This window comes from Haliotis asinina, chromosome 7 (assembly GCF_037392515.1).
Source record: "Haliotis asinina isolate JCU_RB_2024 chromosome 7, JCU_Hal_asi_v2, whole genome shotgun sequence".
Classification (NCBI taxonomy): Eukaryota; Metazoa; Mollusca; class Gastropoda; order Lepetellida; family Haliotidae; genus Haliotis; species Haliotis asinina.
Window position 1 is genome coordinate 47,842,092 of NC_090286.1, and position 121,896 is coordinate 47,963,987.

The following is a 121,896-nucleotide window of genomic DNA, read 5'->3' on the forward strand; positions in this document are numbered from 1 at the left end:
GAATTTAGGCCTATGCCCAGTTTTCCTAATATGCAGTTGAGTCTGTTTCAGAATGTAACACATGTTTAATGTAATAATGAGATATGTTCCCTCTTCGAAACTGCGGACTCATTTTGCATGAACACTATCCACCAGCAAAAATGGCTGGCGTCATGGTCACACGTCAGCGTCTTCAGGATACTGCATGTACACTCAACTTTTATACAATGAACGTAGTTTCACAAGTAGCAGTAAATGGATTCTATAAGTTGTTGTTGTTGCTGCAGTTGTAATGTTCGATACTGTGTTAACGTTGCATTCCCTGATGTGCCGTACTTGTGCCATAACGTGAAGAGATGTGAAAATGCTATTTCCTATTTCCCTGTCTTGAGTTGACAGTTTGATGGGTCTTTACATATTATAACTATTCCTTGACAAAACGTTTCCTGTGGGCGAAGAACCTTCGCCAATCACGCAATAATCAAAAGGCTACATTAGATAGCCCCTTCAAAGACGGATATAGATATCACCGGAGAAGCCAGTTTGGCTACATGACATACATGACATTGGCACCAACAGGAGAAGATCGCTCAATCAGCATAATCACGTCTGATTAAATCTTGTCCCTCATGGTGCTAATTCGTTAAGATGGAGGCACATCTCCAACGAAGATGCGATCTCTTGAGACCGAAGGAGCTGTCACTCTCAGCAATTGATGTTTTATCCGCTACCGCATATGTAAGAGACATGGCCCTCCTTGAATGGACATGTTGACAAGTATGTCAAGCTGAGGTCAAATCTGTTTCACAGGTCGTTCAAGCAATGGCAGGTGGCGATATTGTCCTGTTTAAAACAATCACTCAGTTGTCTGATTTGTCATTTGCGTATAAATATGGCCGAGCATTCATAATGTATGATGTGTTGTTCGTAAGTATGGGTAATTAATCTTACTACATTTACAGCAAAATGGCTCTCTGCTACTTTAATGAATAAGTGTTAGTAAAGAAGTATAGAAAAGTATTGAGTAAGTTTTGAGTGTAATATCGCTCTGAACACATCAGGTCAAACTCTAATTCTTGTCTTTGATACTTATTATTTAGATGAGACCAAAGTCCATGTTTGCATCATTTGATATTGAAGGAGATGAAGTTATGTTGTTGTGTAAGAGTTTCGGAACATTCTCTATTCTCAATAGTCATTGGTCTTTCACAGACCGAAAATGACAACATGCCTTCTGAGAGTCGCTGTAACTACATAAACAGGTACATGCACAACAGTATTTATGTATTTTCAGTGAGGACTGGATATTTCTTTTGACAACAGTAATTAGTCCTACACTGTAAGCACACACTTACTATGGTTGTACACTCATTCTTTCGCTCTTAATATGCAACTTAGGTCTCTTGTGAGATGGGAGTAACATCTTTGTCAGTCATCTTTTTCTTATTGCTGGTCACCTAAATGCTGGCGCAAAACACTAAGCGCAGTAGACCAAGTGTATCACGCTGGACAAACCAGCAAGAATGATGTTGACTGACCAGACAAAGTATATGGGCTGATCGTGTACATGACCCAACACGCACTGGATTCTGAAACATGGCTAACCTCTGACGAACGAAAGTCTGAGAAGTAAGTTGTGGTGAGTATTTCACTGTCAAGTCGGGGTTATATTTTTCTTACGATGTAATTATTAGGTAAGGTTATTGATTTTAAATGAATAATGTTTATGAATCACTACTAAAGAGTAATCATACCCGCAAAATGTCACCGTATCCCGCCCAAGAGTTGTATTTGTCAATAGTTTTGCTTATGCTTTAAATGTGAACCTTGTCGACCCCCTTTACAATTTTCGTTAAAAAATCCACTTCTCTGTTTGATAGGATTATGTAACTTTCACCTCAAGTCCCTTTTAAAACAATTAAATGTTACGTAGTAAGCAGCAGGAAATCATTTTCTTAATTGGTGTTTCATATCAATCAATTATTCGTTTTATGGCAAGTTCCTCAAAACTCTGATGAAACATGTTTGGATTACAAACACATGTTACTCTGTCAATTGTCCCACATGTCATTGCTATCGGAAAGTGTTTGATTATGATGCTTTTATGATGAATTCCACATGCACATGAGAAAACAATATTATATACAGTGATACCATCAGAATATGCAATGACAATGCAGACCGCCACCATCCAGTCCGAGTGGTCCAGTAGAAAAGAGACTCCATCGATTTTTTACCTCTTGAAACCAAACGTAAGAACGTTTGACCAGCTGTCTTCAGGAACATTTATCTGCACTGGGAAAAGATTGTGGATTAAGAGGCACCAGTGGAGTTGACTGTCAAATACATCATCATTGAAAACAGCCATCCCACGACACTGCAATCCACTTATAATGAAGGGGAATGAGAAGAGGTAATGTTATGCCACTTAAATGTCCTGCTTGTATTTGTTACATAGACCATCCTTAAACATGTCTGGGTCATATAGTTATCGTTACTCCAAGACGGAGATGTCACAGAACAGTATTAAGTACGAAATGAGCTACAGAAACAGAACCAAACGGATTTATTTTCAAAGTACTTCTCATTTACTGGCTAATTTGACTTAACTCCGGCATACGTGCAACTCAACGAAATGATCACCACAAGAGTACACTCAGTATATGTTCGACACTACGATAGAACAGCATGATAGTGGCGATGGGGTAGCCCAGTCGTTTAGGCGTTCGTTCGTCAGTTGTTGGTGACCTATAGCCCCTGTTTTATATTGTATTGTCTTCTCTGATAGCAATGTTTTAGTTTTACTCGCTAGTTTTATGTTCATGTTTGTGATAGTCTAGTATTTTTACTGTCCAGGTTTTACTCTTCCAAATGTTTTGATCGAATTGTTCTCGTCATAATATGGCTGCAATATTGCCTGTGTGACCCTAAACATTAACTCACTCACTCGTTTGTCACGCCAGAGCACAGGGTTCGATTCCCGACTGTATGAAGCCAACTTATCGCTTTCAGAATTAATCTCAAATATGACAGCAAATATGACATAACCAACGAGCTCTCTCATGTACATCGTGTGCAAAATTCAGCTTTTCCTCTGCTGTGTGTACTGTGTCAGAACAAAGAAACTCTTATACAATTTAAACGTTTATTCCCAAACCGAAAGAATCTGCGGGGTCTTCTATTAATCCATTATCCCAAGCATTACACGATTCAGTTCAGTAATCTTGTAAGAAGTAACTGACAAACAGACGAGAAGCATGATTGTTTGTTATATTTGTTGCTCCTGGTGCTCGTCCCTCTCACATATTTGTATTTTTCTCATGTTTCTGTAGTTCTCTTCATCAGCTAGTATCCATATTGCAAACATATAAGCGAAGTATTAAGTTCAATTTGTGAAGTGTATTTATTATGTCCAAATACGTTTGGAAGATAAAGCTCTTCATAGCGTTTTTATTCATTCAAATCAATTTACGTTACATAAATCGTTTACATCATACCGGAAAACAGTGGTGTTAAAGAACAGAATAATAGCTAAGTATGAATAGATTTCATTTCAAAAGTTTTATAATACGGCTCTTCAATGCTGCATACCTAGCGTTTTCTCAAGTTGGGAAAATCAACCCCGAGATTACAGTCTTGGTGGCGGGTTGGGGACGTGGGATGAGTCGCATGCTTTTGGGGGTATTCAAGTCGTTACGACGCGTTACGGACTCCAGGTCGAACTCCAAGTTCGTCCTGATAATGTTCCAGGGTTTGTCAGCATATGATAAATGTTTAATAGTAGTATTGCTGTATAATGTTTCGTTAAACCACTTTCTCTCTCTGACCTGCTGAATTGCATCTTTTGTATCAAGGACCTATTACGCTAGCAAGTTAAGTTTCGCATACAAACCCAGATTCGCGTGCACACCCAGACGAATGGAACATATTCAGTCAAAACAGAAGTACCAAAATAAACTGTGAAATAGTTACCGTACTGTCTTCAAAATGAATTGTAAATATGATGTTCAAATGGCGTAGACTTCACACACCAGTTCGAAGTCGGATATGAGATATTCTTCACCGGAGGTATTGTAAGCAAACGGACCAGGTGGGGTAGGGATGAAATGGAAGAATCAAGTACTATGGACAACCCAATCATCAACACGTAATCGGGATAATGTGATCATTATTTATTTCCTCATAACAGGTTTTCACATACGATATTTATCAAATACTGCAAAATAAAGACAATCCATTTCTAATTTTGTACTCTCTATATTTGCGTACTCCTTTGAGAAAAATATTTATGCGCATTTACAAGGACGAGCTCCTTAGCAACTTCATCCACATTACTAATCGTGATAAAGGCCAAGGACGTTTTGCAGTGTTGTTGTATAGCTAACTTTTTGTGTCACATTTTATAACAAGGTATTATTTTCTTGGACTATATTTTCATTCACATTATTCATTTGGACAATCGATCCTGGTTCCTCAGCCATCCATTCATACTCATTTCACATAGCGTTGTTTCCAATCTTCACAGATGATTCACCATTGCATGTTGAACTCGTCTGAGATCCTGTTTCTTATCATTCACGGAGCATGGTTGGTCTGAATGTTTCACATGACACCAGTTGTTGGAGCACAAGAACTATACCGCTATGGATCGTTCTTTGCAGATTTGAAACATGTCCAACATTACACAACATTTTAATATAAAAGCAGGATAATAAATTTTAGCTTGAGGGTTTGTGTTGTTATGATTTCGCCATTAGTGTTCAAAACTAACAGTATGAAATGTGCTTATGTTCATTCTATTCACCTAATATATCATACATGCCGATGTGTGTGAGCATCGCAGCCAAACACATGTTTGTACATGTACATGTAGCTAATGTAGAAAGCCAACAGAACCCTTTCTTTTTCATACTTTACCCGTGTGTTGGAAATATAACTAAAGCTAATATTCCTAGTTGTTCATGGTGCAAAACACAAGCAGGCCGCAGAGCTTAACTCCGGATAGAAGGTTTCAGTCTATCTTAGACTCACCTCAAGGCTTCCCTTTCTGTCAGCATTACCTACGAACTCGATGCACTTCTTTGAAAGGAAACCGGAACAGAGAAAGTCTGGCGGATATTGCAGCGATGTCTTTCTTGCCATTAATTCTATTGTATTGAAATTGCGTGTAATGGTCTGGATACACGAGTGATCTGATACTGGTTGGCTTTCATTTGAAAGCTGTTTCAGAAACATAATCTGATAAAACATGAATAGATATAAACGCGATATTGCCAAGCCGTCCATTTAGTTGTGATGGCTCTTAGCGGAAGCTGGAAGATCAGGTACGTTAAAAAGAGACATAATTTTGTCAATGCTCTCCACTGAAAATGCGCATTAGTACAGGATTAGCAGATTTCAGGTACCACGATAAAGTGCCATTTTCTTTAACCCGTGCATTACAGTGTTACTCAAGGGACAATAATGCATTGATCCAGAATGTAAAATATGGCCCGTCGTCCACAGATGGATTTAGTAATTGAATTGTTCATGGTATCAAACCATTAAATGAATAACACATCACACGTTTTCCTTGCAAGTTAGAAAACAAGTTAGTGTGCCGAACAAAGACACAGATGAAGAACGTTTCATACCGACACTGAGGTTGAACACATATTTGGTACAACCACTGAATAAGCTCATTTTCAGAAGAAACATTTCACTTTCAAATGGTGAAACCATGTTAGGCTAGGCTGCTTGGGAAAAGATCAATGTTTCTCATGCACATTTTCTTTCAAAAGTGACGATAGCGATGGGACCTTCTTGTAATTTGTTACAGAAAAAAGTGACGAGGGACGAACACATTTTCTTTCTCTCTCAGAAGTACAGCTTGGGACGTTTAGCACGTGTTAATGAGTTTTGGATTCAGTTACACTCGTTCTTACAGACACTCATTCTCATAGTGGACAAATGGATAATCAGGACGCAGCGAAGTCATTTTTTAAATGGCAGTAAAACATTGTTATGCGCACAACATGTGTTTATGATGGATGCATATGAGAACAGGATAGGCGCACCTTTTCAGTGACAGTGTAATAGTGACCGATGTCCACATGCTGATATGATTCAGCTGGAGGAGTACATGAAAGATACGTCTTATGAATGCTGAGAGGATTTGTCACCCTATAAACATAAATGTGAGGTCAATATGTCGAATCAGTCAGTGTTTAAAATGGGTACAGTATATTTTCTTTTTGCCAATTTACAAACTGCCTATACATAATTCCCCTTGCTTCACGAACTGACTCAGAAACATTTACTTTTGATCTTATTACTATACATATAAGTGTTTTCATTCTCCAGGTCAGGAAACCTCTGCTGTAATTTCTGGTGAAAAGAAATTATATTCTACGTTTCGTCATTTTTCATGTGTATCGCAACTCACTCACTCACTCACTCACTCGTGTCTATCGCCTCACTCAGCAATATCAAATTTTCACATCCTCAGAATAAAAACTAATCGTGTTTGAACTAGACAATCCAGAGAGTGTTAACTTCATGCAAATAAACTGTTAACGAGAGGTTGCGTCAATACACTATGTAACAGAACATTTCATTTTGCTACACTTTTATAAAACCGGTTTCCAAAGCATAATTGGTGCTAGAAATTAGAGTTTAACAAACAAATTTATACAATGTAAAATTATTATTTAACGTATCACATATAGCTTTGCAAGAGGGATAATAAGCACAGCTTGTAGCCTGGAACTATTTCTTAAATCCAAACACAAAATTTCAGGAGACAGACAAATGAAAACAAAACGTAACGTGCCTTTACAACAAAGAAGTTGATGAAAAGTTTTGCTTTCCGCGAGTAGTCATGATCAGGCAATGCATGGCATACAGAGCACGCATGGCATACAGAGCACGCATGGCATACAGAGCACGCATGGGTATTCACAGACCTGATTACATAGGGGCTTTCCCTGCTCATGATCTACATATGTCAACTGGTGTGATATCTATGTAGTAAGATTTGCGTTGACCACGTTGATAATGTGGACATGTGACACGGACTTGTGGACGTTGGGTAAGTCGCACGAGAGAGGCAAACATTCAGATCTTCAATAAATGATGTGCTTAGGACGTTGGGTAAGTCGCACGAGAGAGGCAAACATTCAGATCTTCAATAAATGATGTGCTTAGGAACATGATTCAAAGCGGGATTAAGTTATCCATGTGTACGGAATCGGTTCAGAATGTCACCGTTCATTGATCGTCAGCCAGGTGAGTGCTAATCGTGAAACAATTACGAACGGCGTCTTCCTATGACTGCCATCAAGACGACTGACAATAAGAACACATTTATGATGCGTCATTGCATAAAATAGCTGATGCCTATCCTACAGTTTGGCTAATTTTGTTCGACTCTATGAGAGGACCATCATCAGAAGAAATCCAGTCAATTGTTCCAGCGTCACTAACATAAATGTTAAACATTCCATCATTAATCATTTGTCTCAACACCAGTACAAACAAATCATTTGAGTCCACATAAATTGCAATTGAAATTGAAATTGAAATAGTCACACAGAACCATTGCAATTGCCTCTTGCGTTTTCCTTGACATCTCACGTGTATTTAATGGAAAGCTGTATTGATTGTTATCAAATTAAATAGAGGATATTATATCAGTACCTATGTCATACTATGTTAACGACAAGAGTGCCTATATGTTGGTATTTCCCGAGCAAGAGCAAAGGATATACCGATATTTAGCACGAAGTCGTTAAACTGAGGAAAACAAACCCAAATCTACTTTCAAACATGGGCTTGTTAACCCGCATATAGAACGCAATGTCACAGAAGAACCGTGACGCCATGACATTGTTCATGAGGTCACATTACCATGAAACAGTGATATTTTGCCCTAGGGCATCCTTTCAAAAATATGAACCCCGATATGTTCGCCCTCGTAGGTAATAATGACATGTATTCCTCTGACACTGAAATGTACGTCAATTGTTTTAACAAAACAAAAGAACACAAGAACCTGAATCTTCTCGTCCCGCGTCCTGACCAAATTTCCGGGTCAAGACCTGAGATAGTGAGTAGTGGATGGTGAGTTTTTATATTCAATACTGTAACCTTCACGTTCAAAAAATCTTAGTGTATTTAGGCTTGAAAATAGAACTACTGTTTCAGAACTGAACAATTGTTCTAAATAATGACAAGGACGTACCCGTGTCAAAACTGCGGACTTCTGCCGCTTTGGTAGCATCCATCAGCGAACGTGACTGGACTCATTGTCACATGTCATTCTATTTCTACAAATGTTCATGATCACTGGAATCACTTGGCTTTTAATTGTCCTATGACTGCAGCAACATATTTAGAATGATGAATGCAAACTCGACATTTATACAATGAACGTAGTTTCACAATAAACAGTAAATGGATTGTATTCGTTGTTGTTAGATACAGTGTTGGTGTTAGATTCTGTGTTCACCTTGAAATGCACTCCCCGTTGAGAAATAATTGTACCAAAACACGAGAAAATGGGAAAGTTGCTATTTCCTATTTCCTTGTCAGAATTGTGTTATTCACTGTGTACTCAACTGTGTTAACAGCTTCATGGATTTTTACACATTATAAATATTCTAGACGAAACGTTTCCTTTGGGGTAAGAGTTTCCTCCTTTCCAATCACGCAATAATCAAAAGGCTACATTAGACGGTTCCCATAAAAGACGGATCATTTTGCTAATTGCTATTAGCTCGAGGCTAACTTGTTCCTGGTATATAAGATATCACCGGAGAAGCCAATTTGGCCCTCGTTGGATACACGACATTGGCACCAACAGGAGAACATCGCTCAATCAGCATAATCAAGTCTGATTAATCTTGCAGCTCGTTATTGCTAATCCGTAAAGATGGAATCACATCTGTAACGAAGATGTCACCTTTTGAGGCCGAAGGAGCTGTCACTCTCAGTAACTGATGTTTATCTCCTATAGCATTTGTAAGAGACATGGCCTGCCTTGAGTGGACGTAGTGACGAGTACGTCAAGCTGTGGTCAAATCTGTTTCATAGGACTCGTTTAATCAATCACAGGTGGCGATACTGGCCTGATATTGTCAGTTGTCTTATCTGTCATCTACGTATACATTTGGCCGAGCACTCAAAATGTATAACGTGACGCTCGTAGGTAATTAATTTTACTACATTTATGGAGGAACGTTCTCGTCTACTTGAATTATATAACTGTAAGTAGAGAAGTACGGAAAGGTATTGAAGAAATTGAGTTTACTGTCGCTGTAAACAATATTTATTGTTCAATAATTCTTGTTTCATATATCATACAACGTCGTGTCAAATTCATATTCTTGTTTCTGATACATAAAGCCAAAAGTACGTAGTTTTCTCGTTTGATATTGAAGGAGATGAAGTTATCTGGTAGTGTAAGAGTTTTGGAAAACTCTTTAGTCAGATTGCAAAGTACAACAGACCTTTTAAGAGTGGCTGTAGCTACAAAAGTACAATGTATGACAATAACAAATGTATTTTCAGTGCGTATTTTGACAACAGTAACCCAAAGTTCTTATTTCCTAAAGTGGGGTTACACTCACTAACTCTCTCGCTCGCTCACTCACGTCTTACTAACGAAAGTCTGTGCAGCGAATTGTGGTGTGAATCACTTCGATACCAGTAAGTGATACTTTCGTCAAGTCGGGGCTATGTTTTCTTTTCTTCCAACCAGATGTAATTATTTGGCAAGATTGTATCATTCCCATACATTTACAAGAATGTCCTTAAATATTCATTGATTCCTATGTATGTACACAAATTTGCTCGCTTGTTTGTACAAAGAAACAGCCAGAGGGATAGCATGGCTGAAATCTATGCGGACCCCTACTCATCTAATTGTCTTTCCTACAAATGTCACACACTTGTCTGTTTGATAAGATTATGTAACTTACACCACTAATCCATTATAAAACATTACATCTAACATGGTAAGTAACATGACAACATTTTCTTCACTAGGTGTTTCATATCAATCAAATATTCATTTTATGGCAGGTTATGAATATCGATTTCCTAAATAATTCTGAGAAAACACATTTAGACGTTTACACCTTTCTCTCTGTCAAATGTACCACATACACGCGTCGTTGTGGTCAGTCCATACTTCACAATAAATGATTTTATGATGAATTGCACATGCTCATGAAAAACAATATTATATATAGTGATACTATCAGAATACACAATCAAGACGCTCATCGCCAACATCCAGTCCATTTGACAGTAATATAATGTGGTGTCACTCAGGCATGCACTGATTAACGTACCTAGAGTTCCCAAATGATCCAGCAGAAAGAAAACCTCCATCGATTTTTTTACATCATGAAACAAGACGTAAGAACCTCCGACCAGCTGTTTTCACGAAACTTTAATAGCACTTGGTAAAGACTGCGGATTCAGGCACGCCTGCGGAGTTGACTGGCTGATACATTATCATTGGAAACAGCCGTTCCACGACACTGTAATGAGTCCATAATGAAGGGGAAAGAGAAGAGGTAATGTTTTGCCTCTTGGATGTCGTCCTTGTACTTGTTACGTAGACCAACCTTAAGCTTGTTCATGTCTGGGTCATATAGTTACCGTTAGTCAAAGAATGAGATGTCACAGGATAGCCTTACGTACCAAACGGAACCAAATGAATTTTCAAAGTACGTCTCACTTATTGCCTAATTTGGCTTATCTGTACTTAAAACTCAATGAAATGATAAAAAACAAGGACGCGTTGTAGTACAGTAGTATATTATCGGCAATATGATATTGCAGCATGGTAGAAGCATAGGGGTAGCCCAGTGGTTAACGCCCTCTCTCGTCACACCGAGGCCACGGGTTCAATTACTCACTGTGTGAAACTTGACCTCTGCTGTGTGCACTGTGTCAGAACAAAGAAACTCCTTATTTAAACGTTTATTCTCAAACCGAAAGACTCTGCATTCTCTGCTACGAAGCCATTATCCCAATCATTACACGATTCAGTTTAATTCCATTTAGCAGTATTAATCTTGTAAGAAGTTACTGACAGATAGACAAGAAGCATGATTGTTGGGTAAATCGGTTGCTGTTGGTGCTCGTCCCTTTCAAATGTTTTATTTGCAAGAAATGCATCTGCTGTTGCTGCAGGCCTCTTCTCCAGCCCCCAAACAAGTAATTATTCTGAATATAGGTGGCTTTTTGTTCCCAAAGGCCCCTTTTCCTGCTTCAAAAATACTAACTACTGTGAATAAAGGTGTCTCTCTGCAGCCAAAAGCCTCTTTACCTGCTTCAAAACAAATAATTATTGTGAATAAAGATGGCTTTCCGTTGCCAAAAGCCTCTTCTCCTGCTTCAAAACATACAAGTAGGTAGTTTGCGAAAGAGGTAACCGACAACTCAAGCAGTGAGATGATTTGTAAAATAAATATTTTCAAGGCATCCTATTTGTGAGTAAATTATTTTATCGTCTTCAATCTGTATATTTCATGTCAGAAAATTTCGCATATTATGAACGGTGCATAGATACTTTGTTCATATTTCTCTTCAGCAACCATTCATCTTCCCATTCCTCCTACCAGTGGTCTATCCCTTAACTATGATTTCTTTTTACACGATATAAAGACATAAGCTATATCTGATACCAAATGTTTACTTTACACAAGGACGAGCCACCATTTAATTGATAACAGTCGTAACATTATTTAGACGCTTTCAAAGCAGATGGCTGTTTTTGAAGGCATAATACAGGCATATACAGAGTGATAATGCAAGTTATATTTCTTAACGTGGGTTATTGATAACAAATCGGTTTACGGCAGTTTGAAATCAACAACGCATTAAGATAATAACAAAAGGACGATGTGACACTCTTTACTAGAGAGTCATCAATCTCAGTTTTCTGTGGAAAACTATTTAACTCGGCGTAAACGGCACAATAGATGTAGGGTGGAAATTGCATGGTTGCCTCACTGAAAATCGGAAATGACAGAGGGCATTCACTGAATATGTTTCTAGAATTTGGTGTTGATTTTCTTCCTGAAGTCTCAACACACGACTCATATTCGAGTATATTATACGAGTGAGTGAGTTTACTTTTACGCTGCACTCAGCAATATTCCGGCTATATGGTGGCGGTCTGTAAATAATCGTGTCTATACCAGACAATCCACTGATCGACAGCACGAACATCGATCTGGGAACCGATGACATGCGTCACCCAAGTCAGCGAGCCTGACCACCCTATACCGTTAGTCGCATTTTAAGGCAAGCATAGGTTGCTGAAGGCCCATTCTACAACCAGACCTTCACGGGTCTATAAAACGATCAATTGCATAAAGGTGGACAGATTTCATCCACATCGATCCACTCTGGGTGTGCCAGTGGTCATATGGATATGGGGCAGTGTTATGAATTAAAGATGCATTGTTTTATCAGCACAATGTTAAAATCAGGATGACAGCATCAATCATAGCCTTTAGTTCTATTATTTGGCTAATACCACTGTGGTAGTATTCATAAGATCATTCCCCGGCATTGTTATCGTCATTCACATGTCAATATTATCAATTAACCATTCAGTATCTTCCAAGCTTGAGACACGTTCGGCCATGTATCAAGTAGCTTCAAGAAGGATTTCAAATTGCGTGTTTGTGTGTCTTTATTTCATTCGTTGTATCTGTTACAAATAGTCTAGTTATTGGATCCTGTCTTGTCCGCTAGGAACAACATTATCAACGGTGAAGAAAGTGGTCGCTGACAGGATGTTCAATATCAGACAAGCATCTCATTCCTGTAATTGGTGGAATCTGAATAGACTGCAGTCAACGATGCTGTATTCGTAACGGAATTTGTATTTGAATTTGTATTCGTAGAGTCAAGATGTAGACACAGATAGTTCGGTGACACTGATCATGAGACTTTTAATCAAACAGAAGTAATGGTAATGGTATTTAACCGGAGTAATTTTTTACACGGCCGTTGTTGTTTTCGTAGCACAAATATTTTCGGTCATAGTAGGTTCCCATCAGACAATGCTTGATCTAATGTGACTTGGTTGCCATAAACCCCAAGAAAATATTGCTTGGCCAAGACACGATTATTTATTAGTCATCGTCACAATCTGGAATAATGCTGTTGCAGTGATAAACAACAAACAAACGTTTTGCGATATAATTCCCATGGATTATCCATAAGACGTAGACACGACAGTCCGTTGTTACATTCCTTAGTTTCCTTGTATATGGATACACATGTCACAGATTATAATTTCACCATGGTTTAAGACATTATGTTGTTTTCTGCTCTGGCAACATGTGCATTTACTGAGGACACTACTTGTAATTTGTCACTCTGATAAATACATTTTAGTATACCATATTTCAGATTCTTTTTTCAACGTCAGTTTTATAAAAGTGATAAGCCGGTTTGGTAGTAAAAAAGATCAAGCGTTTTTCAAGATTTTGCAAGACTTTTAGCGATAATGTTGTTTTTTTTTTTTTTTGTTTTGTTTTTACATCATGTATAATGCTGTCATTAGTTAAAAGGCACATACTGAAAAAGAGAAACGGAGTTGAATGAAACCAATTCTGTCCCAGAAACCTGTCATCCAACGTCTTGCGGCCTTTCGAGAAAGGTTTATAGTTTTTCTTGCTGACAAAGCCTCAAGTAACAAAATCAGTGTATGTCGGCATCACCACGTTAAACGGTTGGATCAAAGGACGTTGCATAAGTGACGTGTCAATCGATGATACATAAAACGCCAGTATGTTAACGCCGAAGAAATCTGCCCAAACTACAAATCATTAATATCAACCTTTGACTTTTTCTAAAACATGGAAACATGTCCATAACTTTTTGGACAGAATCCCAAAGCAAAATCTAACGCCGTACAAACAGAAACATAATGATGAGTCCAGCGCTTTTTGCGCTAAACTCCAGTCTCAACGATGAACCATCTTCCTCGATTCAATCAAGGAAGAATAGGTTCACAAAAAGTGGAATTGTTAACATGTCCATTCGTAAAAAAAATACAATCTGTAAGGATCTTTCAGAGTAAGGACCTTTTCTGAGTACAAAAGGCAGTTTCATGTTTGTGACAACAGGTTCGTTCGAATCAGTTCCTAGTGTGACCGCAGTGTACTGAATAAGATTCCTGTCGACTTCACCTCTATTTTTCAGCCAGCAATATGTTAGCCAGTTGAGCAAGTGTCTGTTGCGTATATTCATCTCACAGATGTATTATCAGGTTCAGATCCCTACACCTAGAAAGTCATGAAAAGACATTGGCATTCAGATTATGAAGGGAGTCAACATAGAAGGTGACGTTAAAGAGTTCAGTCTATGTATCGGTGTACGCCACCGAATCTGTCGACCTGTCGAACACAAACGTTTATCTCCACGTAGGTCAACACGACGTCTTCTACATCAGCCCTGAAGAAGAAATCGTGTTTCATCACTGTCCATGTTTGGTGTTATTCAATCGCCTACGTTGAAGCAAACGCCTCAAATTAGGAAAAGTACCTATTACCAATCCAGCCCCGACCGAATATATTTTAGATCGTACATTGCGAAGCGACAATGACTGCAAAATTCCATCGCTACCAGCTGAGAGAAGGGGCGTATTTCTTCGTACCACGCTGTCAAGCAAGATGCAGATCCGTCATAAATATTAGTACTCAGGCGGAATAAGGTTGTCTGGAATATTTTTTCTAGTTTCTTTTATTTTTCATTATAATTCTATTGAAACTGTACTCATACAGTAAACACAAGCATATGTTCAAGCTACAGAACGTGTGGAGGCCGTGGTGGCTGAGTGGGTTAGACGGCTAATGTTGTGTGTATGCTGTTTTGATGCCTGTCCTTGAGTGTATGGGTTCCAATCCCGTTTACAATCTTATACAGCGTCTGAAAATGAGTGAGTGAGTTTAAGGTTAACATCGGCAATATTGCAGTCATATTAGCGCCTGACCCTTTGTTACAAACGTGCGTTCACATTTTAACTTCCTTATCAGGTCTGGTGTATACAACATTTTTTATAAAGAAACAAAAGTTTGAACAAAAGAAACAAAAGCGATCATGCATTACACCATTTAACGAACATGAACAACAAAATCAACATTCACACATTTTCACATTCTGAACATGCAGTGAACAGACAACATCACATGAACATACATATCAAGAGAAATGTTTGATGCCATCATTCAAAGTAATTTTAACAAGTATACTGACCATACAGAACGTACTTCATGAAATTATCTATTGTCCAAATACAGATTGAATGTTTCTAAAACTGGGGTGAAATCAAAAAAGCTGAATTTCCTTGAGTTTGCCTTGTTTCAACTGAACATGTCTTAAAATCAGGTAAGACACGTTGCAATACACACAAACTATGGGATATGTTTGGTATTAAGTTTCACAGATACAAACATGTGTGCATGGGATGATTATCGTCAACTCAGTTTGTTCTAGTATTTTGTATTAACATGAATACTACGTGAGGCAATTTCGATTTGTTGAGTACATTTAAAATAAATAAGATATGTTGTCCAAATAACATTTTCTCTGACACACCTACAACTAATACAAGGTTCTCATATGACTCAATCGGAACAAATATTTTGTTTGTACAGATAGGCATTTTGGCAGACATATTTCTCAGCAGAATTGATTAACTATTTGCGACTATTTTGAAACAAAACTCGATCGTTTTGTGAATCTGAAATGCATTGTCCCTGATACTGAGCCGCTTTCATCTATGATCAGCTCGCTTGTCGGCGGCAACCATACTTGAGCTTCAAAGCTCTGCATATTTATAAAGCAAAAACGTAACTGCCAGTACGTTAGTGCCTTGACTCCGGGCAAAAACCGTCTTTGGATTTCTACATTTACATTGTCATGCCCTTCCCCGTGTGTAATTTCATGCAACGATTCATTGTTATGAGAGTCTTTAACAAAACAAGCTCGTTAACAGCGCTGACCCGTTGTAAAATATGTTCCACCTATTCCGTCCATTTGTCTGGCATTTTGCTGAAGTGTGCTTTGATGGCTACTTTGGTCAACGGAAAGAGGTTGAGTGCGCCTCGTCAGAGTTAAATCGATTGCCACATATTGTGCGGTATTAAAAACATCATCACGGTCATCGCACATTTTACTGGATTTTATATTGTTTCTGCTTTGACAAAAAGTCGGACCTTTGATCAGGAAGATACTTTGTAATCCTTCATGGGTTATGCTCAATAATGCTTTTGAAAAACATGTAGCGTCTGAACGGGCACAATAGGTATTCTTTTTGCAACCCAGTGTGTACATCACCTCCTAACATTGCGAAAACAACGTGGTATATTGGAATAGCAACCAATGTTAAACACATGGGATACACAGATCGAACCAATTCGATGTTTGAGCAAAGAGTTGATTCACGTCTTTCATCAACAATGCTTTGTCTGTTGTTTAAAGGTCTGATACGTGTAAGTATCTTGCTGTTGATTTGTATCTTTAAAGATCGCCTTTCTTTCCGTATCCATACCGATTACATGTCACACTGCACATGGTGAAAGAGACAGTAAACATGTGATTACCATCACCTTTAAGTACACTAGGTTTTCATTATTCATATATATATATTTCCTGCCTATCTGATCCATGTTAACAACAGTAAAGAAGGTAGTGTTTTGTTTGTTGGCTCAAGGTTTGATAAAGGTAATTATCTCGAAGCTGATTATTACCTTTAAAACAGAAAAATATTAATTGAAATCAATCGTATTAATATGTCTGATATATATCATATCTACACTCCCGTGGGTACCCTTTCTACTTGTGGAAGATGGGATAAAGGAAGCAATGAACACAGACACAAAGACACTGTTGAAAGTTCGTGATAAACAAATACTTAACGTTGTCAATCTGGTCTATGTGTCAACACACAACCCCAGGAATACGGAACGTTTTTCATATCATGAGGCAAAATGGTCAAATCTTAAATGCTGATATTAAAATGAATCGAATTATGACATATGTAACTATGATAAAACAAATCGCCAAATTCATGTATTAAGCCTACAGAATTCAGGCTCAACATGTAAACGGGGAACTTGTGAGTATATACGTGGAAGCTCATATATAAAGTTCAAAAACAGGAAACAAATATTTCATGTACGCTCTAACATGGGTGTCATGAAGAATACACTGGGCAAACGGAGTGCTTGAGGGACAAAATGGGCGTACATAAACAGCAGATTAAGGACCCCAAAACCAGGTGCATCCCATTAAGTGCTCACATCGAAAAATGCTCATTAGGAAAAGAAATAAAATATTCCCTTTTCCCAAGATGAGTACTGTTGATGCCATGAAGCGTAAAGCTAAAGAAAACTTTTTCATTAAAGAATTGTATCTATCGTTAAACCAGCAACGCAATGTATTGGTATTATACTTGTTTTTCTTATGCCTCTACTGTGTTACTGTCAATGGTAAAGCCGCCAATGTGACGTCATACCAACGCCTCGTCACAACATTTGTACACAGTTGCATTCTGACGTCAAGACAAAAGTTACGTCATAACAATCTGTAATCCCTGAAGATACAATATTGAAACATATAGGAGAACATTCGTGCAGAGTTCTGATTTCAGAAAGTACATACATACATACATACATACATACATACATACATACATACATACATACATACATACATACATACATACATACATACATACATACATACACACACACACATACATACACACACATACATACACACACACACACACACACACACACACACACACACACACACACACGTATTTATATATATAGTCTGGTTCATAATTATTGAGAATTTTTCTTTTTACTTTGAGCTATCCTAACACCTCAACTGATTCACTGATACTTAAAACTAAGTAATGGTATAAGGGAGGTAACTCATCTTGGCCTACTGAGTATAGTACAATTAGAGTTACCTCCCCTGAATTTGTAGCAGACGTCATTTTCCTCAGCACTGTCAACAATGTCTGCTGAAGATAAAAGAAGGTTGATTTTTGAGTTGTGTAATCAAGGAATTGATGATGTAAATACATTGGCAGAGAGAACAGGAACTCCTCTTTCTACTGTGTATAGGATTAGGAAGAATTTTAAAGAGGGAAAGGATTTTGGGCACCAGAAAGGAGCAGGGAGACCCAGAAAATTGGACTTCTCAGATCGCGTCCGGCTGGGAATTTTAGCGTCTAAAAAGCAAAGGGCAAGCATCTCCAACATCAGGTATGAAATGATAGAAAGGGGATCAACAGTTGTATCAAAATCTACAGTTAGAAGAAATTTGATTGATCTTGGATGTGAGAAAAAGACTGGAATTCCTTCTCCTCTCATGAAACAAGAACATAAAGACAGGCGTGTTGAGTGGTGTTTGGCACATGAAAACTTTGACTGGGAAAATGTGATTTTTACTGATGAAAGCTCAATATGGGTATATCCCAATAATGTGAAAATATGGACAAAGTCTGCGTCAGCACCGTTGTATCGACGACCTAAATACAGCCCAAAGTTTCATGTATGGGGAGGGATATCCTTATTAGGAACGACCCCGCTGTGTGTGTTTGAGGGAAATCTGACAAGTCAACGCTACACTAACATATTAGATAATTTTCTCCTTCCAAGTGCACATGTGTTTTATGGAAATGACGGGATTTTGCAGCAAGATAATGACCCTAAACACACCGCAAAACATGCCAAGCAGTGGTTTCAGGAGAAAAATGTGACTGCATTACCATTTCCTGCATATAGTCCTGACTTAAATCCCATTGAGAACATTTGGGGGATGATGAAGGAATGTGTGAATCAAAAGGGGTTGACAAAAATTGAAGACATGAAGAGAGAAGTGGTCCGATACTGGGACCGCATAACTCACGAGACACTAACCTCTCTGATAGGAAGTATGCCTACCCGTTTTAGACTGTGTCGTGAAGCTCAAGGAGACTTGATAAAATAATAAATTGTTACCTACACAACATGAAAAGGTCAGTTCACTTTAACAATACATTCAATTTTATCTGATTTGTTCTCGTTTAATAATATGAAATGCTTTAGCTATTCTCAATAATTTTGAACCATACTGTAATATGTAAAAGCATTAAATATGAGTAACTGAGTTTATCTGGTACGTTTTATATTGCCATTGTAGATCTTGCTAATGTAGTTTCCCCGCCCAACACTTGCTCTCGTACACCACTTCATTAAAGGTCAAGATCACTTCCCAGATGAAAACAGCAAGTCAAAGGTGCTCTATTTTATATTTAACCAGGGACCAGGCTCATGACGTACGAAAGCAAGAAGGTTCAGCAAGTAAACGTTTTCCTCCAGATAATATATTGAATAATAGGGACAAAGTCATAACAAGTTCCATTAGCGTAAAAACGTATGTGTACATGTTCTTGCAAAAAATTTCCACGGCAATGGTACTGAAATATGTCACTGAAGAATGTTCACTCTCATGAAACATATTTTAGGGCTCTTTAAGATATGATTTTTCCATTACGTGACCGAGAGGCCCCAGTTATGTTTTAATGTTTCATTTTGTCTACCCGATAAATCTGACGTATGTATGTATGTATGTATGTATGTGTGTGTGTGTGTGTGTGTGTGTGTGTATGTGTAACGCAAGTACTTTCTGAAATCAGTACGTATGTGTGTGTATGTATGTATGTATGTATGTATGTATGTATGTATGTGTGTGTGTGTGTGTATGTATGTATGTATGTATGTGTGTGTGTGTGTGTGTGTATGTATGTATGTATGTATGTATGTATGTATGTATGTATGTATGTATGTATGTATGTATGTATGTATGTATGTATGTATGTATGTATGTATGTATGTGATTGTAGACGTAAATGTATGACAACGATACACCTAACATCATCATCCTACTGTTCAGCAGTGAAAACTGGGCGTTTAACAATACCTTTGAGCAAGAACGTTTTCGTAATCACTGTCTTCAAGGCACCATACTTTAAGCGAGATCCTGTTGTATGTGATGAGCAAAACATTGTTTTTTGACAGCAATATATTTTGCAACAACAACTGTGCAAACCCAAACGTTTCGTCATATATCGTCGACTCCTTGTTGCTGTCCTGGCATATTACAAAATGTTTGACTTCATTTTTGATGCAATGCAACTGGAACTGGAAGATGCTCTTCACAGTTAATAGCGACAATATACATTCTAGCAATTTTAAGACTTCCCTTCTAATACCATATTATTACAAAACATTTTGGATTTACACTTTCTTAGTAAAGTACAAATAATAGTACTGTTGTTCGGTTGAGTCCCATCCGGAATTTAGAACCCACACCCACAGAGCCAGGCACCTAATCGCCAGCAGACAATCGCCAGACTCCGAACGCGCTCAGTGACCGCGGCTTCCACTCCTGAATGTATTTCACACAATACCTGACTCTGTGGGTTTGGGTTCGAATCCCGGATGGGACTAGCCCAAGAAATGTACTAGAGTTACAAAGTACTAGTCTGTACTTTCCTAGGAAAGCGTAAATCCAAAATATAACATATGTTACATTTGACCACTTTCTAAATGGCATTGTGTATTCATAATACCATATTATTCTAATAATTAAATTCGTTGTCCCATACAGATATATGCATGTGCTCATGAGTCACAACCAAATAACGATGATATTAGTCACAAACAAATGAACAGGCATATCTTTGTTCATCTATGAATTTGGGTTGGATAAAAGGAAATTCAATCAGACAAGGAATTCAATCGGACCCTTTGTATACTTTTTCAACTGATTTTAAATATCAGTGCCTGCAAACACTTTGACATAATAATGTCATAGAAACATTTATTTCAGAACAAATGTGTCAACTATTTAGCAAAAACTGATGACACAAATGCACATCAAATTTTAAAAGAGTGTATGTCGTGACAAGCTGTTGACAAAGGTTGATTTCTTTCACCCAACTCAATGCTCCCTTCCTGACAGACATTCTCTTCAGATTTGGAACACTTTATGTCATAATAACATGGGGAGCTTAGAGGGTTCTTTTCGCATCGAATTAGGCTTATTCGGCATAAGAAAACTTGTGGCAAGGATGAATCTTTCTCCTAAAATATGACATATTCAACCTTAAATATAATGTTAATTTTTAGAGAGCAAATATTAGCAAAGTGACATTGACATTGTCTCCTAAAGGACCTCATAGTTAACAGCAATGCGTTACTATGATGGTCTGTTTTGAATTGTTAAATGTTAGTCTTTTTTAGGTTTGTATCTGTTACATCATTACAATAAATTAAATTCAGATAAAGTTTATTAAGAGAGGAAAAGTTTGAAATACTGGGCTACTCGAGATGGAATGTAAGATACTTCGCCTTTCAATCCATTTATTGCTCTAATACACCATCAATGTGAAAGCACCTACACTGCGCAGACCTTCAAGTGTTACGAGGTGTCACATCGCAGGGTCTAGAGTATTAGTCAATCTAGGTTTAAGCACTGGCACGGGTTTTAGAGTAGTAATTGCAGTATTCAAGTGGCACGTGTCCCATAAGCAACTCTCTCGATGGACTCGTGTCATACCGTTAGACTGCAATAGAGCACTTTATTTGGACCATTCTTCCTTTGCATTACTGGTCTCCTAAAAGACCACCAGTGTTAATAATCCCACTGGAGGTTGTACGGTGGCGAGTTGCACATTCCTCCTAGACCATGTCGGGATATGTTAACAGCACATCGCTTCTGGTATACAAATACAGCTACACTATCAACACACATCGTCCCACACTCCTGTTTATCGATTATCTAAACTCGACAAATAATTTCAAGATTCTATTATACTATTCCGAGCATACATTAAGCACGACTTGTGAAGAATGGCTCGTCTTTATCAAACTCACTTGGCATCGGCAAGTTGTCCGGAATTCTGGTATACAAATACAGCTACACTATCAACACACAGCGTCCCACACTCCTGTTTATCGATTATCTAAACTCGACAAATAATTTCAAGATTCTATTATACTATTCCGAGCATACATTAAAGGTCACATGCAACCAAAAAATCAAACCAGATTTTATAGTGTACCCCACCGTGGTATTACTGGAATGTCGCTAAAAGTTGGTAAATGGGTAGACCGGTAGGTTGGCATCACAGCTACCTGTATCCGCGCTTGTTGCGATGTCCTTAAAGGTCACATGCAACCAAAAAATCAAACATAATTAAACCACATTTATCACTTATTCATGACATATAATATACATTGATGCTTTTAAAAAAACAAATAAACAAAATTATAAGCGTACAATCGCGATTCAAAAGTGCAATATTTTGTACTTGGGCTTACTTCCCCCGAAACGAAGCCCTCGGGAGACCGAACCCAGTCATAGCGGGTGGATATGCACTCAAGTGTAACGACGGCTTCCGATTGGCTGTTTCATTTGCTGATATGCTGAGGGTTCATTGTGTGTACAGAAAGATGATTTTTTGATGGGCATTTTAGAAGTATAGCCAGTCACAAGAAAGTAAGATTCTTTATGGATAACAACTTCTTTTTATGTACTTGATGCGTCGTTTCAGTATAGATTCATATACTGTTGTCAAACAAAATCATATACACGAAAAGAAGTCGTTATCCATGAAGAATGTATATAGAGATGTTGGGTTCGGAAAATACATTTTCTCTGAATTTGCGCTCGATCCATTAAAAATCCTGCGTGGCTGGAATCTATCATTCGTTCAAGTACAAAGCAGGACTTGAAACTGACAAGAGTTTGCACCAGCTTCCGTCAGATCCAGTCATCCGAAAAAATGAATGTAGTTTGTTTGCAACCCACAGGCATAAAAACATGTCATGTGTATCACACGTGCCTAATTACATAATGTGGCAGACCCGGGACTCGGGTGCACGAGTCATAAATCAACTTATTTTCTTTATGTCGTATTGTCTGATAGGTGTTAAGTTTAAATTGCACGTGGTCAATGATTGAAGCTGTGTATTGCATGTTGTCTTTAGCAGACAGGCAGGCAGACATATAGGTGTAAATAAACCAGACACTGAGCTTTCTCTGTGACAGAGACTGCTTACCACAATCAACAAGTTGTTTTACGTAACGAGTAGATTATTTACTTGTTTGTGTACACAACCATGATTAGACTCCTGCTCACGACCTCAGACGCTGGGCATGCATACTGTTTCAAGCTCCGCGAACCTATTCACTGCGCATGCGTCATGGACGCAGCGCAGCACAGCTGTTGAAACCAGTTTTTCCCCCAGCGCTGGGGGGAATTTAGTAAAACGTTTGAACCCCGATTTCGCGGGCTTTTTTTTCATCGCGTTTTTTTCAACTTTATAGGCTGAATTGGCATTTTTGATGATTTGTTTCGGTAAGTGCATACCGAAAGGTACCAGAATCTGCAAAGTTGTGTTTTACGTTGCATGTGACCTTTAAGCACGACTTGTGAAGAATGGCTCGTCTTTATCAAACTCACTTGGCATCTGCAAGTTGTCCGGAATACTGGTATACAAATACAGCTACACTATCAACACACAGCGTCCCACACTCCTGTTTATCGATTATCTAAACTCGACAAATAATTTCAAGATTCTATTATACTTCTCCGAGCATACATTAAGCACGACTTGTGAAGAATGGCTCGTCTTTATCAAACTCACTTGGCATCTGCAAGTTGTCCGGAATTCTGGTATACAAATACAGCTACACTATCAACACACAGCGTCCCACACTCCTGTTTATCGATTATCTAAACTCGACAAATAATTTCAAGATTCTATTATACTCTTCCGAGCATACATTAAGCACGACTTGTGAAGAATGGCTCGTCTTTATCAAACTCACTTGGCATCTGCAAGTTGTCCGGAATTCATATGGTCAATGGGACATATAAATCCGACATTCCGAATAACAGTACATTTACTTCTCATATCAATTTTCCACTCTATAACGTAACTTGGCAGTACTCTCGTATCATATGTCAGTTGTTGCAAATCAGTATGCTTCTAACAAAAGTAAGAACATATACACTCTCTGATGAATGAAGTTTTGAGGATTTGCGACACGCACATTAAATCTTAATGCAACTAATGTCACACTCCTCGCAAAAGGTATCGACCAGACATATCCAAAATTACCTGCTACCTTTTGAAACTGTTCTTGGTCTTGACCTTTGCCGTTGGCTATTACAGACTTCATGAACCACCATGTTTAATCAATGCAGAGGGCGTACAAATTGTAATGTGAATTACGAGACTTCTCTCTATTAAAACAAAACACTGGATATGATGTACAGCTGAGGGACGCTGTTCCAGAGCAAACGACATCAATTCAACGACAAATAGCCATAACTATAAACAAAATACCCGTATCGGTTCTATACAAGGGTCTACACTTCCCACATTGTGTGTCTTTAATTGATAAATGACCTTTATAAGTATACGGTTTGAGGGTATTGATGTGGTTGATGACACCGTTTCCAGTTTGTAGCAAAAGTAAATATTTTCAAACATTATGCTATTAACCAGGGGAAGAAGTCATACATATTGTTTTTAGGAATAGTGATATTAGTCCTTTCCTAAGCTTGCATAATTCAACATCAGAATTTTATAATTCATTTTTTTAAATTTTGTTCACTTCAAGATTAAACTGGTTACCTGTATAGCAAGTACATAAAGCGACCATGCCAACTTATGTAACTGAATTTAATAAAATAGATGTAAAAATGTGAAACAGAAAATGACCATATATCATATTTCTAAAGATTCCGAAGGTTGTGTGTGGAGGATTCCTTTCAAGAAACAGAAAGATTCACTTATACTACTTTCTTATTAGACTTTCTTACCATGAATTACAACATAGTAGTTTACAAACTATGCTTTAAATGTTACATTTAACTGATACATGCAAAACGATAACCATTTACACAGCCTTCTGTAAACTAGTGGCTCTTCCGATAAGTGTTTACAGCACTATTATCTATTCAGGAACCGGTTTCTGTTCAGGTGTTTTCTTTTCTCTGCTTTGTTCAGTAAGATGATTATTATGTAGGATTTTGTTTATTATTCCGTCATTCTGCTTCTTTTATACCTCGATGTGAATACATATTATGATCACACGATGTCATTTAGAAAGTGGTCAAATGCAACATATGTCATATTTTTTATTTCACTTTCTTAGTATAGTACAAATTCGGGTACTTTTTGGTTGAGTCCCATCCGGGATTCGATGTTGACTTGGAAGTCGCGGTGGCTGAGCGGGCTAGGCGGCTGACTTTGTGTGCTGGCGATTAGGTGCCTAACTCTGAGGGTCAGGGTTCGAATCCCGGATGGGACTCAACCAAAACAGTACTAGAATTTGTACTTAACTAAGAAAATGAAATCCCAGATATGACATGTGTTGAATACATATTGTGTGTATCTCCACGACATTGTTCATTTGGATTCTTTCTGTCATTGATTACAATTTCCATATGAATAATCTGATTGACAGGGAGTCTGTGCATATTTTATGAAACACACAATATGTTTGCCTTGACAAAGTCTTTTTACTACCTCGTCGTCAGACTGGCAACAATGTTGAGTTGCTGCGTTGCAGACGATCTGTTGTCGTTGGAACCTCATATCCTCTTCAGTGACGTTCGACAACACGTTGGGAGAATTACGCTGTCGTTATACAAGCCCTTTTTTCTATATGTATCCAGTCCTGCACAAATATATTGCTGATGATTTCAAGAGAATAATAGTCCACTTTTTTACCTGAAATCGTGAGCTTTATTCAAGACCTGTTATTCAAAGGCGTTGACGTGAAACATTTGCATTCCTGTATCTTTAAAGAACTGTCTATATTTTTTTCAGATTTAACAGTTCACTTTCCAACATGTTTTCCATGCGAAAAATATCACGAAGGATGAAAAATTCAGTTTAAAAACAGTGAAGGATCTCTTAAACAATGTTATTCGTCGATTTATAAAAAAACATGAGAAATAGACTTGTTGAGCAGAAATAAAAAATATTGAGTAATATGTGAAGATATTGAGTAATATCTTTCAGTGTATATTTATACCTAATACTTTTCTTGGTTTTTAATCGTAGTTGTTGGCGTTCTCTTGCCTGTTTTGTTTGTTGTATTGTATCCAATAAGAAACATGTTCTATATTTACTTGCTGGTTTTACATTCTTCATCAGCAGGTTTTCACCACGATATGGCTGAATACTGCTGATGTGACTATGAACTTTACATCGCCCGCTTACGAATGCAGAAAAGTTAATATCTTTACAAAGTGCTGACCTTTACGTGCTCTGCAGATACTAAGCATGCAATATCGTCATCATGTCAAGTCAGAAGAAGTACGTCCACGACGACTGAAACTTTTACAATTAGAACAAATATTTATAAATACTGCCTAAGAAAACTTTCAAATAATTTCAGTAGAAAACTGGAAGTATCAAAATGATATACATTAATGTGATGTTTTCTGTATATGAAAAGGGTTCTTCGTTGCAACACAAATGTCTGTTAGCAAATGGTAACGCATCACATCGGCTTGACGGCACAAAATCTGTTTTCTTAGTTGTGAGCACGAATTTCCCAGCCTTTTCCTATAACCTAGTCATTTGCATGCATTTTCTCCGTGTCGACACGACACTCAGTCTTGAAAGCATGGAATGTTTTAAATAGAATAAAGTAACTGCAGTGCTTTCAATCGTTTGATTTCCACACTGATGTTGGCTTTTCCCTTTCGCTGTGTAGCTTCATGCCCGATTAATTTTTATGAGATTCTTTAACAAAACAGCCTAGTCAACAGCGTCTCCCCGTTGTGAATATGTCCCACCCATTTCTTCCGTTTATCTGACATTTCGGCGAAGTGTGCTTTCATGATTACTTTGGTGAACGATAAGAGGTTGAGTGCAGTCATTCAGAGTTAAATCGATTACTACATTGGGCGTTACTAACCGCAAAACCACACTCTCGCTCTTTTAACTATTTCTGCATTGCCAAAACGACATGCCACTTTATAAGGGTGAGACGTAGTTTCCAGCATTTAACGACCTTTTCCCAATATAATTTTAAAATGTAAGGTATTATGGGGCACAGTATGTGTGGCTGTTTTTGCGATCCCATGTGTATAGCGTTTCCACACGAACCATAAGAGAAGGCAGCGAGGTTTAGATACCGTGATAAACCATCAGTTTTGTTAATTAAGTCAATAGATTCATGACATATTACATGTTGTAATTCTTTTTTGGCAGTCCCCTGCTTGTTTACTGGATCTGGTAACTACGATTAATATTTTAGACAGAAAGTCTTACCTCATCCGGCCATATATGGACTTCAAAGAGAGCAAGGCCTAATGTACCATGCACCCGGCATACCCAATACAGAGTCGCATGCAGCTGATTGACTTGTCCATACATGGTTTGATGATAAATTTTAAGACTACCATTGTAGAGGTATTTGAATATATAAATATGTCTTCATTCTGTACAAATAATACTGTTGATGTAAATGTCCTCAAATATGGAATATTCAGGTCATGATCAATATAGAACACTGCAAATGAAAACCGAGTCTGGACTATCCTAGTATGCCAATTCCATTTAGTATAAAGGTAAAAACGGCAATGAAAAGTGTATAAATGTATCACGGAAATCAAGAATGACACCACGTGTTCTCAGAAAGGGAGGAATGTCCTGCAGCAAAATTAGCTAGACATAAGAGTAAGAGCAAGGTAAGATTTGTGATGTCAACTTCTTTATTGTGAATAACACGAGCGTATGTGATTGCTCTTTCAAGTATGGCTGCCTTGCGCCTGACAGTAGTACCTACTCCTGCCGTGTGACGTCGGCCAGCAAACAAAACAGAGGAGCGCTGCCAAGAGATCGATGGACCGGAAATCTGGTTGGATAAATTGGAATATCGACTGATTTGTGGAAGTAGAGAGATTCCGATGCTTATTAGTGAAGAAAAAAAGTTTGGGAAATATATTGGGGTCATTTGTCTCCATATATATTTTGTTGACACAACTCACTTAAATGTACTACTCGACATAGAACCGACGTCTTGAGTGCGGTCGTACCTACATAATGAAGATACAGATATTTCGTCACATACGCGGCACATTATTCTGAGGCAGGACGATGAAGTTACCTAATGGTTAAAGTGTTTGCTCGTTCCGGGTTCGTTTCCCCATGCGGGTACAATATGCGAACCCTTCCCTGTCGCCTGCACAGACGAGACTGAAATGCTGTAAAAGCACTACTCACTCACACACTATTCTGAAAGACATATTGTAAGCATACCAGTTAATATGTTATAGCAGAATATCCTAAACTCCCACGCAAATAATCCCTATTACCTCTGTAAAGCTCCCTAAAAGGCTTTCGCCTTTATTTACATTAAAATTGTCCCAACGTACTGAAAGAAACCATAAAATGCTTCTGTCATATAAAACAGTTCACTCTTAAAGCTATTTGTGGTTTTGATGCCGTGCAATCAATATGGAACCACTTACTCTGATGACACTTTGAAGTGTTACGAATGCCACTTATGAAGATTTAAACTATTAGTCAGTGTACTTTTGAACACTTTCTCGGGTTTACAAGTTGTAAATCGTGTTTCTAGTGGCACGGCTCCGCACCAGGACACCCCCTTAGAGACTCTCCCCATGACAAGATCATCGCACAACATTTCGGCCTGACCATTCCTTCTTCGCCACATTACTGATAAGTAGTCTGCTCCTCAAAGGATTACGACAGCTAGTCCGATTAATCCTACTTGAGATCGACATATTTACTGGCGGAATGAGCATTTACCAATCATCCTGCGCAAATCCTCTACAACACTTAAGGCAAGTGAGAGACACGTTTACTCGCTTTGACGGCTGCGTGGATTAGTGTTTACAACACTGCTGCAACAGCCATTCACAAAATGGATGTGAAGTGATTAGTGTTGAGCTGTCATTTTATATAATGGTGTTTGTTCTTATGTGCACTTTTAATTGTAGTTGAAGAAACCTGAATCTTAGAAGTGGACTACAGAAGAAAATGAGATTCATGGATGTCAACTTCTTTAGTGTGAATAACACGACGTTTCGACGAGTATGCTTGCTTATTCATCACCTGTAACACGTGTTATTCACAATACAGAACTGATATCCATAGCTCTTTCCATTCTTATGAAGAAGCCTATTAAATTTTTCAAATTTGCTTTGTTATATTCAGATCTTTATGAGTGACTGAGTGAGTGTAAGTTTTAGGCCGCTGTTAGCAATATTTCAGCAGCATCACGTCGGAGAACACGGGAAATGGGCTTCACACATTGTACTCATATGGGGAATTGAACCCGGGTATTCGGCGTGACGAGCGAACGCTTTAACCACTGGGCTACTCACCACCTTTCGGGAAAGAAAAGGTGATTGTTACTTCATGTGGTCTAATAGAACCTTCAGACATTAGAGCCTAAAGCTTAGCCATACATACGTGTGGCCATCTGTGGCTGTTTGGCAACTGCTTTGAGTTACAATACCACTAAATACTGTGTAATGAAACAATTATCCGTCATTCAAATGAGGACGACCACACAGCTTACATGGGTAGCCATTAGTCAAAGTAGACAGGCATTCAAGATCTCTATAACATTATTTACTGACAGGTAAGATATGTTTTGTACACACACTCCTGTAACATGAACCGTATTTTCTGAAAAGCGCCGGATTTTTATCAAGTGAACGGACTAAGACAGCTCACTAACAAATGCAGTAACTATAGCTAGTAAGCACAAGAAATGCCGGGATCTCTAATGACCGCCGGTTCTGGTTGTCCGTCGACAACCGGGTGCTTATTAGAGGAAATGCGGTTTCACTGATCCCTGTCGCCTTACCGATGGGTAATATATTTTATCATATATTGACGCGCAGTATTCATGGGTGATTTCTAAACTGAAACACAGCGGTTAAACCGGCCTTACAAAATTAGATAGTGAAATTAGTAATTGACCTCATAAGATGAATGAGGTACTGACAAACTAAATTCGAGGTTACGGAAATACAATCACGAAAGTTCAATACAGTAAACCCAAGAAGTGACAGGAAGACGTTGAGGTTCTGTGATGTATGCCATTGCACTCACGAATGACCAGACGTTTTCACTGCCAAATGTACTGAAAGAGGCCTTGCTCAGCTCTTGAATCCGGAATAGCATTTCTGGCTGGCAGGAAGTTCCAGATAGGAATCCAATCCGCAACTTGTCAAGTAGATAAGGCGCAAGTTGGGTCGTAAAAGACTTCGAATAGCCCTCTTGTCGCTCATCCATAGGCACAATCTAACTAAACGCATCTTTTGATATTCCAGTGTCAGTGACCGTGAGACGACGTAACTTAGTCGACAATGAAAACTCAGTAGACTTGTTGTTTTGAAGTACTCCCAATAGTTTAGTTTATGGTTGTCGCTGTGGGCGACTTGGTGAATCAGGTTGTCTACCTTGGCGACATGTACCCGTGAAGGCCGGGTTTGAACGGGTACATAGGAGGCGACTAACGGGATTGGTCAGGCTCGCTGACATTGGTTGTCATATGTAATGTACCACACTTGCGTAGATCAGTGCTCACGTTCCTGAATATTGGATTGTCCTGACCAGTCACGATTATTTATATACTGCCTCCATATAGCAGGAAGGTTTTAAACTCATTTGCACGTTTTGCAACGAACCAAGAACCTTTCACAAACAGTAACATATATCATGGTTACACGAAGAGTACATTGTACGACCTGCTACGGCTAAGAATTTGCCGTGACAAAAAGTGTAAGAAATCCCCTGTGAACCAGCAAAGCAGAACATAGACAAGTCTAAAACATTCAAATATTGTATCATTAAGTAAAGAGAGCAAGTTATACAAAGTCACAATTAAATTTAACAATACCGGTTTAACAAAAGACAAAATCTTAGGCAGTGGGTCTCAAAATATGAAGCAACTTCACAAAAGTCTTAGTGCGAGAGAGAAACAGTTATGCATAATGTAACACAGCGAGCAGTCTGGTAGCGGTTTTATAGATCAAGTGTTGACGGCGATTGATGATGCTACTCCAGTGAATGTGTCCGTGTCCGTCGACAACACTGCAACTAGCATTTATATATACATTCAGTCATTTCCTGAAAGTTCGAACACATACGACCATCACCACTCAAGTGGAATGCTCTAGAACAGTAGTGGTCTCGTATAAGAATGAAGATTATATGGATATCAACTTCTTTATATGAGAACACAACGTTTCGGAGTTAATGCTTACTCCTTCATCAGGTGATTGAGTAAGGGGTACAGAGCTATTTTTATATGTACAGGTAAAGCAATAACAAAGTAACAGTGGAATGACTTAACGAAAGCTGGAAGCCAGTATAAACAAGCGCTGATTGGAAACCGACAGTTATGATAACAATGATAGAAGCCAATGGTAATACATTACAGATGATGGGATATGTTTGCATAACACAGGGAGGGGGTAAGGACGATGTACATGATAGGGGAAAAGGGTGGAAGCCAATGGTGGATGATGTTTACATAGCACATGATTGGGGATAGGGTTGATGTACATGACTGCATGAGGGTTGATGGGCATGTTTACATGGGGGTGGATGATGTACAAACACAAGTAGATAAGGATGTACACGGGTAGATTGGCTATACATGGATTACATAGATTACATAGATAGAATGTACACAGATAGATGAGATTAATTTATCAATAAGTCCCAGGCACTTGGTAGGTACAATCCTTGGTCACGGTTGATTGCTGGTTTCTGTCTCCGGATCTCGATGGCTTCTTGCAGTTTCCTTTGGCGCCAAAGGAGTTTGCTGACAGAGGTCTGGTGTTCCTTCATTCTGGTGTTGATTGGTCTCAGCGTTTCTCCAATGTATCGGTCGCCACAGTTGCAAGGGATCTGGTAGATGCATCTTCTCGGGTTAGGGTGTTCACAGCTGGGTCCTTTACCGTTGGCTTTTAGGTAGGTCTTGATGGTCTTGCCACTGGAGAAGGTGACATCGATGCTGGCTTTGGTCTTGATGAGGCGTGATATTTGATGACTGATGGGGCCAAGGTAGGGTATGGTTACTCTGATGGGTGATGGAGAAGGCTTGAGGCGGGGTTCTCGGTCCTTGAGTGTCTTGTTGATGGTGGCTGTGACGAGCTGGGGAGGGTAACCGTTTAGTGTGGTGAATGTCTTTCTGAGGTGGTCCAGTTCATTGTTTAGGGCATCAGGATGGCAGAGGGCTTTGGCACGTCTGGTAAGGGTGGCGATGATAGCTTGCTTGATCTGAGGATGGTGGCAGGAGTTGTAGTGGATGTACTGGTCGGTGTGCGGTATACTGAGGTTCTGAGTACCCTACCTTGGCCCCATCAGTCATCAAACATCACGCCTCATCAAGACCAAAGCCAGCATCAATGTCACCTTCTCCAGTGGCAAGACCATCAAGACCTACCTAAAAGCCAACGGTAAAGGACCCAGCTGTGAACACCCTAACCCGAGAGGATGCATCTACCAGATCCCTTGCAACTGTGGCGACCGATACATTGGAGAAACGCTGAGACCAATCAACACCAGAATGAAGGAACACCAGACCTCTGTCAGCAAACTCGACCAGAAATCGGCCATCTCTGAACACATTCTCAAGAACCCTGGACATTCAATCCGATGGGAGGACACTAGGATACTATCTACCAACAACAACAACTGGCGCCAAAGGAAACTGCAAGAAGCCATCGAGATCCGGAGACAGAAACCAGCAATCAACCGTGACAAAGGATTGTACCTACCAAGTGCCTGGGACTTATTGATAAATTAATCTCATCTATCTGTGTACATTCTATCTATGTAATCTATGTAATCCATGTATAGCCAATCTACCCGTGTACATCCTTATCTACTTGTGTTTGTACATCATCCACCCCCATGTAAACATGCCCATCAACCCTCATGCAGTCATGTACATCAACCCTATCCCCAATCATGTGCTATGTAAACATCATCCACCATTGGCTTCCACCCTTTTCCCCTATCATGTACATCGTCCTTACCCCCTCCCTGTGTTATGCAAACATATCCCATCATCTGTAATGTATTACCATTGGCTTCTATCATTGTTATCATAACTGTCGGTTTCCAATCAGCGCTTGTTTATACTGGCTTCCAGCTTTCGTTAAGTCATTCCACTTGTTACGTTGTTATTGCTTTACCTGTACATATAAAAATAGCTCTGTACCCCTTACTCAATCACCTGATGAAGGAGTAAGCATTAACTCCGAAACGTTGTGTTCTCATATAAAGAAGTTGATATCCATATAATCTTCATTGTTATGCATTTCACTTCTAAATGCCCTTCAAAGACTTGAGTGGTCTCGTATTTATGTTTTTTAAGGGAGGTAACTCTAAAGAACTGCCTTAGAGGGTTGTCGCTTAAATAATTCTCTGTAGGAAATGTGACTCATAATAACTAACACTAAAACCTTAAATACTGTGACCCAATTACAACTATCGCAATAATAATTAATGACAACTCAAATCACGGAAAATACACTCTCGTAACTGACCTCACCAAATGAGTTTAAGAATCAGCATTGGTGTTCGTTATACACTGCTTTGTGAACCAACCAAACGAGAAGAAAGGGTACTGAGTCTCTTAAATGCTGCCTACACTAGACAAGTGCCATCAGTTGCTCATTGCCTCAAGATCCGGGTTGGAATAATGACTGATCTTCTTTTCTTGGCGTAAAAGACGACAAAGTGGATCGGATGGTCAACATCGCTGACTTGGTTGACACATGTCATCGCATCCCCATTGCGTAGATCGATGCTGATGCTACTGTTCACTAGACTGTTTGGTCCAGACTCTAATATTTACAGACCGATATTGCTGGTGAAGATCCCTGTCAAAAGCGTCTTCGGCATCGACCATTCTTGTCAGAAAAGGCGACTTAATTGATAATTTACGCTTTAAACAACTTATGAACAAAATGTGATATTTTATATGTGCCATAGAATTTATGAGCATCAATCATTTCGTTATTCGATAACTGGCCTTTTAATATTTCATTCACTTTATTCCATGTGGATGGCTATATCTTCTACATGAAATGAGAAAAGGGAAAACGAAGTGATGGTTCATCCAGATGCCTATTCTCGTCAACTCGCAGCAAGCTAATATGGGTCAGTCTTGTGAAAGCATTGCCCTATCGACAAGATCATACTCAAGGATCCTAATGCAATAATGTGGGTTATTGGCGCTAATTGTGGAGTCCTCGGGCGTCGAATGTCATTAGCTGACATTACAACAGCTCAGTGGCGTAAAACAGAGATAACTAACCTACATATTGACATGTGTCAGAAGTTGTTTATTATACATATCACACGGCATGTATCAGTTTCACATCTGACAATTCATGGCTGGACTCAAAATAATAGGTCACAAGCAGACTTGTCTGTTGATAATTGTCCCCCTTTCCTGCACATGGTAATTAGCTGTTCGGAAAATGGAAATGTATTCATAGAATAATTTGAGATAAGATATATTTAAGCGTGTATTACCATAATCAAGTGCAGGCTGGGCGGTAGAAATATGTTAAAGAACAAGTGCGGCGTTGATCCTTTCATTTTGTATGAAACTACATCAGTTTCAGGCTAATGTGAAATAAGTAATCAATACTGTTACCGAGTTCAGTTCTCGAGACAGAAAATGGTAATGATATTGATAGTAGTATTCTTTGGTTTTGTCAGTTAAAACATTTCATAGACAATATCGCTTGGGTAGAATAAATCAAGTAATCATTCATCATCATCTTTGTCAACATGGTCATACAATTTCATCACGTCATGATAACCTATGATAACCTGTGGTTATCGTGACGTATCAATCAAATGACATCACCAATATCTCAGTCAGTGGAGCAGATTAGTTATAAGAACACGTACGATCCAATACATTCCAGTTGTCATGCAGGCCACAGCAACACGTTCTGTTCAGTTCGACCTGACATTCTCAGGCTGATAAAGGCCACCATGGTGTAGCTGTTTAGGAAATGATAGATTGATTGACCGAAGAATTTCATCGATGTAACGCTGTCGCTGAGCCATCGATTGTCGTTAATGATGACCAGTGGTTTTCTCGCCTGCCAACAAATTCTTCTCCACACCATAACGCCCACTCCACTACGCAACACGCAACATGATGTCGTGCGTTTTCCCCCTTCGCAGTAAACATGCTGTGTTCCATCAGCTCTGAACTGCCAAAATCGGCTTTCATCAGTGAAGAAGATCCTCTGGGCCTACCTGCTCTAGGCCTGTCTGATATCCTTCTCATCACTCTGTAACGTTCCAGCAAATTGAGTTCTAGCTGTATACCCACGATCGCGTTGTTGGGTCTCAGTCGAGGGCATTTTAGCGACGTTTGTCATCAGTTTGAATGTCTCACCGTCAGTCCTCTATCGATACACTGTTCGTAGTGAAGGCAGTCTCTTGTCTTTTGTTGCTGGTGGTCTCTTACCATTTTGTCGTGTCATTAATAATGTATCATTTTTATTCTCCTTGATCTTGTTTAACAATTTGTCGATAGCCTATTATTTGTACTGTCCTTCGTAGACAGGGTCAGTATATACTGTGTATTGTTTCTGAATTTAGAACTAGATGTAGCCACAATTTGGCTGGAATATTTCAGATGTGACTATGAATCCCTCGTAGTGAAGGTTTAGGTGCAACTACTCATGCGGTGCAGGTTCACTTTATGTCATATAGTAATCGTACAGTGTAAGTGTATCACTTTCTGCAGAGAGTGGCATTTGTGTTCTCCATTGATTTAGTTTGAAATTGTGGTTTTAAATGTTTGGGAATTTCATTCTTAAAATGGTAAAGTTTTGGTCGTCCGTTCAGTAGCTACAAATATTCTCTTCTTATTTCAAATATTGTTACATACAAGCATACACACACATACACACATACATACACACATACACACACATACACACACATGCACACTCACACACATACACACATACACATACATACATACATACACACACATACACACATACACACATACACACATACATACATACATACATACATACATACATACATACATACATACATACATACATAATCTACTGCATTTGTTGTACTAATCATCATTGAACAATGCGATTGTTTCAAAAGACGATTGTCTGGTGTATTGTATCTGCACAAACAGAAGAAAAGCATTGATTTATGCTTAAATCTCTACAGTTAACTAACATTGCCTAAATGAAACTGTACACTAGTATATATTCCCCATGTTTGTACAACCAGCATTGGAAAATAACACGTGAATGCAGTATATGTATGTCATTTCCATGTTTTACAACCAATTCAGATGTGATGTTTTCTGTCTCGTGCCATTAGGCCTTCGTGGTGTTAAGAGCTATCGTCTGTAATCAGTGTATCACCACCTTACGGATATAGTGGTGTTAAGAACACTTTTAGATCTGCACCCTGAGCCTTTTCGATAGGCGTTTGTTAAAAGAACACATTTGGTGCATTCGGCGTATGCTGCCTGCTCTTAACAGGCCCTTACAGTGTTACTCAGCATAATTTTCATCTTGAGGCCAAAATTTACATTCAAAATAAATAGTATGTTAGGACGCTTTTCACCCCAACAACAGTATTGTCTTTACAAATATATGGATCACTTTACTCGGAGTACCTAATATTTCACCACGTCGTTCTTGCCTGTAATGACATAGAGACGTGTAGAGTAACATATTTATTCTCGTGATCTTCTAATACGATATCCCCTAATTATTGTTGATGGAAGGGACCCGCGGGGCGTTCTGTTAGAAAGGGTGCCACTGTGCACTGTACAATCAACACACCATGTAATGTTCCTAGAACGGTGTACCTACCTCGAAATAATTACTGGCCTCTATATCCCATGTATTTTTTACTGTGTCGAACGGAAAGGTCTCAGAACGTGTTTCATAACAGTATCAAAAATAATTTTCTGATGGGAAGAGGACGCCTCATAATATGGCTAGTCAGCATCCAGATCCTTCGGCAATTGTTTTCATTCGATAAAATAAAGAAACAGCCAGTGTTCACATATCTCCAGCAGGAAATTGCCACATTACATTTTTGAAAAGGTTCATTTGACGTTGGGTCCTGAATTTTGTTGAATAATATTCTTTCTCTGAGTTCCAAAGAACATCTACATGTAGCAGCATATATACATATCCTTACGAGTTATGGTATTCTAGTACGTGATGATATTCTGATCAAGTGACGTATAAAAGATATGCATGGGCTGTTTGCATAAAGTCACTTCGGTAAACAGCCATTTGTTGTAAATCAATCTTCTTTATGTTTCCCTTGGTCCCAGAACTGATCTTACGAATCGATCCAGCGTCTCGCATATATTCGCGACATTATCGGTATGTCGATGTATTAAGGGACAATGCGAATTCTCTTGAGTATACATGTTGCCTTTCACAATTGACACCGTCAAGGTTATTCCAGCTCAGCTGACACATCGCCTATACTTCTAATCGACAACTGGAGCAGCATGTTGAGCGAACACACATCCAACATTGTTACCTCGTGAAGAAGGATCTGAGAGGCAGCTGAGAAGCAATTCCCCAAATTAAAGTGTAAAGGAGAGGTTTATAATTTGTTTAGGTAAGTGTAACTAAATCATTTTACAAAACCTGTTGCAGGTTTCATTTCTACATGGTGTCATGATTTGACCCTTAATCAAAAACGATAATACCTAGATCATTGATTTGACATTTCTTTCAGCAGAGATTCATTTTCTGTGATCCAATCATAGGTTTTGCCATTTGGGCAACTGTCATAATTGGCATGCGTTTATGATTGTGAAGGAGGTTTTTGTATCCAACGACCGTTGTTCATAATACGCATCACTTGATTGTCTGGGCATATCATCACTGGATTCACAAGATATATATGTCTAAATTATTGAAAATATTGTATGATTCCGACCGTATCAAAAACATCTTTTTATGTTTTTCAAATGGTGGTGGTGCCACGTGTACGCGAAAAGTGAGGGTATCCTTCAGGACCATTGTAACAAACACTTGTAAAGGCAGCACCAACAAAACGACCGAACATACACATGGGTCAGTACTACCTCACACTAAGTCAAAATAAACAATAATAATAATTATTGCTTTGGAGACCATTTAGTTATATACGATTAGTTACACGATGTTTCGAAAGGGCGTACGGGACTATAAGACCCTTGTAAATTCCGTATTTAAATACGACATTTACAAGGCTCTTAAAGTCCGGTACACCCTTTCAAAACACCGTGTGACGAATTTATTACCCTTAAGATCTTTCAAATAAGCTTATCTTCAAACAAACACCATTCAACCTTCGGGAGAATGACACATGAAACGTTTCGACATGATAATTCCTGAAAGGTAACACAAGGAGATAACAAGGAGATGGCTTAGTTTGTGATAAAAAGAATCAAATTTGAGGTTTTGTGTAACGACAAGTGAAACACCGAAAACGTTTATTTTTGGATACATCCGTTGACACAAGCAAATAAGAAGATATGGCAACAATTGTATTGTTCATTTTATAATCATAACTATATACATCAAGTCTGAAATTTCGAAGCGATCAGTCGTTTGGCAGGCAGTTTTCCAACAAACACACGTTGAGTTTATGCACAATAATGCTTTTTTCGTGACTAAGTCAGTTTTTGTCCTTGGTGGTTTTGCCATGCCTAAAAACGGTTTTCAAATTTAATCATGACCACATCATGGGTCTGTGGTTACTTCGTCCTTGATTTGCATAAGTATTTCTTTTCAGTCCTCGCCGCTGGCTCCAGATGCCCATTTGCTGGTGATGGTGCTTAGGGAATACCTCGTCTCCTTGTTTTACATTACAGTAGATAGTCTGTACAATATTCTTTTGTTCCTTTGCTTGACATAACAGTAAATAAGGGTAAATGTGTGAGAATAAGAGAATAATTTCTCTCTGTATTTGATTTTTTTCTTCACCTTTTAAGTTTTAACCATTTCCGTTGATGCGCGTATGCATTGCTGATTTCTATATTAACACTAACGGATTTACATTGTTTGCCCTTGTGACGTGTTGACCAAAAGGTTCCTTTGTTGATTAACTGCAAATGAAATCATATACAATTTATTGCAATAGATGCTAAAATCGCTTGCCTGATAAGGGTGCCATAACCACTGCAACAGATAAGTTGTCTATCCCTAAATTGTCTATCCTCTTCATTACACCAGCTTGTAAACGCCACGTAAGGAAGACAAACCTTTTGTGGAAGATGCAATCCCTAATGTAGCAGCAAGGCGCATTCATAATTTCTGTGGTTGCTAAAATAATCAAAGATTACATGTCACAGCTTCTATTCACATTTGATCAGATATACTTATCTAATATCTTTAGACCCGTGAAGGTTCCGGAGCAGAACAGGCCTTCAGCAACCCATGCGTGCCATAACATATGCTTGTCGTAAGAGGCGACTAACGGGATCGGATGGTCAGGCTCGCTGACTTGGTTGACACATGTCATCGATTCCCAACTGCGCAGATCGATGCTCATGTTGTTGATCACTTTACTGTCTGGTCCAGACTCGATTATTTACAGACAGCCGCCCTATAGCTAGAATATTGCTGAGGGCGGCGTGAACCTAACTCACTCACTAATATCTTTAGTCCAGGATATCACAGACGCCTTTCCCTTTACCAACATTTTATCAACATGAAATTGATTCATATTCTCGTCAATGTATATTACAAACTTGTTCTAAATTACACTATTATCCCACTATCGTACCACATCCACGCTCAGCAACCAGTGTGAATTGGTCTATTAGAATTGTTGTCCTATCTGAAGGTCCCGAGAGGTGTTTGAATGCTGATGCTGTACTTTGGTGGCAGGCGCTAATTGCAGTTATTGCAAAAGTATAGTCAGGGAGGACAGTGCTGTTCGATCAATCAATGATCAAAATTTAGAAATAATGACTTGCAAAATGCGAAACTGTTCACTCGATTGTAAGTATCGACTCAGTATGTGAACAGATCACAATTCCCATTGGCTTCTGCCATGAGTAAATGCCACTTGCATCGGTATGTTCTGTCATGACACATTTAGGTTTATTTGTAGATTTTGGCACTTTTATTTCGTAACACTGTAGGGAGCATCTATATGCCACGTGCACTTACTACCTATAAATGATGACTGAATTATGGGTTGTTTTTCAAATAGCACAAAATATCTATATTTAGCTAACAATTCACTGATAATAGACCAAAATGACGCTTTTTTCTGAGACTTCTGTAGCTTTTCCGCAACAGTGTATTAGCCGCGGGGGGTAATTGGAGACATGGACATCATGCGTGTTAAAAGGAGGAAGGCAACAAGTGGGCATGATGCAAACTTTAATATTGTTTGATGAATATTGGGCGGTAGCATATATGTTTGGAGACTACCAGTTGTCTGTCTTTGCTGTACTACAAGAAGACAGGTGTTGAATACATCCAGAATGATCAACATGCTTTCCTGTCCGCTGCGTGGCGAACACGTGCTTCCGGAAAACGTTCAAGAAGATTAGTTTACACATTTAAATATTCAGGTTATGTCTTAGTCTATCTCTCGGTCCCTGAACCGCATTATTTTGTCTAATGTCAAACCTTCTCTGCAGTGCTAAAGCTTTAAATGAAGCAAGTCTAGATTTCCTCAGGTTCTGAATCTCTGCATCTGGTCTGCCTGGGTCTCCTTTTCAATTAAAATGGGTTTCTTTGTTACTATCAAAATTATACATATTCAGAGACTGAGCCTTAGTCTAGTTATGTCCAAACTATACCTCAAGCAGGTAAAAGCAAGGTGAGAGCATTTGAAACCATCTAGTTAGCTTGCTTGCATGAGGCATAAACTGACAAAATCTTCTTCTAACAGACTCCAAGTGAGATTTTGGTTCAGTCACTATGTTAACCACAGATAAAACGCCACTGCATGCCAAGTTCATATCACTGTATCGGACGTAAATAAGTCTAAAAGGATGCCTTCGTGTGATCACCTATTACCAATTAAGTACATGTGACGTAATGTTGATGAAATATTGACTAGTTGTCAGTTGAGACAAATTAGTTTGGGAGCACAATGTATTGTGCATCGAATATCCACATTCATGTTTTTCACGGTGTAAATTACTTTTCGACCAGGGAAAGTGTTTCTGGCAGCATGTTTTAACTGAGCCACATTGGGTTTACTTCAGTCTGTGACTATTTCAGTTCTTAGCAACGTTTAAAGTTCACAACGAACTGATGAGGATTAAATGGAATGGAATTCACTGGAATGATGCACTCTCCTGCTGCATGTACAGAAGCAGATTCTCCAGTTTTCTGTTTTCAGGGTCAGAGTAGATCTTCCATACCGCGTTTTCTACTTTCTGTTAAGTACAATGAATATATTAACCAAACAGATAAAGTGAGTCATTTCAGGTGAATCAGTTTGACTGAATAAAATCTCGAATCGCGAATATAATTAATGTAAGATAAAAGCAGTTTTTCTCAGGTGCAACGTGCCTTCCACATGTTTGTTGTTTACCGCTACACACATCAATATTTCAGCTGTATGGCGGCGTTCTATAAATAATCGAGCCTGAACTCAACAAACCAGTGGTCAACAGCATGGGCATCAATCTACGCAATTTGAATACGATGACACGTGTCAGCCAAGTCAGGGAGCCAGACCACTCAATCCCCTTAGTTGCCTCTTACGACCATTTCCAAACGAATTTTCGCGTATCCCCATTTATTAGAACGAGTCTCTCATCAAATCGTTGTAGATTTAAACCTAGCCTACACCTTTTCTGTGTACGAATAAGTAATGTAAAGACTACGCATTCGGTATACATTTAACTTTATTTTTTTCTTAAATGAATTATCAAAAGCATCTGCTCCACAGTCACAGTCAAGTCTGGTAATCTAATTTCCAAAATTGATTGCGTTAAAAGCATGTTCCATTCATGGTCACGTAAGTGTACTTTCAGCTTCTACCCAACAAATATGTATAAATTGGTTTATAACTTTGAGTGAATCAGCTTAAAAAACAAAATGGACTATGATTTAACTAAAAGATCTCTCGAGAGGATTATGTCTTTGTTCCAAAAGAAGTGGATAATATACACAACGTATGTGTTTTACTGTGTCTCCAAAGTACAAAGAATGTTCTCATATAGCATGTATGAATCGTATGCATACACTTATTTACGAAATTAAAGTAAAATATATTTCTTGTGTTTAGATAGTTTTGCAAAGTTGATGTAAAGAAAACAAGGACAGACCACTTGACCTTCACAGATGCCGTGAAGGCAACATTTAAATACATAGTTTTCACTGTCAATATGTTTTTGTTATCATGTTAAGTTACTGTAAGCTGCTCTGTGTCGTTCACTCAGCCCGAATTAAAGGAAAAGTGTACACAAATCGCAGCTTTACAACTTCTGGAGCGAAATCTGCTGGTAGTCTTCTGGATAACTTGTCAACGTTAACATTTAGAGCGAATATTCACAATCCCGACTTACATGGTAAAGAGTACTTTTAAAAAAGAAACTGTTTTAAAACAGCTTTGACATACAAATATGAATTAACTGATCAATCAGTCGTAATGGCAGCTTTGGCAAACGGAATTAATTCCTGGTGGGACGGCAAAGAGAGCAACATTTGACGGTGACAAAACGGGAGCCTGAACGACATCGCTGTGAAGTCCGGATCTGAACATTCTTTTCCTGTAATGATTAGAGAAAAAAAAACTATATTCGCAGGTTCTAATTATGTGGAATAAGAAGCTAACAATCTTAGCTGAATCAGTTTGACGGATATTCACCGTTCATCTTTCAATACAAGACGCTTTCTCTGTATTTTCAACGCTCCTTGTATAAAATCTATAAACCGTATTATACACAAGCTTACATAACACTGATGCCCTAGACGTTTCTTATCCCTGGCGTGTTAGACTGTTTTAATAAAAGGACACTTATTGAAGTCAGGGGCAGTTTGCATAAACTGACTTCAGTACACATAACCTCTTTGTTGTTAATCAATGTTCTTTATGCTTCCCTCGGTCCCAATGCGCCAATATTGATCCAGCGTCTCAAATATGCTCTCGACTTTATCAATATGCCCGAGCAACAAGACACCTTATGAATCCTCTTGAGCATTCATGTAGCCTTTCACATGTTTTCAGCTGTCAAGACGAGAAATTTTTCAAAGGTCACACTTACATGTGTTAGACATCGTTCCCATTTCCGATTCACAGTTTCATTTGGAGTCTCTTGCAGAAATTCTGTTTCCGTCCATTTACAGTGACCCTTAAGATACATACATTATATCAATGTCGCGCACATGATGTCACTGCCGACACTGAACATTCTTGAAGGTTACTACCTAAGGTCAGCTGTACTGTAACTGTAACTGTAACTTTGATGTAAAGTGGCAAGCAAAAGAAAGGTGTAATTGTCGCTGCAATCCCAAATATGAGTTCTAGCTTGTAAAATCATTAAAGTACATTGATTGTATAGAACGCAGTCATCATGTTTCATTTGCCAAATGTGTCCTTTGTACGTGTTTGGCAACATTGTGATTATTGTCCCATGCACGAGCAGTTTGTGTAAAGGGGGTATAAAACCTGTTTGCCGTGAAGACTGAACAATAACTTGATAAAAATACGAACGACTAGACGACTTCACGCTGTTGGCATATAGGCCAACCGACCTCTGCGTGGAATGACCATGACTTCATGCTATTGGCATATAGGCCAACCGACCTCTGCGTGGAACGGCCATGACTTCATGCGCCAACCGACCTCTGCGTGGAATGGCCATGACTTCATGCTATTGGCATATAGGCCAACCGACCTCTGCGTGGAATGGCCATGGCTTCATGCTATTGGCATATAGGCCAACCGACCTCTGCGTGGAATGGCCATGACCTTCATGCTGTTGGCATATAGGCCAACCGACCTCTGCGTGGAATGGCCATGACTTCATGCTATTGGCATATAGGCCAACCGACCTCTGCGTGGAATGGCCATGACCTTCATGCTATTGGCATATAGGCCAACCGACCTCTGCGTGGAATGGCCATGACCTTCATGCTGTTGGCATATAGGCCAACCGACCTCTGCGTGGAATGGCCATGACTTCATGCTATTGGCATATAGGCCAACCGACCTCTGCGTGGAACGGCCATGACTTCATGCTATTGGCATATAGGCCAACCGACCTCTGCGTGGAATGGCCATGACTTCATGCTATTGGCATATAGGCCAACCGACCTCTGCGTGGAACGGCCATGACTTCATGCTATTGGCATATAGGCCAACCGACCTCTGCGTGGAATGGCCATGACTTCATGCTATTGGCATATAGGCCAACCGACCTCTGCGTGGAACGGCCATGACTTCATGCTGTTGGCATATAGGCCAACCGACCTCTGCGTGGAATGGCCATGACCTTCCAGCATCGTACGTACCGCCTGCAGTGGTCACTACTGCGTCACTGTTTATTGTTTCAATGTCATTTTGCTGATAAAACACGTGTATTGCTGTGAGCTTCCATTTCAATTTTTCATCAAAAGGTTTTGTTACTTTCATCTTATTGGAAGAAACATAACGTGTGTACTTTCTTTTGCTCGTCAGTTTATATTAGCAACATCTGTAGATAGAAAGTCACGACAGATTTGGTATTTTAACCACATTGCCGCTTGACAGTAATTCTCAGTATTGTACCCACTGACATTTATTAACATACATTTAACGCGTATGGACGTTTTGAATAAGGTGTGACATATTTCAAATGTTTCAAGTATAGTGTACCCACAAGTCGATGGAAAACAAGACGACATTTTCTTCTTCTGGAATCGATTTCCCGTGTGTTGTTCTCTTGATCTCTAAGAATAGTTTCTTACCTCCATGTTACCAAGCACATGTCATTAGTTGATAGAATTACCACCTGAGCCTCATATCGTCAATAGTGACGACGTTATAGTGTATTTGATAATTAGCATCAGCAGTATCAACCACTCACAGAATTTGGTAGTTGGATGTTGAACATGCAGGTAGTGTCTTTTCAAACAAAGAGAAAACCAATACATCTGGTCAGTTTGTGTTACAGTCGTCTGTATTTAAATGCATTCGCTACACTATATAAATAATTACAGGCGGTGTTCTTTACAACTCGCTACTGTTAAACCAAAGGCAGTTTAAACAAAGGAAGTATGAAAGTTCCGTGAAATGTCCAGATATAGGATACCATCGAGATACATACATTACAAATATTTAAGCATATGTCTACATTCACTTTGGAATGGCACCATCACACCTGGGCTGGTAATCATATACTGATTTAAAGATTAGTTGTATGGACAATGTGTTTCCGTTTCATTTAGATCATGAGTACAGGTATAAAGTACCCAACCCATTGAGAAATGTGCACGCCATACGTTGGTTCCAATGGCAAAAAGGCTGGACATGAAAAGACACTCTCAACAAGGAAATCAAAGAACAAAAACATTTGGGTCAGAGTCACGGATTCCTTTTCTTAAGATGAATCTGGACTGTATATTACAAAACCATTATCTAAATATAACTCTTTCTGATTGGCATTGTGTAATCATACTAATGTGTGTATCATAAGTTCAACTTATGACACATAGACCTTCTCATTAGTCAATAACTTTATTTGAACTCCAATTACCCCTCCTCCTAGTTCACTTAATGATATATTAGAAAAATAAAAACAATGAAATTGTGCAAAGAAGTGGCAGATTCTCGAGCACAAATTATTAAGTGTCATTGTAAAAACTATGTTCAGGATACCACCACGAATAATTGAACCTTAAGTACACGCTGGTATGAAGATTTATGTTTTAATATGACACTAACGCACAGTGTACATTTGTTTTTGCGATTTATATAAATGACAGTTTATCTGCCAGTTCAGAAACAAATTGGAGAGAAGCAGACAGTTTTAAAATATAATCATTCCCCTATCAAAGCACTTTTTATCCACCAATAGAATCCAGTACGCTATCACATCTTTGGCATAATTAATGCACGGGATCATGTCTTAAAATGTGTGGCGTGTGTCTGTGTGTGTCTGTGTGTGTGTCTGCATGTATCTGTCTATGGTTATGAAATCGCAAATGCTAGCGATGCTTTGCATGTTGGAAGCAAGAAAACATAATTAGAACAAAGGAAACTTACATTGAATGGAAGCGGCAATTCAGAACTGTCATGCTTCTGGATGGCGCCTTGTGTTTGCGACACGAAAGGTAATTGTCTAATAGTGTATTCAAGTTGACAACAGAGCTGTTTTGAGTTATGATGTTTTCTTTCAAGCAATTAGAAGCATATGAAACGTTTCCGCCTCAGGATGTTAGATTATAATGAGTGAAATGGTTTTACACAATTAAGCGAAATTACAGCAACATGCCCGAAGGGAACATCAGCTTCAGATCGTTTCCCGGAATTTGGAGTGGAACACGGGAATGCCAAACAAAATATCTCAGATACTCGGGGTTATTTCTAGTGATCCTGCCTTCCTTTCAAGATGACGTCCGTGAATATCCGGGATCCGATGGTCTGGCTCGCTAATTTGGTTGGCTCATGCCATCATAACAAACTCGCATAGATCGATGATCATGATTAATCACTGGGTTGTCTGGTCCGGACTCGATCACTTGCAGAACACCACCATAAAGCTCGGATACTGCTGAGAGTGGCGTTAAACAACAAACAGAAATCATTTTATCTGTATCGAAGAAGATGATTAATTGCAAAAACCATACGGCTCGTGTGCCTTATAATATTACTGCAATGTTCACGATCCCCTGTTTGTATGGTGGCTGACTTGGACCATGTGTTTGCCATGTGTTGTGTAAGCCACGGCAACCACCTAATGTGCTAGAATAACTTCAAGGGCATGGGGTTAAGAACTAGTTGGGAATGATTGTAGGCGTACGCGATATTTAATCAAGTATGAAGACGAGGCATGTTTCACCGCGGCAGTGAAACATTTTCTGGCTGCTCAATATGTTTTTTGAGACAGGAATTTTTTTTCTGGAAAAGTTTTGGACAATGGGCGCGTCAAAGAAGCGTTTGTAAGCTGGTGTGAATTTAGAATAATTTGACCACTTTAACGCAAGCCCAGAATGTCTGATTGAATGTAACACGTCATTATGTTGAGAGCTTCCGAGTCAAATGTACAGACACCAATCTATAGATATCGTCCCACAGGTTTCAACACTGGAATATCAGTCTGGCATCACAATGTGCTGAGATTACGAACAGAACGGCAGATATTTGTTTTTATACATGTCACAGGGTTTCTTCTTTGCCTGGCATGTTAGAATTTGGAAAGTACAATTAGGACATCTTATATGTATGAAAACCGGTGTTTCCCTGTTGGAGATTATGACATGGCTACGTTGGTAGGTTGTTGTTTAACGTCGCACTCAACACCATTACCGCTATATGGTGGCGGCCTGTGTAGTCTGGGCCATACAATCAAGTGATCAACAGCATGAGCTTCGATTTATGCAACTGGGCTATAATGGCATGTAAAAACAAAATCACCAAGTTTGACCACCCGATCCAGTCAATTGTCTCACACGACCAAATCTAACCCGGGTGTTCAAGGGTCACTTCGCGGCGGTAAGAGGATCTGTATCGAAACGTCGCACTCCCGGATAGAGAATAGTCTAACATCTACCCCATGTATATCTCGCTATATCATTCTCCAGTTGCCAGGAACGAAGACAAGGGTTTCATTACTTATTGTAGGCACATATCCTAAGCTGTTCACTGGTCACGAGGGGACCATGGGGACCTCGATGGTTGTTACCTGAGCCCGAATTTTGAACTGTTTTAAGCACGGGTATCGGATCGTACACTTCAGCGAACCTGTACATGTGTGAATAAACCGAAACAAAATTGTTGCCGGTGTGTAATGTCTCTTTTTAGTATTAACACGGACTAGATTTGAACGTTGTGTCAAAATATATTTATTGGTATGCGAGGCCAGTCATTTCGTAGCCATCGCTAGATTTTGCAGTTGTTTGCACAAGAAAAAGACAGATTTAGAAGGTACACTGAAAAATATAGAAGAGCGCTCAGCCAGTCAGAAAGCGATATATATATGTGTGAGGTAAGATAATATCGTCTATCCCGTATAGTGCAAAGCCTGTTTGCTATTCAATGTCACCAGGGTCTCTATGGAATCTCATGGCGAAATACGTGTTTCCTCTGCTGCTGAATTGCAGAGGTGTCGCAAGCTTCGACAGATACCGTTGCTCAATTCTCAGACCCTCAACTCACAGTATACGCTGAGCTTCACGCCTGGCGTGTGTCCTGAACACTGCCAATGGCACATAAATCAGACTACACGACTCACTGTCTATGCGTTTGTGGCAAGTTATTCATTGATGCATTTCTTCAAATAGAAAATATATCTCCCAGTTTATCTACCTGTAATATTAAGGGTTTCCCAAGAACTCTTTGGATATATCACGTAGACAATATATGTGGCTAACAAGAAATATCCCTGACTTTAAGACAGCACAGACTCAATATCTGCGCCACCTACGTGTCTTGTATTCGTTTCTGCTGAGCCGTAGTTTCTGGACGTAGTCTTCAGTTCCTGCACGAAGTGAAATCACCAAATGCACTGGCTGTTAACCACTTGGAGACAGTGTTTCATTCATCGAAATCTAACACAACAGTCGTAATTACAGATTATCTACCTGGATATGCCGGTTTAACAATCACTTGTCTCTCTGGTTAACTTACATGGCGCCATTTCATTCTAAGATTACTACTTTGAAGCGTTTCTTGAATACATTTCTTGGCAAATTTTAATAATGGTGGATGCTACCATTAGAGCTTGACATTCTAACTCATTTCGCGAACGTCTGGTGTCATCACTAATTTTCAGTGGTTCATCTCTGTAACAAACATAGCTATACTTTCCTTTTACAAACGGAAATTGATTGTGAGGATAGTCAAGACTGGGTAATGCTTTGCACTAACGCTTTACATATATTTCATACTTTTTGTGTTAAAATGTACATGTTGATCAAACACAACAAACATTGTTCTAGAAATGCGAGAACATGGCTTCCGAAATTGTCGTTCACATTGAAATGCCAGCCTTCCTGCCCGAAGAAAACTATTCACGAAACATGTGAGCTCACAGCATCTAACTATAACACGCACGGTATTCACCTCCCTTCAGTATCGTGAGTACTCTTTTCGTGAAAAACGATATAACTGATCTGAAGTGATCCATTCTTGTTTTGCTTTTAGAAAATAGAATCTGTTTCATTTGATAATCTAGACTGCTTTTTCTCTGTTGTTGAACCTTTGTATTTGGGCCCCGTGGGTAGGAAGTGGTTCTCATTCCCATCATATGAGGAACACGAGCCACCCACAAACCACTCTGTTACCCCAAGCATAACACGACATTGTGTTAGGTGAGTCCAACACCACCTACACACAATGTTTACACAAAATCGTGTTTCTCTTACCACAAGAAATCCTTTAACACAGTATCATCTGGCCCCCATCCCAATATAGTAGTGAAGACACCGCTTCTCTGTCCTGTCATGTTCATTACTCCCAAATGAACTGCTCTTAGAAAGTAATACGGGGGATTTTCACACGGCACGTTCCTACCACTCAGTTTACAATTGTTCCCACTAACACAATTGCCATACATGACGTCCCACGATTCATCGGATAGGAATGTAGCTGGAACCAGGAATGGTATTGTAAATGTGGAATTCTGGACTAATACTGGCATTTTCATTATCAATGTCGCGAAACCAATCACAAAAGCCTATTTTCGGTTGTTTCGTGTTGTAAAAGGTCTACAAGATTGATTCCACTTAAGTAATTATCTCAGATTACTGAGGAAACTTTGACTGTTTTGTCAAACAAGTACATCTCTCCACATCATTAACCGTCCTAATTTCTTATTTACGTGTTTTTGTAACTCGGCCAGAAGGCTCATACCGCTGATAGGAAAGGAACATTTCGTCAATGTCGAACAGTCGTGTTGCCCTTAAGAGGAATGATTGAATTAAACCAAGACCTCCACCAGCGAACAAATGATCACATGCCATTTCCATACAGACATATAGGTTGTGTAACCCCATAATATATTTAACTGGACATTCCGTTTGCTTCCGGTTGTCGTCGTACACCAGTGATATTTACGTGGTTACATATAAGAACCGTACATTACTTCCATTTGTTCTCCTAAACGGAAATGAAGCACACAACTGTCACAGAAAAGATGTTTCAGTACATGTTATATATTATTTTATTATATCTAATGTACGTGTGTCTCAAACAACATGCTTATATACGGGAACCCAGTGGTTAACTTCACTCAGTCGTCGCTTAGAAATTCCGTCACATGATATGAAAATAGTATTATGTCACTGTTTATAGGTCTAGTTTAGTCAGCATTGTTCCAATGCTTTTGGGTTATCACAATTCGTTAAACACCTAAAACAAGGCATTTCGACCAAAAGCAGCACAGTTAAACAGACATATACTCTGAACGAGAAGATGAATACCACACTCGGGAGAAAATGCGATAGCGTCTCCCGGGTGCATTGTACCTTCCATTTCTGCATTTCGCTTGCAATTATGTTAGATTTAATGTGGGCAGATGTCCAAACTGAATAATTTCTAGCTTTGGATCTCTAATGTACCTTTCATGATTATGTATGCCCAACTCAAAGAGTTGCGTTCAAGGTTACCTAATGGTTCCTTGTTTAACAAACTAGGTTTGTGTTTAAATGAATTGTAAAACTTAACAATAATACTTTATTGCCCGACAAATAGTCTATTATTTTAATAACGTTCTACATTATCCGAATTAACATGATATAAATTTTGTGTCATTGTATTTTAAGACATACCTCCCTTCATTTTCAACCCTTTAATACGTAGACTGCCCGTGGGAGAGGTAGTTTAAATTTTGAGTTTTCGGAAACACTTTTGTTTATGATAGCATATCTTCATAACTAAATGTTAAATTTTGTTAAATCTTTGTCAGAAACTGGCCACAGTGCAGTGAGTTTCTATACTTTTAAGTTTCCAAACTTAAATTGTGACATGTAACTAAGAAAGCAGGAGCTTGTGGAAAGAAGCTTTAAATAGCGTCACTATAAATTATATATTCTGAAACAAATTATAGATTCTCTACCAAACATAAATATATCATCTCTCAGCTGAAAATATAGCTCACTAATATACGAAACATAAACATATCATCTCTATTTCAAGTGAAAACAATTATTTGATAGAAAATCCACATCAAGATTCATAAGTTGTAAGTCCATGAATCACTTAAATACGGTGACGGTGTTGGAATTGATGAAGATTTATTGATGTTTGAATAAAACTCAACCCACAATGTTGAAAGATGTTGCAGGTATCTTACATAATAAATACCTTTTAATGTTCACTTAACTGAAGGGCGACTTCAAATTGAACAGTTTGTTCAGAAATATGTCCAAAATTCATAACTTGTTGACAGTAAAAATATGAATTACTTGTATTGAAGGAAGAACATCCAACGAATGTTCATGATTGTTAGTGGTGTTCAGTGACGGAACAGCCTTACGTATCCAGCTGGCGAAAAGGACTGACTTTTATATGCATTGGATGCTCCTTTAATAATGATCAAAATGTATTATTCCATGGAAACCAAGTCAAGATTGAAAAGGTCATGTCTTTACATGTATTTGTGTCTCCTTTTCGCCTGTCACTGCTTCATCTGTCATCAGATCTCTTGTAGAATAGTCCATACCAGCAGAGCTTCTATGAATGGGACTCGATGCTGTTTTCACATCACACACATTGGTAAATTGTATATGAGGTCAGGTTCTTTTATTCTGTTTGTGTGCGTGTGTGAGTGTGTGTGTGTATGTTCGGGTATGCGTATGTGTGTATGTACACGGTTTGAGCCGTGTGAAACAATTCCATGTGTCATGTTATAGTCATTTATTTTGATAGAGGGAGACATTACTTGGGACTAGCATCTTGAACCTGTAACGTCCGATTCTCACAAACTAAGTAACACACTTTCCATTTAATGTGACCATATAGTCATCCATTACACGTTACCTTATCGTTCATTTTCTCAGATGAGACAAGTGATCCCTGGTTAGGTATTCAGACCAACCAGACACCTAAACGATGAGAGTGGCGAAGCGCAATGCCCATTCCTGATTACATATAATGTTTTGGGCATCGTCGGACAAGATTAACAGAACACAGATGCTTCAATTCATCGTCCCGTACAAAGGTAAACAGGGTGCACTATAAACTGTGTTGAAATGGAATTTTGTTTGGAAATTATACTTATATCTTCGTATATGATTGTTATATACCCGTAGATGATACTTAAAGGTATGTGTATCAAAGTAGAACCAATTAAGGAACAAGATCTAGTTTCGAATAACCTAGGTTTCTAACCGTATTTTCATCGGGTAATCGATAATAGTTCCCCGGTCTGTTTTATGTAACTCAGGTTGATTAATGTCCCACCTGACAAACTTCATTGTGTCTTTATTGGGATACTGTCAGTTTATTACAATAACTCTTAATCTGCCGAGTTATGTAAAATTAATATATCTGACAGGCTGGGGGGTGGGGTGGAGGAGGAAAAGCGCACGTGCATTGAAATAATTTTAGTTGTGAAAATCACTACTGAAAAGGCACGCACGCCTATAACATCACGCTTATAACATCACGCCTATAACATCATATACAGTGATGAAAATCTCCTCTACCTAGGGTAAATGAATGTATCGACGACACAGATATTGGTATCTTCTACATTAGATGTTAATCCTGCAGGGATAGCAATGAAGCACCAAGGTTGGCCAGGTGAACGGTATGGAGAGTTGCGACTAGGCGCGGTTATGGTCAACACTGGTTCATGAGTACTCACAGGGTTTACTCCTGTTGTGAAGCTCGCTCTGCTGTTCCCCCTGAATCTTAACTGTGTGACTCATTCAAATAATTAGCACCACTATTTTGTCTTTTAGTCTTGGCTGTTTTGGGGATCATTCTCATGTGTTGGCCTATTGTATCAACAGCTGTCCCTTGCGGCTTTCCTGTCACACTTACCGGATATTCCGTACCCAGGTCAGTTGGGTTTCATGCCACTTACATCACGTCATGTCTGCTCCGCGTGAGAGAAAAACCTGAAGTAATGTAGATGTTGACCATTTTGGAGACGCCAGAGCGCGTGTATGGAAGTCATAAACCAAAAATCAAAATCATAAACCAAGAATCAAAATCGAAAGGAATGGGGATTCGAATCCAGGATTATAGGTTATTGGAGTATCCCACATTAAGCTATCGCATCTTTCACATTTCCACCCTGAACCCTTGTCACTGTTCAGCTCACTCACTCTTTGAACGAAAATTCTGGACAAGATATGGACACTCGATAATATTTCTATCCTGCTAATATGAAGTTTTTGTCCTTCTGATGGTATCTGCCCTTCATACACATCCGTTTCTTTGTACCTGTTCAAAAGATTAAATACCAGAGGGTAGAATTGTCACTGGTGATCTCACAAACTCGTGTCCGATTAACAATTAAAGTATCAGACTTACCGGTACCAATCACTTTCTATCAGGTTCACACAGAAAAACAGTATGTAACAAATGCAATGCCACGTACTTAGAGGACACGGTGCCGAGCATTCTCCATACTATCTGTCAGTATGTCGAAGGTAATTGTTGAACTATATTTCAAGCCAGTGAAGTTCCTTGGCTTGACGTGTATGTGTTAAGCCTCCGTGGACTTTGTGCGTTTGATCCCCTATGCATGTTTTCATTTGAAAAACAAAAATAACACCAGATTATTGTATCGCATATTTAAGGTGGAATGTGAATGATACAATGGCTATTGTGACCTGTTTGCCTGTGATCCAACTGTCTGCAATGTCCTGATATAAGGCGGATCAGGTGTGGACGTATTTTGGACAGACAGATAAACCACAACATGACCTTTGCGAAAACGACATCTAACGTATCACAATGATATGATTTCAAAGTGTTTCAGGTCAAGACTTTAAGCACTAACCAAAATGTTCCCATTCCTCCAACAAAACTCACTGACATGTTGGCCGAAACCTTCCCATTTCACTGGAAGTTAAACTGGCCTCTTATCCAACAAGATACTTTGACTGGCTTCGAGACGCCATGATAACGACGCACCACCGGTCGTGCTATGCAGCTGGTGTTGATGGTACCACTCACGTGCAGTCATACAGCCTAAACACATCACTGAAAATTGTGTGACCGCTGTGACCCAACAGGCTGGCGACATGATGCTGTGCCAAATCCGTTCTTATACGTTATTTATCACCAGTCGTTTTGACTCGTCACTGACTGACGGTTTCCTGGATGCACTCACCGAATACCGCTGTGCCCTGTACAACTAATTGAGTGAAAACCTCCAAAGAATTATAAACACAATAGACTGATTCTGGTCATTCCACCAGAAACTGTAAAGACACGTCATAATACTATTTTACGTAATTGCAGGTGATTTTGTTCAAAAGCACGTTACTGAAACAATGCCCTATGACGCCGGCATAGCAACAAGGTCGTCAAGCTCAGCGAGTACGTATAAGCTCCACTCACTGATGTTTCATTCCTACCAGCCATGTCATTACAGAAACCCAACAATGCTGCAAGTTTCCAGTAGTAGTTCCCGGCGGATGTGCAATTTATCGCAAGCACCAGTTTTAAATATATTTTTTTCTTTTCCACTAATATGCTGATATTTCCTTGTATTAAGAGGTGCTGAGGGGTTACATTTTGTGTATTTATATATTTTGTATTTTTTAAATTTACTAAGAATGACTTATATCGGTCACATTTTACATGATTCTATTATTCGCAGTTTTGGTCAATTTAAATAATCTAAATATATTTTCGGTTTCAAACGTAACTATTTGGTTCAAATGAATTATAAATGTAAAGTAACATACATATATATCTTTGTCATTCAGTAATTTACACCATTACACTGAAATGCAATTTATTTCTAGCTATTCTTCGAAGCGGTAGGAATACATTACACAGGACACGTCAGCTATTTTCGTGCCTGTATAGTCAACGTATTCTATTTATTAGAATTATTTCAAGGGTTTAGGGTTAGCGTTAGCGTTAGGGTTAGGGTTAGTGTAAGGGACCTAATCCAATATAGTAGGTAGATGCATGAGTACCAGTATTTTTCCTTGTCCATTTTCAATATTTCACACACAAAAAAACAAAAGGGTGACGAAAATGTCAACAGTCAAATAAACGATGAAATGTTTTGATGTAGACATTTCGGACAAATGGAAATCTACTTCTAGATCTGCATATTTTCAGTAATGATTCGAAGTCTAACTCACGCTCGTGCCGTCACTAGACATGCCCATATCTCACTCATTCCTTAGCGCGATCCACATTATCCTTACTGTGTTGCCTACAACACGTTTCTGTCATTAGAGTACACAGTTATTTTATACAAGCACGCCATTCATGCATGCATCTGACGCCTGACGTCAACAACCGTTTTCAGTTCGAACCATATCGGCTCGTTCCACACAACATGGTATCTTGTAGATTACGGAACAGTACTATTGTGCCAAATGATATCTGGACCATTCGGCAACCGTCAGTAGATTGAAAGCACGAGACACCAAGTCTACCCGTAACCTTCGTAATTGCCCGCAACCAGTTCGACCCTTTCCGTTCATTTCCGTGACGTTATATGAATGACTATCTAAATATGCAACAATGTGGACGTAGCTCAGTCGGTTAGCTGTCGGGCTAACAATCCGTAGGTCGCGGGTTCGCGTCCGATGGGTTCTCACAAACTGGTTGCCTGTCCTACTGGCATGTGACGCTGAGAACGTCCTCACGAGAATTTGTGGTGCTGAATTCTAAAGGTGCTCCGACACTAATAGTTCTATATATGCATTCATTCATGTGTTCAAAATCGTATTAATGGATTAATTGTCAATAAAAACGACAAATCACAGTTTCGATTACATCACATTAAATGGCAATCATGTGTGTGCTCTGTCCTATAGGAAACTCTAATTGATGTACAAATATATCTAGGTTCGCACCACCCAAGCAAACCAGTCCGAGAACTTAATATCGTGCAGAATATGACACTGTCTCCATAGAACATTCGGCTGGCGAGACACTAAAGTTGAAAGCATCAGATCAAAGGGTTAAAGGCCAAGCCAAAATCTTCCATTTTTAGTTATGATGGTCACTTGTTGGTCACAATCAGATACGAGGCATTAAACTTCCTCATCGTCTACTGCTACTTCGCATAAGCACCTCACTTAACGATTCATTTCTTCCGTCAGCCTGAATTGGCCTTACACTAGTAATTGTGGTTATCAAACCATCACGCCGATGTAAATGTACCCGCTTCTATCCATTTATGCAGTATGCATTCAGTTTGTAAAATGGACATCTGACATATTGACTAGATGATTCAGTAACTGGATTCGATCGCCTGTAATTATGCCTATTGCCTCAGTGATGCACAGTCGGGACGCGATACGTCCAGTTTGTCTTGTACGTGCTCCGCGCCTGCTGCTGTAGTCATGTAATGTATACCCGTATACCACATGTGGCACGTTATTTGCTGACGCTGTGTTTCGGGAGGGTGTTTTACACGCTTTAAATACCTGAAGCAAATGACTACGGTTAATGACGTTCGTTTTCTGTTGGAGGTATTTCTTATTCAAGCTGCCAAATGCTTCTATGTTAAACTCTGCTGTTAATGATAATAAATGAACATCAAAATGGGGTAAAGCAATATTTACTGTTAATCGACTTCTTAGCACGGCGTTTATTAAGTCTTGATTCTCTTTATGCCCATGAATATGACACTATCAAGCAACATAAAAACCGTTTGTATAAAATAACAAAGTTTTAATAGCTTAAAATCATAATTATCATTATATGCCTTACTCTTATCGTATCTGACGCCAGTCACAGTGGCTCAAGGCGACAGACAGATGCGCCTACATCCTGATCACCTGCCATTTCGGTCAAGGGAAGCCTTTTCTAGGCATAATGTCGTTACGGATATGTCACGATTACGTTTTACTGACATGTCTTTGTCAATTTGACGTGATCAGTTGCTTGTAGTCCGTAGAAGTCTCCAGAACTAACGCTATGCAGTCAAGTGAATATTTCTAAAAGATCACGACAGTTGAAGTAAATTAACACAGAAGAAATAAGTCTTGACAGCTCTCCGATAAAATCTCATAAATGTGTGAGCAATTGGACGTAAATGTTGTTTCCGTCTGAGAAATACTGAAAATACTCCATCTAAAATTTTTATTATGTCTCTTTTGCATCAGAGATAGTTAATGGTTTGTACTTTTTTAAAAACGTGAATTATGAAGCATTTTGACTTATTCTGACCAAAGCCGAAATGCAATCAAACTGACAGATATAATGCAGCAGCATCTCAGTTTTATGTTTTGCATAAACATGTTTACTGAATATTGTACTCAGTATATAGAGTATCATATTATTTTACAGATTTAGATAGAAATACAGTAGAGACGGTCCGGGCAGAGTCAGGTTGGTAAGACATCACTAGCTCAGGGTCCTTACCCCATCTACACGCAGCCCAGACAGCGAGTGGGATTACTCAGTAGAACCCACCGAGAACTTTCTGGAGAATGTGAAGACTCCGGAACACTGCAGCCTTCTGCATTACCCACAGTGTCAGTCGAGCTGTGTTTCCTATGCACTCTCCTGATCTGCTCCAAGAGTTTGGGAGATACCAAACCAAGGGCACCGAGAGGAACAGGGACGACAGTGTACTTGAGATGCAGACGAGTTCTGCATGTTTTTAGTTAATCTTGCTGTCAAAAGGAACAGAAAATTCAATGCTATAAATACATTCATTGGCTTTATCCAAAAAGACAAGATCAGGTTTGAAATTCTTCTAAGGCTGTATATGGGCCTATGCCACAGAAGGTTGAAAAGCATCATTTTCCATGACGCCCTGGACATGTTCAGGGTCGTATCATGAATGGACCTCAAAATTCAAAGCCACAGGCATAGCAGAGACGGTAGTAAAAGCAGCGAGCCATGCCATCATGTCTTTAAAGATATGCTATTTGTGCCAAGGAAGGACATCCACTGAGACGGTGTTGGACAGTCTCTGTAATTTAATTGTGTAATCGACATTTCATGGAAGTATTTTCTTTTAGAATCACGTTTAGGCGATTGCGAGTGGCAAGTGACTGGTCCGGAGCAGCACAAAGAAAGCTCTCACTTTCGCATTTCAGACCAGGCGAAGGCGTCGGTTGGATTGCTATTCTGTTCCACAACAAATTTTATCATGAAGAGCCTCCACACTAGTCAAAGTCTTACCTTCACTGATGATTGGAATTATAAGCGATTAAGAGAGGAACGAAGGAGGTGGGCTCTGTTATCGGACACGATCATTCTGTTCAAGCGGTTAAGACTCTGTATGTTTTGTTTGGTGCAATAAACTACTCCAAAGCAATAGGGAAAGAATGGCACAACAAAAGTATTGGTGACTTTGACTTTACTTCGAGCATTTAGCTCTGTGCTCCAGATTTTCTTTAAGCGAGATTTACATTCGGCCCGAAGTTTGTCTTGAATCTGAGCATTCAGGAGTTTATCTCGTACTTGTGTTCCAGGATAGGTGTAGGTCTGATCTTCAATAACTCATCTCTTGTGACTTGACCGATCCTTCATTACTTACCTTGCCACGTTTCAAATGAATACTATTACATCTTTCGAGTCCAAATGTCATCCTAATATCATTAGAAAATGGCTCGACATGGAGAACCTGTTCATTTAAATTGGTATCTCATTTGGTAAGGAGCTCGATATTGTTATATTTATTATGTATAATAATAGCGTATGTATGATTTACAGTGTATTAACAGTTTTACTAACAGTCAGTATTATGGTATTAAGAAAGTAGTAATTATCCATACTGAACTCATTAAATAAAAAAAAACATTCAACAATACTCACTGAACATCATTTAAGATCAGTACTGTTGTTTGATACGAGGCATATGTGCAAATATACAATGAGGAAATGTGCTGCTTTTTGGTGAGTAAAGTAATTTTATGTTTCACTGGAATTAAAATCTTTGGCCATTTGTCTCTGTTTCAGTTTGAAAGTGCTAACAGCCGTCACGCCTTAAAAGAGGGGTAGTGCAACAGTCCAATTTAACAATGTCAGTATCGATGTGACCACCATTTGCATTTATGAGGCAGTGGCGGAGCTTAAAGACTCCTCGTGAGTGTGGTTCAAAGATTGGCACGACTCAGCTGGAGCACTGGCAAACTGAATCGCAAAAAGGGTTGCGCAACCAAGAGAGAATTACTAGTCTTCCAATATGTGAGAGGATCGAGTAAATGTTGGGAACGTGCTCCCATCGCTTCGGTTCGAAAACTATTTTCAAAATAAAATATCGCCACCATCAAATGTAGGCCTCCACTTCCTCACAGTGTCGTGCTCTCAGATTTCCAACCTCATAATTAAAAATTACTCACGTGCAATATATTTAATTCAATATTTTAGCGGCATGTCAAATCAATCTCCGCCTCCATTACCCATGCTGGCCTCCAGCACAACTGAGTGAAGAAACAGAATAAGCAAAAATTGCCTAATTTTACCATGAAACTGTTAGAAACTGTTACTTTACTTTTTTCTACCGTCATTATTGTTAGAATTTTCGTAACATTAATTTACAAAAACACATTTGATATGTTGAATTAAATATACCGTATCTTCTTCATCTGAAAATTCTTTAATATATGTTTACTACAAAGTTTAAATGTACACATTGAAACGTATAACAAGAGCATACTAGCTTCAAAGTGGAAGTTTTGATTGAATATTGCAGCTACAGCATGACATGAAGGTGCAATATGCCCTCTCTGAAAACAGCAATGCAGTAATGAGAGTCTTAGGAAAGCATTATTTATTATATCACAAATCACCTTGACCTTTCATATAGTAGTTTCTGTAGAATAATACTAGTCCTGTAGTACGCAGGCGTGATCTCATTTTGCCAGTGTGATGCTACGAACATTGGGGTTTAATTACCGGACCTCTTAAACCAAAGTTTTATACTCTGATCCTTTCAGTGTCAAAGCATTCAGTTTAGTTACACAGGTGCTCTTCTTGCTCATTCCTTTACCATCTCAGTTGGTCTAGAAATGGTTTAATTCTGAATTTCATCATTAAGAGTGGCACAGATAAACACGACATGAAAGTGGTTTGCCATTTGGCAAGCATGTCTATTTTGGACTATTACTGACAACGTATCTTCCCGTTTAAACATTTTTATCACTTCTTGCACACTCACATGCTAGTGTGTCAATCCCCGGCTTATCTGTATCATCTAGTGAACGAGTTCTGTCCTTCACGACTCCTCCGCTCAAGTCATCAGATGTCATTTCAGATCCCTTAAGTACAACTCACTACCTCCGGAACGAGGTCTTTCCCTTTTATTTCAGTTCATAAAAAGGCCTTCATTTCCTGAGGAAGTAAAATCACTATTTCCACTTAATCAGTTCAAGAAATGGGTACTGATATTCCCGACTTTGCCTTGACTTTTATATAAGGATGTATGTTGACTTTTGTTTTGTTAGCACGCTAGTACTGGGCACACCTTTGCTAGTATGTTTACCACAATATTACTACCCTTGTTGTTTTCATTACACAATAAACAAAAATGCAAATCAATACATAAATACAGACTGACAACATGGGCCCTTATTCTCGAAACGTTCGTAGCCCTAAGAATTCTTAACTTTGATCGTAGACAATGTGTTAAAAATGGGCTTAAGAAGTTCGTAGGGCTACGAACGTTTCGAGAATACCTAGCCTGGATAGTAACTGTGCTCCTTTTCAGCTGAGCTATCTTCATCCTAGCGCAGGAATTGCTGTTCTTCTCACCGCACTATATGCGGGTCATCATATATTAATCTCGAAGTCCATTTCGCCATTACAAGCTGCCTAAACAGTCCTAGATATCGTTACCTTGTTGAACCCACATTTTGGAACATGTGAGGGCTGCCAACACTCCACCCTGCTGCATTACCAGCGAGCAAAAGAACGATAGATCTGGCAGTAGATACGGAGGTGTCAAACATGAGACACCAAGATGAAAGGGCCGCCGGACGACTTGTCTCACACAGACGGATCCAGAGGAGGGATGCACGGGTGCACCACCATCCCTTTTTTTGTCCAAAAACTTTATCCACCACTGTCTCATGGGATGCAAGCGTAACCTTTCATCAGCGAGGTCCGCGTATTTGCAGTGTTTCTCCTGACATGTTAGTATCAAATGTGACAGTGATTTCAATTATATGAAATGCTATCACTGGATTCATCAACCACAACAAGGTCAGGATTGTTGTCTCTGTTGTATCACGGATCTGCACAGCCTCGAACCAAAAGATCTTTGATCATCACTTACTATGGCGTCCCACTTTTGCACCAGTTTTCTTGGGCGTGTCATGTTGCATATGAAAGCCACAAGCACAAATCAGGCGGCGATAATTAAGCATCCAACTACGACATTATGTCGCTTACAATGCAATGTTGGTTCCACTGCTGGTCGTCCACTGACTAGGAGCTGGACATTCCAATTTAATTCATTGAATAATCTGCATGTCATATTCACATGTTGATGCAAAACCACACACTGACGGTTTCAAGTTGGAATTGATTCGTCTTGAGTCGGAAACAAAATGCCTTCTGTTACACTTTTAGTTGTAACTTCAAGAGCGCAGTGTCTCGTTTGGCTTACGTTTAATGTCATTTTACTATACCTTTTTGAATGGATGCTATTTTAATCTTCGTCATGGGACATAGATCTTACCATTATGCAATGGAACGATAATTTACCTGCAAGAAAGTGACATGCAGTGTATTGTATTTCAGTATAGATGCCATATACTTTATATATTGAAGCATACTTTATATATTGAAGTATACTTTATATATGGAAGTATGAGTATTGAAGTATATATCCGTAGAGACTCTGAAGATGTAACCATTTCATGGACATATCACTGTGCACTGTGAAGTGGACTGTTTATTTATTCAAATACGTGCCGAGAACTTCCAAGTGGGTTTTGCCCTATATTTCTACTGACAACTGACTGTCTACCATCTCTTCGATGGAGATATATACCGGCATTAAATAGTATCATGTCACATACCGCTAGACATTGATGTGATATTTAGTTCGTTTAAATCTTAATCAAATGTTATACCTGATACAGTGCAGTCATATGTGTCAGTCAACATTCAGGGTTGTAGAAACTCTAAAGTCTTTTTGTATAATTGGTTTAGCTCACCTTCCTTGTGTTCAAGTTGTTGTCAGTGTTTCGCGATCGTCGTTGGCTTAAAGCGTAAGGTTTTCTACAGCATCAGAAACACTTGACGAATTGATCGGAACTTCTTACAAGCATGTCTCGTCTAAAGAGGACTTAAATCCATTTAATGCATTTAAATTTAACTTTTATTGAAAATGAAATGAAAAACTGTTTTAGAAACGTTCTGGAAGCCACAAGATACTGAGAATTTAAACGTTCTGTGAATAATAATAATAACTGACAGAGAATGAAGTGTGATCGCCAGTCATGCTGCAAAAACATTTACGTCTTTTGGACAACTGTTTTAAATTATGTATTTAGCAACTACATTTTGTTAATGTTAATTTACAGTTTCCTAGGAAATGGAAATATTAGTGGGCTCTTGTCACCAAAAATATCTCTAGGATCCTTCGTGGTGATTTCCAGTGCGTCCGTCTGTGCTGGTGTTAGTGATACCAAAAATAATGAATATATTAATAATTCCACTGACTTATCACATGAATAAAGATGAAATCTGCTAAGGTTAAAAATATCAATAATTCCACTGATTTATCACATGAATTTCAGATGAAATTTGCTAAGGTTAACACCGTCATCTGGGGCTTTTAGTGTAAGTGACCTTGCCCAGATATTATTCAAATTATGATCAAAGTGGATTACCACTGACAAATGTATACGACCATCTACATAACAATCATATTATTATTAATTACTCCACTGTTATCGGATAATATACTGAAGTATTATCCTCAAGCGAATTTGGTTTTGCCAATAAAGAATACAGTGATGAATTCTCAGAATGGAATCTGACGTGTCTATTTGAAAGCTATGCAAGGTATTTCCTCATTAGGAGCGCTTTTGGTACTTTTTCCCCCGGCATTTGGTCTGCACACACCGCCGACGAGGAAACGGTAACAAGTCGTATCAGTCGACAGCAGTTTGCGTGCCACTTTTACTTGTCTGGCTGTGTATCCCCCAAACACTTTCAACCATATACGCGTCCCTTCGCATTGTACGGATGTACTGCTGGGACATTGTCTGGTCGTATCGTGTACTGTGTTGAATGACTTCCTTCCGTTCCGTCTTCGGTGGATATTTTGTGTTTGAGGTTGTGATTGTTAAAGAATGACTGATTCCGTTATTCTTGGGGACTTGTTACGCATTGTTAACTGTGAATGATCACTCACTTATTCTTGAATGACTTGTTTTACAGGAAATGTACAAAGCCAATATTGTCTTTCTGTCAAGCCAATGAACGTTAGGTGTCAGTGTGTTCGTTACGTCTACAGTCTGAGTTGTAGGGGAAGTTTTTTTATTATTCCGATACAGACTGAACATTGGTCTCTGGTACAATTGTTTATACTTTTCAGTAATATTGGACAGTTTTCATGTACAAGGTCTGTTACTCCTTACTGCTTATGATTAGATGGCCATCACTACCTTTCAGCAATACTTGTTAACCGGGGGCGGTGGGGTAGCCTGGTGGTTAAGGCGTTCGCTCGTCACGCCGAAGACCCGGGTTCGATTCCCAACATGGGAACAATGTGTGAAGCCCATTTCCTGGTGTCTCCCGCCGTGATATTGCTGGAATATTGCTAAAAAGCGGCGTAAAACTAAACTCACTCACTCACTCTCTTGTTTACTGAAGTGGCTTACCGTCAAACGACGCAGCACCACGGGATATCCATCAACTGGACATTTTCTACCTCCACTTAAATTCTTACAGAACATTTTTTACCAAAACACCATTCAATCAACGCGTGTGTGTCTTCGTGCGTATGTGTCCGTATGTGTTTGTCCGTTTCACAGTCTCTGAACCATATCATTTGCCCTACTCCAACGCCTTCCCTGCAATGCTAAAGCTGGGTGCTCCTTTCCAATTTAAATAGGTTTATTTTTTACAATCAAAACTGTCCATCACCCTGTCCATATCCTACATATCGATAATTCAGAAAAGCGTTTCTATCTGTATGTAATTGATACAGGAAGATTAATATATACTATTTAAAAAAAAGAAACGGATTAGCCACAAATCGGTTGTGATAGTGGTATTGTTTATATGCGTCTAACTGTTTAACACAGATACATCGGAACGTGAAATTTCACACCCACAATGTGGAAAGCTTAAGGCATAACATGTATACGATAGCCTCGTTTTCGACCAGGATGGACAGAAATGTCAGTATTTGTTATGTCCGCCACGCACAGGAATAACAGTTTTGATACGCCTTGTCATGGACTGGATCAGGTGCTGTATTGTGGCCGAGGAGATCATTGTACACTTCTCCTGCTGAAATGCAGGTAGCATCCTGAAGGTTTGGGGTTGATGATAGCATTGACGGAGACGTTGATCGGTTCATCCCAAAGATATTCTATTTGGTAAAGATCAAGTGAATGTGAAGGCCACGGCAGCAGATAACGTCGCTGCTTTGCTAAATGATTTCGCGTCGGACGCCAGATGACTGGAAAGAGAGGGAGGGTTGCAGAATATCGTCTGTGTACCGAACGGCCGTCACATTTCTCTGCACTTGGAAAAGAATCGTCCGAATGGTATATGATATCTCTGCCCACATCATTACATTCTCTTCGACGAATCTATCGACAGTTTAGGGCGTAACGTTCACGAACACGTCCACACACTCAGGAGTAGGAATCTGGATTCGTCGTGAATGCAAATACGCCTCCAGTTTCGTGAGTACCAGCACGCCCCGTTGCTGCACCACTGGAGACGTCGGGTGCAATGATGACGTCATAAAACGTTGCCAAAGTAAGGTCACCTTTTTTCTCCAACAGACGTCTCGCGACGTTTGTCCGCATGGTTTGTCCGGATATTCTTCGAAGACATTGGGCCCTGGCTGCTGTCCCCTCAACCGCAGAGGTACGATCACGTAAATAAAGTACCCGGACGTGTCGAACCTGCCTGGCTTTAGTGACTGTAGTTTTTTTTCCAAGCGGGGACGTTCGTTCTACCCGTTTGATTTTATCTGGCATTCAGACATCTGGTAACAGACGGTTGTGACTCTCCAGCCGCTAATCTACGAATAGCGGTGTTTCGTGTCACAGCATCAAGCCGTGGCGTAGCGATTTCGCCAAATAACTCTGCATTACAAGGTTAATTTTCGGAAATGATCATGGAATTGATATGCCAACACACCATTACTGCATGCATCGCATAAATTGCACGTGCAAATTATTTGGTTTCGTTGTAGCGACTTGTCTCTCAAAATCTGTAATTAATTTGATAGAACACAACATTTTCAGGGTGGTTATGTTTTGATGCATAGAGAAACTGTAGAACTACGCGTAAGTCAGTTCAGTAATGGATAAAACTCCCAATCATGAGGTTTTTTTTCAACATTGAATAGTAAATTATGTACATAGATAAAATAGCTCAGACTTAATGAATTGATTATTGTGTTTAATTTCAGTGTAGCATGTGAAAGAGAGTAATAATATGTGGAAGTATTAAGGGTTGTAGTGTTCAAATAAAGACTGTAGCATGAAAGTTAATAGATCGTTTTTTTATCACACCCACGTGCAACATGATGCGAATATTTTCGTTTCCCTTATATAACAGTGATTAATTGTGATTGAAGTACATTGTGATCGGGGCCGATATATTTTCTTTCGCTCTCTTTCGTGACTAATATTAATAACATACGCTATGGCAACTATGACGTTGTTCCTAATCGAATGAGTAAAACAAATGTTATAGTTAATGTTTATAATGTTTTACTGATTAAGATGAAAAATGCAGCAGAGAGGGTTTCAGTGATCCTGGCACAGTCAGGCTGGTAAGGCTATTCATCAGCTCACGCCCCCTGCTCTTCCATGTGAAGTCCAGGCAGCCAATGGGACTTCTCCAAGTGAACGCCGCCTAATCGAGCCAATCAAGTACTTCCCACTGTTATCATTATTATTTGAAAAAAATAAACATCGTTATAGAAGTATACTACTATCACACACATAACAAAAAAACAAACGAAAACAATGTTGCACCTTTTTGCAATCGTAAACCGTTTGCTGTGGGTCTTTTTAGATCAGTTTTATCCTTTTCCAAATGCTCCAAATCAAATCAACTTCTTTTGGCACAGTTGCCTCAATACACTATCGGAGTGTGTTATACACTTCTTATGAAAGCCTGTAATTACCCTTTGATGCCCTGTATGAAGGTGGCAAGGCATGTACTTTTGCAGGTGACACCGTGGTTACCGTGCGGAGACCCCCTGGGTAATTTGCATCCAGAGAACAAGAGTATCTACTGGTCGTTAATGGAGCAAGCCTAAGAAAGTCCCCGGTCCTGTGACACTCGAGTATTTAGAACCTAGGCCATACGCGAGCAGTGTTTGCTCAGCCCATGTCTAAATCGATCGATGCTGGGCATAGATTGGCTTTGACTAGACTATAGCGTTAGTGCATCTGGACACTCAGGAGGCTGTGGACGTTAGGTAAGTTCATCCCAGCTTTACCTTTATCTAAATGGCGTTGTGCTTTGGTAACGACTTTTTAGTTTACACAATTTGACCTTATCCTTCTATGACGCGACTACTGCATCCTGTCTATCCCAAAACAATTATAGAATTAATTTACGTGACTTAGCGTTTTTTTGCACTTTGCATGTTGAACTATCTTCACGAACAATTTCATTTGAAGTATTTTAATTCATATCTTCCATGGTACCTAATTGAATTATTGTTTCAGTAAATCAACTAAATCCAAATGAAGCTATGATTTTTACACATAGCTATCAAGGCACAATCAGAGGCTAGTTTACTTAAGCTTATCCTTAAAATATATGACATATACATCCGGAAATCATGTACGACCAATAACGATCGTTCTAAATCAGTAAATACAATAACAGTCATTTTAAATCAGTAAATGCAATGTATGTCATAGGATCATCTGCATACTGTAATGGGCCTACCAACGGTTTGTTAAGTAAGGGTCTGTTCATGAACATCGGGAATATAATGTTCTTTCTTTCTTTTCTTTGTAATGTCCCCAGACTTTAATTGTGCTACCTATTATAATGTCTCCTTGACCATGGAGCCATTGAAAAGTGTACAAGAATGACAACGCCCAAGTTGTTACATATGTTCATTCAAGCAGTAGTATAATCCACATTGTGTGCCTTTCTTTACACACTCCATGTCCACTACAGACTCAGGAACTGACCTATCGGACCAAAATAAGTTCATACCGTTATCTTACTTCGTAACTACATATTCACTTGTACGTTTACACTACTTCCTCATGTTGAAAAGAGTGGTTGGGTAGCCCGGTGATTAAAGTGTTCTCATGTTATGCCCAAAGCCTGGGTTCGATTCCAGAAAAGGTACAATGTATTAAGCTTGTTTCTGGTTCCTCGTTGTCATAGGGCTGGAATAATGCTAAAAGCGGTGTTACAAAATACATACTCAAACTTGCAACGTCTGTACTAAAAAATACAAAACTCAACTTTTAGTATGTCCTACTTTAAAGGATGCATGTTTCTTCCGTCATGTTGATGAGACCAGTCTTTGACCCTTCACCGTTTGGTTTACATGAAACTACTTTCAGTAGATATTATGTGTAATATATTTAAAGAAGATTACACCATGACATTAACCATCTAAGACCTGCACTAATACTAACTTTGCCTCTCCCCTGTAACAGGTTGGCATACTGTAACATGGCCGAAATAATGTTCGGGTCATTAAAGCAATTAAAGTGATTTCACAATGTTCGGCATCAAGTTCACAAACTTTCATAAACACGAATGGTTTCCTTGCAGAAACCGATCATGGTATCCGCACAGCATTACCCTTGTTTTGATGTGTTTGAATATGTTTTAATGAATAAATATCGTGTTTATACCTGCTGTTGAATCCGTGGAGAATGAAAGGGAACAGGAATACATTCATCGGGGTAATCCTTCACTCAAATCTGTCACAAGTTGTTGATGGCGAGAGCTGGTTATCTGCAAATGACCTTCCGGCAGCCTCGTAAGACCTCGCCCCGCAGGGGACCAACTGGTTTTGATTCCTTTGGATTTTGATGAAATGCATAGTTACCATATTAATACTATTGATGTCGTGCCGGATGTTGCCCTCATTTGTCTGTAATTACGTAGATAACCGCGAAGTGAGAGGGGTAAAATATTTAACTGGATATTCGTCTGGATAATTTTAGAACCTCCACGTTGACGATAGGCGATGTCAATGGCAAACAAGTAGTCCACTATAATTAGCTTGCCTGCGATGACAATTTGGGTGAGAGTTGTTTCTGTGTTCGCATCAGTATGAAGATAAAAGCCTCTCTCAGATCTTATGTCGTTAAAACATATTCGAACAGATGATTGCTAGATCAAGGTCATGGTCAAAGCATGATATGTGGTCAAGGTCACACAAAGCCGTGGTCATGGCAAGGGAAAGTCTTACATGGTGTTATATTTTTGTATTTGGCGAATATATGAGAGGCTCCCAAAGCATGCGCCTTTAAAAGGATATCTTCTGCCTCGGATGGCACTTTTTTGGATTAATGTAATGGTTTTAGGTGAACGTCACAATCGTGATCGACACCAGCTTGGTTTGAAGTATTCTAGCATTTTTTCGTTCAGCAAACAAAGTTGATCAAAATACACACTTCTGAAATATCATCAAACTTTGTCTGCAGTTTTGTCCACAGATAATATGCACAATACCTTCGGGATTGTCTAATTTGTCCAGTCAGTTTCCGGGCGGTAAATGTTTTCATGGTATGATGGGAGGGAAATGCATTAATAGATCGGAGCCAGACTGTCCATATACTGTCTGTACGTCATAAAGAATAGAGCGGCTCTGTGCTGCCGTACATCACCGAGGGGAAGCGGATTTGTCTTCTATATGTTTACATATAATATGTTCATTTGAATAATATTTTGAATCTTTTTGTTGTTACTTTGCATCTCACTGTTATATCTGCATGACATGCTGCCCGTATCGATTTGGACAAGACAAACCAGGCCCGGATGTGATAGGCAAAATTACGGAGTTTAATCCCAAATCCAAAAGGTTGCTTCTCACACCAGTCACGGGTTCCTAGGGTACTACTCTGTCACCAATATTTTTTTACCAGTATACAGTGTATATACAGCTATAGGGTGCTTACTTCAGTGTTCCCCAACCAAATGTTTGTTTTGGATGGGATAGGGTGGAGTTAGAGGAGGCAAAGGAACAACTGAGTTGTCTTTGCTTGTTTTCGAGACACATTGTGCAACACCTTGTCAGTGAATGTCCAGCGTTGGCATAAACACGGAATCTTAAGGGACACGATAGAGATTCATCTTACCGTATTCGCCGGCAACGAACGAGAATAGTAAGATGACGTCACAGAAAATGCTGATTACATGATACTCAGGAAAGGTATCTATCCACCCACGCACGTAACCAAACCAACAATTCTGACCTTGTAGTGTGTGATATGTTGGGTTTCTATAAATTATGAATTCTCTGTGCGTTTCGGACAATTAAGTGATTGACCAGATCCAGAACAAATATGGCATTTATACGGGGCACGTATACGCTTGAATCACAATTACCAAGTTATTCGACTCCCAGTTGTTCTTGGTGTCTCAGAGGTGGAACTGCAATAACTGCTGAGGGATATTAGGTGGGTACAGCACCTTTGCTGAAACACAGCCGTTCTTACAGTGTTTAAAGCCAATGGCTGCAATGTTCGGGGTGTTCACATTCTCCGGAACGTTATTTTTTGAGGTTCTTGAAAGACATTTAGAAGTTGAATAGAATTTAGAATGGAAAGAAGTTGTTATCTATAAAAACGTGTCATGTATTCATGTTCTCGACTGGTTCGAGTAGGCTGCCTGTTCCATTTCCTGTCTGAGATGCTTGTAAAGAGCCCTGAGCTGATCGCAGGCCAGTCCAGCCTGCTAGTGACAGGACTAACCGAATCCTCTTTGTTACATGTACGTCCTTTTCATCGGTAAATAATTATGACATGTTCAAAAGGCTGCATTGCCCCTTCTGACGACCACCGAGCACTTGCTTTTCATTCTCTGCTCTGTGTACTACAACGAATCCACAACCAAAAATCTACATGTACTAAATATAAAGGGTATTCATACCATGCATGTGCCTCACTTTCGTTTCCTTTTGGGACTGCCAATGTCTATGACTGCAACAGTTCAACAATACCCATTTGTTTGAGAGGCATTTTTGAAGTTGGTGGTATAGACAAAACTGCATGGATGAAAATACAAAGTTGGTCATCCAAACATTTTTGTTATCCCTAAGATATCAAACTTTGCAGCTTTTCCACATATTCATTATTTTTCACCATTATTAGCCTCATATTCACTGTATTTTGTTCACTTGTAAAATCAGAACAAATATAATCTTCACACCGCACGGTGGATCTGTTTGAAGCCATAACCAGTGACATGCCATGGTACAACGAACAGGCAAGTTACACATACAAATTGTTGTCTCGATGATTTCCAAGTATTAATTAAGTTGGTTTGTGCTTCTAATAAATCAGAAATAAGATGCCTGTGTGAGGATCCCGTTACCTAACCCAAATGTTTGGTCGATCAAGGCTCAGCCCAGTGCCCACGAAACTACTGTCATTACACGAGTCAATCTATCAGACAAGTAACAAGCTTTCTTCAGTCCTAACGACGCCGACGTTTAAGGTTAGTTGTCTCAGTATCTTCGTATCCCAGAATCTCAAGACGACAAAATCAGGCTGAAACGTACAGACTTTGAATTCAGGAGCTGCAAAGATGGAATTAAACTATCCAACATACAGACTCTTGTCTTGTTTCAGTGATTCCTGAAAGGCGTAATAAAGATTGAAATAGTTCTGATTCATAAACACAACGGTTCAGTCATATTTTCAAAAAAAAAAAAACTTATGATCAACAACATCACCAGATAAAAAACCATCATCAAACCATAGACCATAGACCATAGACCATAGACCAGCGTCTCGTTCAAAGTCAGGGCAACCTTGATCTGTGATTTTGTTTGTGTTTCATTGTAAGTTGCGCCGTAAACGTGGAATATAATACCAAAATATGGTTTGTTTGTTTAATATTTTGGCTATACGACGATTGTCTGTAAATACTCGCGTCTGGCAGTCTCTAAATTCTCGAATCTGGACCTTACAATCCTGTGATGAACTGCATGAGCGTCGATCTACGCAACTGGGATACGATAGCATGTGTCAAACAAGTCACCGAGTGTGATCACCTGAACCTGTTTGTTGCTTCATGCGAGAAGCGTGGGTTGTCTGAGACTACCTCCATCCCACATCTTCACGGGTCACTTGAAATACGTGTAATGACTTCCCTCGAGAGAAAATAAACGTTATGAACCAGTGCACGAGTGAATTGGATTCAACGCCTCTTTGAACAGTATTTCAATTATTTCACGCCGTGTCACCTTAATGTGGTAGGGAATACAAAGACGATGCTGGTCAAAGACTTGTACAAACTTGATGAAAGTTGGAAATAGTGCTAAGCCAAACTTGAAACAAGACGAACCAGGATTCACATCTTAAATCATAGGGTCCTACCACGGGACGCAACTCTGGAGCTTAGACAATTGGGCCACCCGTGCCTCCACTTTATTTCTTGTAGAACAATCTATCTATCTATCTATCTATCTAATCTATCTCTCTATCTCTCTCTCTATATATATATATATATGTGTGTGTGTGTGTGTGTGTTCTAATAACCGAACTGTATGACATTCACACACGCACACCACCACCACCGACAGAGAGAGAGAGAGAGAGAGAGAGAGAGAGAGAGAGAGAGAAATAGAGAGAGAGGGTCTGTTCCTTATTGTTACAGAATTGTATGGTATCCACAAACAACACACACACGGACATGTGCGTGTGCGTGAATGTCATACAATTCAGTTATAACACGCTTACCTAATGTTTCTCGTTTAACTTTATGTTGCCTTAATGTTTAACTTTAATATCGGTTATGTCTTAGGACGTGATATTTTACAGCCTATGCTAATTTATCATTATATCTCACTTTTCTACTTGCCTCGTGAAAGAAAGAAATATATGAGGTTTTATTGTCCCTTCCCAACAAAGAGGGCGCGCTAGTGTGTGCCAAAGGTATCAGACTTTGTGTCTGTGCCATCTATGATGACAGGCTTAGCGCTCTTGGTGTTATGGCTACAATTAATCACTGGACTATCAAGTATGGGTTGTGATACCTAAGAGCAGTTGTAGGGCAAGTCGTCTGTCTGAAGGATGCGTTTCGTGTCGTGCACCAGGCTATCATGGATATACCTTTTGTGTAGTTTTGACAGCATTGTGTGTGAAATGTAATGGGCTTGGGCATGACTGATGTTTTACTTCAACTTGGCCAGACTTAAGAAGGATATTGTCAAGGACAGGATCTCATAAGAAAGTTGGATCAGACATACTTGTGTGAAATTGAGTGAGCACACGTGTCTTGGGAGTAACCGTATGACACAACGATGTTTCTTGATGCTATTGTCTGACGAAGTCGCTATTTCATGATCTACCTTAGCTTTCTGTCTGTCCTCCAACGTGAATGTGATATTGTCTCTTTCAACACAGACAACTGAGTGAGTGAGCATATGTTGTCGCCGTCTTCAGCAATATTCCGGCTATATCACGACAGGGGACACCAGAAATGGGCTTCACATGTGTGTGGAGTTCGAACCCGGGTCCAAAACGTGACGAGCGAACGTTTTAACCACTAGGCTAGCGGAAGACCTAAAAGACCTGACCGTGACCAGGATAGTCGTGAACGACTGTGCTGAGTGTGCAGAGGATCCCAGTTTTTACTGCACTAGTAGTATTGCCACTAGTGTTAGGTAATGTCATATTTGGTACATGTCATATTTGGTACATGAGTTAAATTACTTTTAACACTATCCAGACCAATTTTAAAGGTCACATGCAACATAAAACACAACTTTGCAGATTCTGGTACCTTTAGGTATGCATCTACCGAAACAAATCATAAAATATGCCAATTCAACCTATAAAGTTGAAAAAGTCCGCGAAATCGGAGTTCAAACGTTTCACTAAATTCCCCCAGCGCTGGGGGGAAAACTGGTTTAACAGCTGTGCTGCGCTGCGTCCATAACGCATGCGCAGTGAATAGGTTCGCGGAGCTTGAAACAGTATGCATGCCCAGCGTCTGAGGTCGTGACCAGTAGTCTAATCTTGGTTGTGTACACAAACAAGTAAATAATCTACTCGTTACGTAAAAAAAACCTGGTTGATTGTGGTAAGCAGTCTCTGTCACAGAGAAAGCTCAGTGTCTGGTTTATTCACACCTATATGTCGGTCTGCCTATCTGCTAAAGACAACATGCAATACACAGCTTCAATCATTGACCACGTGCAATTTGAACTTAACACCTATCAGACTATACGACATAAATAAGTTGATTCATGACTCGTGCACCCGAGTCCCGTCTCTGCCACATTATGTAATTAGGCACGTGTGATACACATGACATGTTTTTATGTCTGTGGGTTGCAAACAAACTACATTAATTTTTTCGGATGACTGAATGTGTCGGAAACTGGTGCAAACTCTTGTCAGTTTCAAGTCCTGCTTTGTACTTGGACGAATGACGGATTCCAGCCACGCAGTAGTTTACCATTTCTACTGACATGATTTTTTACTGGATCGAGCGCGAATTCAGAGAACATGTATTTTCCAAACCCAACATCTCTATATACATTCTTCATGGAGAACGACTTCTTTTAGTGCATATGATTTTGTTTGACAACAGTATATGAATCCATACTGAAACGACGCATCAAGAACACAAAAAGAAGTTGTTATATCATGAAGAATCTTACTTTCTTGTGACTCGCTCTACTTCTAAAATGCATCAAACAGATCATCTTTCTGTACACACAATGAACCCTCAGCATATCAGCAAATGGAACAGCCAATCGGAAGCCGTCGTTACACTTGAGTGCATATCCACCCACTACGACTGGGTTCGGTCTCCCGAGGGCTTCGTTTCGGGGGAAGTAAGCCCAAGTACAAAATATTGCACTTTTGAATCGCGATTGTACGCTTATAATTTTGTTTATTTGTTTTTTTAAAAGCATCAATGTATATTATATGTCATGAATAAGTGATAAATGTGGTTTAATTATGTTTGATTTTTTGGTTGCATGTGACCTTTAAGGACATCGCAACAAGCGCGGATACAGGTAGTTGTGATGCCAACCTACCGGTCTACCCATTTACCAACTTTTAGCGACATTCCAGTAATACCACGGTGGGGTACACTATAAAATCTGGCTTCACACAATATACCCATGTTCGGAATCAAACCCAGATCTTCGGCGAGAGGAGCGAACACATGAAACACTGGCTTCACAACAATGTACGCATGTGGGCAATCGAACCTGGATCTTCGGCTTAGCTTCAACCATGAGGCTAGCTCCGTCGCCCGTTTTGTAGACGTGCCTGATAATGATACAGGAATACACACGATTCGATTCTTTAACAGAGATACGATTTTGTATAATCATTAGATATTGTCCTGTTTAATTACAACTGCTTCGTAACAGAGATACGAATTTGTATAATCATTAGATATTGTCCTGTTTAACTACAACTGCTGCTTAACAGAGATACGAATTTGTATAATCATTAGACATTGTCCTGTTTAATTACAACTGCTTCTTAACAGAGATACAAAGCTGTATACTCATTAGACATTGTGCTTTTAATTACAACTGCTGCTTAACAGAGATACAAAGTTGTATAATCATTAGACATTGTCCTGTTTAATTACAACTGCTGCTTAACAGGGACACAAAGTCGTATAATCATTAGATATTGTCCTGTTTAATTAACACTGCTGCTACTGACCTACTTTCATGGTTACAACAGGAAGCCACGCAGAAACAAACGCTGGATTCCAGTCAGAATATTGACTTTGTCCTTCCCATATGTTCCAAGCAACCATTAAGACAGGCTATTTTCGACCACAGTCAGTGAGGTTTCACGATAATATTTACCTTTGTATTTGAATGTCTATTTAACATTACCAATATTGTTGAAATTCCTCTTTATGGATATTTATAACCGAAGCAGCATAAGTCATCCATCCAAGTCAATAAGTACTTACAGAATAGAACAAGATACTATAATGCATGTACAGCGATCGACATATTTATAACTGAAGTAGAAATACATCTACCCAAATCAATAAATACCTATAAAACGCATAAGTGGTGACAATCCACGTATGGCAGTCAGCCTGCTTCATGACAAACATTGTTGGAGAGAATGCTAGATATGGTACTCTAGCACTTCCTTTCAATCAATATTTGTGAAACACATGACGATCTTGACTTCAAGTAGTTTGAAAAGAAACAATAAAAGCATGACTGAGTGACATGTTGTACTTTTTGTCCCTTCATACTCTGAACATTATTGAATTGTTTCGTCTGTTATGACACTGATACACTGCACAATTCCTCGAGCTTCGCCCCAAATCAGATTAAACTTCCGTCCATTGAAAAAAATGGACATTGTGAGAACGTTTTATCTGAAACTAACGTTTTTCCAAAGCAAATGAAATAAGCATTCGTTTTTGGGGATTTTATAAGCCTGGGAACCGACAGTCTGAGACAATATCTGACTTTGAATAAACAGAACTGTTTCAAGAAGAAATCGTTTGTTGGTTGGTTGTTTATACGTCGCAAATGACGGCGGTCTCTGCATAACTGTGTCTGAGCCAGACAATCCAGTGATCAACATCATACATATGTCAACAAAGTCAGCAAGCCGGACAACCCGTGTGTCGTCTCTCACGACCAAAGCAAAATAGTAAAATATCACGATTGTTTTATGACCTATGATAAGCAAACACACGTGAACTTATAAGGTGTAAACTTCTCTCGAGGATAATACGGTCTGATGTACGCCTCTTTGAAAGAGTGTTATCCGAGCCGGTATTGTTCAATGTACAAAATATCATTTTATGTTATTCTGAAGATCCTTACTACCGACTATATGGCATGCAAACAAAATAGCATCTGCCTCAACGGGATTTTCATAATCACTCAAACATAGTCTGACAAGCTTAAAACTACCATAAAATTATCAGTTATGCCTAGGTTGACTGTGCAAACGATTCAGTGAATAGTATAGTTTAAATAATGCAATGAAATAAATGTCGACACAGTGAACTCAAAAACAGCTAATCCAACTGGTTTCGAACTCCTGGTACTGCATACGTCATTCTATGATGTCATACGATTGTTAGTAGCTTCGTGCCGGAGTGTTTGGCGATTACCGTGATAGCGGGTAATATTTTTGTCCAGTTGTCAAACTCCTGGCAGGGGTGACACAGAAACTTGTTGAAGCGTCATTGACCAATGAAATGAGAGTATTTTACATGAAGCGAAGATAATAATCTATGGTACATTCTCTGCGATAACACAATCAAACATCCCGCAAGAAGTTTTGCATATTGTGTATACATATCCTGTGAATAGTACCGTGGAACAAGGTGCAATAACAATGTCATTACACTGGGACACACCTAACAAATTTTAAAGGAGAACGTGCATTGGCATGTTGTAGGCGAGCCAGTGAGTGAGGTTTTACCTCAATATTAGGAACATTCCGCCTATATGGCGGCTGTGTGAATATAGGTAACAGACAGACACATCAGACACATTAGACACATGATCCAGTAGACCAACAGCATGAGCGTCGATGTAATTGGGACACGATTACATTGTGTCAACTAAGTCACCCAGCCGATCCCGTTAGTCTAATATTACGAAAAACTTGGGTTACTGAATATCAATTGTAACCCTTATCTAAAGAGGTCCAGTTTACTGTGATGCATTAGACGGACAGTTTACAACAGGAGGACAGGAATGGATCTGATCGGCCCAAGTTGGGACGGCCATGTGTGACCTCACGCAGAGGCCATTGCAGTTCGTAATTGTTTCATGACCACAACGCCATCTAGTAAAGCATTGTTTAGGGTTTGTTTAAAATATAGGACTCGAATCTAAGACAAAGACGAAGAACGGAGGGCCATGAAATTTGCAGCAGATTTTGGGTTTCGAGCCCGTTTCACATCATATACAGCTGGACCCGTGAAGTTCTCGGGGTAGAATAGGCCTTCAGCAACCCATGCTTGCCATAAAAGGCGACTATGCTTGTCGTAAGAGGCAACTAACGCAACTGGGTGGTCGGGCTCGCTGACTTGGTCGGCACATGTCATCGGTTCCCAATTGCGCAGATCGATGCTCATGTTGTTGATCACTGGATTGTCTGGTCCAGACTCGATTATTTACAGACCGCCGCCATATAGGCGGAATATTGCTGAGTGCGGCGTAAAACTAAACTCACACACTCACTCATATACGTCTGGTTAATAATCTCGGCTTGGTCTTATGTACAATATCACCTTATAAGGTTTCAAGGGACGTTATTCATTTTTGCTCTATTACTGTTTTGACAGCTTGTATAATAGGGAAACATTTCAACACAAACGTTTTCACATCTTTAATAAACCATTTACGAATACGAACTGATACTTACGACGTCGTATATTTTTCTATTTAGTCTGTGATGACGTTTCATAGTTTTTAAATATACGTCCTCCAGAGATTAAAATGTCATGTGTCGTGGTAGTAGAATGGTTCATACTCGTGCACAAATCACGTGTGCTTATTTTGAGCTCAATGGTTTTTGGGGTTTTTTGTAAATAAGAGTGACAAAACCCTTTCCATATTCATACTTTCCACATATGCATTCATATTGGGTATTATCCAATCCCTGCAAAACGTGGAGCCGATTGTGCAGTTGTGACTATATTGTGAGCATATATTTGTTCCAGCAGTCACAAATGTTAAACCATACGATGTTGGCTGGAAACAAAGAAACAAATCAAGTGTGGACCAGACAATCCAGTTACCATACGATGGTGGCAGAACGTGTTTTTGAAGGTGATCGTATCTTGCCCTACTGGTGGCTCTCGTCATAAACATATGCAAGGAATCATCCTCTCAAGCTCCATCTGGTTTCGAAGCAGAGTTAGGCATAGGCGTCTCCTGTTGTCTTCTAACTGGGTCTTTTGACCATAAATATATGTTTTTATGGTTGTCTTCTAACTGGGTCTTTTGACCATAAATATATGTTTTTATGGTTACAAAACAGCATGGAACCCTGGCATTTTCATTTTTATCAGCACTTGGAGTGTGCAATTTACTTGATAATATGACTTCTTTCATCTCTTACAGATTCGCCTTTGGAAATGTCAGCTGGTTCTGACTGTGTGACAAGTATCCTAGGGTGGGTACAGATCAGCACGAATTGTGAGAAGAAATAACAAGAACAGTGACATTTTGTGAGTGGCGGATTCCAGGTATTAAATCTTTTTGAATGTCTAGTTTTAGAAAAAGGTGAATCAGCCTTTGGCTGTTTGTGACAAAAGCTGAGCGACAAAACCGGAAGTGGGGACATTGCATCGACGTAAAGGGACCTATGGCTGGAAGGTCATAGAAGCATCTACGCACTGAAGAAACTACGTGGAGGGGATTTCACTTAACGAAAATGGATTCCATAAAGAATTACAGTTTCCCCAACGAGTCATATGGAAATGTTAACTTTTCCTTCGTGCCGAGGCAAAAATTTGTTAACCCTCTATCGGACACCAGCATGCGAATTCTCTTCATAGCAATCTACGCCTTTGTGTTCATATGCTGCTTCTTTGGTAAGTATTGTATTAAAATCATAATTATCATGCGGTTTCAGTATATGATTATGATATTCTGAGATAGAGTCGAGGTTTTGATCTTGGATGAAACAATTTGATCATCTTGGTTTCAGGTATTATCATCTTATTCTTGACGGGATCGATATTGTTTAGGGGTGTTCGTTTAGACGTGATTCTGTTCTTCCAAATTCAATATTATCATGTGATAAAACATGAGTTTCAAAGCTTGGTGTTTTCTGATAATAATGTTCCCATCTCCGTATGACTACGTATGATGTTACGTATTGTCACGTATTGAAAAGGAACGCGTGTGTATGCCTTTGGTAAAGAAGCCACTCGGACGAACTCAACGAAAATTAGTGGAACACACTGACAATATATGGTAGTTTTGGCACGGAAATGTTTAATAATATATCACAATAGGCTATCAATTTATGAATTAACATATCTTATACCCCTAGGTATTTGTGAAGATTTTTACTAGGTCAAATACGACAGTTATTGAACAGTACGATGTATAAACTCACTTGTTAAAATGTTTCTAAATATCGAACCAATGTATAAACGCACTTGTTAAAATGTTTCTAAATATCAAACCGTTGTATGTTCATTAGTTTCCATCGTGAGATTACCAGGACTAAATGATGCTCTCTGAGCTTTGTTGGTCAGAATAGCGTAATTGTGGGGTTTCTTTCGTAAACGACCATTGGGGTACGTGAAGTACTTACTGAAAAAAGTCTTAATTTACATATGTGCGAAGGACAAGAGAACGATGCCCCATCTCGTGTCACCAGCAGAAGGTGGGCAACAACTTTTACACGTGTCAGGGATGAATCCCGTTCTGGAATTTTGATTGGTTCGGTTGCTTAAAACTGCGCTATACAATATATATCCATCTACATTGTTGCAAATAATCACGCCTGGATCAGACAGTTCAGTAATCAACAGCATCAACAGTCACGAGCATTGATCTATGAGATATGATGAAGTGTCCACCCGATCCCTTTAGTTGCCTCTTACGATGGGATGCTGAATACCAGTTCCAGTCGGGATCTTCAAGGTCCCGTCCTGCAGCGGCCATCAGAAATAACTCAGAATATCTGTGATATTTAAGCTTGGCATTTCCGTGTTCCATTTCCAATCTGGGGATGCTATCTAAAACTCACTTCTTGTGTTCCCCTGAGACATGTTGCTGTATTACCGCTTAAAGGTGTAAAACCATTTCATTCACTATAATTTAACATCTTGACGGGGAAGAGGCAGAAAAGTTCTCTATCCTTTTATTTCCTCGAAAGAAAACATCCTAACTCAAACCAAGGTTTTCGTCAACCTGACATTCCCTATTAGGCAATTGCCTCTGGTTTCGCAAACACGTGGTGCCAGCCGGAACCGTGATTCGTGACGGTTCTGGAACTGCCGCTTCCATTAAATGTAATTTTCCTTCATTCTGGTAATCTTTTCTCGCTTCGAACATGCAAAGACGAATATCCGCTAGCACTGGCGATGTAATTTCATATTCACAGACCTTCGTATTTGCTTGTTCCCTATAAATAACATCACGACGACGTGTTTCACTTTTTGAACCCATCACACAATGAAGTAAGGACACGTAACTTTGGCCCAGTATGACATGATAAAAATACTGAGGAAAATAGTCGTAAGTGGAATCATTACTTTGTACAATGTCAAGTAAATCATGAATGTCAAACCAAAACATGAGTCTCGTCAACCAATTCAGACGATGACCTACTTCTCAGCCGATCCGAATTTTCTCGTGTGAAAGTGAAAAGAGACACTATACACAACTATGGTTACACTGAATTATACTTTCTTGTTTCATAAGTAAATAGTATTTACAAATTAATTTTGATTTTAAAGTTTAAATTCGTCGTATTTCAATATTAAATGTCGATGTTTAGGCGACATATCCTTAACTAAGACATCACAGACTGCCCGTTTGAAGAGGCCGTACAGTGTTCACAATTCACCTGGCGCACTGGTTACAACTGGTATTTGTTCCTTACGCTTACTTAACGTATTTTGTAACGTGCCGTGTGAATGACATAATATCAAGTAAGTACCGTTTCAAACGTTTCCAGCGGCCGAGCCTCGTTTTGGGATTTCCAAACTTTCCACATTTCCGTTTGTCGGAGCACGCTGCACAGTATAGAGCGTAGGGTTGCAATATAATAGTCAGATGTGTCAAACAATACTGATTAATATTATGTATCCAGCCGAATGAGTTGGCCTCAAAATTCCCGACTGACTCTCGACTATTTTACTAAGTTGCGCAACAGGACGGAACCCAGTCAGCATGAAACGGGATTGTTGAGTAATTAATGTTTTGACTTGGTATGCCCCCAGCTGATCTCAACCCTTCGGTATCTCATCGTTCAAACAATCGTATGATGGCTACATCCTGTTGTTTCATCTTCTATTGTAATCTTATGATCTTATGTCACCCAGGACAATTGGCGTGTTCTCATTGATTCCAGCATGACGCATGTTGACAACACACTCAAGTTACCTTTCCAAATCCCCGTAATCCCTGTGTAATTTAACCTGGACATTTTACCACAAACAAATCAAACAAAGAGTACATTTTGCAATACCAGTAATGAACCTGCCACTTGGTACATGAATTAATAGCCTTGCTGACACATAAACAGTTTCAGTTTAGACAGAATTTCTATAAACCCTCTTATAAATATCCACGTAACGACGGGGACTGCGACTAACACATGTGATGAATGTTTTAGCATGCCGTTTCCACTGGTTGCTATATTTCTCGTTCATAATAAACATGCTACATCACTGACAGAGGTAAAGAGTATGTGTGTGTCCCATGGGCTTAGGGCTCTTGGTCTTTTGTATAACGTATAACGTATACGAACCCTACTTGTTCATCCGCCCTTCCTTCGTTTTAAAACCTCTTCCAGACAACAAATCTATGGGTTGTGGAGGGACATAACTATGAATTCTTGGGCAAGTCTTCTCGACGTATCACTAAATAGCTGTATTTCATTTATTACAGACACGTAAATACACTAAAGTCTAAAAGAAACGTTATCCTCCTTTCTTAATGGCTATAGTTGTGGTAGGTGGACGTTCACTTCTTGGTCTCTCTATGAAGTCTCTCTGTAGCGCTGAACAAGTCTTGTTACTATATTTTACATTTTAGTCTCTCTATATACGTTAGGGAACCATGTAACACATGAAATGAATGCAAATACCGCTTGAATATTGGTACATTTTGGACATAAATCTTGCTACTTGAAAACAGAAAATGGAAAAATTTACTTTGCAAGCAAACATGTTAACAAAGATACCTTTTGGATGTTCCTAAACACTTTTTCACAATACCAAAGACACGTTTTACTTGTTTCACGAATGCAAATCAGCGGAAATTGTATCAAAAAGACTGAAATCATACGAATGATTATTTTACAATTATCTGGCATCTACTGTCACCAGTTTGCTGGAATACTGCTGAGTGTGATGTTACGCAAACAAGCATTTCCATAACCATAGGAAACCTTTGCTGAAAGCAATTTTCCATTCCGAATATGTCATGAAAAATGTTGATTTGCCTTTACCGGCAGCGCTAGCCAAGCAATGCATTAGCATTACCAAGGTACAAGAAATTCACCTCAATCCCCAGTTCTGACTTTTGTCAATCCGAAATGTCAATGCCATACTGAATATAGTAATAGGTGTGGCTAATTATATTGTTATCATAAACTGTAATAATAATGGATACTTAAATCTAGCTTGCATTGCGCTAAGACATATTACCCCCGGGTAACATTAGAGGAGTTAAAAGGTTAACAAGCATGTGAATCATCTCAGCCACAGCCGGATCCAGAGGGGGCTGCGCACCACTCCCACCCTTTTTGTCCTGAAATTTTTTTAAATGACCATTTTGGCAATTTTTAACAAACTCACTCACCTAGAGTGAGACCACGTGTCACATGAGCGTCGTTGTTGGACCTTGTCACCCATCCAAGGTCTGTCCGTAAACAACGATGATTTGTGACCTGGGCTTCGTTTCACGAAGCACTAAGGTGATAGTAAGTCTTTAAAGTAACCTCAGTGCAATGTTAAAGAAAGGTTAACCTTAATAAAGGCAGCTACTCCTGATATATTCCGTTGCAAGTCACTAAGGTAACCTTATGTTAAGAGAGGTTAACCTAAGAAAAGAGCTGCGTCGTTAAAGGAACCCCCAGACTCCATGCACACGCACCACTGCCTGTTTATTTAACGAACTGATATGACAATCGCTACTTCATGTATTATCGGCGTATGTATTCTCCAGCCGGTTGAAGGTAACTATTAATAATAGATAACGGAGAATGATCAACATATTACGTCTTCAGTGTAATGTTTTAGCCAGCAGGGTCGTCGTCTGGTTCAAAATAACTATTCGTTGAAGATGCATTGTGTTCAATTAATCCCGATACTGATGAAGGTCACTGTCTTGTTGAATACGATCATGATCTCGCGGACTCATTAAACGTACTTCTAAACGTGCATTCAAGGCATATATGAATACGATCTTTCCAGTTCGGCAGCCGTGATCAATCCTCTAACACGGTTTTGGTCTGATTTACAGTGGCCATGAATCACAGTTTAGCGTACTTCGTTGCATCCGGACGGACATGTTTCGTGAAGCATAGTAATGATTTATCGAAAACCAAGTTCCCCGTATTCCGTACTCCATATTCCGTAATGGTCTATTCAATTTGTGCTATGGATTCTCATAGGGAACGTGCCTATCTTGGTTGTGACTGAAGTAACCGACCATTAGGATATGTCGCACTGATTGATTGATTGATTGAGTTTAGTTTTACACCTCACTCAGCAATATTGGGGCTCTATGGAGCATTATGTAAATAATCGAGTCTTGACCAGATAAGAGAGGGATCAACAGCATGAGCATCGATCTACGCATGACATCATCCACGCAGTTAGGATAAGATGACGTGTCAATAACCCTGGCCACCCAATCCCGGTAATCACCTCTTACGATAAGCATAGATTCCTGAAGATCAGTTCTTCACGGGTAGGATATGTCCTATTGCCATCACGATACTATGTTGTCATGTTTTAGCTTCATCCTCAGTTTACATTTACATGAATTTCCAAACGCAATGAAATAGTTTGGTATTCCAATCAAACGTTAAACAGAATATTATGTACTATATTCAGGACCATCGTAATATCCTTGCGTATTCAAACGTGTGCATTATGCATGACTGAAGGCCAATTGGCATATTCTCTTGATTCATGAAATAGGCATGGATGCGCGCGCGCGTGCACACACACACACATACACACATACTCACACTCACTCACTCGCACTCATGTTTGTTGGTGTCGGTTGAAGGCAACACTGCTGGTGGCAACTCCAGAATCAGCGTCTTGAGAAGAGCACAGAATCCACCATCAACATCTGATCAATGATGCTTGAAAGGGATTATAATACAATTCCTTGCTGACATGACACACAGTTAGTGTCAACGAAAAAATAAAACCTGATGTGGTGCATGAACGACTGTAATCAACTTTGTGAGGAAACCGAATTGCCGGAGCCAGAATATGACATGCATGATGACATACAAGTTCGGTCCGGCTATTGTGTAAGCACATATCATTTAATAGGCAAGTTGAATACGATTAAAGCCGTTCACTTACCATTTATCCACTAAGGTTTACTCGTCTGCGAAAAAGCGATCTCATCTGGGTAAGCGTAATCTTTAGAAATGCAGCTTCGTCCTAGTGCATGTATAAATACTCATATGTGTTTTTGACTGTACGATAATCTATCAAATAATGCAAGTACGGCAGGTAATGACAATGACAAAACCTTCTCCAAATCCATATGATAAGATAGATATACAGAAAATGGAATCCAATAACCATGATATCAAAATTTCGTGAACCCGACAGACGCATTATTTTGATTGAAATACTGTCACACGCACAATACTCATACCATCAATTTAGAGTCACATTGTCCTTGCTCCTTGTTCTCTCAGGTAACATACTGTCATTATCAGCATGTTTCGCTTCAGGGACAAAGCTCATGACATTGTACACTGCACGTATCATTACAACTAGCAGAAGGTGCCACCCGAGACATATATAACTACGTTTTCTGATGAAATGGAGACACAATGATTCTTTCAAATGTGTATGCCTGCCGTTAATTGAACGCCAGACCACAATCAGTCTGATACAACACTCAGTGGTGATGTAAAACCTCAGTTTTATTTCTCATTCCTTTGAGCACGACGGTCTGATTAAACAACATTTATAGATGTGGAATCTAATTGGAGAAAATTGGACGTACTTAATGAGCGAAATGTTATCATATATGCTCACTAAAATGTCTTCCATCACCTCATACTTTGCATAGTAATAATATGTTACGATTAACCAGAGAACGGGAACTTACTATCTGCATATAATGACCCTCAAGAAATATTCAAAAGTCAAATCTAAGCACAAAAACAGAACCAAAACCTGTAGTTTTTTCAAAGAAGCAACCACTGAGAAACTAAATTGGTTTAGTTCTATGACGTTAACACGTGCAGTTAATTTCAGGATTTTTGTATGCAAACCTAAAGAAATCTCATTAGTATCAATAACGTAGCACAATATCAATCTAATGATAACTGCTACCTCCACCAACTACAATAACATCCCAAAGTCTCCTCAGGGATGTATCAGAATTTGACGTGGAGGTATTGCTTTCCATTCGTGATGGAACGTTCGTTCCACTACATCAAGACTGAGTACTGGAGGATTTCTCTGGCGTATTCTGTGACCCATAATGTCACAGGCATGTTCTATAGGACTGTGATGCGGACTCCTGGTGGCTCAATGTAGAATTACAATCGCCTTTTGAAGTAAGAATTACATTACATTTGTGACGTCATACCATTGTCTGTTCTCCATCTCATTTTCTCCCTCCCCCTCTCTCTCTCGCTCTCTCTCTCTCTCCATTACCTTTCAGGAATGGAGCGGTATGTACCATTTAAAAATTAAAGACTTCATCCTGTCATTTTGAAATTTAATTTTGATAACAGAAATATTCCCCAATATTTTTAATATAATTCAAGTAGGGTAATATCCTTTCCATTAATAATATGTTTCCATTCCTGAAAAATAATGTGCCTCGGGCCCTCCGGGACCTCGGTTCCATTATTTTTAAGAAATGGAGAGTCACTCGGACATTACTGTCTACATCACAGATGATAGGTGCACGATGCCACTAAGCACCTAGCTTTGCCATCCATGAAGACTGGTCGTGTGTCTAGAGGGTGGTCAACAAAATGCACAACAACCTTGTGAAGGATGTCAGTGATGTGCCGTTCCCCATTCAGATATTGTCTGATCGTCACAAGGTCAAGTTTACAAGTTTACCACCATTAAAACCCCAGCCAAACGGTACTTCCTCCATGATATTTCTGTGTGCATATGCAGCATTTCTGCTGCGCCAAACAGGAGTCATGAAGAAACGAAATCGACCTCAGGCCAAATCGAGGACCCTTTGCTATGACCTTAGATTGCAGTGGCGTCTAGCTTGACACAAAGTACCAACAGAGGGAATGCCGCTGGTTCAGTAGGAATATTAGAGGGAATATATTAGATATTCACAGAAACTGAAGAGTGATGGAATATTATCATGCTATTGACAAAATACATAGTACAGTAATACTGTGAATGAACCCACTTGTCATAATGTGCGAACCTTAATGCTCAAAGTCCATTTGTCGTTGTAAGTGTCAGAATATCGCTTAAATATGCACATTATTGATTTAATTGAGTGAGTAAAAAATATGGTTTTAAAACGCTTTTAGCAATAATCCAGCAATATCACAGCTGAAAACACCAAATTTCGGCTTCACAAATTTTACCCGTGTAGGAAATCGAACCCAGGTCTTCAGCATGACGAGTGGCCAACCCACCACCCCTGATTTCATTAATATCAAATAAACATAAAATATTTTCCCTTCAAAGTGAAAAAAACATAACGGTCCGGGGTAGAATAGCCCTTCAGCATCCCATCCTTGCCATAAGAGGCGACCATGCTTGTCGAAAGATGATAGGGTGGTCAGACTCGCTGACACATGTCATCGGTTCCCGTTTGCGCAAATCGATGTTCATGCCGTTGATCACTAGATTGTCTGGTCCAAACTCGATTATTTACAGACCGCCGCCATATAGCTGGAATACTGCTGAGTGCGGCGTAAAACTAAACTCACTCACTCACTCAAACTGAAAAATGGCTAAATGCACCTATTTGGGCACAGAGGCTCAAATTACAAAATACTTATATCTGTTAACTTGCCTATTTCATTCGGTAAAGTGCACACTCATAACTAGACTTGTAGTTAGGTCAAAACCAAAGGTCAGTCGCACTCAAACAGTGTTGCGGTAGCTAATGGGAATATGGAACAAGGATTATTTGAACACGCGTTCCAATGATATCTGTAGGCACTGAATGCGACAGACGGAGTTATTATGTCTGTCTGTTTTAATCTACAGGTCCCGATTTGTTACAGACCGACCGTAATGATCACAGCAAAATTGATGGCATGAGATGACGGTGTACCAGAACATCACGCATCAGTGAGTGGTGCATAAGTGCCTAGAACTGTAGGACAGTCAATACTAAGCAAATATCATCAATATGCGCAAAGTATTATATGCAAGACTAGCACGGGTAAATTTAATCCCCAATACGTGTGTTCGATACCAAGTAATGTGTTCAGGTGATGTTTAGTGAAGCTTGGCATACATATGTGTGAAGAAGCAATTCTCTCCTCAGTTATGGCTACTTATTGAATGTCTTCATACCGAGGTAATTGTCTCCTGAAGCACGTACCGTTGGCATCCATCTTGATGCTGAGAGTACAAGAGTTTCTACTTCGTCATTTAATCAATATCAATCAATGCATATCAATCATCTCTGAATAAATATTTGTATGGGTCAAAATGGTCAACGTTGCCAGTGTATAAACACACATTATTTGTCATATGATGTTCAATATACATACAGTGAGGTTTGTAATCAGGGCAATTATTGTAAGGAATTAACACTATCGACATCTTCTTGAAGTTGACGCACTGAAGTCTTTCTGTATCTTGTCCTTACTGTTATACCTCCTTGAAAAGTTCTACTGAAGTCTTTCTGTATCTTGTCCTTGCTGTTATACCTCCTTGAAAAGTTCTACTAAAGTCTTTCCGTATCTTGTCCTTACTGTTATACCTCCTTGAAAAGTTCTGCTCTCTTACTGTTTTCTTACTGAATTACTTTCCACATTTATTGGGAAAAGCGAACATGTCTTGCCATCTACCCTTATGAGATCCTTTCGGCATTATTGAAGCACAGTTCCAATTGTGCGGCGTAAACCATCTCACAAAGACATGATTTCATCATCTAAGGCTTTGATAAAAGATGATTCATTGTCTGATAATAGGTTTCGGGACAATGGAACCATTCCGAGTGCCTGTCTCTCTCTAAGGAACGCAATTGATCGCTATGAAACTTACAAAAGCATACTGACATTCAGCCACAGTCTTTACAATAATGCATGAAATAGTTACGGTGTGCTTTGACATAAGTATGTAACATTTGTTCTTTAACGGACTGGTGCCAATGGGGTGGCGCAGTGATTAAAACATTCGTTCGTCACGCCGGCAACCCGGGTTCGATATCCCACATGTGTAAAGCCCATTTCTGGTGAACCCCACCTTGATATTGCTGGAATATTGCTAAAAGTGACGTGAAAGCATACTCACTAACTCACTCACCCACACTATAACCGCCACATCTGTCTACTCCAAGGCTGATTATTGGTGATACACAGTGTGTGACTCGTGATGGTTTTTGGAAAGACAAGCAGAGCAATGACCTAAGATGCATACGTTAAATACGCATAGTACACCATGGGATTCATCATGATTATCCGTCCTTTATTGAAAACCGCATCTCTATAACTGGGTCAATATCTTATACTATGACGTCACACATTACGTCACAAATGACCAATTACTCTGGCATGAACGTTGCTCTGTATTTCTTGTATGCGATACTGTCCAAATTATCATTGTATGGCCTTATTCGTGTTTGCAGTCACAATCTGGACAATGTTCATATTAACCGAAATGACAGTATATGCTAATCGCAATGTTGCTGCCAAAGCAAGTGAGCTCTGACCACCTGTTTCGTTAGAAAGGACAGTCAAAGTGGTATTTCCCTTCCATTCCGTATTCAATTACGATCAAAGGCCGCCGCGAATGGCACATTGATTGTGTATCTCAGGTTATACAACTTTGTGCATTAATTCTCATTCACGTCCATTTTCAAGTATCTATGCGAACGTCAGTCCCATCAAATCACTAACACTGGGACAACAGCCAGTATCGACCCTTTGTGAATGTCTAAATCAAACGAAGAGATCAAACCTTATTATTACGAGACCCCGTTCGCCCGACTTCCACATTTATCAAGTGGGAAGGCTGAAGCAAATGGACACCGTGTAATATGTGTCATGGGAAATGTACACATAGGACGAAAACTATACCACGAATAGCAATCCTATTGTTCATTATGTTGAAATTGTGTGCATGTATTAATCCTTCGTTTTACATTACATTGATAATACAATTTTCCAAATAGTTTATGTGTCCAGCTTTGCATTTTGAGAGTTGGACATTTAGGAAAGGTCAATGTAAACAAAATGGAATTAATGTCTGAATATGTCAAATATGTCAAATGTCCATTGTATGTCGTACAGCGGGTATGGGATTTATACCTGATATCTGGCCTTTCGTCATTTTCAGGAGCCAACTATCTTGCACATCTCAGGGTCACGTACACGATGAACCACCTTTGACCAAAGTCAAGTCAAAATATGAGTGATTTAATGATCACCCATTGTTTTTGCAGACTCGAGATATTGTTATTCATTGTTTTCAGAACTGAGGTCGTGTTGTTTATTCAATGGTGGAGTGAAGCAGTCAGAGTTTGAGTATATGCTGTTGCTGGGGTTCCCTAATGACTATTGTCTTTGGCCATGACCACAGTCCTACATCAATTCTCGTCTCATTACAACTGTTGCTGAAGACCTATCACATTAAATATGAATGCAAGTACAATCGCCCATTACTTATCATTAGGAGTGTTTCTGTCGGAAATTGCATCGAAGAATGTCAATTGGCACTGATTCGTTTGCGGTAATGACTGTTGGTCGTGAAAGGCTATACTAAGTACTAGGCTGAATTGAACGATAAAACGACACACGTGGACCATGAAACATTCTTTATTTCATATCGTACTTCTAACGTGAAAAGTATCCCCAAAGTTACTTCATATTTGCTGATAGGGTGACTGTTGTTTTTTGTTGACAGGGTGCGTAGGTAAGAAGTATGTGAATAAATTGTTACCTAGGTTACCAATCATTCTCTCGCTTAGCCAACATCTCTGAAACATGTATTAAGATTATTTGACACGCACATCTGTCATGCTGTAGGTCAGAACAGGCAATTATGGCTGCAATAACGTTGCTGCGGCGGAATTGATGTACATGTGTAACCAGTGGACACACCGTTAATCACTTTCACGATTGTTTTTATTTTTTATTGTGGATTCTGAAACCTCTTCCATTTTTATTTACTTATCTAAAAAAATTTAAATTTTTTTTATTTTAATTTAAAAAATCAAAAAAAAATCAGTATGTTGTACATCTTAGTCTTAGGTACATCTCATCACATTTGGTAGATTCACAGTGAGACCAACCATCAACAAGAATGATTTTAACCTGATGGTAAAACACTGAAGAAAAACCTTCTTTTTGTGGTACTATGTTTCTATCCTTGAAAGGTTATATAGAATGGTATAGTAGGGACACAGGTCGTCGTAGTTGGTTGTGCAGAGTTGCGTAACTTGGGAGAGCCAGAAACCGATAATTTTCGAATTTGGTATATGCTGAACAGCAAAGGAAACGCAAGTTTAGAAACAAATGAAATTTGAAAACAGTAAGCAGTCATGTTTTTGTCCTCCATTTTTAAGAAACTTGACAAAAACAGAGTTGTGTTTCTTTTGCTGTTTAGTATAGTTTCACTTAGATTATGTTTTCAGATTTTTTTCAGTTTTCAGCACCATACCTTGCTTTCGGCCCACAAGGTAATACTCATCAACCGTAATCCTTTGATGGACATCACTGTTCACGGTTCTCCACAATCATTTACGATGCAGGATTACTTACTACAGCTACGATCCCATATGACCCGATTATGGTACAACACATCTGGTCTGTGAATCTCAGTTTAGATGCTACAGGCAAGACACAACTGACATATTGATCACAACCCATTACGACTATCATTTCACCAAATCCTTTCGATAATCGTAACGCAAAGATTTGTGTCTCCTAATGGTGGATTTAAAAACACCACTGGCACAGTCGTCACAGGCTAAGGAATTCACTGTCAGAGGTGTATTCCTAAACGCATTACAAAGCGTGTGTTCATGGGTTCGGTTTCCCCGTGTTGTTTCTAGGTTTGACAGAACCATGCCTGTACTTCCTCTATGGAGTTAGAGAGCAACTGTGCCTAAGGCGTCGGAGAACCTGTGGAGGTGCATTTGTAACGCGTTACCAAATTAAGGATGTGTCCATGGACTTGCTGGCTTCACTAAGTGGTACACCTCTAGCACCTACTACTCGTGTGTGGCAGCGTGTTACGAATGCTAATTACAACTGTTAAGCTACAGAAAGTACCACGGACAACAGACATACATGTACTATGATATGTGTTAGTGCTCACAATAGAATGTTCCTCATTCTTAGCTAATTTGAGCATAATTACATTTGTTAGGTTATCAATAAGAACTGTTGACAGTGTATTTCTCCCTGGCGTTTATAGAACTCTTCTTTGTACCCGTTGATTTGATTTGTTTAATTTCAAGAATCTAGTACACATCTCTAGATGTCTTCAGGGTTGTGTCTTTGTGTGACATTGTGACAGAGTCAGTGCCACATGGCCCCCGTACAGATGTGGCTAGCTATAAATGTCAGTACTTTCAGGGTCTGCACTTTCAAGGAAATAGTTCCATGGTAACTTTTACATTTTTAAGACTGGCGAATCAATGGATGCTGTTCCAGGTCATCTTAACTTTCACTTATGCTGTGCCATTGAAGGTGCTGTGAAATACACACACGTCTTCACACTATAAATGTCAGTACTTTCAGCGTCTGCACTTTCAAGGAAACAGTTCCATGGTAACCTTTACATAATTAAGACTGGCGAATCAATGGATGCTGTTCCAGGCCATCTAACTTTCACTTATGCTGTGCAATTGAAGGTGCTGTGAAATACACACACGTCTTCACACACGTGTGCGAAATAGTTTCCACCTTTTGCCAGCCAGTTAGGCTAACTCTGCCTGAAAGTTATTAGACTACAAAATCAATTCACACGAACAAACTTGATTGAAGACACAAGTTTCAACATTAACAAGTTGTAACTTAACAAATTGAAGAGAATGAAAATTCACAAGCCAGTCGGACTCAGTTCGATAACAGCAACATCAGGTGTTGAAATATGTTATTTTTTTAGATATGTTTTTTTAATATTTTTTTAACGGATCCATAAATCTTGAAGAGTTGTCTCTGGCAGACCATATATACATGTATCTAAATTGCATATCCCCTGGGTATAGAAAGTCTATTCTCGTGGGACTTTGGGGTTATAAGCAGTCCCGGCAATCTATGCTGCTGGCGACTATGTGAAGACTCAGAGAGAGTGAGTTTCCAGCTATATGGCGGCGGTCTGCAAATAATCGAATAATTCGATCCCCGGCGGAGGCGCCTAGGTTGGGATCACGAGGTGTGGGATCCTTGGAGAAGATACTGAGATCCACATTGTCTCAATTCAGCCAGCTGTAAAATGAGTACCCGTGATGATGTGCTGACAATGCTTAGTACATTGCATCATGGCTTTATGGTCCCCAGCGAGTTAAAAAGTACCGGAAAGTACGATAGCCGACGTAGGCACACACACACACACACACACACACACACACACACACACACACACACACACACACACACACACACACACACACACACACACACACACACACACACACACACACACACACACACACACACACACACACACACGTTGTATTATATGTACAGTTATCTTGAACGCCTCGTTAATCCACATTATATTTAAAATGTAATCTCCAAGTTAACAGGACATACTGTTTATCCATTGCACGAAAAGCATTTTACATGAGCGCGAATCTGACGTTCATACGTTTATACGGGACTGTTAACGTTTAATCGTGACGTGACGTAATTTTCACACTGACTCACCACTTCGTCGGTCTTGAGAAACACCCAGAAACACAAATAATGACCATTCAATCTTGTACTGCCATGCTGTGGGAAACGTCACCGACTTTGACTACATGGACCTTCACGATCATTTTATGGTCCATGCCAGGGAACAGAACAGTCCAAACTATCGTAAATTTGACGCCATTTATGTCTAAACCGAAAATGACAATCTTCAGAATCCTACGACCGATTAGACACTTTTGCTAAAAGTGGCGTGAAAACATATTTATTCACTCACTCATCTGTACTCCGCTAAACAACAATAGTCATTTGTGTTTAGGAGGGTACCTTTAATATTTTTAACAATGAATTTATTTTATCTAAAAGTATAGACGCAAAAGATCAACTACATCATGATGTCAAGTGACTGCTTCGTATGTTGTGTATATAAACATTAATATATGTTTAAAGAAACAACTTCATTCTCCTGACGTAATAGGTGAATGTAGTTTCGAAAATAATACAATTTTACTAATGATGCATGTCAACAAACCTAAGAGTAGACTTGTCGTTCACACTGACGACGAATTCGCATGATCGTTAATTTGTTAATGTTGAAAATCTACCGGATTGCATTGAAGCTTCTTCCGGAAAACCAGTTATAATGTGCAATAAATAATTGATGATGTTCAGGCGCATGTCGATGTTGATGGGACCGACGATGATAAAGGGTATGTGGACGCCCATTTACAGACGCTAATTCCACTGTTATGCCACTCATTTGTCCCGTTAATTAGAGACATTTCCATTTCAATATACATCTACTATCTGTCTCCTGATGCTGATTAAGATGGCTATGTAATTATCATCTTGTCCCTTGCAAATGTCAGTATGGCGTGGTTGACATCCCGATTCAAGTAACGGATCACGAATATGAGCACAGTTCGATCCGATGGACTTTGCTGGTGGGCTGGGACACAGAGTCACCTGAGGCGCCGCGATTCGACGTGCTGAGTTGAGTCCCTTGGACGTCCTAGAACCTGGGATCGTCCGTTCAAATCCAGTAACCACCAATATGTAACTATAGGTTTATCAACACATTACCCGAGAACGTACGTTTCACCAAAGTTGTAAAAGGCATCACTTCAGGATTTCCTCGAAGCTTACAAAACTGATAGAGTTGGTATGCAATTCAAAATGGCGTTAACTTCACTCACGACTTTAATGTCAGTTATTCTTCCGACCAACAACGTGAACGAAAATGCAATGAAAAACAATTGCTGTTCATTCATTAAATTTTATTAAGTCAAAAAAAAAACAACAAATCCTTACGATGTTCTTAAGTGCTCAGTCTCCATATAAATCTACCGAACGTCTGCTCAATTCATTATGTATCCCAAATGTCCGTTAGGCGCCTGTTTTGTAGGAGTGCTTTGATTAATGGTCCGCGACAGCTATAGGAGCGACAGGGACATCACCCGAAACTAATTCCGGGAGACAAGATTAACACGCACTGGAGATTTCCTTGACCCATGTCAATCAACATATGAGGTAAATCACCGTTTGAATAAAAGTAATTTTCAAAACCAACACAATCGATTTCTCATCACTCAGTAAAACGTCGGATCTAAGTACACGACTGGAATAAACGAATAAGGGTCATTTTTCATTTGCTTTGCAAAACCTTTCCTCCAAATCGAAGGTAGTTGGTCCACAACTAAACAGCATATTTTCCTCAAGGATTGGAGCATAATCACAATCTCCTTATTGCGTCCTTCAAGGCAGAAGCTCCTCAAGCGCAGGCAATAGAGAGTTCTAGTTAGGTCTGTAATAACAGTGATTCAAACAGCGACTGCGGTAACAGTAATAGCAGCTCGCGGGAACAACATCGACGTCTTCAGAGCGTCTGGAATGATTAACTAACTATTAATTAGAATGTACATGACTGTCATTCTCAATCACACATCCTGTAAATACACCTGACGGCTGCTCTCCTTCGAGGATTGATTGATACTTTCAGGTTTGACGGAGTCGTTAGATGAATGGTATAAATGACACTTGTTTTCAATGAGACAATGTGTCCACTTAATTTATTAGTGACATATGTTATTTTTCAATACAACAACTCTGAAGTCTCAGAGGGTCTCAGCTATAATTAGTTTACCTTAATTGAAAAGAGCTATTGTCCTAAAACATTACTGACTTTTTATTTATCAGGAATCATTCATCTTGTAATGTGAGGTGAGCAAGAAAAGATTTTGCTCCCCTTATATACATCGAGAGATTCTATAAGTCCCTTTATCACTCTGAGTCAGGATTCATTTTTCATACGTGCAGTTCTGTGACCGAAGATGACCTGCGTCCAACGATTCAGCCAAACAATGTCTTTTTGCACTTGTAATTACCTGAGGTTCAACGAAGCACTCATCAATATTCCGGGTGTATGATGGAACCGATTCAAGAAGTCCGACCCCCGATTTCGTTAGTCCTATCTTACAAGCAAAGGTTACGGAAGATCTCGAAACGAACAACTCCATTTGAAATTAGTCTCAGTTGTCATGGCTCTCGTATTATGAGGATGTGAAGCGGGCGACATCTATGTGTCGTGCGTTAGTTAGCGTTATTGAAGCTTTTAGTGTATGTATGTGGGAAAAGTCTAAACTTGGGTCACTTTACATCTCGCAATACAGGAAGACCAGTACACACGTGAAGATCACTTTCCAATTTGGATTCTCGGTGGCCTATTTTGGAACGCCCATTTTAGGTGTCCCCCGTTGCGGTATTGCGGAAATATTAAAACCACACTATTCACATTGGAAGCTTAACTTCCGCCCTCTCTCTTCATTGCTATAATCATATGTATATTTGTTTTATATCATATTGTAATTGTATGTGTTGCAATTTTATATACTGTTGAACTTGATCTACCATTGTAATTCCTCGGTAGTGTATTAACATGTGAACGTAGTTCTTATGGAACACAATTGTTAACTAGATTCCCATTCTCTTCCCACTGTGGTTACTTGTCATATCTTCCTACGTAACCTCTGTACTAATACGGTCCTTTCATGGTGCGAGTGTTCAAGACTCGTGATTGGAGGCAATCAGATTTAGTAGTGCAATCAGCGACCTTGTTTCAAAAATGATCGTTCGCAAGATCTCGGTAATTTCCGGGTGCATCGTGAAAACAAGAACCTCTTCCCGAGCGCCATACTCAAATATTTCTTCTAGACAGAACTCAGTCATGTCATGTTTGTTTCTCCATATTTCTTGCATTTGTCAAGTTGAATCTAGGTCGATGTAACACGTGTTCTGATTGGACAGAAAAAAGGGAGATAAATCTGCTTCCATTTCTTGCCGCTAGGTGATTTTATGAGAACCCCGAAATGTGGCCATATTAAAACAGAGGTTCGAAGGAAGATATGACAAGTAACCTCTGTGGGAAGAGAATGCTGGATTCCATGTCTTTGTTGTTTGGACGGTGGGATAGCCTAGCGGTTAAAGTGTTCGATCGCCACGCCGAAGTTTAATTCACATAAGATCTGACGTTTCATTGAAATATTAACACTTGAACTAATGGCCCATGACGATCCGGGTTAGAATTGATTTTCAGTAACCCACAATTAATTGTCGTAGGAGAAAACTAACGGGATCAGGTGGTCAAACTTGCTCATTTGATTGACACACGTGATCGATGTTCATGCTGTTTATCACTGGATTGTCTGGTCTAGACGCGATTGTTCGCAAGACCGTCGCCTTTTAGCAGGAATACTACTCCGTGCAGTGTTAAACAAGAAACTAACCAACTTGAAATTGTGCCAAGGAAATGTCGCTTTTCCCTTTAAAAACTCCCTTTAAAAACCCTTAGTAAAGATAATAGAGCTATTGCTACTTCGGTATGGGACAGTTATCTGTAGAAGTAGAAATGTGAGGTAGTTTGTCGCGTCTTCCTGCCCTATTTGCGTTATACAAGTGTCTGGCATATGTAGACGGGAACACCGAACACCTTCATGTTTTTGACAAGAAAGGCTGATATCCAGCATTACTATCTGGCATGATTCATGCCTCACCCAACACTACCACACCACACCACACCACACCGTACCACACCACACCACACCACACCACACCACACCACACCTTACTAAACACCTGGTCCTCCTTAACGCAATCTAATTCTCATATGTGAATATATACATGAACGTAGAAGACACAGGTGTTGTCTTTCCAATCTAAAGCTTATTTGATTAGTTGACTCACTGTTTCCCACTGAGACAGAAGTCAATGTCAATACTAACTATGTGAATACCAAGTGTATGCAAGACAATGCTGACATGAGACCTTTCCTAGAACGACTCAGTGGTTCATAAACACATGATCATGATTTAGCATGAATCGCATAGTCGACTGTTGGCAACAGAGACCTGTCAGTGCACACCTGTTTTTGACGCTTTTTTCTTATGTTGATAATTTGTAGTAAAAACGAAATCAATAATAAAACACATACAAATTTATATTGTATTCATTCAGTACAAATATATCAAACAATTTGATATTTAACTGAACAAAACTCCATAAAACTCCCGCTGAAATCTTCTACATGCGACTGACAAACTGAATGTATGCAATGTACAAATATCCATTCAGTAAAGTAAGGTACTATATTCTAACCATGGTAAACCCTGGTTTTCGTCAGTTAGTAAATTATTATGCAAACATATATAAAAATTAGGACGCGTTGTATGTTTTTAACATTCATGTCAGATAAAGGTGACAGTCACATCGTTACAATCGTTACCATCTTCAATCTGTTGACAATTACATTGACCAGACTCTCATTCTTCGTATTCGAATAATGTTTACCATGCGAAAACTATAGAAGTATCTAACTGTATAACGTAAATTAGCGTATCGATGGAATTTAAACGATTGTGTAGTTCACTTGGAATTATTAAACACTAATGAGACGCTAATTTCAACTGAAACTATTAAGATGTCACTTTCAGGGAGAATTCCTACAAGAGATATCTGTTGAACCAGATTGTAACTTGAATAACATGACACGGCAACCATCTCTTGTAGTCTTTCCTTCGTTAATTGATCAAATTAACATACATTGTAAAGTTAACGGGCTGAACGACTAGCTTCGGTGAGAACAGCGTCTGCATGATGCTATACATGACTTCCTGCCAGGCTGACGATAAGTCAATCGATGTATTGATTAGATATTTGTCTGAATTACTCAGACGGCCTATCGTGTTTTAGACATACACTACGGCCCGTTTAGCATCGATGTAAATGTGCCAAGGGCCAATAAATTAGGTCTTTCTTTGGAACTCTTCGATGTTCGGAATTTATTGCCGTTTCAACAACTGCCAAGTGGCAGAAACCTTGTGAGAAGAAATACATCATAATGTCTTAACGTTGGTGTCTGTTGAGATCAAAGTATTCTGTTCTTTCCACTGGGCAATGTCCTGTTATCCCTTACCCTTGAGGCCATCAAATACACACAAACCTTTATTTCACATATCTTTGCTCTCATAAATTGAACACTACAAGGCACCTACGTCTGAAATCAGTGTAATGAGACTCAGCCATGACGATTCGAACGTCTCACGTGGTAAATTTCGCGAACACAATATTCGTGTCTGCATAAGAAAGCATCACTTATTGTAAAGACGTAACATTTGAAAAGGAGAGTCTAATGCGGGCGGGCCAGCTTGGGTATCGTTGTCTGTGTAATGCGCCATGTTTTTGTTGCAGCCGGTCAAAATGACATCAGATAACTTATTTCAATAAATTATCTTTCCCGCATTTACTGAGTCTCAACAAAAATAGATATTTCGTATTTAAAGCATAACGCAAACTACAGAAGGTGTTCAAAGAATAGACGCATTAAAGGTCAGCATTCAAGATCAGCCGTGTTAATGGTCTCAACACATTTCTTTAATCTCACCATAAACAGAGCTAGTAGAACATCTATAGAATGATAACAAGTTAAAGCTATTAACATTTCAATATTATTTCAAAGGAAAGCAGTATTTCTGCAGAAGGTGGATGGAATTTGCCGTGAATTCAGTTTCGACTGGCTGACTGGCCATGGTGCTTCCATTTATTAGTGCTATTCTGGTCTTGTCATACGATGTTTATGTTCGAATTCAAGTAATAATGATGCGGATCATTCTTCCCAAACCATTAGGCAAATGGTTGTTTCAGTGAAGTCTCCAGCCATTACGTGTTAATACGTCTAGAAATCTCCTTAGTTCTGGATTTGGCATAAGTGACTGATTATGAGGTCTCAAACACACAGTAATATAGAATGCAGGCGGTAGGTGCTGTGTAAGCCCAAGGTTGTGTATGAGCTAAATAAGTACCTACAGTCTGTGTTGATAATTTCTGACCGACTAGGCTATCAATGGCACCGCCGGTTGACATTTGCTGATAACAAATACAAACAGTTTATTCGACACTACATGACAAAACTTTATGGGATATCAGTTTCTGTATTTTGCCAGTGGACAATAGATTGTTATATCGTTTTCGAGCATATTCCATTTCTATATCACTAACTTCTATAATGACACTCAACAAATCATTCGACACTGCGTCACGATGCATATTGACATCCAAACAGTAATGGCGGCACTGGGACCCTAGGAAGCAAATCACCTACTTAGAAATTAAGTAAAAAAATTCTTGAGAGCATCTTAGAGTTTAAAGTGTTTGCGCGTCACGCCGAAGATTCCCGAAATGTGTACAATATATGAATACCATTTGTGGCATCCCCCGGAGTGATATTGCTGAAATATTCTTAAAGAGGAGAACACTACACTCACTCACTACTAGAATCTTGTACAGTCAGTTCTGTCGTTGTTATCAATTCTCAGTGCCAGTTTCCATTGAGTTCGCAACGAACTGATATTAGCCATGATAAGTTCGTTATAACCGTCCAGCACATGTGAACCGACATTTGTCGAGGCTTTTATTTACAGGAAACTGCGAATTCCACTGTATATGCCGTGTACTTGGGAATACTTTCACCATCTTACTTCGACCCTCATGCTCACCTAAAACATTTCCTCCCATAACAGGATTTCAACCCTATTTGACAACGAAAATTACAAGGCTATTTTGTGGTCTAATGCACGTCCAAAGTCATCAGTCATTGCCTTCGCCGTCAATTTTCGACCAGAGATGAGATTATAGATACGTCAAGTTAAAAGGTTATATTGTTCAGCGTCTGAAATAAGGCGACGAAAATGTCGGACACTTTGATAAAATATGAAAATATCACGAATCGTAGGCGTCCTAATCGCCTTTAGGTATAATTACTGCCCAACTGACAACATGCCAGACTCGTTTGATGCTTATTCTGCAAATGTAAACAGCAAATTGACGTAGAGACGAGGTGTCTGTTCTTGGACATGTGGTACACACACCATGCTTCAACACACATTCATTGACACCATATCTAATGACCTCAAAGACGCCCACAAACACAACCATTTACTGGGAAGGTAAAAATTTGTCGATGCACTAAACACCATGTTCAACTTCTTGACTATGAAGGACACGATTTAGCTCTTAATGTATTATAACCATTTACCGTCGCAAACGATTGTTGCAGTTTAGAACCTAATAAATACATTTAATCCAAACGTCTATTTCATAATGAACAATGCATGAACATGATTTCCTATATGGATCGATATTACCCATCAACTGTCAACCGGATGTAGGGATGCGCTCGACATTTTGATTAGCTCTGGATTCCACTATGTGTTTTGTCAGTCGCTTAAATCTATTTTGATTTTCCAAAGGCAGAAAAGAACAAACCTTGGAGACATTGAAGAATTGGTAGACTCTTTGGCTGCTATAAATGGCTAAATCATACGCACTACATTATTGTGAAATGGCGTGCTCTGAGAAGTGTTCGCTAGAATACAGATTAAGAATATTTTCATTGACATTTGACTAGCACATTGCCACACGAAGATTTGCCTGTTTCCCTTCATGGTTCTCCTTCAGGTCGGTGCGTGCACGATATTCACCGACCTAATGATATGTTTTTTTACTTCTTAAAATTTGATGATGCTTAAAACAGGATCAATGACAAGAGCAAAGTTAGACCAAAAATAGCTTACCCAAGACATATATGTTATACCGGATAAGTCACGTAAAAATTAATAAGCCGGTATGGATATCTAAGCTCTACAATAATTACACTTAATTCACCACTGTCGGTTTCTGGAAACCACCTTCGCTGTTAACCATTACACACTTATACGCGGTATTCAAGGTATAGATTATTTGGGGAATTACATATAAGAGGTGATGATCTTGTCCCATACTTTTTATATGGCCATATGTGCGGACTTCAAAATTCTTTTTTTTTTCAAGTTTTCGTAATTGGGAAAAAAGACGCCAAACCACATGTTTATTGTGGTTAGTGTGACCTGAAATATATAGCTACATATACAATTAGTGGATTGCTTGCCGAAAATTTAAGGCAATTTTAAATCTCTACGTTGATAACGTTCTGAATTTGTAGTTTATTATATAAAACTAACAAACACTGCAAGGTGAAGGTTGTAATTAAGGTCTTGCTCAATCCTGGAATATTTTACCTCATGTTACGAGAGTATATTTTCTGTAAATTGTATTATTATTAAGTGATAATTATTATAAGTGATAATTATTATGTGAGTCGCAATGTTTAAAGTTTTGAGTGATAATTCTTATCGGCCACATTTCGTATCATAAAAGTTCAGTGCTTTTCCTACTTTGGCTTTAAGGTAGCGATTTAGAGTTACCGCCCTTGGAGTTTATGTTTTGATTAGTAGAGCGTACTTCCGGGAGACTACGAGAGAATTCTACGTTAATGGCGATGGTCGTATGTGCTCGAATATTCAAGAGTCGGTGACTTTGTATGTAAAGACTGCTTGTCATATATAAAGGCTGGACACACACACATATTAACTGGAGTACACTAAACTGCCTACCTTTGTCAGCCTTTAGACAACAGCAGCCTGAAGGCTCGCCGTGTTACATTCAGTATTACTGTTTCTCACTCTCAGGCCAAGACTTCGGTGAGTTGAGATAATTATACTCGTGACTCATGACTTTAGATTTGACTCAGCTGCTTTGTACATGAAACCTCTCTTGTGAATTATTTGTGTTATATTTTGCTGGTTCTGAGGGGATTTCTTATAAGATTTCTTTCTTATGTCATAGCAAATTATTCACCGTAACACTCATGATACTGAAATCTAAGACTAATGACATATTTAGAAACACGTATTCCATCACCGAATATCCAATTAAGTGTAAGTTACAATTGCCAGAGGTCGCAATTCCTGAGTACTACGGACCTTGAATTGCCACTATATTAAACTCCATGCGATCATTGACACCATACTCGTGCTCATGGCAGGTTACTGCACCCTGCATCCCGTTAAAAGTATAGAGAGAAAATAAGAGACAAAACATCTAAAATATTCATTACAAAAAAATAAAAACAAAACCATTTTCTTATGCATGAAAATCGATCCAAATGTCAGTTGTAAGGTTCCGACTCGTCGGCACATTGTTTTGAATCAATGTCAAACAGGGATGATGTCAGGATAACCCAGGTTCGATTCCCAACATGGGTACCTAGTGTGAAGCACATTTCAGGTGTTCCCCGTCGTTGTATTGCTGGAATATTGCTAAAAACGGCGTAAAATCCTTTTCACCTCCATGTTCCAAGCCGATTGCTCCGCTCGTCAACCTCCCCACTGCTTACAGAGTCTGACGTGAAAACAGCCATGGTATCAAGAGCGTTCTCTGCTGCAGCCCCTATCTCTGGAACATTCTACCACTCGCCCTAGAAGATATAGCATCTGCTGACGCTTTCAAAACTGCCCTCAAAACTCATCTTTTCAAACTCTTTTTTTCCCACAGACATTGTCTACAATCTTTTCTCTTTAAAGCGCCATTGAGCAATACCATTTGGAAATAGGCGCTCTATAAATCAATTATTACTATTATTATTGAACCTAAATTCACTCACTCAATCACTTTATTGAACAAAGCACAACTCCTGAATATACACATGCGGAATAACTGAATCAGTTCGAATTAATATAATTTGTTTAAATGATGCATTAAGTCAGTGTTTTATATCGCAACCAGTACTGCGGCTGTTCAAGTGTGGACTCGTGAGATCCGTAAGGCTAACTGACGGGCAGAGACATCAACAATTTCTGAGTCTAACTAGCAGATAATGCTGCTAGATTGGATTTAATGTCAAGTATGCCTTACATGGGACATGCCAATCCGCTTAACTGACGCCGTGTGTTGTGTCCAATATAGCAATCAAATGTGTTCGTGGTATGTGTGTGTAGGTGTGCATATGTGTGTACTGTGTTTCTCTACGTATGTGTGTCTAGATATGTGTATGTTTTTGAGTCGATATCTGTATTTCACAGACATATCTGTATTTCACAATCATACTGTGTGCAGAGCGCACAAATGCAGTGGTAAAGCATCTATCATATTGAAGGTCAGGGTTCAAGTCCCGGTTTAGGCACACCGTCACTGTCTCTCAGTTCACCCAGGTGTACCCATGGAGTTGAAAAAAATAGCGGAAAGTAGCATAGTGTCCTGGATGGGAGCGCCATACAAGCGGACTATTAATATACCTGTTACTATTTATGTGTGTGTGTGTCTGTCTGTCTGTCTGTCTGTCTGTGTCTGTGTCTGTGTGTGAGTGTGTGTGCGTGCGCGCGCGTGTGTGTGGCAAACAAATGCTGTTCGGAGACATGAATATTCCATTTCAAAACCCCACGTATTTGTTTCAGGAAATATAACGGTATTGATCGTGATCATCAAAAACAAAAGGATGAGGACAAGGACTAACTTCTTCTTGGCCAACTTGGCAGTGGCAGATTTTCTTGTCGGCATTCTGTGCATCATACCGAACCTGTCTGTGAGCCTTTCACCGAAGTGGGTTCTCGGGCGCGTAAGTACATGTATAGTATGTCAATGCAGCGTTCTTTCTCAGTGTCCCGTTGCTTAGATGTACGGTACTTGCTAAGATGAAGAATGCCGATGACACATTCTTAAATGTAAAGAAACGTATATGACTGTTGACTTTACTAACTCAAAAGACATTATATAACTGCAGTGTTTGTTATTGATATTGGTCACAAGCGATTATGTGTTACATTTTTCTTGACTATAAAGCATCGTTTACATAACAAATTACCGTCCTGGTACTTTGTATACGATTATGCTTAACCGAAAAAATGTCTATCTACTAAAAAAAGCAGTCTGACAAAATTGAAAATCAGCTAAATATCATTTGTCGAATAACTAGACTCCTTCAACTTCGGCATAACGTTCACCTACTATTACACAATGTGTGTTTATAAAAGCACCCAAATCCTTGTCACAATCGTCCAAAATGCCTACATGTTTCCCTAAGTTCGACGTGAGGGAAACAAATATGACGTACAATCACCACCAGAAAAAGACGTGTATTTGTTTTTCTGATCGGTTGACCATCGAGCTCACGCTGTTACAGATCAAGCGCTCTAACGGGGCATGGTTGGGGAAATGGCCACTGCATTTCAAGAATCACGTTGCAGGAATCAGCAGGTGGTGTTTAAAATCCTGGACCTAGCTCTCTTAGCGCGAAGATAGTCGTAAGTGCCACGTATTAACCTGAACTTACGACTATCTTTGCGCCAAGAGAGGTTCGAAAATCTAGCTCCTCGATTTTTAGCAAAATGATAATGACAAGGACCTTAATTGATATGGTACCCATACATCCCCACACATGATATTTTGGCCCTGCCTTACTCTCCAACTGTGCCTTGACGAGGACAGGCTGTGTTACAAAGGGGAAAAAATCTATAAAAAAAAATAAACTCAACTTTTCATTATGTGTGGAAATGGCAGTGAAATCAACCTACAAACCATCTAGCAATGGCTGCAGTAGTAGACGCAACTGCTAACATTGTTTCGACAATATGTTATGTGCCATATGATATTTGCTGTTTAAACAACATAAAGTTAAGAGAACAATTTATCCCTAAAAGCATACCGATATGTACATGGAGCATTAACGCCTAGCATCAGGTGTTGACCGTAACTGAGGTGTTATAAGCAAACAATATTATCCCTATTTTATTGTTGAGTTCTTACGTTGCAAGACACAATCACTCTACTGGGATATGTGTTCAAGCACTTATGCTCAACACGAAGTCCTTTTTACAGTGTAACAGCTTTTAACACTATTCGCTCACATTTGAGTATAATAACTAACCACTGGAAGCTGACAGTGACAAATTAGACCCTCCGATTGTGTGAGAGTCCATGAGACAGTTTCAATTATGAAAATACTGTATTAATGATGGTACAACCGTTAACACAAGCGGGTACTGTGTGTCTTCAGTATATTTTCTATAGTATTACAAATGTCAATTTGATGTATTAATGGTATAGACAGTGTCCTAATTATGTTGGTGGACTTTCAGCTCTTGTTAAGAGAGCTTGTGCTAATGGTGAATTGAAAGCATGCAGACCAACAGGGAAACCAAAAGTGGGATTCACACATCGCGCTACTTTGGGAATTGACGCCAGAAGCCGTTGTTGTGCTTTCCATGTAGAACTAGGCTACATGTAACTTCAAAACTGAATTAGGAAGCGAACAGGCAGCGGTTCAAGTGAGAGATTGTTGGTGTTGGCTACCAGGTAAACCAAGTAGAAGCAGAATTGAAACATGCATATTTGCGGCCGAACGTTGCTTGAAACGTTCTGTAAATACTCGACTCTGTTCTATTCAAACCGCTATTAAGTATACCGTTTGTGATAGGTCTAACAAGAAACATCTTGGCATTACTGAGAGCAGCGAGTAGTAAGAGAGCACATATGTTCAATCAAACATCGCTGTGTCGAACTTTGAAGTGTCCGAAATAGGGTTGCCTTCCTACGTGTTAATTTTCTATTCATCATTTTGTCGAACAGCGGATAATTCTAATTATCTACTTAGATGTAGTGTAGTGGTTAGAGAGTCCGCCAAGAGGATCGAGGGTCGCGGGTTCAATCTCCGCCCGCATCATCCCAACATATGGTATTTGTTGGTCCCTGCCTGAACTTGGCATTAATGGGCAGAACAAGGACTGGTCCACTTGGGGTGAGTGAGTGAGTTTAGTTTTACGCCACACTCAGCAATATTCCAGCTATATGGCGGCGGTCTGTAAATAATCGAGTCTGGACCAGACAATCCAGTGATCAACAACATGAGCATCGATCTGCGCAATTGGGAACCGATGACATGTGTCAGCCACGTCAGCGAACCTGACCACCCGATCCCTTTAGTCGCCTCTTACGACAAGCGTAGTCACGTTTCATGGCAAGCATGGGTTGCTGAAGGCCTATTTGGAGCCAGTAGAGTGTGTCTGAGTGGGGTAACCATGCTTAACTGGGAAATGGCATCTCAGTAAGCTAGCACTGCAAAACTAGTTTTAGTCTGGACTGGTACAAGCACACACACATACACGTCGTCATATGTGCGAAATATTCGACGTTAAACCCCATTTCACCTCACCTGAGTTACGGAAGTTCGACTTAACAGTATTTGGGTGTATGTACCCCCACCACTACCACCACCTCAGATTGAGAGCCCACTGGTAGAGATTGCGATTGTTTAGGATATTCTATATAATCAGCGTGTCTATTCACCGATACCGACTACGATTGCAGTCTCTACTAGTAGGATCGGAGATTCTATCGCTAGAGAATCTGATCGCAATCTCTACCAGTAGAATCTCCGATACTACCACATCGCATTTGTTTACCTACAACATTGTGATGTAAGATTAGTACTTACATAAGTGTCAGCATGTTCGCATGCGAGTATTTTAAAAGAAACGCCACACCGATAGATGTTTGTCAAAGCACACAGTTTAATTTGCTCTATCATCCCTCAATACGGAGGATTGAATTCAAACTTAACAATAATGTTGAATCTTTGGGAATCACAGTTAGAGTTCACACAATAACAACAAATAGTACCATTACGATACCCCAAAATCAATATCTTGCGCTTGTGCTGATGCTCTGCGAAATGCCTGATCGAGTATAGGCGACGTTGTTGCCCTTGGTTGGAGGTCATTCAGTTTTCTTTGAATCTCATACCAAAGGTGTTCTATGACTTAAATCCGGATGTAGTGCAGTCGACTGTAAAGTTTTGATGCCATGGTGTCTTAGGAAGTCAATTGTTGCTCTGGCAGTGTCAGTGTTGTTTTGCTGGAAGATTTTGGGTCTTATGACTTGGTCAGTATAGCGAACAGCTGTCACACCAGCTGTCAACCGAGATTCTGGAACACCACGGCGCCAACTCTCTGGTTCAGACCGATTGCACCCCACACCATGCTGCTTGGACCGCCTCACGAGTCTCTTTCACGGTCCTCCATTGTCGATAATGCCAATTTCGATGCTGAACTGCCCAGTGCTGTCGGTATAGGCGGTAACGAACTGTGAGGACAGGACCACGATAACGTCTGTAACAGCAGAGGTTTATTCCGCGCAAACGTCAACGCAATGTATCAGCACTAATGGATCTGTTGTGAGTTCAAACGGTCTAGCTTGCTGTTTCCGTCGCTCTGGTTAAGCGATCCTGCAGATGATTGCGTACAATCTGTCGGTCTTGACGTTGTGATGTTACTGAAGGTCGTCCGCTACGTTGACAGCCTTTGATGCTGTTAGTGGTCTGATACCGCTCCTGACATAAACATTAAAATGATTGCCTACCCTTCGAACAAACTGGCCAACTTACAAACATCCGAAGGCTTGATACCTCTGATCTCTCATAAGTCGTGGCATGTTCGATTGTGTCAAAACAAGAATGATTTCAGACGAGTTTCAGGACTTGTCTCTATTGGTAGGGTTATCACGTTCTGCACGTGCATTTTCACGAATGTCATACAAAACCCTGTACCACCCTGCCTTTTTATGTGCGCTTGGACGATATGCTTTTTCATCAAAACACATTGATGTTAGTAATAAAAGTCAATTTGAGTTGAAAAACATGTTAACCAAACGGCACAACCGTAATAGAAGCACCGCTTAGCGCAAACAAATTGCATTTAGGTTTGAAAGGAGACGTTTCTTCTGTAACTGAGTATAGCATTTGCTGATTTGTTAAGTATTACTACTTTGAAACCAGGATAATATGCCCAAGCCTTCAGTTGGCATGCAGCAGGTCTCCGATGCCAATTCTGTATAATTAACTATCAATCGTTTCAGTTTGGGAGTAGTCCTTGTAAAGGCAATCTTTCCAACTTCTCGAACCAGGCCTTTGAGATACTGTAAATCACATTAGGAAAGCTCATTCATTCGTAATTGCTTTCAGTTATTACCTATGGGAGGTAACAGTGCTGTAAGGATGCTTAAATACGTTTGTTTGAATCTTGTAATCTTATCGCAATGAACCTTTCTATCCTACCGACTTTTTAAACGAATTACATTAAAAAGGATACTCTTCTCTGTACTCATTCACTCAAACTGCGTCATATCAAACCATCTAAACAGTGGCTTTGAACTTTTCTTTACTCTTTTACCAACGCCTCACTTACATTATCTACACGTGGGTTTGTGTCACAGAAAACTTCAATTTCATAAATGAAACATTTCAGTTGTAATTATGACTAACAACTTCTGTAATTCAGTTTTATCAAGTCAAAGTATTAACGACCCTTGTCATTTAAACCAGACTTGATGTACCTAAGGTACGCGCGACACTATGTAGACAATCGAGTCAGTGAAACAATTGATGACAGGCGTCGTTGGGGTTTGGTGTCGATGGGTTTCTTCTCCAGTGTTCTTGGAAATCAAAGAAACAACTGAGAAAACGAATTCATTGCCTGATCCGGACTTAGACAAAGAAATTATGGCAGTTTCTGAATTGAGATGTACGACATCCGTCGAACAATTCACCATCAGTTCCAAGTGACGTTGTGTAACTATCTCAGTTGCTCAGGTACGTTGTATTAAAAATTCAGGGAAAAACAAATTTCGTTTACAACTAAGTTTTTCAACCAAGGAAGTCAACTTCAAATGGCATCCATTGATATTTAGTTTAGGACAACTTATTTCAAAGTCACTTTTTCAAAATGCAAATATTTTCTTTGGATTGGGAAGCCGAAGGTTTAAAAATGCATGAGTTTTTATCAAAAGATTTTGTAATGTTTGAACAGCCAGCAGTTTTCCATTTCCCGCGCATCTGTTTGTTTAAATCGAGTATCCAATATCCATGTTCTCCAGGAGCTAGATTTGCCAAACTCTCTGAGCGCTGAGACAATCGTAAGCGCCGTACATCAACATCAACATTAACATTAACTTATCTCGTCCCAGCAACTGATATTTTGAGCAAGGTCACTGAGACCTGACCTCAGTAAACTAAATCCCCGAGTCTAACGTCCAATGCTGTTTCGTGATCTCTTTTGAGATAGATGCATATGACGATCCTGTTAGCTTCTGTTTGGAGGAAATGCCAGGTTTATATTTCAGCGTTGCTTTTAAAAACGAGACATGACAAGCCTTTGCTTGTTTTTGTTTGGTTTTTTGTGTGTGTGTGTGTGTGTGTTATTGCTTGCTACACGCATATGCTACACATGCTGACATGAAATGCTAGCAGCACAAAACAGGAAATATGCATATAACGAAACCCCATGAGGACGCCTCTGAATCCCTGGATTGCTAGTTGCAGGAAGCATCTGAATTACCTTCCCGTGCGTTTTCATGAGTTTGGGGCTTTGTTTCTTTTAAATCGAATATCCTAAAGACAGGGTAAAAGATACTTTGAGTAGCACCCCTCGACGTCGCTGTTAGATGACTATCCACTTTTCACCTCCTTGAGGTACTGACTTCTGATGGGGAAAAGTCGGTTTGATATTGCATGATATATACACGCACATGCTTCTGATGCTGTTGCGTACATTAGACGAAACATCAGTTACTGAACACCGCAGGGACCGGATTATGTTCAAAGAATGTCACCGCTGGGTCTAAGACGCGATCACCAGTAAGGTTGAACACCATTTTGACGTTTTCTTCCTGTTGATTTTGTTTGACGGGTTTGTTCATACGGAAAATCCTCTGACGTTTGAATTGAACTACAAGTGAATTGGTGGTAGGTGTTTGTGACTTATTTGAGGGAGTCTTACTGTGTACCGATGGCGTTGAGTATTGTTTATGCAACTATTCATATGGTTTCAATTTTCGTATTTATAAGCCGATGGATCAAGAGTGTAGCAAACGTTAGGGGGTTTGTTGAAACCCAGGAACAGATACTGACTTACGTGGTAATACACACAATCAGATAATTGAAATTCAAGTAAAGATAAATGGCACTCGACATATTAAGGGACGTATCTGGGCACACTATCAGTCACGTATCCACCATTCAGTCCCTGCTAGAATAATCACTTAGAACCCTTAAATATTAGTAATGCGTGTTAGGACTTGGCAGCAATGCAGCAAGGTTAATTTGAAATTAGTGTTCACACGCTTTATTTGAACTCCTACACTCAAGAAAAGTAATGCTTCTTGGAAAAAATATTCAAATTATATAACTTGGTAGTTGTAACATGTTTTCTGTAGCATTACACGTTGTCATTAAGGTAGAGGTTCTAGTTCTTATGTTGGGCCAAGTCCCATCCGGGTTCACACCCTCGGAGTCAAGCTCCTAATTGTCTTCCCACAAGGTCAGCTATCTAACCCACTCAGCTACCATGCCTTCTGATAAGTATAAATTGGCACGACTCCTATGGCCGAAAGCTATGAATACACAATGGCATTTAGAAAGTGGTCAAATGTAATAGACGTTATATCTGGGATTACTTTCCCTCAGAGTACTGACTCTGACTCTGAGGGCGTGGGTTCGGATTTCGCAGAGGATTCGGCCCAACGATAGTACTAGAACCCACAGGGGCTTGTATTGCTGAAAAGAATACGTCCTGGATCCAACAAGCGTACACTGATACCCATATACATAATTACAAAGAAGAAAAGGGATGTAAACCGCACAAAGTTGTCAAACAGTCCACTCTCGATTATGGGTGAATTCTGGGTGGGAAATTTCTCAAATCCGTGTGGAATTCAGAATCCGTACTTCACTGACAAAGCGTAATCCCAAATAATGACATGTTACAGTTTGCCCCTCTGTAAATGGCATTGTGTGTTCATAACAGTGTAGTTACTTAACGAGTGTACTTACAAATCCAGTAAACTGCCCTGACAAATTAATGACTTGTATGGACAGTTGGAGAATCTTCAGAGAGACATAGGCTATATCATACAGTTAAATGGCAGTTTAACAATATTGTCACGAAGAAAGTATTATGTACTAAACAATATATACTGTGACCAACATCCAAACCTGTCCCTATGTTATGACATATGGGCCATATGAAATTCAAATTGAAACTTATTTTTGTTATGACAATTGTGTGTGTTCTCTTTTACAGGCAATGTGCAAGATCTATTACTTTGTCCAGAACATGAGCTACACAGCTTCGATGTTGTTTCTCGCCGTCATCGCCATTGAACGCTACGTTGCCATCATGTATCCCCTACGGTCACGTCAACTTTTCACCAGCGTTCGACTCCAGATAGCCCAGGTCTTCATCTGGCTCCTTGCATCCGTCTCCAACGTACAGTTACTCTTCATCTTCGATGTCCACGGCATGGCTGGCTTCGATGGTACTTACAGCGAATACTGTTATCACACTGCTTCTCTACTTACAATGCGGGCTCTCGCTACGGTCAACATTGTTCTTTGGTATACGATCCCTCTCGGAGTAATGGCGGTTGTGTATACCCGCATTTCCGTAACATTATGGTCCACCAGCAAAAACGCTTTGGTTCAGTCAAAGGAGAGTGATTCCTGCAAGAAAGAACAACATACAAGTGACAAGAAACATTGTTCGTGTGTAAGGTTGAATGACAGCCACAGCAGTGATCTCGACGACAAAGAAGTAACCAAAGTAACGTGTAATACAGGTGTTACAGAAAATAGTTCCTCGTCTGAGACAAGAAACGAAAAAAGTTTAAAATCAAACCTACGTAATGGAAGCACGAACTCCTGTCATGACGGACGACGTTCACCGAATAAAGTCAGATACTGCCTTCCTAATGACAGAGACCATGCATACAAGCAGGAAAAGAATAAATCGCATCTGACAACTAGTCAATCCCTGTCGCCATGGCAGATCCGACGCTCCACACAAGCCCGTCAATCACCCAAACTTTCAAAACATGACTCGCCCAATTCGCTCAAAATGGAGGTATCCACTGACATGTACAGTGAAGTGACATTTAGCGAAGACACGGACAGTATTAGGAGCCGGGTCTCGGTAAGGAGACCGCGCAATACACGGATGAGTTCCCGCAAGGCTCTGTCATCGAGACGTCGGGTTATTAAGTTGCTCATGGCGGTTCTAGCAACGTTCGCCATTTGCGTTTTGCCACATCATTTGCGCCACCTTCTTCTCTACTGGCAAGTATTCCCAGGGCCTAATGTCAGCCTCTTGCCACCGATAACATCCCTAATGCTCTATCTCAACAGTGCCTTGAACCCACTTCTGTACTGGTTGTTTTCCGACAGCTTTCGACGGAGTTTCAAGGATACGTTTTTCTGTTGCCGGAAAATGTCTAAAACTGGACGTTACACCGTCACTTAGAATATGTGGACCGAAAATGTTTTTTTTCTAGAATGTGGTTCACATGTACATCATTTCAAAACATTGATAAGAGTGTCACCAGTTTGTGAAAAAACTGTCAAATCCTGTTATTCAGTAGTAACATTCCTGGCGTGAAAACTCGTCGTTGTTCTGTAGACGAACTCGCTTGGTGCGTTTTGGAGTGAGAAGGGGTGAAATGTGTCCAAATATTACATGTGGTCGGGCATTTGAGGACTGACACATCCGCAACTTCAACTATCGAGATATTTCTGGTTTAACAATTCGTCGCATATTGTCGTCAAAGAATTCAAATGATCTACCATATAGTGCTGTACATTAATACGTATGTTGTTTACAGTATCGGGTATTATACGTGTATGTCAAGTGTCTACGTTATATGGCGTTTTGTGTCTTATACAGACAAATCTCGTTACCCGAACTGAATTACTTCGAAATAGCGTGTCGATTGCAGAGCACGGATGAATTAGTCCCACTCAGTGATCTAGAGATACATTCATTATATTCCGTTTAGCCACTTGAATCATCGTTAACGAGTGTATTTGTACATGTATCCTGTGCTACAAGCCATGTCTTTCATATTGTTATAGTACCGGTGGACAGAGAGAGGGGTCACTGTTATTTTGTCTGATATTGGTAAATTGCTGAATCAGTTTGACTAAGTATATGCTTGCCACATATTTTGATGATGTAACATAAAGGGCTACTTGTTGTATTGTTAAGTTTAGTAACCGTTATGTTTGCGGTGTTACGGTAACGTTGGCCTCACAGGCAAAACAGTCGTGATATGTGTGATAGTTATGCAGCATTAGGTTGGTGATGTCTAATACTGAGCTATATATGCGGTAGAGTCTAGTTTAATATACATTTACATCGCATTGTATATACCGGTGAAGATCCGGGTTAGAATTAGTCTTGTCGAGGGGGGTGACTAAAGGAATCGGGTGGTCAGGCGGACTTACATGTCATTGTACCCTAACTTCGTAAATCGGTGCTCATAATGTTGATCACTGGATTGGCTGGTCCAGACTTGATTATTTGCATACCGCAATAGCTGGAATATTTCTTAAACAGCAACAAAAACAGTTACATGTACATTAAACCAACAGCATAGGGCTTCAACTCTAAATCAAAGGAGGCATGACTCCAAAACATTCGAGGTCGTGACACCACTAGGTATTTCGCGTCCGATAGCATCCTAATAACCTTGTCGTAACAGCTGACTGGAATCATGCACTTGTTGAAAGTGTACATTAAGGCATGGCGCTAAGATGATGGCTGATATGTTGCTCATGCTTTTAGTCACTAGTATGAATTCACCAGACACTAATGTGGAGAAAATCGCCGTGATATAATCGTAATAATTCATTTTATTGTGAGTGCGTTAAGATCTAACCCAAACACGTGTTTCTTTAATGAAACGTGCATAACTGTCATCGATCGGAAACTTACATTCTTACACACGCTGGTCTAGCAATATCAGACATCAGGCACCAGCGTCACACATTGGAACCATGACAGGAATCGAACCTAGGCCTTAGGCGTGAGAAGCGAATGATTTAGTCACTGGGCTACTACATGCATGTATTATAGTAATTTCGATAGAACAATCCAAATTGAAAACATATGCAACCATATTGGTAAACTGAACTAAATAGATGTATGTTACTTATAACCTGCCGATACATGAACTCTGGTCTGGGTTTTAATCATAATTATGATAAACATATGCTGTACTGAGACTACAAACTTGATCTCAATGTCGAATGTACTCTACTCACTGTTATAATAACTTTTCGATCAGTTTTAAAGTTCACATTTCAAAAAGCAGTCTTGGCCTTTCTTCGCTATCCAATTATACAATTAATCAATTTCTTTTGAAGACTTTCTTTGGATATTTAAACAAAGCAATTCGAAGCTGATAGAGTTTCTTTGTGTGTGGCAATCTTTGCGTTGATTTCGACAAGGTTGATTTCTGAAACCAGAGCTGTAAATTGAAAGTTAGCCTGTATCAAAACACTGCATTAGGTTTGTTCTCCGTAGCTTTTCGATTTCAATCTCCTTCACAGAAACTACTTGGTCAAAACTTAAACATTGTTTTTGAGGGCCACATTGAAATTAAATTCAACATTCACCCTTGAAGCATAAAACATCAGCAATTTCCAGTATCATCCATCAAACACATAAGCGCAATCTCCACAACAGATTGAACTGCACTAAGGTCACACTGACAATATGCTCGGCACTGGAAACATGCATACATGGAATCTACTGCTTGACAAATATTAGATGAGCCACGACCTGACAAATGACCCCAATTTGCATATATGGGAACGCTCTCCAGAATATTCCATTGGAAACGCGAGGGAAACAGGTTGTCGTCTGAATATTTGAAAGTTCAACCGTGTCGTGATGGTGTTTTGCTGAACTAAATCGCTCTACGAGACACGTGTTAAACAGTAGCGGTATTGATTTCACGCCACGGTCAGCATGTAATTGCACGTGCTTAATCGCCAATCTACCTGTAGTAACCAAGTGTATTCGTCCAGATTACTTACCCCGCCTGCTTGTCACAAACGCGTTCACTGCTCTGGTTTATCTAATATTTGTTAAGCAGTATGTCTGTTATGCGTTTCAGATTTAAACAAAGTAACAAGAATATTTTATCATAGTTTGAAGCGAATTAGTGTTTAGTAGACAACAGATACTGCCATGAGTCGTCGCGTGAAACATGCCATTGGTAAGAGCCGCGTTTTCTCTGTGTTAATCGATAGACTGTGATTTAGTCGGAGTTGATTAAATTGGACCTCCTGGTCAACATTTTATCACATCATTTGTTGTCCAGTCAAGCAAAAATGTCAGGACACGGCACGCGTGTCTCTAACGTCAGCTGTGGAGCACAACGCCGGCCATAGTTATCTCCTGGGTCCTGTGGATGACATGTTGTCTGATGCCGTATCAGGGTGGCATACATGGGGATATTATATATGTATGAAATTTCAGTAATGTCAGAAAAGTAACAAGGATATTGCCCCTCACTTAACACCTGTTACGTCCGTAGCCCTGGTTGAGGACGGCCGTGTATTTCCCGGTGACAATTTGTCATACTTTGCTTGTCCTATTTTGAGTGTAACGCAATTTGTTTGGCAATTTCTAAAGTATAGGGCACTTCATCTTCAGAGTGACTTTGATTTCTGTGATACTATTTCGAGAGGTCAAACTAACTTTCACTTCAACCATGTTAACAGTGGTAATGAAAGCCCAAACTGATACTCATGTCTTCACCTTCGGTGTCATAGTAACGCACTGACGACAATTCACGAGATCAATCATTCAGATTTACATAATATAATGGTCCAGCTACATAAACAAATGTTTTGAATATATAGTATATATATTCTCATAAATATGTTGAATTAGGCCTCTTTTTCAACATATATCTTCTGGTAAACTAAGTGTACTAGTTTTACGTCAGTGATCTTACATTTGGGATATATATTTAAGAAATAATTTGAAGTCTTCTTAGAATATGTCATTAAAAATACAACCAAAAACGGAATGAAAGTAAATTATGTCTATGAAATATGATCTAAGACATTGCAATAATGCTTGAGGCGGAGGCATCCTTTAAGACATAAAGCATCAATTGCACACGACATATATACGTCTTGAAGACTAACACAAACGTGTCCCAGTGGAGAACGATGCCAGTGGCACCTGTATCTGGGTCAATAATAACAACAAGGTATACCGTTATACTTGTCAAAATGTTCAAGTAATAGCAATACATATAAATACTACCAGCATTAATTTATCGTTTATCGCTAGTACACTCACCCATTTGAAATACGTCCACCTTAATCGTTACTTATAACATCGATAAATAATCGGCAATATATTTCATAAATGTGTTTTTCTGATTGGATAAGCGCTCTTCTGTAATAAGCGAGGTACCCTGCTGTCAATGGCAGTTCATTCCGTACTTCGTGGTTGTACTTCTTCATCTCGAATAACATTGAAGCACGCACGATACACGGAAATTACCGATATTTTGCGAATGCAAATCGATGGAAGGGAGATAACTCCTTATTTGTTTTTTTCTTGTGCCGTCTGCAAGATCTCGCGATGACTACGAAAAGTTTTGCTCCGCATTCCAATTAGTAATTTTTGACAAAACGTTCGACTGTAGTCCCTGTGCATATAAAGATGGGGAATTACACAGCAGCAATTTTATTCAGTGGTTGCCTGCGGAAAAGACAGCAAGAAGCAAGATTCGAATCGTTTGATTCATACAGGTTGGCTGAAGTGCACCCATGCTTCAAACACTAAACAGTTCATAATAAACACTGAAGTGTTCGGTAAGAAAAATACGTTGTTCACTGGTCCCTGGAACATAAACAAACGCCGAGGGTACATACGCCCATGGCTCCTCGTGACCAGTGAACAACTTACAATGCCATTTTAATGCAGGTGAATGGAAAATATTGTCATTGACGTAGGTGACATTACATATATTGCTGAGGCCGAGTTCATTATTGACCAGAAGGTAAATGCATACTTCACAATAAATGATTTGCATGTAATTCCGTCTCGGTGAAGCTATAATACATAAAACAAATGAGCATATATTTTATTCTCGTTGACAGCCACATTGTATTTAAGTCTGAATTGTAGTTCCTTTTAAAGGTGGATCCCTTCGAAACGCTCATTGAACACGAGTCCTGTTTGTATATGCCTGGGACAAACACGAACATGGTTTGACATTGTTAGTCTCCAAAGGAAGAAATGTTTGCCATTTAGCATCGTGTTTAAGTAATTAAAGCTGATAGCGAGAATCAAAGGCATATTACTTGATTCATTTCGACTTGTTTACTTATACTGATCACAAGATTCTGTGAATACACTTTTTTGAGATCCATGCGTGGTTTACGTGTCTTTTTTCGACTTTTGGATTGAATATGAATATGTAACAGCGGCTATTTTTACAAGTACACTGCAGGATTCTCTCGACCACTTAAATTTCTTTGTTGGTCTACAAATTAATGACAGCTTGTCAACATTTTGAATCACTTTGGACGTGTGTTGATTTGAGAAGGATAAGACTGATGCCATACTTCACGCAAAACCTTTTTCATGGTTATAAGAGGGGTCTGCCAAAAGTATAGTCTTTTGTACTATTGACACTCTATCAAGAGGATGAGTTTCAGGATCCCTGTGAAATCGTGATGAATAAAACCCCGGTGTTCGTATCCAGCCCCTACCGGAGGTACTTGTCACAAACACATTTAAAGAGACAAAAAAGTGAAAACCAGGCAATACATCACACATCACTTCTGTTACTTGATGCCATCAACTTTGGAAACCTAGACTGCATGTCTAGCATAAAAAATGAAAGTTTCACTTACAGCTTTGACAGTTGTAGCTGTGATCAATCTTTCCAGTAAGCATCGTTTGGCGCTCTTTGACTTGAAAGAGGCTGGAATGTGGTTTAGCAGTGTGAAAGGTAGACACCAAGGACTGGCGTTGCGTCTCAGCTTAACGAACGAATAAACTTTGGTTTTTGTACTCTTTTAACTAACCATTACATATGAAAGTGTGGTTAGTCCCAAGCGGAGCACCAAATTCATTCTTAAAAAACTTGTGGATAATTAATACCGAGAGATTAGAAAAACTCGTCTGCTTCACTCTCGCTCGCCAACGAAACCACATACACGTTACGTAACTCTGTCGCATGAGCAATGCAACGAACAGCAGTGACGTCATGTGACGTAAGCTTTTCGGTTAGTCGTATTCAAAAGGTGTAAGAAACTCGTCATTTATGTGATTTCTCGACGTCAACAAGGACTCGAATCTTGGCATTGCCATCAATTGCACCCAGGAGTCGGGTGATGGTGTCACCAATCACAGATTTCTACTGGACCACAGTTCGTTCTAAATGCGTTGCTTGTGAGTGTGAAGCAAGCCTCGTGGAAGCTTGTAGTATATATTAAACCACCAATCAAATAAATATTTGACTACCAATGGAAAGTAGTTTAGAGTTTGAAACTCGGTGAAAACAAACTAAATTGAAATAGCATTTATTCTCAGACTGGCGGATGTTCATAACTCGTGGCATCACGGTCTAAAGTCAGTTTGAGAATCAATTGGATTATAGTTAAACTTTGTTTTCATCGACTTAGAAAATGAAACCTACTTCCTACTCATAGTTAAATATGTTTTGAATCATGACCAAACAGATATTGCATGACACAGCTTGTAACACAACGATAACGGCATTTAGTGCGGAACAAATATACATATTAGTGTTACACATATCAATAAGCAGCGCGGAGGGTTTGGGGTTCTGGAGATGCAAGTCACACACACACACACACACACACACACACACACACACACACACACCGTGGGAAAACTGGTATCACATGTATGAGAACAATTTCTAATCCCGCGATTGGCCTCTCCATGGTGATGACCTGAAGTCAAGTTATAACGGACAACTTTCCAGATTAAAATTCATTGATACGTTACTCGTGCTACGATCAAACAGAAGCAAGCTACTCGAACCCCACTGAAACATAAACAGGTTTTCGAGCAATGAAACACATATAGAACAAAGATATTCCTTCGATGCATAATAATGCACAGTTCATGTCTTCATAACATACAGAATGTGACCAAGTCACATTTCCTACTGACAACTCCGTAAATTCCGTAACATTTCGAATGGCAGTTTCTGGCACGGGAAAACGTGAAGGCTGCCCCCGTCGAAGAGGAGTGGTTCCCCACTGATAGGGAACGTAACCTCCACAAGGTCACATTCAACCACATGGGTTACACCTAATTACACACAATCAATAGCTATGGCTCCGGTAGATGGGATAACATTGAACGTAAACTGGTGCACAAATACAGATCCCCATTGTGCAGAGATACCCGAAACTATCTTTCGATGACGACAACCACGATGGCGTGCTGAAATATTTTATGGTTGCGAGAATTTAAATGATCCTCATTTACATGGTAACATCATCTTTTAGAGTGTTTAACAGATTTTCTGTGATCTTACCCATCTTACCCATCACTATTGCCTTGATAATGCTAAGATGTGGCAGAAACATTTGGTGGAGGGTCACCTTGGAGGGGAGTAGTGATTAGGAAGTGACGTCACTCATTCATAACGCACCTACGATGAGAAAATATGATATTTGAATCCATTCGACCGTAAACTAGTGCGATTTTATTATTTGCAAGAAACAGGTTACTTTACTCGTAAATGTCAACTAACATTTATCTCGCTTTCGCTCGTTAAGTACATTTTTTAAACATTTATCGTAAGATAAATGGTTGCTGACAGACATTCCTTCAGTAATCTCTATGTCTCACATAGTTCTAGGTCTGAAGGTGTCACTACCCTGTACTTTGATCTTCCGATCCACAACTCTTAAAGAATGCTTAAACTCTGTCATAGTATAACTGTTTGTGACTTCGTGTTCCAATTTGAACTCTGTTTGCAAATATACTCTGCTCGTCATTTATCCAATGGACAATATGGAGTTTGTGTCTGACCTGCAATCCAAAGTATGCCGGTCCATGATACGAGTGTTGTAAGTAACTTCTCCCAGATAAACTGACCCATCCTTCTTGAAACATGCTACACAGATTGCGCCCACAAGACATGGCATTGTGACTAGACCCACTAGCCGTTCAGAACCATCAACACTGAAACTGAAGTGTGTCTACGATCTTTGGGTCATGTGTGAACTGCCTTCAAGAATATTGACCTAACTATGTGTATAACTATGACAGATTCAGTATATGTCATATTTCATTCGACATGTTCCTTCCTAGTGCAATCTTAAAACACTAACGTGTAATTAACGGATATAGGACGAGACCAATGATCGACGTCATCGGGTCACGGAAAGACGCAATCATGCAAGTCCTAGAGACTTATTAACTGATGTATTTGTGATTAAATTTAAAGGTCAAATCCGGAAATACTTAGCTTATGGACTATATGTCGATTCCACAGGACGGAAATGTCTGGATTTGACTGGACAGATAGCCAACTTATGATCAGCAATTAATCCTCGGGTCGTAACGAATGAGGTTCTTCCGGGAACCTGCTTGTTTTCTATGATCAGCATTTGAAGCATCCGCATGCAGATACATATACCACAAATGGCACCAACAACAATAACTGACATTTCCAGTAGCCGAAGTTAGCGTTGACTGTATATAACCTTAGTGCATTCAGAAACAGTTTGACAAAATTGCTTGTACCATGGGCCATGTGACCTTTACTGCCACGAATACACGGCTCTCAGGATACTGTCATGATTTCAAACTGAAATGTATTCCAAAGCATACCATGAAAGGTGTCTTTACGCCTTGTACGAGCCTCCTTGTCGCCGGTTATTCAACTACTGCTCTCAAGGTCTTTAACACATCTATCTCAGAGGATTACTCGTGAGGGAAACC

The 121,896-nt window shown here is 39.4% G+C and overlaps 1 protein-coding gene across 1 annotated transcript; it reads left to right on the top strand.

Moving 5' to 3' along the window:
* Window positions 1–66,972: 66,972 nt before the first annotated feature.
* LOC137292219 (trissin receptor-like) lies at window positions 66,973–114,134 on the top strand. Its single transcript, XM_067823795.1, has 4 exons — window positions 66,973–67,008; window positions 78,835–79,307; window positions 104,509–104,669; window positions 112,183–114,134. The coding sequence occupies exons 2-4, from the start codon at window positions 79,148–79,150 to the stop codon at window positions 113,395–113,397; spliced, it is 1,536 nt and encodes a 511-aa protein (XP_067679896.1). The 5' UTR covers window positions 66,973–67,008; window positions 78,835–79,147; the 3' UTR covers window positions 113,398–114,134.
* Window positions 114,135–121,896: the final 7,762 nt, after the last annotated feature.

What these genes read in the sequence shown, in the direction of transcription:
- LOC137292219 (XM_067823795.1), top strand. Translation starts at nt 79,148, where the DNA reads ATGGATTCCATAAAGAATTACAGTTTCCCCAACGAGTCATATGGAAAT. An exon ending in GTTCATATGCTGCTTCTTTG is followed by an intron (nt 79,308 to 104,508) that starts GTAAGTATTGTA and finishes TATTTGTTTCAG; the next exon opens with GAAATATAACGGTATTGATC. An exon ending in CGAAGTGGGTTCTCGGGCGC is followed by an intron (nt 104,670 to 112,182) that starts GTAAGTACATGT and finishes TCTCTTTTACAG; the next exon opens with GCAATGTGCAAGATCTATTA.